The sequence below is a fragment of the Macaca mulatta genome, chromosome 12 (assembly GCF_049350105.2).
Source record: "Macaca mulatta isolate MMU2019108-1 chromosome 12, T2T-MMU8v2.0, whole genome shotgun sequence".
Lineage (NCBI taxonomy): Eukaryota > Metazoa > Chordata > Mammalia > Primates > Cercopithecidae > Macaca > Macaca mulatta.
The window spans coordinates 128,568,479-128,712,657 of NC_133417.1; the positions used below are offsets into that span (position 1 = coordinate 128,568,479).

General features: G+C 37.2%; 1 pseudogene across 1 annotated transcript; it reads left to right on the forward strand.

The window, feature by feature from the left end:
• Positions 1-58,293: 58,293 nt before the first annotated feature.
• On the forward strand, positions 58,294-58,685 carry LOC100429752 (large ribosomal subunit protein eL39 pseudogene; annotated as a pseudogene). The gene has a single exon (XR_001438792.3). The product of XR_001438792.3 is annotated as a large ribosomal subunit protein eL39 pseudogene (transcript).
• Positions 58,686-144,179: the final 85,494 nt, after the last annotated feature.

A 144,179-nucleotide genomic window follows, 5' to 3' on the forward strand; every position in this document is an offset into this window, starting at 1 on the left:
AGGCTCATTATTTACTTCATGAGTTTGTTTGTTTGTTTGTTTGTTTTTAGTCATCCTTAATTTATAATTCAGAATAAGAGGTTACATTACCTTCATCAATCTGAATCCCTTTTGTGTATAACCTGCCTGTTGATGAGTATTGTTTTTAGTTTTCTACAGTCTTTTGTGCCTTTGAGATTGCTAGTGCATAGGGAAGCACCTTTTCTGTCTTTGTCTTTCATTGAGACCCTGGACTGATGTTGGCGTAATGCATACACACCTAACCCCTGTTCCACACATAATCCCAGGGTACTGTTGAGATAACGAGACATAGTAAAGAGGCTCTCCATGACAGCAAAGAAGTATTTGTCTTGTTTTGCATTTCTCTTGACTGATTCTGCTTTGCTTAAAAGTCAAGCAAATTAAAAATATATATTAAAGAACTCAAAGAAGAATTACATAAAAAAAAGAATAAATTGCGTAAATGAAACTCAAGGAAGAATCTCATCAGGAAACTATTTAATATGTACTGGAGCTAAAGGGAGGAGACAGGCTACATAGAAGGGACAGGCAAATCCTGCTTTTAACAGGAAAGTTTTAATGTAAACCACCTTCCATTTGACAGGGAGAGAGATCGAGCCTCTCTATCCCCTGGTAATAGCCATCTATATATCCACTCATCTTTTTTGTGATATTCTGTTATTCTCTATAGGATTTAAATTGGGGTGATTCAGGGTTTTTTGCCTTTCCTTTTTATAAAAAAAAAAGGAGTAATGCTGCCCTTAACACAAATCCCATTTTAAAAGCACCACAAATTGAAGAGTGTGATAAATTGATCCTGAGTAACAGGAGAAAGTGTTGAGATGGCTAGCAAGCTTGTGCACCTCTGTGGGTATAATTTCTTTTAGTTGTGGTAAAATACACATACCATAAAATTTAGCATTTTAACAATTTGAAAGTGCACAATTTTGTGACATTTAGTATTTCACAATGTTGAGAAACTATGACCACTGTCTTGTTCCAAAACATTTTCATCCCTCCTAAAGGAAATCCCATGACCATTAAGCAGGCATTTCTCATCTCTTCACATAGCTGCTGGGAACCACCAGTGTGCTTTCTCTCTCTATGGATTTGCCTATTCTGGATATTTCATATACATGGAATCATCTGGTATGTGATCTTTGTGTCTGGCATTCTTCACTTAGCATCATGTTTTCATGGTCCATACATAATGTAGCAGGTATCAGTTCCTCATTCTTTTCTGTGGTCGAATAGCCTGCCATTGTAGGAATGAATATACCACGCTTTGTTTAACCATTTATCAGTTGATGGACATGGGAATTGTTTTCACCTTTGACTATTGTAAGCAGTGTGGCTATGGACATTTGTGTTCAAGTGTTTGTTTGAACACCTTTTTTCAATTCTTCTGGATATATATTCAAGAGTAGAATTGTTGGGTCATACAATTGTGTATTTAATGAGGAACTGCCAAGTTAATTTCCATAGTGGCTGCACCATTTTACATTGCCTTTTAGCAAATTTTTAAAATTAATAGCATAATTTATGAAAATTAAGGCTATACCAGCCGGGCACGGTGGCTCACGCCTGTAGTTCCAGCACTTTGGGAGGCCGAGGTGGGTGGATCACGAGGTCAGGAGTTAGAGACCAGCCTGGCCAGCATGGCGAAACATCTCTACTGAAAATACAAAAATTAGCCGGACGTGGTGGCGGGCGCCTGTAATCCCAGCTATTCAGGAGGCTGAGGCAGGAGAATTGCTTGAACCTGGGAGGCGGAAGTTGCAGTGAGCCGAGATCGTGTCATTGCACTAGTCTGGGTGATAAGAGCAAGACTCTGTCTAAAAAAAAAAGAGAGAGAGAGAGAACATTAAGGATACAACTACCCAAAAATGTTCATATATTTTTCAAGGACATATGCCTGTCTAAGACATACCTAAAATCATGAATCTTTCAGACAGAGCTGTGCTAGTTGTTAGAATGAGGTCCCAGGAGTAAAGCAAAGCTCATGCATCAGACTTCTTTCTATCCAAAGTTAAAGGTGTTCCAAGATCAGCCAAATCCCTTTGCTCTGATTTTTAATCATTTAGCAATCTCCTGAAGCCTGATAGAATTTCCTAGGCATCCACTTGTCAGGACATTCATGAGGAGGTCATTGCTGGTATATGGACACAAATATGCCATTCTTGGAAAAGTGTTCATATTGCCCATCTGACTTATTTCTCAAGTCCTTGTGAGATGGGTTATTATCAATCATGCACACAGTTTGGTCAAACCCACCTCACAAGTGAACTGCCAAATCATGCTCCCTTTCCTTTTAATTTTTCACATTTTAACATGTCTAAAATCAGTGACTTTTTAGATCCCATGAAATAAAGTAATTTTGAGAAAGCAAAATTTAGTTTTTTCAATCCAGGATATTAGTGACCTCATTAAGGTTCATCACATTTGTGAGGCCAGGAATAGAATGGCCCTATCTAGGCCTTATCTGGAATATTATAGAAATTATTTGCAAGGACTTATTATCTTCTCACCCGATCCCTGCTACACACACACACACACACACACACATGCGTGCACACCCACACCCCCCCCGACACACACACCATCAGGACTTAATAGAGGTCTTCCTCCCTGATATTGCCTAACTGGAATAAATTCATAGCCTATAGCTCTCATGGCACTCTGTTCATGTTTCTGTGTCTGATCCAAAATATCAGGAGGTTCATGCTATTACTACATTTGCCATAGAACTTCATTCTATTGCACTCCCAGAGGCTACCCTTCTCTCCATCAGCACCTGACAAATGTGTGCTCTGTGTGGGTCAAAAAGAGAAGAGGAAGAATGAGGATGACCCAGGGAAAAGCTATCTTCACCGCTGAAAACAATTGACAGCATCAGCCCAAGTAGCTATGGATCAATAGTGTAAGTCTGGGTGCAGAGTAGCCTACTTTGGTCAACATAGCACTTGATGGAGTCTTCTGCTCCACTTTTTTTTTTTTTTTTTGAAACAGAGTCTCACTCTGTTGCCCAGGCTGGGGTGCAGTTGTGCGATCTTGGCTCACCACAACCTCCTATTCCCAGGTTCAAGCGATTCTCCTGCCTCAGCCTCCCAAGTAGCTGGAACTACAGGCGCACACCACCATGCCCAGCTAATTTTTGTATTTTTTAGTAGAGCTGGGGTTTCACTATGTTGGCCAAGTTGGTCTCAAACTCCTGACCTTGTGATCTGCCCGCCTTGGCCTCCCAAAATGCTGGGATTACAGGTGTGAGCCACCGCACCTGGCCCCAATTTTTAAATTATACTTACATTCAATAAAATGTCCAAGATCTTATTTAGAGCATGACCCAAAAGAGGACAAGTCTTAAAGACCATTTTGTCCAGTAGCCTTCAAATTGAGGCCCACATACCCCTACAGGTATAAAAAACCTCACAAAGGATACCTGAGTGTACACATTTTTAAAGAAATTAATTTCCAGATTCTTAACTTGCATCCTACAATAGACCTGCGTGGCTTCTCCTTTCTCATTTTCCCATCTCAGTCTCCTTCCTGTTACTTTGCAAGAAAAAGGTGTACCTCCCACACAAGCAGCATTTTTCTATGATATATTGTTATTTTGTGTGTACAAACCTGTAGAGCAAAAACAAATGTCCAACTCAAAACATTGATGTCCAGCTTTGTGGTTTTCCTTGGATGTCTAACTCCATGCTTTGCCCTTAAAAGAACCATTATGCCTTTTTAAGGGCAAAGCATGGAGTTAGATGCGTGGTATTTTGATTCACGCTAAGGTGTTCAGAATTCGTGTACACTGAAGGAAAAGGCAGGATTACCAACAATTTCCTTTTAATAACTTCTCTTCTTTATCCCTGGCTATTGCTACAGAATGTGTTCCTTTAGGGGAAGAGGTTCCCTTGAGAGCAAAGCAAAGATGAGGTTGTTGGTGAAAAGAACTGAAGTCCACCGTGCCTTATTTCCTTGTGGTTGAGTACCATGTTTTATCCATTAGTGTTAAGATTAGTGTTAAGAAGTGAGATAGTTGTCATGGGAATGCATCTCAACACAGCAATTTAAATTGAAAAGACTTTTCCTAATAGAAAACTCATCTGACTTTACTGATAATGAAGACTGGCTTTTTCAATTAGGTTAGATGATGGATGCTGTCTGTAACTTGAATGAGCCAAATCAGCAGCTCCAAGGTTATGATGAAAATGTATTTAAGGCACATAATAAGACAAATAGATTTTATAAAAAATTTTATACTGGCATGGGTGAGTTGAAATACTTCTATTTTCCCCATTCTTTCTGAGTGCTTCTGTTTTCCCGATTCTTTCTTGTTCCTCATTCTTTCTCAGTTTGTCACTGAGGAAAAGCATACCAGGAAGTTACTTTTTTGTTAAAGTATTGACATACTTTCTCAGTGGTTGGTAAATGTTAATTGCCCTGAATCTTAGGAGCCCTAGCCCCTTCCCAGGAACCTGGGACCTGTCAGTCTTCATAATCTAGCAGCTGTAAGGTTGGTACCTTGCATTGCAGGGGTCTGCAGGACCTGCTCTAGCACAAAGGCTAGGGTCCTGCACTCTGGATTGGTTGGTTCCTTGTCTTACAAGTTAACATTGAATATTTTTCCAAGTTGTGAGTATAATTGTCATTTTATAAATCTTAGTAATGCTTTTGCAGTAACTGTGAAATGACTCTAAAGATGGTTAACAAGTCATTTAGTTTGTTCCTAATTTTTAAAATATTTTAACAAATAATGAAGGAGGACCTGAGTTGCCAATTAATTGAACTTTTTTTTTTTTTTTTTTTTGGAGACAGAGTCTCACTTTGCTGCCTAGGCTGGAGTGCAGTGGCATGATCTCGGCTCACTGCAACCTCCACCTCTGGGTTCAAGCGATTCTCCTGTCTCAGCCTCCCGATTAGCTGGGATTACAGGTGTGTGCCACCATACCTGGCTAATTTTTGTATTTTTTGTAGAGATGGGGTTTCACCATGTTGGTCAGGCTGGTCTTGAACTCCTGACTTTGTGATCCACCTGTCTTGGCCTCCCAAAGTGCTGGGATTACAGCATGAGCCCCTGCACCCAGCCAAACATAAACATAATTTATAATTTTGGATGGAAAAATCACTGTGTGATTTTAGCTTGGAGTCATGGTGGATTTTAAAGAGATGGACCAAATGGCTCTAATAATATGTGCATTTCCACCTACCCATTTTTGAGAACAACATTTCTCAGGTCTCCTATTTTTAAAAATAAAAAATACAAATAATATTGATGCTGAACCACAACTCATTCTACAATTCAACAATTGTCATCTGCGAATCCATAAAGTAATTATGGGAAAAAGTCTTCACCTATATCATCAGCAAATACATTTAGAGTATAATTTGTCTGGGTATGCTGGCTAACACCTGTAATCCCAACACTTTGGGAAGCTGAGGTGGGTGGATCACCTGAGGTCAGGAGTTCAAGACCAGCCTGGCCAACATGGTGAAACCCTACCTCTACTAAAAGAAATACAAAAAAAGTTCTGTTCCAAGATGTCCAAATAGGAACAGATCCCATCTGCAGCTCCCAGCATGATTGACACAGAAGATGGGTCATTTCTGCATTTCCAACTGAGGTACCTGGTTCATCTCATTGGGACTGGTTGGACAGTGGGTACAGCCCATGGAGGGTGAGCTGACACAGGGCAGGGAGTCACCTCACCCAAGAAGCACAAGGAGTTAGGGAATTTCCCTTTCCTAGCCAAGGGAAGCCATGACAGACTGTACCTGCAAAATCGGTACACTTACACCCAAACGCTGTGCTTTTCCCATGGTCTTAGAAACCAGCAGACCAAGAGATTCATTCTCGTGCCTGGCTTGGCGGGTCCCACGCCTATGGAGCCTTGCTGACTGCTAGCCCAGCGATCTGAGATTGCCTTGCGAAGTTGCAACCTGGTGGGGGGAGGGGCATCCGCCAATGCTGGGGCTTGAGTAGGTAAACAAAGCAACTAAGAAGCTCGAACTGGATGGAGCCCACAGCAGTTCGCAAGGCCTACCACTCTATAGACTCCACCTCTGTGGGGAGGGCATAGCTGAAGAAAAGGCAGCAGAAACTTCTGCAGACTTAAACATCCCTGTCTGACAGCTCTGAAGAGAGCAGTGGTTCTCTCAGCATGGCGTTTGAGCTCTGAGAATGGACAGACTGCCTCCTCAAGTGGGTCCCTGATCCCCATGAAGCCTAACTGGGAGACACCTCCCAGTAGGGGCCAACAGACACCTTGTACAGGCAGGTGCCCCTCTTGGACGAAGCTTCCAGAGGAAGGATCAGGCAGCAATATTTGCTGTTCTGCAGCCTCTGCTGGTGATACCCAGGCAAACAGGGTCTGGAGTGGACCTCCAGCAAACTCCAACAAACCTGCAGCTGAGGGACCTGTAGAAGGAAAACTAACAAACAGAAAGGAATAGCATCAACATCAATGAAAAGGACATCCACACTGAAACCTCATCTGTAGGTTACCAGCATCAAAGACCAAAGGTATATAAAACCACAAAGATGGGAGAAACCAGAGGAGAAAAGCTGAAAATTCTAAAACCAGAGTGCCTCTTCTCCTCCAAAGGATTGCAGTTCCTTGCCAGCAATGGAACAAAGCTGGACAGAGAATGATTTGATGAGTTGACAGAAGTAAGCTTCAGAAGGTCAGTAATAATAGACTTCTCTGAACTAAAGGAGCATGTTCCAACCCATCGCAAGGAAGCTAAAAACTTTGAAAAAAGGTTAGACGAATAACTAACTAGAATAAACAGTCTAGAGAAGACCTTAAACGACCCAATGGAGCTGAAAACCATGGCACGAGAACTTCGTGATGCATGCACAAGCTTCAGTAGCGATTCAATCAAGTGGAAGAAAGGATATCAGTGATTGAAGATCAAATTAATGAAATAAATAGAGAAGACAAGATTAGAGAAAAAAGGGTAAAAAGAAACAAACAAAGCTTCCAAGAAATATGGGACAATGTGAAAAGACCAAATCTGCATCTGATTGGTATACCTGAAAGTGACAGGGAGAATGGAACCAAGTTAGAAAACACTGTTCATGATACTATCCAGGAGAACTTTCCCAACCTAGCAAGGCAGGCCAACATCCAAATTCAGGAAATACAGAGAACACCACAAAGATGAGAGTAGGGGCCAATATTCAACATCCTTAAAGAAAATAATTTTTAACCCAGAATTTCATATCCAGCCAAACCAAGCTTCAAAGTGAAGGAGAAATAAAATACTTGACAGACAAGCAAATGCTGAGAGATTTTGTCACCACCAGGCCTGCCTTACAAGAGCTTCTGAAGGAAGCACTAAACATGGAAAGGAACAACTGGTACCAGTCACTGCAGAAACGTGCCAAATTTTAAAGACTATCAATGCTTTGAAGAAACTGCATCAATTAATGGGCAAAATAACCAGCTAACATCATAATGACAGGATCAAATTCACACATAACAATACCAGCCTTAAATGTAAATGGGCTAAATGCTCCAATTAAAAGACACAGACTGGCAAATTGGATAAAGAGTCAAGACCCATCAGTGTGCTGTATTCAGGAGAACCATCTCATGTGCAGAGACACACATAGGCTCAAAATAAAGGAATGGAGGAAGATCTACCAAGCAAATGGAAAGAAAAAAAAAAAGCAGTGGTTGCAATCCTACTCTGATAAAACAGACTTTAAAGCAACAAAGGTCAAAAGAGGCAAAGAAGGCCATTACGTAATGGTAAACGGATCAATTCAACAAGAAGAGCTAACTATCCTAAATATATACGCACCCAATACAGGAGCACCCAGATTCATAAAGGAAGTCTTTAGAGACCTACAAAGAGACTTAGACTCCCACACAATAATAATGGGAGATTTTAACACCCCACTGTCAATATTAGACAGATCAATGAGACTCAAGGTTAACAAGGCTATTCGGGACTTAAACTCAGCTCTGCAGGCCTAATAGACAACTACAGGACTCTCCACCCCAATTCAACAGAATATACATTCTTCCCAGCACCACATCACACTTATTCTAAAATTGACCCCATAATTGGAAGTAAAGCAAATGTAAAAGAACGGAAATCATAACAAACTGTCTCTCAGACCACAGCACAATCAAATTAGAACTCAGGATTAAGAAACTCACTCAAAACCGCACAGCTACATGGAAACTGAACAACCTGCTCCTGAATGACTACTGGGTAAATAACGAAATGAAGGCAGAAATAAAGATGTTCTTTGAAACCAATGAAAACAAAGACACAACGTACCAGAATCTTTGGGACACATTTGAAGCAGTGTGTAGAGGGAAATTTATAGCACTAAATGCCCACAAGAGAAAGCAGGAAAGATCTAAAGTAGACATCCTAACGTCACAATTAAAAGAACTAGAGAAGCAAGAGCAAACAAACTCAAAAACTGGCAGAAGGCAAGAAATAACTAAGATCAGAGCAAAACTGAAGGAGATGGAGACACAAAAAAACCCTTCAAAAAAATCAGTGAATCCAGGAGCTGGTTTTTTGAAAAGATCAACAAAATTAATAGACCACTAGCAAGACTAATAAAGACAAAAAGAGAGAAGAATCAAATAGACAGAATGAAAAATGATAAAGGGGACATCACCACTGATACCATAGAAATACAAACTACCATCAGAGAATATTATAAACACCTCTATGCAAATAAACTATAAATTCTAGAAGAAATTGATAAATTCCTGGACACAAACACCCTCCCAAGACTAAACCAGGAAGAAGTTGAATCCCTGAATAGACCAATAGCAGGCTCTGAAATTGAGGCAATAATTAATAGCCTACCAACCAAAAAAAGTCCAGGACCAGACAAATTCACAGCCGAATTCTACCAGAGGTACAAAGAGGATCTGGTACCACTCCTTCTGAAACCATTCCAATCAATAGAAAAAGAGGGAATCCTCACTAACTCATTTTATGAGGCCAGCATCATCCTGATACCAAAATCTGGCAGAGCCACAACAGAAAAAGAACATTTCAGGCCAATATCCCTGATGAACATAGATGCAAAAATCCTCAATAAAATGTTGGTAAACCGAATCCAGCAGCACATCAAAAAGCTTATCCACCACAATCAACTCGGCTTCATCCCTGGGATGCAAGGCTGATTCAACATAGCAAATCAATAGACATAATCCATCACATAAACAGAACCAACAACAAAAACCACATAATTATTTCAATAGATGCAGAAAAGACCCTCGATAAAATTCAACAGCCCTTCATGCTAAAAACTCTCAATAAACTAGGTATTGATGGAACATATCTCAAAATAATAAGAGCTATCTAAGATAAACCCACAGCCAATATCATACTGAATGGGCAAAAACTGGAAGCATTCTCTTTGAAAACCAGCATGAGACAAGGATGCCCTGTCTCGCCACTCCTATTCAACATAGTGTTGGAAGTTCTGACCAGGGGAATCAGGCAAGAGAAAGAAATAAAGGGTTTTCATTAAGAAAAGAGAAAGTCACATTGGCCCTGTTTGCAGATGACATGATTGTATATTTAGAAAACCCCATCATCTCAGCCACAGATCTCCTTAAGCTGATAAGCAACTTCAGCAAAGTCTCAGGATACAAAATCGAGGTGCAAACACCACAAGCATTCCTATACACCAATAACAAATAAACAGAGAGCCAAATCATGTTGAACTCCCATTCACAATATTGCTACAAAGAGAGTAAATACCTAAAAATTCAACTTGCAAGGGATGTGAAGGACCTTTTCAAGGATAACTACAAACCATTGCTCAATGAAATAAAGAGGACACAAACAAATGGAAGAATATTCCATGCTCATGGATAGGAAGAATATTCCATGCTCATGGATAGGAAGAATCAATATCGTGAAAATGGCCATACTGCCCAAGGTAATTTATAGAATCAATGTCATCCCCATCTAGCTACCAATGACTTTCTTCACAGAATTGGAAAAAACTACTTTAAAGTTCATACGGAACTGAAAAAGAGCCTGCATTTCCAAGACAATCCTGAGAAAAAGAACGAAGCTGGAAGCATCATGCTACCTGACTTCAAACTATACAACAAGGCTACAGTAACCAAAACAGCATGGTACTGGTACCAAAACAAATATATAGACCAATGGAACAGAACAGAGCCCTCAGAAATAACACCACACATCTACAACCATTTGATCTTTGACAAACCTGACAAAAACAAGAAATGGGGAAAGAATTCCTCATTTAATAAATGGTGTTGGGAAAACTGACTAGCCATATGTAGAAAGCTGAAACTGGATCCCTTCCTTACACCTTATACAAAAGTTAATTCAAGATGGATTAGAGACTTAAGTGTTAGACCTAAAACCATAAAAACCTTAGAAGAAAACCTAGGCAATACCATTCAGGACACAGGCATGGGCAAAGACTTCATGACTAAAACACCAAAAATAATGGCAACAAAAGCCAAAATAGATAAATGGGATCTAATTAAACTAAAGAGCTTCTGCGTGGCAAAAGAAACTACCATCAGAGTGAACAGGCAACCTACAGAATGGGAGAAAATTTTTGCAATCTATGCATCTGACAAAGGGCTAATATCCAGAATCTAAAAAGACCTTAAACAAATTTACAAGAAAAAAGCAAACAATCCAATCAAAAAGTGGGCAAAAGATATGAAAAGACACTTCTCAAAAGCAGACATTTATGCAGCCAAAAGACAAATGAAAAAATGCTCATCACCACTGGTCATCAGAAAAATGCAACTCAAAACCACAATGAGATACCATCTCACACCAGTTAGAATGGTGATCATTAAAAAGTCAGGAAACAACAGATGCTGGAGAGTATGTGGAGAAATAGGAATGCTTTTACATCGTTGGTGAGAGTGTAAATTGGTTCAACCATTGTGGAAGGCAGTGTGGTGATTCCTCAAGGATCTAGAAGTAGAAATACCATTTGACCCAGTGATCCCATTACTGGGTATATACCCAAAGGATTATAAATCATGCTACTATAAAGACACATGCACACATATGTTTATTGCAGCACTATTCACAATAGTGAAAACTTGGAACCAACCCAAATGTCCATCAATGATAGACTGGATTAAGAAAATGTGGCACATATACACCATGGAATACTATGCAGCCACGAAAAAGGATGAATTCATGTCCTTTCAGGGACATGGATGAAGCTGGGAACCATCATTCTCAGCAAACTATCACAAGGACAGAAAACCAAACACTGCATGTTATCACTCATAGGTGGGAATTGAAGAGTGAGAACACATGGACTAGGTGGGAATTGAACGATGAGAACACATGGACACAGGGCTGGGAACATCACATACTGGGGCCTGTCAGGGGGTGGGGGTCTGAGGGAGGGATAGCATTAGGAGAAATACCTAATATAAATGATGAGTTGATGGCATATGTATACCTAGGTATCAACCTGCACATTGTGCACATGTACCCTAGAACTTAAAGTATAATTTTTAAAAAATACAAAAAAATTAGCAGGGGCATGGTGGCGGGCACCTGTAATCCCAGCTACTTTGGGGGCTGAGGCAGGACAGTCGCTTGAACCCTGTAGGCAGAGGTTGCAGTGAGCCAAGATTGTGCCATTGCACTCCAGGCTGGGCAACAAGAAGGAAACTCTGCCTCAAAAAAAAAAAAAAAGAGTATAATTTACATGTTAACAATTATGGGAATTTTAAACATATAAAGTAAATATAAACATATAACAAAATATATGTTTTGGTTATTTGTGTATTTCTAATAATTGCAATGACAATTCAAGCTAGAGGGAAAATATCACACAGAGCATTATAACCATTGGAGAAAATAAGTTTCAACTTATATATGCATATTGTTATTGTAGAAGAAAGTTATACAATCATCAGTAAAAGACTTACAAGTATACAAATATATTTATTTGAGATGAAGTTCTGTTTGGAAAGTAGAATGGAAGTAAGAGTCCAAAGAGAAAAATAACCATATAATATTATAGTAATATAACAAATACACTTCCTTGTGTATTTAAAAACAGACAATGAGTATATCAAATTATTATGGAATTTATATTCTACTTTTAAATATGTTTTAAAGACTGGTGTAATACATATCTTTTTGTTTATTTATATACCATTGCTTTTGCAATCATGACATTATACTAAATAAAAGAGCATTGGATTTATTGAAAGTCGTTTCTTGGATTTAAGAGGCACTGCCGTGAGTCAGGGTCACCCAGCTTCAGGACATTCTTCTGGTGTACTTCAAATCCTCATTTTTCATACACAAAACTAAGATTGAGGGAAGCTAGTTACTTCTTATGTCACACAACCTGCATAATGTGTAGAATCCAGCTCTGTGACTCTCAACTTGGTTCTCTTTCTTTAAACTACCATAAACACATGAAATCCTAAATTAAACTAAGTATTAATTTTCAAAAGAACAATCTATGAGCCACCTTGATTAAGTATTTTTAAAGTCTAATTCAAATTAAAATCTTTTTTTTTAAATTTTCAGTTAACTAATTATTGAACTAGATAAGAATATTTTCCTAACTGAGACTGGTACTCGGTTTGTTGGAGTCTCTGGAAGGAGCAGCAAAGCCTTTGGGAAGCTCCAGGGTGTCATAGAAAGAAGAAGCCTTGGCCTCAATTTCTAGTCACACTAGTTACTAGCTAAGGGCTTTGGTGCTGTTTACCCAACTCCCCTGAGTTTGTTTCCTTATCTGGAAAATGGAGATTAAAGTCCCTGCCTGATGACGTTAAGGTTAAGATGAAATGAGATAATGCACGTAAAGTGTGTCGTACAATACTTGGCATATGTTGGAAACCTAAAAATACTCATTTTCTTCTTGATATTTATCTTTATTTTCTCTATTTTCTCTTTCTACTCCCTAATGCATTTGTCTGTTATAATTCCTAAAGCTCATGTCCTTAATGTCTCCTTGGATGATATGTGAAGCTAATAGTTTAATGGCTTAGAGAAGTGATTTTCAAGCTGTGAGCCATGGGAGCTCTGTGGAGGTTAGGGGGTGGAAGTGGGGGCTTGGAGGGAAGAAAAGCCATGGGGCTCCAGTCCTTTCATTAACAAGTTTGCTTGTCTCCACATTTGCCAATGACTTTGTTGAGAAAAATGTTTTCCTGGGCTTAATGGGCCATTTAAATTGTGAATTCCCAGGGACACAGTGCTTAGCCTAAGCCATCAGTGCTTCAAAATAGGCATTACTGTTACTGAGATTCTATATTTTTGAGACATATTTTGAGATAGGCTTAAGGGTGAAGACATTTGGCTGAAGTCAGCAGTAAGTTGCAACCTCAGGGTCAATCCTGATTAGTGTACAATGCATAATACAGACAATCGATGAAAAGAGGGGCAACGTGGGGTGCATGCGAGCAGGAGAAACTCAAGTATTCTGAGAATGTTCATTATGAGTTTCATAAATTTTTAAATTCGGAGTACGTATGCTTGCTCTCATTCCCAATCACCCTGCCATTTTATCCAAGGCCTGTTTGTTTCTTTTTTGGAGCTGTTCTCTTTTTTGGTAAATGGAACATCATTTCAGTCACCATTCCCATTTCCCGTATCCCAAATGAAAGAAGAGAAATTGAAAGTGATCAGTCCTATTCTTGTGTTAACTGGAAAATGATGTTTTAATAGGACAACCGAAAATCCTTGTTATTTTCCCTCAATGGCTTTAAAAATATTTCCATTATGTCTTTTTCATAATCAAGTTGTAGACATTCTGTGTACCCTTGGCCTTTTAAAAAAAGATGAACTTTTGTACTTGTTGAAAATGTAATGGAAACATTAGATGCATCAGACTCATCATTACATCAGCCTTGAGAATAAGTCTGACCAAGATACCAAAACCTCAAAATAATTCATTAGTGGGCTTTGGAGGAAAGATGTGCCCTTCTCCCCTCAACATAAAGCACTCTGGGGAGGATCCTGCTTAATTTCTGTACCTATCACAGAACAGTTTCCCTTCTCTCCTTTCTGAAGGCTCTTTGTGTTGAAGGAATAACGTCTATTCTATTTCTCTCTTTTGTTCTTTCTTTTTCCTCTGCCATTTCAAAGTTACATAACTCATGTTTTCCAAGTTGAAATGGTGACATTTTTATAGTCTTGATCTATGTTTTGCAGAAAAACTAGATTCCCAAAAATAAAAGCTGTCTGCCTAGTTATTTCTGGGAATTTCTTGTTTGTGGTATACAACCACAAACAAGTGGAATCCACAACTTTCTTCCTATCCTGTATCTTCCTCTGTATTCTCTGGACTTTGTATCTACACGCTAGGTTGGCAGGACCTCATACCCTCATTTCTGGAGCACTGGGAAGGATTGGTGAGGCAGCAGCTGTATCTATTCTTTGTCAACCAAGGTTTCAACTTAGTGAGGCAACTGTCTAGGCCTGTCACCTACTTGGAATTACTGTGTGTGTGTGTGTGTGTGTGTGTGTGCGTGCGCACGCTTGTAATAGTCATAATGAGTGTAGGGAAGCCATGGGAGGGGTATGGTTATCTGCCTTGTGAGGGACACTTTTAATCATTTACATTTGCGGGATATTTCATATTTTGTGTATATTCTTTATAGGTTTTCCTCTGTACACTTTTGAGTCATAAGAAAGAAAAGCATAAGTTTCTTCGTTACAAAATAAGCATAAAATAGTCTTTTTTAAAAATCCAAGCCAGAACACTATCTGGAAAACAGTATAAACTCAGATTGGAAGAGGTTATGATGAGATATTAAATAAGCAAAAACAGGTGGCGATATAAATGTGTTTGATAATGAGACCCATACCAGTCAGGGTTTGGGTAAGAACACAGATGGCATATTCAAATGGGGTAATTTAAGGTGAGTTTACTTAAAAAAAAAAAAAGACTATGCTACTTACAGAGGCATGGGCAAGCTTTCAAGGGAACGAGGTGCAGTGCAAGACCTCTGGGCCGAAGAGAGTGAGGAGCAGCACACATACTGGGTCTGAAGGCACATGGTGGAGGCAGAGACTGGAATCTGGAAAGAGGAGGGGGATGGAGAAGGCTCTTGGGCAGGACCTGGCCTTTGATGGAGAGACACAGGCAACCCACAGTGACCAGGCCTCAGGACACTAGAGAAAGGACAATGTCACCTCACTTTCTTCCCACGCTTTCATCTTCTGCCAGTACCTCTAGAAAATCAGAGACCAAGAGAAGACAAAGGAGCCCCCGGAGACTTCCATATGGTTCAACCTCCTGGGGCATGGAGCGAGCAGAAAAGATACAGCACAGCTCAAGGGAAGAGGTTTCCAATAAAAAATATTTAACGAAGACTTTTTATTTCTCATTTCTAGTCCAATTTATAAGCAAGGCAGACATCATAACAGACTTTAGTAGTAGACTGTCAGAGAAGTAAAGAGATCCCTATTTGGAAATGCCAACAATAGAAAGTCTTTGGCCGGGCAAGGTGGCTCACACCTGTAATCCCAGCACTTTGGGAGGTCGAGGCAGGCGGATCTCGAGGTCAGGAGATCGAGACCGTCCCGGCTAACACGGTGAAACCCCATCTCTACTAAAAATACAAAAAATAAGCCAGGCGTGGTGGCAGGTGCTTGTAGTCCCAGCTACTCGGGGAGGCTGAGGCAGGAGAATGGCGTGAACCTGGGAGGTGGAGCTTGCAGTGAGCCAAGATCGTGCCTCTGCACTCCTGCCTGGGCGACAGAGGGAAACTCAGTCTCAAAAAAAAAGTCTTCATTATAAACAATTATAAACATGCATATGAGGCACTCAGAAGTCCACAAAGCATTTAAAAGTATTTCCTACCGAACATTCCAAAAAAAAGACATAGTAAAGCCAAATTAAAAGATTATTTTCTCCATTTTATAAATAATGAAACTGAAGCAAGGAGAGTTTAAGCGATACGCCCAAATATATAGACAACAACTTTTCAAATGGACTAAGTTTCCATTCAGTGATTTTTACTTTTGACTTCTATTTGTATTTTGCTGTACCATTCCCAGGGGACAGAATTAAACATATACCCGAAGTTTTTAACCATCCAAACTTCAGCAAGTATTCTTATAAGAATGTATCTGTAGGCAGAGAATACCTGCTCCTGTGTCAAAGTGAGTTTCATTACAGCAATGCCTCCAGAAGAAGAACAACTAGAGTCCAAAAGCTTTAAGGGCTAATGTAGACCTTTACTGAAGATCTGGTTTAGGAGTGCACAAAGGGAGAAGAAAATTATAGCACACACCACAAAGTAAAACCTCACGAAAGTCTTGTTTCCAATCATCTATTTAAAACTCTATCCCAATCTCTCCATTATCCTTGTAGACAAATAAAGCAAGAAATAATTCTCCCCAAAAGTGGCAGAAAGTGGTGATACCTGTAAAGACATTTATAATAAAAATTAGGTTTGCCTGTGTCACATGTAAAATGGCCGTTGGTCATTAACGTCACTCATGTCTTTAGTGCACACCTCTACAGAAATGATTACACAATGACCTTCATTTCTTGGCAGTCCCGTTGAGTTATTTCTTGTTGCTATACCATTGATACCTCAGTATCGATGGGAAATTGGTTCCAGGACTCCCACAGATGTCAAGATCCAGAAATGCCCAAGTCCCATATATAAAATGGCATAACAGGCTGGATGCGGTGACCCACTCCTGTAATCCCAGCACTTTGGGAGGCTGAGGCTGGCAGATCATTTGAGGTCAGGCGTTCAAGACCAGCCTGGCCAATATGGTTGAACTTTATCTCTACTAAAAATACAAAAATTAGCCAGGCGTGGTGGTGGGCACCTGTAATCGCAGCTACTCGGGAGGCTGTGCCTGGAGAATCGCTTGAACCTGGGAGGCAAAGGTTGCAGTGAGTCGAGATTGCACCACTGCACTCCAGCCTAGGAGACAGAGCTAAACTCTGTCTCAATAAATAAATAAAATAAAACGGCATAGTATTTGCATATAACCTATGCACATCCTCCTATCTACTCCAAATTATCTCTAGATTACTTATAATACTTAATACAATGTAAATGCTATATAAATAATTGTTATGTTGTATTGTTTAGGGACTAGTGTCAAGGAAAAATATCTGTACATGCTCAGTACAGACATAACCATTAATTTTGTTTTCCTGGTTATTCTTGACCTGTGGTTGGCTAGATCTGCGGATGCAGAACTCTCAGACGTGGAGGGCTGACTTTGTGCTTATGCGTTGCAGGGTGGGGGTCGGGGTGGGAATTTCTCCTAATTCTCAGGATCAGAAGTTATTTTTCTTTGTTCTTTCTTATACAGGCATTCAAATGTAGCTTAAGCTTAATGCAGCATGGCAGACATATCCAGCATTTTTAGTCCAAATCAGATCTTTGTCTAAAACTTATTTTAAAATGTCAATTTATCATCTATTAGCAGCTGTCTAAAGAGATTACAAGACATACTCATACTTCTTTTTACTTTGCTTTTGCTTTTTCCAGTAAGAGTTGTTCAAATGTTTGGCATAAATGTTATTAGCAGCAGAGACATTTCATCTCTAGGAAGAGACTGCAAAACTCACTGAGGAGTATAGGGAGGTTTTGCTTTATTAATAACCATATATATTTAGCTCATGATTTAGAAGTAATGCTTCTTTTAAATCAATTTTCTACTGCCAAGATAGGTCTGCCAAAGAAGAATAAAGAAGCATTTCTTAGATCAAGAAAGAGAATGCATGTAAAAACAGTTTGAAATCTAGTTATGACTCTTAGGAAGGAATTCCACCCAGGCATTAAAAGCACAAAAACTATGCCTTATATGATCTAACTTTAAAGTATTATACATATTTATACAATAGTCTAGTGTTTTTTATTTCCCTTTGCAATACTATAAGAAAATAAAAATACTATAAATGGTAATTAATATCAGTTGATGTTTGCTTTCTGAATTTCTTACGAGTATGTGTTTTACAATCACAAAAACAGATATAATTTATCCTTTAAAGAAAACTATACAGCACTATCTTGAAGGCTAATTTCAAACCTAGTAAATGAACCTGGGGTGTATAAGCAGCCAAACAATTCCTCATGGAGAGACAGTGCCTAAAATAGGCCTGGCAGAATGAAAAAGAGAGGACAATCCCTGCTTCTGGAAAGAACATTAAAATTGAGACAGTTTGAAGACAAAAGGAGAGTGAACACAGTATAAGAACATCAAAATGCTACATTTTATTGCTGTTTGATATAGAACAGATGACATTATGCAGCTCAAAATATATTCTGATGTTTTACTAGCGAACATCAAACCTCTCTCCTTGTGGATCTAAATGCTATTTTTAGATGTTATATACTTAAGGTGCATGGTCTATCTAGGGTCAGATTCTCTTTAAAAACTGTGTTGAAAAAACTGTACTTGTGCAGATCACGGCTTTTATCTAGAGAAGCAAATCATTCCTTATTTTGTTAGAAAAGAAATCTGATTTTATAGTATTTTAAACAATAGTGTAAATTACAGTGCTTAAAATCTGATCAAGATAACAAATGGCTTAGGCTGTGAAAAATTTACTCTGGACTGCCCTAGAGGAAGTCAGGTATTTATGGTTAAGGTTATACAGATTTGATATAGAATCTTAAATTAGTAATGGGCTTTACATCAATATATTCAGGATGTTCATATTTCACTTGAACACCTTGAAATTTTTGAGGGATTTACCCATGATTTAATTAGTGACAAAAAAAATCACTATATATAGTATGTGGTCTTTTTAGTCCTTTCAAATATGGGTATTTCTTTCAAGCGTCATTGATTAGCACACCTTTTAAAAATATACCATAGGTGTGGGATATTCTGGCTTCAATGAAAACAACTGAGAAACATGAGAACTTAAAGGATCCAAGGGTTCTTCTAATTCAGATTCTTTGCTTTAAAGGTGTGGAAACTGGCTCAATAGGGTTTGGGGGACTCCAAGTGTCCCCCTTTGTCCTTCTTTGGTAATCAAAATATCCAGAGGGATGTCAAATGAATGTCCTAACTGCTCAAGCCCAGACCCAAAAGAGACTAAAGAGACTTCCAGAGTAACTAGTGGATGGAAGCTGGTGTGACCAAGCTAGTACTCCTTCCACCATCAGGGTTCTAGAGAAATTTTCTGTGAGTTCCTGCTTCTGTGACCCTGGAAGCTGTCCTAGAGTTCTCTTCATTCTGATCTCTGACGGCTAAACCTTTTTCATGATTTTGAAAGCAGGTAGAACACGGCTGTCTCATAATTGTCAAGGAGCTACATTAAACACTTTTTTTTTTTTTGTGAGACCGAGTCTCGCTCTGTCACCCAGTCTGGAGTGCAGTGGCGCGATCTCGGCTCACTGCAAGCTCCGCCTCCCGGGTTCACACCATTCTCCTGCCTTAGCCTCTTGAGTAGCTAGGACTACAGTCGCCCACGACCACGCCTGCCTTTTTTTTGTATTTTTAGTAGAGACAGGGTTTCATCATGGTCTGGATCTCCTGACCTCGTGATCCACCCACCTCGGCCTCCCAAAGTGCTGGGATTACAGGCATGAGCCACCGCGCCTGGCCCATTAAACACTTTTTAAGTTTTGTAGACATACTTTATAACTGATCTTTTAAGGTAGTTGCTTTATCTCAATATCTTAAACTTTCTGATTTATCCCTAGGATAACAGGTTAAGTTGACACTTTAGTATGAAGATTTTTATTCTTAACAGAAAATATGACCCAATTAATATCTGTGGACACCTTGTTCTCATCTATCTCAAGAGATTTTTCTCTTCACCACAAAAATTGCTTATCAATTTACTTTGATGCTTTATTCTCTTTTCTTTAAAAGCTGTTAATTCACTAGTACTTCTTAATTGTCTGGAGTCAATTCCTTTACAGACTTGACACAGCAAGTTACCTTTTATTAACAGCTAAATAAATTCTGGACAATTCAAAACAGATAAATGTTTACAACTACAGCATTGGGTGATTGAACCGACACACACGATTCTATTAGATCCTGTCCTGAGTCACACCCAACACACCTATCTCTGAGAATAATGGAGAAATGAATGCAAAGAGGTCATGTAACAGTGAACTTGCTCACACACCAAACACATTGCTCTACAACTGGCATCTGAGAACACCATCATATAAAGACTTTCTATAACCAAGGAACCCACACAGAGTCTTCATTCCTTAAAGTACCAACAATAAAAAAGTTGCAATAAACTATAAACATTAAAGTCTCATCCTTCAGGGGAAAGAATAAATTTGTCAAAAAAGTCACAAATAAAAAATAAATTCAAGAATAATTATAACAAATAGTCTACCCAAATGAGGAAGAACTAGAAAAAGAATTCTTGTAATATGACAAAACAAACAGGGTTCTATAACATGCCCAAAAGATCACACTAGCTTCTAGCAATGAATACAAACCAAGATACAATCTCAGAAACACAAGATTTAAAAAATCAAAAGGGGCTGGGTATGGTGGCTCATGCCTGTAATCCCAGCACTTTGGGAGGCCGAGGTGGGTGGATCACAAGGTCAGGAGATTGAGACCATCCTGGCTAAAACTGTGAAACCCCATCTCTACTAAAAACAAAAAAAACAAAAAAAAAAACAAAAACAAAATTAGCTGGGCATGGTGGCAGGTGCCTGTAGTCCCAGCTACTCAGGAGGCTGATATGGGAGAATGGCGTGAACCCAGGAGGCAGAGCTTGCAGTGAGCCAAGATCGTGCCACTACACTCCAGCCTGTGTGACAGAGCGACACTCCAGTCAAAAAAACAAAAAAAACAAAAAAAAAACTAAAGCTTGATTATTAAGCTACTCAAGAAGATTCCAGAGAAAGGTGAATACTAACATAAAGAAATTTTTTAAAAAACAAATTTTCCAGATAGTTTTAAAAAAATTATAGATAGATATTTATTTTTAAAAAATGGTCAGAACTTCTTCAAATGAAAGACATATTTAGGTAATTACAAAATGTAGTGGAAAGTTTTAACAAGAGACTAGACCAAGTAGAAGAAAGAATTTTAGAGCTCAAAGACAAGGCTTTTGAATTACCCCAAGTGGACAAAGATAAACAAGAATAAAAAGAAATGAACAAAAGTCTCCAAGAAATATGAGATTATGTAAAATGGCCAAAGCTGAGTAATTGGTGTCCCTGAGGGAGAAGAGAAAGCCAACAGTTTGGAAAATGTATTTCAGGGAACAATTGAGGAAAACTTCCCTCAGATATTTAGACATCCAGATACAAGAAGCTCAAATTATTCCTGGGAGATTCATTGCAAAAAGGACATCACTAAGGCATATAGTCATCAGGCTATCTAAAGTCAATATGAAGGAAAGGATTCTAAGAGCCGTGAGACAAAAGCATCAAGTAACCTATAAAGGAAAACCTATCAGACTAACAGCAGAAATCTCAGCAGAAATCTTACAAGCCAGAAGGGATTCGGGTTCTATCCTTACCTCCTTAAACAGAATAACTGTCAGCCAAGAATTTTGTATTCAGCAAAACTAAGTTGCATAATCAAAAAAGAAATAAAATCATTTTCCATCTAGAAGATACTAAGGGAATTTGTCACCACCAGACCAACCCTACAAGAAATTATAAAAGGAGTTCTAAATTTTGAAATAAGAGATAAACGCTCACCAGAATAGAACCTCTTGAAAGCGTAAAACTCATAGAACCTATAAAACAATAACACAGTGATGAAAATGAAGTATCTAGGTAACAACATGATAACTGGAAGAATACCTCACATCTCAGTTTTACCATAGACTAAATTATCTAAATGTTCCACTTAAAAGATACAGACTGGCAGAATGAGTTGAAAAAAAAAATCACAAACCAAATACTTGCTGCCTTCAAGAGACTCATCTAACATGTAAGGATTCATATAAACTCAAGGTAAAGGGGTCCAAAAAAATATTTCATGCAAAAAGAAACCAAAAGTGAGTAAGAGTAACAGTTCTTATATTAGGCAAAAGAGACTTTAAAGCAACAACAGTAAAACAAAACAAAACAAAATATTATATAAATGATAAAAGAATCAATCCAAAAAGAAGATATTACAATCCCATATTTATGTGTATCTAACTATGGAGTTCCCAGATTCATAAAACAATTACTATTAGACCTAAAAAATGAGATAGACAGCAACACAATAATAGTGGGGACTTCAGCACTCTACTGACAGCACTAGACAGATCATCAAGACAGAAAGTCAACAAAGAAACAACGTACATAAAGTATTCTCTAGAACACACTAGTTGTGGAGTGTAGTTTAAATATCCATAGAACTACAGAATATACATACTTCTCATCAGCACACAGAACATTCTTAAAGATTGACCAGATTATAGGCCACAAGACAAGTCTTAATAAATTTTTAAAAATTGAAATAATATCAAATATCTTCCCAGACCACCATGGAATAAAACCAGAAATTAGCTCCAAAAAGAACCCCCTAACCTGTACAGATACATGGAAATTAAACAATCTATTCCAGAATGATTCTTGGGTTAACAATGAAATCAATATGGACATTTAAAAATTTCTTGAAATGAATGACAATAGTGATACAAGTTATCAAAACCTCCAGGATACAGCACAAGCAGTGCTAAGAGGAAAGTGTATAGCACTAAATGCCTGCATCAAAAAGTCTGAAAGATCACAAATTGACAACCTAACTTTACACCTCAAGGAACTAGAGAAATAAGAACAAACCAAACCCAAAGCTAAGAGAAGAAAAGAAATAACAAAGATTAGAGAGGAAATAAATGAAATTGAAACAAAAAAAATAAAAGACCAATGAAAAAAAGTTCATTCTCTGCAAATTGACAGAGCATTAGCTAGATTAACCAAGAAAAGAAGACAGAACATTCAAACTTCTCTCAATTAGAAATGAAAATGGAGACAGTACAACTGAACTCACAGAAACAAAAGGATCATTTGAGACTACTATGGACACCTCTAGGCACATAAACTAGAAAATCTAGAGGAAAGTGATAAATTGTTGGAAACATACAACCTTCTTACACTAAAATCAGGAAGAAATAGAAACCCTGAACAGACCAACAGCAAGCAGTGAAACTGAATCAGTAACAAAACAACTGACAACTAAAAAAGCCCAGGGCCAGATAGATTCACAGATGAATTCTACCAGATATTCAAAGAAGAATTGGTATCAATCCTACTGAAACTATTCCAAAAGATTGAGAAAGTTGAAATCCTTCCTAACTCATTCTATGAAGCAAATATCACCCTGCTACCAAAGCCAGTAAAGGACATAACAATAAAAGAAAACTATAGGTCAGTATCCCTGATGAACAAAAATACAAAAATCTTTAACAAAATACTAGCTAACCAAATCCAACAGCACAGCAATAGGATAATATACCATTATCAAGTGAATTTCATACCAGGGATGCAGGGATGGTTTAACATATGCAAGTTAATAGATGTGATACATCACACAAACAATTAAAAACAAAAGTCATATGATTATCTCAATAGATGCCGAAAAGCATTCAATAATATCCAGCATCCATTTATGATGAAAAACCCTCAACAAACTAAGCATAGAAGGGACATACCTCAAAATAATAAAAGCCATATATGTCAAACCCACAGCCAACATCATAGTGAATAGGGAAAAGTTGAAAGGATTTTCCTTGAGAACTAGAATGAGAAAAGGATTCCCACTTTCACCACTTCTACTCAACATAGTACTGAAAGTCCTAACTGAAGCAATCAGAAAAGAGAAATAAATAAAGGGGATCACTGAAATTGAAAAAGATTAAATCAAACTATTTCTATTCACCGATGATATAATTGCATGCCTAGAAAACCCTAAAGACTGCTCCAAAAGACTGATATGATAAATAAATTCAGTAAAATCTTAGGTTACAAAATCTATGTACACAAATCAGTGGCACTGCTCTACATCAACAACTAAGCTGAGAATCAAATCAAGAACTCAATCCATTTTACAACAACTGGAAAACCAGAAATAAAATACCTTGAAATATACTGTAACAAGGAGATGAAAGATCTCTACAAGGAGAACTACAAAATGGTGCTGAAAGAAGTCACAGGTGATACAAACAAATGAAAACACATTCCAGGCTCATGAATTGGAAGAATTAATATCGTGAAAATGACAATGCTGCCAAAAGCAATCTACAGAATCCATGCAATTCCTATCAAAATACCAACATCATTTTCCATACAATTAGAAAAAGCAATCCTAAAATTCACATGGAACCAAAAAAGAGCCTGAATAGCTAAAGCAGTCCTAAGCAAAAAGAACAATCTGGAGACATCACATTACCTCACTTCAAATTATACTACAAGACTATAGTTACCAAAATAGCATAGTACTGGCATAAAAATAGACAGACCAATGGGACAGAATAGAAAACCCAGAAATAAAGCCAAAATACAAACAGCCAACTGACCTTCAACAAAGCATATAAATACATAAGTTGGGGAAAGGATATCCTACTTAATAAATGCAGCTGGGAAAACTGGATAGCCACATGTAGAAGAATGACACTGGATCCCTATGTCTCACCTTCTACCAAAATCAACTCAAGATGAATAAAAGACTTAAATCTAAGACATGCAACCACAAAAATTCTAAAAAATAACCTAGGAAGAATCTTCTGGACATTGGCCTAGGCAAAGAATTTATGGCTAAGATCCTAAAAACAGATGCAACAAAAATAAAATAAAAGAATAAATATGACCCAATTAAACTAAAAAGCATGTATACAGCAAAAGAAATAATCATCAGAGTAAACAGACAACACACAGAATGGGAGAATATATTTGCAAACCATGCATCTGGACTAATATCCAGAATCTACAAGGAGCTCAAACAAATCAGCAAGAAAAACAAATTCCACAAAAAGTGGACAAATGACATCAACAGACTTTTCTCAAAAGAAGATGTACAGATGTCCAAGAGGCAGATGAAAAAATCCTCAACATTACTAATCATCAGAAAAATGAAAATTAAAAGCACAATGAGATAGCATTTTACCCTTGCAAAAATGGCCATTATTAAAAAGTCAAAAACCAGCAGATGTTGATATAGATGTGGTGAAAAGGGAATGATTACACACTGCTGGTGGGAATGTAAATTAGTACAACCTCTATGGAAAATAGTATGGAGATTTCTTAAAGAATCAAAAGTAGGCCGGGTGCAGTGGCTCATGCCTGTAATCCCAACACTTTGGGAGGCTGAGGCCGGTAGATCACCTGAGGCCAGGAGTTCGAGACCAGCCTGACCAACATGGTGAAACCCCATCTGTACTAAAAATACAAAAAATTAGCTGGGCATAGTGGTGGGCACCTGTAATCCCAGCTACTCTGGAGGCTAACTCAGGAGAATCGCTTGAACCCAGGAGGTGGTGGTTTCAGTGAGCTGAGCTCATGCCACTGCACTCCAGCCTGGGCAACGGAGTGAGACACCATCTCAAACAAACAAACAAAAAACAAAAGTAGATCTGCTATTCACTATGGTGATTCCACTACTGCATATCTACCCAAAGAAAAAGAAGTCATTATATCAAAAAGACACCTGCACACGTATGTTTATAGCAGCAAAATTCACAATTCACAATTTTGGGATATGGAAGCAAACTAAGTTCCTATCAACCAAGGAATGGATACAGAAAATGTGGTATATATATATACCATGGAATACTATTCAGCCACAAAAAAGAAGAAAATAATGTCTTTTGAACCAGCTTAGGTGAAGCTGGAGACCATTACTCTAAGTGAAGTAACTCATGAATGAGAAACCAAATACTATATGTTCTCACTTATAAGTAGGAGCTAAACTATGGGTATGCAAAGGCATACAGAGTGGTATAATGAACTATAGAGACTCAGAAGGGGGAGGGAGGGAGGAGGTTGAGAGATAAAAAACTACATATGAGGTACAATGTGCACTACTCAGGTGATGGGTGGACTAAAATCTCATATTTCACTACTGTACAATTCATACCTATAATCAAAAAGCACTTGTACCCCCAAAGCTTTGAAATAAAAAATATTTTAAAAAATTTTTGAAAATCAAAGAGGTCATTTAAGAAAACATCACATATACATTTTATTCACATGAAGATCTTATTCAAACTAGAGAGTGATTTGTTTATTACCTTTGGCTCCTTGTCTCATTCTGTCTTTGCTATCTAATAGCAAAGATTTAATTGCTATTAGATTTAATAGCTATTAGATTTAATAGAGTATTATTTAATAAATGATCCTCACTATGATTGCCACCTCACTAGTGAGGATTATTTGTTAAATTCTAGAGAGTAAAAGAAATATTTTGAATTTGTGTAGTTTAAATTATTTGTGAGCTTGGTAGTATGCAAATATTTTTATATCTAAACTGTGACACTTATGGAGTTACTTGGTTTCATTGACTATAAGCAGTATGGAAAAGAAATAGGCATGTATTTTTATGTTTTCTGAAATTATGGTAACTTTTTCAGAATAAATGATGTATCCTTCTTCTCTTTTCCCCAAGTATCACATTGTTTTCAATTTGATAATTATTTATTAATTGTCTACTACACATGCATTATGGATGCAGTGGATGTTGAATCATTGACAGGTAACTTGGTGCTTTACACACACTAAATATTCACCAAAAAGTGATTAAGAGGCAGTCCCTTGACCAATAGGGCTTATTAGTATGGAGGATTACACAACTAAACAAATAACTATCATATAAGGAACAAGGCATGGTATAAGAAAACTATAAACAACTTTCCAGGTTTGAAGGGCAAATAAATTATATTTGGAAAAGGAGGATTTAGAACATTGTATTATTAAGGACAGGCCAAACTATGCTACAGTAAAAGATTAGTGGCAAATAAAGAAATTTACCAAAACAAAGGTATATTTCTTCTTATGTGTCCACTGTGGGTTGATGAGGAGTTCTATTCCACATAGTCATTCAGGTACCCAGGGTGAAAAAGACTTGACCATCTTGTATCTTGTTATTTAAGAAGTATATCTTTGTAAATGTTGATTCACATATATTAAGGTTATGTTTTTATTAAGGTTTAATTTTTAGGTGCATAAAAATTTAAGGTTTCTAGTTCTGTCTGAAGAATTAACCCTTTTATCATTGTAACATATTTTTCTTTATATATGATCATACTATCTGTTTTAAAGACTTATCTGATATGAATATACTGCCTCCACACTTCTTATGCCTACTGTTTGCATGGTATGTAACTTTCCAACCATTTATTTCATCTACCTGTGTCTTCACATTTGAAGGACATCTCTTGTAGCAGCATATTATTGAATCTTGCTTTTTAAATTATTCTGAGAGTCTCTACATTCTCATTGGAGTATTTAGTCTGTTAACATTCATGTAGTTATTGATATGGTTGGATTCAGGTGTTATTTTTAATTTTATTATTTTTAGACAGTTTAGTCTTTATTTTCAGCTATCTCTTCTGTTTTTGTTTCCCTCTTCCCCTTTTACTGACTTCTTTTTAGATTATTTGAATACTTTTAAAAATTTTGTTTTAATTTATGTGTTGGATTTTAGCCAAATTTTGTCAATGCATTTTAAATATATTTAATGAATTTAAAATAACATATTTAGGGATTAGAATTATATGATCATGCTGCTTGTAGTGGCTCATGCCTGTAATCCCAGCACTTTGGGAGGCTGAGGTGGGTGGATCACCTGAGGTCAGGAGTTTGAGACCAACCTGGCCAACATGATGAAACCCTGTCTCTACTAAAAATACAAAAATTGGCCGGGTATGGTGGTGCACACTTGTAGTCCCAGGTACTCGGGGGGCTGAGGCAAGAGAAGTGCTTGAACTCAGGAGGCAGAGAGCTGAGATCACACCACTGTACTCTAGCCTGAGCGACAGAGCGAGAATCCAACTCAAAAAAAAAAAAAAAAAAAAAAAAAAAAGGAATTATATGATCAAAGCAGTATTTTCATTATATTTAGCATTACGGTCTTATTAGAGTATTGAATTTATTTCAACCCGTATAGTTTCAGAAACATGGAAAATTCGTAGAATGCCAGAAGAGAAAAAACAGAAATGATAAAAGGGTTGGAACTAGAACCAAAGAAGAAAAATGAGCAGATATAATTTGGCCTGAAGAAGAGAAAGCTTGGAGATAACATTTGCCTTTAAACAGATGAAGTGTTTTCATGTGGTTACCAGATGTTTTCATTGTTACTCAAAAGAGAAGAAAATAGTATTAATTGTAACAAGGTGGAATTAATGATGACCAAAGGAGAAAAAGGGTCTGTACCAATTCTGCAAATGTGCCATGACGCTAAAGTTACTGAGAAATGTTAAATAACGTATTTGCCAAAATATCTATAAGAAAGTATTGTGTATGCCCTTGATGTCTATCGTTCTGCCTTCATTTCTACAGAAAGTCTATAATCAATTTGACTCTGATAACTTTTAATTACGTATGGGTTACCTAGCAGCACAGGGAAGAATTAAATGATTGATAAAATACTATAATTTTGAAACCAAATGCAAAATTTACTCTTCACTTGATACGCTTAAGAAAAATGTCTGAAATAAAATAACAATTTACACTGAGGTGGGCAGTTTGCTTGAGATCAGGCATTAGAGTCCAGTCTGGCCAACATGGTGAAACCCCATCTCTACTAAGAATACAAAAAATTAGCCAGGCATGGTGGCACACGCCTGTAATCCCAGCTACTCGGGAAGCTGAAGCAGGAGAATTGCTTGAATCCAGGAGACAGAGGTTGCAATGAGCTGAGATTGTGCCACTGCACTCGAACCTGGGTGACAGAGTGAGATTACATCTCAAAAAAAACCAAAAAAAATTACAATTTTATTTAGGGGTAATGTTAGAGATTTTGCAAATAAAATCAGAGGATGCTCAGTTAAATTAGAATTTCAGATAAATAGTGAATTATTTTTAGTATAAGCATATTCAATTCAATAATTGTGATATGCTTATATTAGAACATTCCTCATTCTTCCTTTGAAATTCAAATTTAAGTGGGTATCTTGATATCTTGTATTCTATCTGGCAATGCTATTCAAGGATAAAAAAATAAAAAATTATAAAAGCACCTGATGTTTAAAGTAGTTTTCTATATAAGGGCAAGGAATGAAACCTTTGTCATGTATTTGGCTGTCTCTCTAAACTTACCAGATATATTTGTAACTTCAGGCAAAGATGTTGGAAGTATCCTCCTGATGTAGTGAGCAGCTTTATGAATATTTTCACCTTTGTTTAACTCTCATGGGAACATCCACAATCATTTACCAGGAGGAACATGGTTAGAATATTTCCTATCAGGTTGTGTGCATGTAGATAAACTGAGTTTACAACATTTCCAGACATTTATGTTTGAGAAGTCACTGGGCATTGTACAACTTGACGTATGGATGTTGTGATTGTTTCCAAAGATGCCTGCTATCAGTTCCTTTCCTCTACTTCTCATATCAAGAGGTAGAGTATAATTTTTTCCCTCTTGAATCCAGGCTGGTCTTAGTGACATGTTGACCAGTAACATGCATCGGAAGTGACATTTTAAGACCTTTGATGCCAGATCATAAGAGGACTTGCAGTTTCCACCTAAGTCTCTTGGAATGCTGCTCTTGGGACACTTACAGACCCATCTGCCATGCTGAGAGAAGCTCAAGCCACATGGACTAGCCACGTTTGGTGATCTAACTGCCCCTGTTGGACTCCCAGCCAGCACTGACTGACAGTCATTCAAATGACCCATCCTGGATGTTGACAGACTCTCCTCTTAACCTAACTTTAGTCAGGCTCTTTTAAGCTCTCTTGTTGACTATGCCTCAATCTTAGACCCATCTTTGCCAGACCTGCACAGACAAGTTTTAGCAAGGATCCTGCTAAGTCCATTTAGAGATTTTATAGCTAATCAAATTTCTCCTTCACTATCTTTGATATCTGATCACCCTGGCTTGCCTTCAACAAAGGTCCTGTGTGATCGGCCTAACGAGAATCCCCCCTTCCCTGATGTATCCTCTTAGTAATTTTCCACCTACCAATGCCCTCATTCTGTTTCTTGGCTATAAATCCCCATATATTGTTGTATTCAGAATTGAGCTCGATTCTGCACTGAAGCCTATTTTCCCCAATTATGATAGTTTCTGATTTTATTTATTTATTTTACCATTTTAACTACTGTTCAGCTCTGGTTTTCTTTAATAACATCCAACTCATTTAAATTTTTAAGTGACTGTTACTCCAGTTAACTACAGCACCATGAGAAACCCAAAGTGGGAACTTACCAGTTGAGACAGTCAATCTCTAGAGATATGAAAAATGATAATTTTTATTATAAACCACTATGTTTTGGAGTGGTTGGTTTTGTAATAGATATGCTTTTTATTTGAGAATTTTCTTTAAGGTGGCAAATTTCTATTAATAATGTCCATTGGTGGCTGAACAAAAAGATACTATATACCTTTCTGATCAATATTAAATATATATATTTAAATATACAAATGCTTTTCTAATTAGACAACAAATAGTATATAATATTGAGTGGCATGTATAACTGAGTTAAAATTAATAGAGTTAATACTATTTTATTTCCATTATATAGCTCAAAAATAAAGAAAAGCTATTATCAATAACAGCTACTACTTAACATTTTCTTTTTCTTTGTTATCCTCATTTGCACTTTTCCTATGTTTCTAATTCAGTCTTCTTTATAACTGTATGATGCTGATGTAATTATCTCTGTTTTACTAAAGACAAAATTGAGGTCTATAGTGGTTAAGTAATTTATTCAATATTACACCACGAGGATTTAAATCAATGTCTTCTCATTTTCAATTCCAGGCTGTTTTCCAGGAAACTCCAGCCAGACCCAAATATATAATCAACCAAAATCCAAATCTGAAAGTACCATTCCCAGTTCTGAATTCTGAGGCCATTACTGTCCTAAAGATGAATAGTGTTTTACTTTTGGGGAATTCACATTTGGAGAGACCTGCTGTTTTTTTAAGAGATAATCACACAACGAAGAAGTCAGATTGAATTTCACTCTGGAGTTTACAGTACTTTTTTTCCAAGCTTCAGTTTTGAATTTTATTTTAATAAGAACAAAATGTGCCTTTTTGGAAAGAAATACGAGACACAGAGAGGGAAGTGCCTGGATCTAGGTCTCAGGATAGATGATGGCAGAGAAGCTACTAGAACCCTCATCTCTTGCCTTACTCCAGAGATGAACCCTATACTTGCCCTTCTGCAGAAGACTCAGACCACAGACTTTAAATACATATGCGAGTTCTCAAAAAAAGCTCAGTTAAAAATGGTTTGAATATGTGCTAAATCAAGATAGTGCTTCATAACCATGGGTGATGAAGGAAAATCCCCAAGTGAGAAGCCAGATGCAGCTAGGTACAGCTCAATGGCAAGGCCTCCTCCTTGAGTAGACTCAGGAACACTGCTTAACAATGCTTTGTCATTTCTCTCCTCACATCTATTTCTTAATAAGACAGATAGTACAGAGTGGCACTGTCCTGTTGGATGTGCAGCATTAATGGAAATGCTTTCTAATTAGCACTGTCCAATATGGTAGCCATTGGCTACATGTAGTTATCGAGTGCTTGAAATGTGGCTGGTGTGACTGAGGACCTCCATTTTTAATTTTGTTTAATTTGAATTGAATTTAAATCGTCACATGTGGCCTGTGGCTACCATATTGAACAGCACAGGCCTAGACCACAAGGGGATCTTGTCCATTTTCGAAAGTGGGCTGGGGAATAAAAGAGAAACAGCACTCTCTTCTTTCAGAGGTAGAGACTTATGCTGCTGATGGAAACACAGACCATTGGATTTGAGTCTCAAAACTGTATTCAAATTTTCTTAAATATTCTTTTAAAGGAAGGTTTTATCTATAGAATATAGATTAGAAAATATTAAAAGAAAAGCAAAGTGACATTGGTTCTTGGTTTCTTTTCAGCTGGTTTATTGTTCTTCCCTCTTTGCCCCACCTCCTTAAATCCAAAGAGCAAAGGATATGATCTGGGAGTAGGGTTGTCAAATAAAATACTAGATGACCCATTAAGTTTAAGGTAAACAACACATAATTTTGGGGAATAGTTACATTCTCTCATGCAACATTTAATACACATTATACTAAACCATTATTTGTTGTTTACCTAAAATTCAAATTTAATTGGGCATCTTATATTTCTATTTGCTAAATCTTGCATCCCTAGCTGGGAGGGGGGATGCGAGCAATTTCTTGGAGATGTTGATGTTCTTTAAGTATTGAAGAAAGGAGCAGTTCCTGTTGATAACAGGAGAAGCCTGAGAGGCATTAAGTTCATGGGACAGCAAGATGGAAACCTTGTGCAAACACTCCAAGTAGAAGTGGTTTGCAGGAAACTGCATCTACTCAGCTGGATGGACTCTTGTTGGAATCATTAAGATCTGGAAGCTTGGAGAATTATCACAAAATACTTAAGTCTCATGTAATAATCTCCCAGGTCAAGAAATAGAAAACCAGTTTTCCAGAAGTGCTTCTCATTCACTCTCCAAATCACCATCCTCCTCAAAGATAATCACTATGCTGAAATCTTATCCATGGATTTCAGTTTTGTCTGTGTGGGGACTTTATGTAAATGAAAACCCAGACAGTGTCTTCTGTGGTGTAAGTTTGTTTCTGTAAGGTGTAGAAAGGCATTGGCAATCTCTTGTCACATGATCTAAGCAGGGATGGAAATAATTTCAACAACTTTTCACCCTCTGTGGACTATTCTATTTAGTCTCTTTTTTTCCCAGGTTATAACTCCGTGTGGTTCTAACCACAAAACTGGGTATTTCTCCCTGGCCTCTGCTCCTCAGTGAAACTGAACTTCCATTTTGCTCTGCTAGCCCTGTAATTCTGTCTAAAGTTCTCATTGTCATCTCAGTCCCCCTGGGAACCAGGAGATACCTCTGGGTGAAATTTGTCCCTGCCTGGCACACCTCTGTGGGTTTCCTTCTTCTCTTAGCTCTTGGCTCCATAATTCTTCACTGCTCTAGGAAATCTTTAATGCCTGCAACTTGACTTTGGTTGTTGTTCACCTTTGCTTGTTCTCAGCAGGAGAGCCAGTCTGGATGACCTAGTCTGACATTTCTGGAATTGGAGCCCTTAATATGTGAGATCTCCTTGTGTACTAAGAATCATGGGCAGGACTGGAGACCCAGTCAGCCTCGGATATGGATGTATTGCTACCAGAGAAGGGCAATGTGGGGGACTGGAGGAAAGTTCTTGAAGGCCCAGAGATGATGTGTTTCATCGGAGTGTGTACCAAGGAAATGGCGCTGTTATTCATGTAAAGTTTATGCTGTGAGAAGTTATGCTATCCCCTCTGCTCAGTGATATGTTGAAATATGGTACAATGATTTTCCCAAATCTAGTTCACAACTTGTATAATGAGTTTTTTATCTTTAAAATCTATTACTACTGAATCACACATTATAATCATTCTGTCAAAAATTCTTTTGTTAATTTGATATTCATTTAAGTAGAGTGATTAAATCCTAATAAATCAAGAACCCTTTTCTCAAAATATATTCTTGGCTTTACCAAATGTTGTAATCAACTAGTTAGCACAATTAGGTTGGTGGCTGAATTTAAATGAGATATGCAATAGCTAAAATGACAGTCACATGGAATGTTTTCTACTCATCCACCTCCCATCACAATAGCAGAAGTACAAAATGTAATATTGAAGTGCATTTGATATGAGCTGAAATATTCTTTATTTGCTCCCATATCTTGTGTTATGATCACAGTTTTAATAACTTTTTGGCTGAATCACTAAAAAGAGCACTGACGTGTTTTTCATCCAAGTTTCTGAAACTTGGATATTTTATTTTCTCCCCTCTGGATTTTAATTTTCTTCTTGGCCTTTGCCAGTAAGGAAGACTGTCAATAATTTTATTACTTCTCACAGGCAAAAGGTGGAAAGAATATCTTACTGTTTGTACAGTGTGTGGAAGCTATGATGTGGCCCAATAAATAATTTGTCAAATTACTTTTTGGATATGATATATTTTCCCTGACACCCTCCATATCAAATTCCTCTGCTTGGAAGCAGTATACAGAATGTTACAGTGATCTAGCTAAAAATTTTACTGATTAAATTCATACTTCATTGCCTTTTCTTATAATAAAGAGAACTTCAAACCACGTGAATGTACACTCTATAAGAGCAGGGGGCTTTGTTCATTTTCTTCCGTGGTTTATTGTACACACCTGGAAGTGGTTGGCACAACAGTAGCTTGCAATAAATATTTGTTGAATAAACTAATAAATAAAACCATAGAATTGTAGAAGATTAGAGACTGGATGTATTTCAGAAGTCATGGAGGCAAAACCCCTATTCCGTAGATGTGGAAACTGACAAGGCATAGATTACAAAGTGACACATTCAAAGTCAGAGATGGCTGGATAGTATAAGGGTGTCCAGAACTCATATCTGATCTCATAATGCCAGCCCCGTGCTCTTGGCTTCTTGGTCTCATAAATTCAAACCCCAATATGGTGCTGAGTTTAAAACTGAGACAGGCCACCCAGGTCCCATCCCAGGGAAACATTTCTGTAATCATCAGGCAGCCTACAGTCATCAACTGTTTTAGAGTCTATACAGAATCACATCAACTGAAGTACACCCTTCCCAGGGCTACTTTTATTTGGTGGGAGATATAAAGCCCTTGCCACTGTCCTTGATGTGGAACAATAGGACAAGCCATACTTGCAGGGTTTGCCAACACTCTGAGCTCAGTTGAACTCAATTCAACCTCATCTTCTGTTTAATCCTGTTTCTTCTTCCTGCTATTGATCCTTAATAAATAGCTCGCTTCCTTCTACACTTTTTCTCAATGCCTGCTTCTGGAGAACCTAAACTTCTATTAACTCTGTCTCTGTTAAAAATATTAAAAGGTTAGCATTTATTTATGCTGTCTTTCAGAATTACTGCCTCTCCAAAACCCCAGGTGGCCAGCATCTTCATGCTGCCACCAGTTGCCCCGCCAGCCTATGCAGATCACACTGCAGTTTACACCCTACGTTCTAATCCTGGATCCTCCCACCCATGAATTCCAAAAGATAGGAATTTTCCATTATGCTACACTGCCCTAATAAAACTCATCTCTCCTAAATACCATTTGTTTAAACCTCACTGATACCATAGACAGTTAACAAATGTGATGGTTTGAATGTTTATGTCCCCCTTAAATTCATATTCGAAATGCTAACCCTCAAGGTGATGGTATCAGGAGGTGGGGCCTTTGGAAGGTGATTAGGTCATGAGGGTGGACCCTACATGAATGGGATTGTACCGTGATAAAAGAGGCTGCACAAAGTTTTCTCACCTCATCCACCACATGAGGACATGGCAAAAAGACGAGCGTCTAGGAATCAAAAAGTGGGCCCTCACCAGCCCTGAATCTGCTGACACCATGCTCTTAAACTTCCCAGATTCCAGAACTGTGAGAAATAAATTTCTGTTGTTTATAAGCCAGTCGGTTTATGGTGCTCTTTTATAGCAGCCCAAATAAGCTTAAATAAGTGAACTCAGTAAATTAACCTCCACTACATTGGCTTTCCTAATAAGTCATTGTTCTGGATTTCACACTCTGTCACTGTTGGCTCCGTGTCTTTCCTGCTCTTTTCTTTTCTTTTTTTTTTTTTTAATGGATCATAGTTATTCTCTTTTCCACCTGTAGTGACAAGTACCTGATTCAAGCAATATTTACGAAGTACCTGCTGTGTTCGTAGTCTTTAATGTAAGTTATGTTCTTTAACACTGCCAACAACTCTACACGGTACACACTACTATCAAGTGAAATAAGCCAGGTGCCGAAAGACAAACATCTCATGCGTTCACTTATTTGTAGGATCTAGAAATCAAAACAATTGAACTCATGAACAGATAGAGTAGAAAGATAGTTACCAGAGGCTAGAAAGGTTAGGCCGGGGGCAGCAGGAAGGTGGTGGGTGGGGATGGTTAGTGGGTATAAAAAATAGTTAGAAAGAATGAATAAGACCTACTATTTGATACCATAACATGGTGACTATAGTCAATAATAACTTAATTGTCATTTTAAAATAACTAAAAGTATAATTGGTTTATTTGTAACACAAAGGATAAATGCTTGAGGGGATGCAGACTCCATTCTCTATGATGGGATTGTTACACATTGTTTCCTGTACCAAAATATCTCACCTACCCTATAAATATATACAAGGTACCCACAAAAATAAAAAATTAAAAAAGCATAAAAACATTATTTCCTAGATATTACAATATGGATTTTATAGATGATGACACCGAGGTTCATAGAAGTGAAAAGACAAATCCAGGGTCACACAGCTGGTAAGTAGCAAATCAAGTAAAGATTCATATTTGTATTTTCTAACTCCAAATCCAGGACTTTATGACGATAAAAGAGAAATGGCAAATAATCTGGTGGCTGAGAGGCTCTCACAGGACCTTTGGATAAGACAGAGCAGTGTTTTCAGAAGGACAAGGTACAGTTTGAATCTGGAATTGAGCTAATTACATAATTTTTCTGACCTTAATTTCTTTAACTGTAAAATGGTAACTACAATGTCTCTGCCATACATTTGCCATGAGGGTTAGAGAAGATGGATTAATATTTCTTGCACAATGCCTGGAACATCGAAAAAAATGATGGCTATAGTTATTGGTGGCACTAGTATCCATACTTACCCGAGTAAATTACTTAAATTAGATGTAGATTGTAAGAGATTTGTTTATCTATGGGAACAAGAGGCCCAGGAATTATATTGCATCATGTCTTCCTCTACCGTGCTTTTAATCCCAATTGAAACACGACAAGTGTAATTTAACAATGGGTCCACAGAGCAAGTACCATTTTAGTTATAACAGCACTGCTTTAAAACCCCTAGTTAAGTGTTGAAAGGGCATAAGCCCATGGACAGCAGTTTTTGGTTAATCTATTTGGCACTTTATAACCAAATAATTTTCCAGCTTTCACAGAAAGGTCAAGAAACATCCTTGTTTTAGAGAGTGCAGTTGAAGGGAATGGTGCTAGCTTAACCACAAAGAAACGCTGTATGCAGAATAATATTTCTGTTTAATGAAATAATAAACATTACTCATAATAGGCTAATAAAATGCCTTTTTCTCTTTAAATGTGTAATTTAAAATGTTTACATGCTTAATTATAACTTTAGTAGCTGTTTTCTTTCTCAGAGAATATAGCAGTAAATGTAAAAAAAAGAGTAATAAAAAAATTCAAAGACTTTATGTTTCTTTTCAGACTGTGTTAAGTGACAGCTACCCTTTTACTGAAACCACTATTCTGTTCATTCATAAATTCATGCAAATTTTGTAAGTTTAGCTAGAGTTGCTTTTAAGTCTTTATGATAGGATTATAATTACAATAGTAGATTAGTAGTATCTCATTGATATTGCATATCTATATTTCAATAAGGCATTTGACAAAGAGAGATTTCGTGGAGAAGAACAGGTACAATCAGAGAGGAGATGAGATCACAATTTTAGAGGAGATGATCAGGTTTAGACAGCTAATTGTTTACCCCAATACCTAATTCCCACTTCTTTTTTTAACTATGTAGTAATTAATTATTGAGGGGTGGTGGTCGTAGTGGCCAGTGGTCGAAATATGCCCAGCTAAATAAAACAACATCTCCCGGGCCGGACGCGGTGGCTCCTGCCTGTGATCTCAGCACTTTGGGAGGCCGAGGCGGACGGATCACGAGGTCAGGAGGTCAAGACCATCCTGGCTAACAGAGTGAAACCCCTTCTCTACTAAAAATACAAAAAATTAAGCGGGCATGGGGGCGGGCGCCTGTAGTCCCAGCCACTCCGGAGGCTGAGGCAGGAGAATGGTGTGAACCCGGGAGGCGGAGCTTGCAGTGAGCCGAGATCGCACCACTGCACTCCAGCCTGGGGGACAGAGCCAGACTCCGTCTCAAACAAAACAAAACAAAACAAAAACAAAAACAAACAAACAAACAAACAAAAAACCTAACCAAAAAAACTACAATTCCCAGCCTCCCTTGCAGATAAAAGCTATTAAGCAACTAAATTCTGCTCAATGAGACACAAGTGGAAGCTGTTCGGTGGGAGCTTGGGGAAACAATTATTTCAAGGGTACTAAGGTAGCTGGCATGAAACTTATGTCCCCTGCTCTGCTCCTTTCTTTCTTCCTACCTAGAACAAGGGCATGGACCTGCCCCTTTATAACCACAAAGAGACAGGCACAGGCAAAGGTGGCTGAGTTGAAAGAAACCATGAGCCTGGGTTCCTGATTAGATCATCAAACTCTCTGAAGAGCCCTGAGCAGCTTCTCCCAGACTTCTAGCTACACGAGAATAAGAAAATGTTTCACCATCTATCACCAAAGTCATTTTTCACCAAAGTTACTATTTTTCTGGTTCCAGTTATCAGGAGCTAAATATAATTTCTGAGCGGTGTATAGTGCAATATAATTTATATTTTCAAAGGAAGGAGGTATACTTTGAAACCCTAATTCCATTTACAGTTTTAATTCCCCTGTGTAACATTGCATATTGATATATTCTGGGAATTAACAAGTGGCCATTTTTGTGTGTGTGGAAGCCATTGTTTTGCCATTCACACTCTGCTCGTTCTTTAAAGTTACAGATACAGATCTACTACCAGTTTGATTAAAATGATAACTGTTGTGAGTCAGCTACTTCAGGAGATGGGAATTTCCCTATCACTGTAGGTGTTGGATCATAGACTCAATTAGCAAGAATGTTCAAGAAAGCTGCTACCAATAAAGTAGTCACTTGCCACATGTGACTATTTAAATTTTAATTTTGATTAGTTTCTCATTTACACAGGCCGCATTTCAAGAGCTCAATAGCCACATGTGTCCAGTAGCTACTGAATTGGACAGTGCAGATAGAGAACATTTGTATCATTGCAGAAGGTCTGTTGGACAGCACTTCTGTAAACTTTCTACTAAAAGTGTGGTTTAGGACTCAGCATATCAGCATCATCTGGGATCTGAATGCACATTAAAATAACATCCGAGCATCAGATAAAATGCCATGGGATTCTAGGGAGTCTTTTCTCGATTCTTTCTTTTGAAAGTTGTTTTTCCTCTTGATTGCAGTCTCAAAAGTAAAATTGGTTTTGTTAATTTTTGAAGATTTTTTCATTTGCTTTATTGCGAATGGAAAGTATAATATGTAGAGAGTTAAATTATTTTGTTGTTGTTGTTGTTTTTTTTTGTTTTGTTTTTTGTTTTTTTACTTTAAAAAAGCACCCTAAGAAAGGAACAAATGAAAAAAACATGTAGGGAAATATTTTAGGTCAGTGGTCATCCTTCTTACCTATATAAGGATACAGAAACTCAGGACTACTAAAGTGCTCACTCAAAGAAACACATCTGTTTCAACTATTGCTTTGTAGCAAATTACCACCAACGTATAGTAGTTTAAACAACTTGTTTATGATTTTGTGTGCCAGCAACTCAGAAAGGATTTAGCTTAGTGGTTCTCACTCAGAATCTCTCTTGCTGTTGCAGTTAGATGTCGGCTGGCATTGCAGTCGTCCGAAAGTGCCACTAAGCTGGAAATCCAAGATGGCACAGGTGGCTGGCAGCTAGTGCTGGCTGTGGTCTGGGAGCTCAGCTGGGTCTATGGGCTGCAGCGCCCGCATATGATATTCCCAGTATTTAATCTTGGTTTAGAGAATTTTCTTACATAGCTGCTGGTTTCCCTCAAAGTATGTATCCCAAGAGAATCTGTGTATTTTCTGACGTAGGCAGGGACATTGCACACAGTCACTATCACAGCAGTCTATTTTTTTTTTCAGAGGAGTCAGTGGTGGCAGCAGGTATTCATGAGGATTAATTAATCCTTTAATCCATTAATTAATCCTACTTAATGTTGTGCTTCTCCCTACATTCAGACTTCCGCCCATTTTCTTCTTTCCCTTTATGTATCATCTCCAGTCTTGTACTTCTCTTTGCCCCAAATTGTCTGTCATTCATTTCACAGAGCCTATTCCCTTTCTTGAATGTTTCATTGAACACCCACCCTTCAGTTATGCAAACTGCATTGCCATACCTCTTAAGTATACCTGCATTTTAATGAAGGCAAAAAGAAAGACTCTAAAGATGAATTGTGAGACATTGATGGTAGTAATACTGAAGATATTTTGGAGTTAATTGTGTGATCTTGGGAAACTTTCTTAACTTTTAATCTTTCTTATATGTAAAATGAGGAAATCGAACTAGGATGTCTTTCTTGACCCAAATATGGTTCCATGCCAGAAACTTTTGTATAAATGGAGATACCATAGCCTCTAAGGAATCCAAAGACGTTCTGAAGTCACATAGATCCTATCACAGCAGCACTCCAACTTATTCTAGAGACAAAAGAGCTCAGATGCAAGCAGCCGCGTGAGTACTTTTCTCACGACCCTTTTGTGAGAATCAAGTTCTGAATGACAGGTCAGCTCAGAGACCTCTTCTCTGCCTAATGAACAGCTACTTTGTGATCCTAATAGCTACTGCTAGTTAGAACAAGATAAGAGAAAAAATTCCCATGCAATTGGATATCCATTTGTTGAATGTCCTTTCTATTTCAATTGAGAGGCATCTTACCTGTCATTATTTTAGCTTCATATAGGAGGCAGTTGAGGTCTGATTAAACGAAAGAAACACATCAGAAACTTTCCTTTCACTATTATAAAATAAGTTTCAGTCACATGACCATTTGTAAAAGAAATTCATGGCATAGAACTTAACTTTCCCCAGGGCGTACGTTATGTATACAGGATTTATATACACTAATGTTAGAATAAAGACAACCATAGTTATTATTTATGTAGCCCCTGTAAAAACCAGGTACTAAGCTATATAATTTTCATTCAAACCTTTAAAAGACAAATAATAAGTAATGAGGCCAAGATTTTCACCCAGATCTGTCTGACTCTGTAGTCCAAGATTGCATAAGGAACATGCTTTTTATTAAGTTGACACTGAACTTTACTTAAAAATTAGGATTGTGCCATGGGTTGCTTTGTGAGATATATTTCAAAAGCACTGGTGGCATAGCCAGATGTCAATGCACTGGATTACTCTTTAATCAAGTATAATGGACTGCTTTTTGTTTGGTTTGTCTTTTAATTGGTAATTTTAAATATGTGCCCAAGGTGTGTTGGTACTGCTAATGAAATAATCCAGATCCCCTGTGGGTAGAAGAAATGGGAAGAACTGGAAACCTGAATTTGACAATTGTGAATGAATTCATGCTAGCCTTAGTTTCCTCTGTAAGTCAGCTGGTATTTTTCAGGCATTCTGCAGAGAGGGAATAGTATTTTCATGAGCAAACTAGAAGAGAACGAAAGCTTGAAAGTGGAAGAAAATGGGAGACAGCAAAGGAAACAGACATTATCCCCAGAGCCTTTTGGGTAAAAAGATGAGCATTCGAGGGTTGCATGGCAACCAGAGGTACCAAGCTGACGCATTCACTTAGAGCAATTGCTGAAAACAGAAGTAAAATCACCATCACAGTAAAACCTACAAGACATAACTGAAGCAGCAATCTGATAAAAGCCAACTTTCAACACTATCAAAAGAGAAAATGTATGACTCAAGACTTCAATTCAAGATATGACAGGCATCTACAAGTTAATATGTAACTTCACAGAGTCTGAGCCCTAACCAACAGTAAATAGTAAGTGAAATAGAGGTATAATCCCCTAGAGAATTAAATAATCCTTAAGTAAGTCTGTTATTCAATGCTTTTGTATGACATTAAAAAGATATCAGGTCATTTTTGCTTCATGACAGCTTTTGAATAATAATTTTCTTAACAGTAGAAAATAAAACAATAAAAATGACATGGAAGTTATGAAATAATGCTCTTAAAATAAACAACAAAATAAAAAGATTTGTAATTATTTCAAGGTATTTATTGTTTGAAACCAGCATGAAAGGTAAAGCTCTTGCCATTTTTATCAAGAAGAAAAAAAATTAGAGATTAGGCAAGCAAGAACAATGGCATAAAAGAAATGAAAACGTATGAATGAGCAATAATTGAAGAAGAAAATGTAAAAGTTACATAAGAGGTAAGCCTGGAAAGAGGGAAACCCGCCATCACATCCTATTGAATTCCTTAGTAAATTATTTTAAACATTTAGTTTTTGCCTTATTTTTGTGGGTCCTCAGAGGTTGTACTTTTAAGCAAGGAAGGCAAGCAAGAACTGAAGAGAGGAAAGCTGGAGGGAGGAGCAGGAAGGAAGAAGCCCTGATCCTGGTCCTCATCCTCGACACTTCCCCAGCCTCCCCCCAGACTTGATTATCTCCAAGTTTGAGTTTTTGTGAACTGCCAAAGTTATTCTCAATGGCATCTAAAATAATAGATGAGTGCCTCTTGAAAAAGAAGGGCAAACCAGAGAGAAGAATTTTCCTATTTAAAAATTTCTCCATAATCCCTGTATTTATCTTTAATTTTTTATTTCCATAGGTTTTTGGGAAACAGGTAGGTTTGTAGTTACATGAGTAAGTTCTTTAGTGGTCATTTGTGAGATTTTGGTTCACCCATCACCCAGAGCAATATACACTGAACCCAATTTGTAGTCTTTTATCTATCACCCCCTGCCACCCTTTCCCCTGAGTCCCCAAAGAGAGTCATTGGCACCAACCTGTCAGTGGCACCTGCTTTAGATGAGGGTTACTCAAATATGACTGACTGGAATAACAGGTCTCTACCTATCAGGGGACCTTGAGGCCCCCAAAGATCAACAAAGATCAACAAAGCAAACACCAATATTTTCTTCTCTCTCTCTGGCAATAGCCTCTACTGCTTATTATGAGACATGGGTGATGTTATAATGGACAGGGGAAGCTGTTGAATGGGAAGGATAACATAAAGAAAGGATGAAGAGAAGCTCTTGGTCTCTATAAAAATTCTAAGGTTTATGAGTCTGTAGAACTTTGTACTCTTTCTCACCTTAATCTTGTGGCACTAGAAGATTACCATTACTATGAGACAGTACAGAAGTGAGAATGAGGCCTGGCCTATGGTTAACAACATTTTTTCAGCATTTTTCTAATAAATATTTATTCTTTTTGTATTTCTTATGGATAATATACCTTCTGATTATGATCAAAAGCTTTAAAGATAGAAATTCTGTCTCTGTTATTTTAATAGGTGTCTTATTCTTAGCAGAGCACAGGAAACATAGTAGGCACCCAAGATGAGACTTGATGATCCAGAATGAGATGATACATTCTTAACAGCAACAACAACAAGTTAAAGCTGATCTCTAAATTCTCGTTTTATGTTTTTCATGTACAATAGTCATACTTTTGTAAATGTTTAAATTTTAATGTGGACTTGTGGGTAGGGTGTTAACAGAGTTGTAAAAATTTCCCCATTTTCTCCCAGAAGTGCTCTGGCTTTATTGGAGGGAATAGAAGAATCCCTATGTGAAGTTGGACCATTAAAATCAAATTGTGACCTGGAAAGCTAAAGATCAATGAAATATCTCATAAAAATCCATGTAATTATGAAGATTAAGTGCATAGGATAACTTCTTCACCAACTCTCTGAGGAATAAAAAGTATTGAGATCAGTGGAATAATGTACTCCCATTGATGCAGTATTGATCCCATTGATAATATACTCCCATTAAATTTAAAAAATGAGACTTCAGAAAAAATAGAGAGAAATATTACTTTTCAGAGTGAATAATAAATGGAGAGAAGGGTTTGACATTTGTTAAATGCTTCAACCTATAATAAGATGCTACAACATGGTCGAATGAACCTTGAAATTGGTATGCTGGGTGAAAGAAGTCAGCCACAAAAGACTATGTCTTGTATGTTTCCATATATATACATGCTCAAAATATGCAAATCTATAGAGACAGAAAGTTGGTTAGCAATTTTGTATGTCAAGGGAAACAGGATTGAATGGAAGATGTGGAGTGACTACAACTGCTGACTGGTATGGGTTTCTTTTAGGCACAATAAAAAATTCTAAAATTAGATTGTGGGTACAGTTGTACAATTTAGTGACTATACTAAAAAAAGTTATGATATTTAAAGTATATCTTAAGATGTTAAGAAAATACTCAAGTGGGCAACTAAGAAACCATTCTGTATTTTCCAAAAGTTTCTGTTTTGAGCCCCCATTCTGCCCAAAGACAGTGTACTCTAATTAACTCGTTTTTTTTCAGGACTAAATTCAGGCAATTTAGGATTCCTCCCCTCTCTCTTTTCTCCCTTAAATGATATCTACATCCTCAAGGCTTTACACAGATTGTTGGCAAGAAAAGACTCTTGGTCCTCGATTGGTGTGCTCATGCCCTCACCCATGGAGGCCTATTTCACACCATCAAGTCCTTGGGTAAAACCATTACTCCAGCTGACCTCAACTGGCCCCAGGTCATTGCATCCTTGCTTCATTCTTCCCTGCCTTTCCTCACCCTAGAGCCAAACCCAGCAGATACACTAGCTTTCCCTACCATCAGTATTTCGTTCCCTTTTCAGGGCAGAGGGAAGACACCTGCCTCAGGCTTTTCTGCCCCCAACACTCTTGTGGCCAGGGTGGCTCTGAGAACCCCAGCAGAGCTTCCACTTCTAGTCTGAGGGATGAACACAGACTCCTCAATTCTCATATCCCCCAAATTTCTTTATTCTATTGCTCTTCTCACCTGAGCCTAATAACAGCCTGTGAGGTGAAGGGGAGGAGCAGAGCCCCTTCTCAACTCTCACCAGTGTCTAACTTCTCTGGTCCTTTTCTTGAGCTGGGGTGGGGAGGGTTGTTAGGGGAAGAGTGAAAGTAAAAACTGGTTCAAAAGTATCCATTCAATATCTTTCTTCCATGCACTCTATGTACGTGGGCCAAGGCTTTTGAAATTAGTAGTCTTAAGTATGATGCTTCCTTTCTCATACCTGGTGATATGATTTGGCTGTGTCCCCACTCAAATATCATCTTGAATTGCAGTTCCCGTAATCCCCACATGTTGTGGGAGTGACTTGGTAGGAGGTAATTGAATCATAGGGGTGGTTATCCCCATGCTGCTGTTCTTCTGACAGTGAGTGGGTTCTCATGAGACCTGATGGTTTTTAAGGGTTTTTTTCCCAGTTGCTTGGCGCTTCTTGCTGGCGCCATGTGAAGAAGGATGTGTTTGCTTTCCCTTCTGCTATGATTGTAAGTTTCCTGAGGCCTCCCCAGCCATGCTGAACTGTGAGTCAATTAAACCTCTTGCCTTTATAAATTACCCGGTCTCTGGCATGTCTTTATTAGCAGTGTGAGAATGGACCAATACACCTGGCAAGCCCTAGAGGGGAAAGGTCACAGAGTTAAAACAACACCCTGTCATACCAACTAAATGTCTTATGCTAGGTGGTTTGATTACATGAACTATGTGCATTTTCCAAAAAATGGAATATTAAATAGCCACTAAAATTTATGTTGTAGAATAATATTGAATAATATGTAAAGTAAATTTCAATCTTGTAGAACAAAATGTACATTATGTTCAATAATAAGACTAGATAAACATCCATCAACAAACTCAGTGATTACCTCCGTGTGGTGAGATTATGCATGGTTTTAATGTTATTCTTTCTTTTTAGTATTTTCAAAATGTTCTAGTGATTATGCATTGTTTATATAATAAAAAATGTCAAACAAAAAATACTGCTAAATGAACTAAGCATCTTCTGACCCTAAGAGGCATGTGACCAGGAGACATTCTACCCTGGGGATTCTGCAAGAGGTGAGCTCCATCCTGGGACTGCTTCAGGAGCTTAAAACTGAGTAAATCTAGGTTCCCAACAGAGTTTTTCATGAACAGAACAAGGATAGCAGAGGAGTGGGGGTGTGTGGGGAGTGTAGGGAGAGCTCCGAATAGGAACAGATCCCCTAAAGCAATATTGTAGTGCAAAATAAATAACAGAACAACTATTGTCTGTGTTGCATTAGGTTTTATAATACCATCTATAAGGATGTTTCAAATAAAACAAAAATGAAGACTTTGGGAGACAGAAACTGGACATTTTTCAAACGTAAGCACCAAAGATAAATGGAAAGTGTGGGGAATAAGATGATTCCAAATCTCATGGCCCCAGGAGGCTCTAGAAAATATAACAGAAATAATAGGAAACAATCTGCAATCTTCCAACTTAGTATAGCTATTAAGAAGTGCTCTGCCACATCCACGTTGCCTGAAAGAGCAAACACAAATCAATGTCCAGAAGACAGGGTACCTCCAATTTTACACCCTTCCTTCCCAATCCTTCCTCACTCTGCTACCTCCCTGCCCTTTCTTCTGATTATTAGACTTATACATGGAATTTTCTAAAGTGACACTGAAGTTAATTCTGACTTCATCTAGAAAAAGTTCTAAAGATATTTTTTAGTGATCCTTTCTAAGAACATTAGAAATGTCATCCTGTGATGAACCAATGGTGTCATGCTACTCAGCCTTTTTTAGTAGCAACAAACCGTGCTTTATGGAAAATTATGGCTTCTGTTTGTGACATCAACTGCAAAATGTTAAGGATATATATTCATGCTATATATATTCCTAAATTTTTCAAGAACATATTTTGGAATTTTGTTTTGGAAAATTATCTAAATCCATTTTGCACATAATTTTATCAGTAGGGTGAACCATCTTTTGAGACAACAATTTTTTGGTAGGCATACCTGTCACAAAGAAAATTAGACTTGGAATCACTAAATCAAAAATTAAAACTGTTCTCCACTACCAGTTTGAACAAATATTTTGGCCTCTATGAATCTCTACTGTCTTGTTTCCAAATGAAATATTTCTAAATTGTCCTGTAATTAAATAAAAAATGATGAAGCATTTAAGAAATATCAAACCCTTCTCTCCATTTATTATTCACTCTAAAAAGTAATATTTCTCTGTATTTTTTTCTGAAGTCTCATTTTTTAAGCTTAATGGGATTATATTTATTAATGGGATCAATACTGTATCACTGGGAGTGCATTATCCCACTGATCTCAATAATCTATTCTTCAGAGATTTGGTGAAGAAGTTACCCTATAGAGTTAATCTTCATAATTACATGGATTTTGTGAGGTCTTCCATTGATCTTTATCTTTCTAGGTCACCATTCGATTTTCATGGTTCAACTTCACACAGGGATTCTTCTATTCTCTACAATAAAGTCAGAGCACTTGTGGGAGAAAATTGGGAAAATTTTACAACTCTGTTTATACCCTATCCACAGGTTCATATTAAAATGTAAAAATTTCCAAAATTATGATTGTTGTATATGAAAAACTTAAAATGAGAACTTGGCAATCAGATTTAACTTTTTGTTTTTGTTAAGAATCTATCATCCCATTCTGCATCATCAAGTCATAACTTGGGTGCCTACTATGTTTCCTGTGCTCTGCTAAGAATAAGACACCTATTAAAGTAAAAGAGACAGAATTTCTATCTTCAAAGCTTTTGATCAGGATCAGAAGATATATTATCCATAAGAAATACAAAAGGAATAAATATTTATTTGAAAAACGTTGTTAGCCATAGGTCAGGCCTCATTCTCACTTCTGTACTGTCTCACAGTAATGGTAATCTTCTAGTGCCACAAGATTAAGGTGAGAAAGAGTACAAAGTTCTACAGACTCATAAACCTTAGAATTTTTATAGAGGCCAAGAGTTTCTCTTCATCCTAACTTTCTTTATATTATCCTTCCAATTCAATAGCTTCCCCTGTCCATTATAACATGACCCATATCTCATAATAAGCAGTAGAGGCCATTGCCAGAAAGAGAGAAGAAAACATTGGTGTTTGCTGTGTTGATCTAATTTGGGGACTTCAAGGTACCCTGATAAGTGGAGACCTGGAGTCGTATATGAGTAGCCCTCATCTAAAGCAGGTGCCACTGACAGCTTGGTGCCAATGATTCTGTTCTCAGACAAATCTCCCTCCCCAAGGCTAGCATCAACACACAAGACAGTCATGTTAGGCACACAGTTCTGACCAGAATAATGAGAAAGTCAGACATTCTGTTTCTGGTTATATGCTTGTCATGCATAAGACTATGAAATTTTCTACTTTTAAGCAAGATGCAGAATTTCACCAAGAATATAAGATGTTAGAGAATATTTCAATCATCCTAAGAGATACTCTTCTAGGAAACAAAAGGGAAACAAATGAAGGACAAACTGAGAGTGGGAGTGGTGAGAACGGAGGAGATTTGAAATAGTTTCTGAATTCTTTTACTCCCATGAGTCCAGTGTTCTCCTTTAATTTTTTTGCAGGCCTCCCCACCCCAAGATACAGTGTAATTAATGCTGCTTCAGATAGAAAGAACTGTGCATACTACAAGTCTTTAGAGAGAAGACACCTCAGGTGAGTTAGTAGATTGAGAAGTTTCATAGAAGAGGAAGGATTTCAACCACTTACAGATAGTAAAAGGTTTTAAAAGGCATGGAGATGTGGGCAAAATGTTCTTCCACAAAGAAGACTTAAAGTTGATTCACATGAAGCAAACAATATTTACAATTCCTCCTTCATTCTAATCTTTCCACAAGTTTGTGTTTCTACCCTCCTTGATATGGAAGGAGTATCAGGACACAGAGATAATGAACTTATTAGGCTGAGTTTTTAATCCCTAACTGCAGTTTCTTTTTTAGCCAAGAAAATAAATATTAACTGGCTAATTTACATGTCTCTTCCATAAGCCACATAGGTTGTAAAGTCTTTACTTTTTGAAAAAAAATATAGTATAATAAATACTCTACCTGATTACTTTTTAAATTAATCACTGTATTCATAGAAAGGAATCAACACCAGAATCTTATACTAACAGTATAACTTAGAATAATGGTCTTTCTCTCTCCACTGTAATCAGCTGCTGCTGGTTTATCTATTTTGCAGAATTTATGGCTTATATTCCAGTGTTGCTATGGTTATCCCAGCTTCTTCCCTTTGATCTGCTAACAATGAATATTTTAGAGATCTTGTACTTGATACTCTTACTGATGTTTTTTCTACTTCATGATGTACAGCTAGAATCAGTATGTTTTTCCTTCCACTTTAGTTATTTATGAGACTATAGGCTCACTGAGTCAAAGCCTGAAAGAAATCTTGTGTTGGGTAAGTTAGAATTTTAGTACAGATGGAAATACGACCCTCAGAAACAAGTTCTGCCCATGTGAGGGGAGATGCTGACTTTTGGTACCTGGTCCCCTGCCTCTCGTCCCCAACTACCCCTTGATGATGATTTGCACTTTGGTTCTGCCCACTGCGGGTCCGTCACTCTTCTCTTCTTTTCTCTGTCCCAGGCAAGGAACCTATGACCTCATTTTCTCCAGGGTTTCACCTTAAATGGAAGAACATTTTAAAACTCACACTCAAGTGTCCATCAATGGGAACTTTGAGGGGACAATGCTCAATACATGGGAAAGAATCACAAATCACACATGATCAGGCATTATAGAAAGCAAGGATGAAAGTATATGGAGGACATTTGAAGTCTCATGGTAGAGAGACAACGCCCTGAACTACTGTCACAACAGTCAATGTTTAAACCGAAATGTGCTATGCAAATAATAAACATTGGGATCTGAGGTGAAGATTTGTATTTGTACAAATACAAAGTAGTAGGAAGATGATAGTCAAAGGATACAAAATCTGTTAGAAGAAGAGATCTATAAAACTTTTGTAATTTTTTTCAGTTGTGGTTTGCAAGGGTATATTTTAAACTATTTCTTCTATGACTCTTTTACTGTAAATTAAAAATTTATAATGGTATAAATGTATAGGGTACAAAGTGATGTTATAATTTACAAATACAATGTGGAATAATTGAATCAAGCTAGTTAAAATATCTATCACCTCAAATACTCAGTATTTTTATGTTGGGAACATTCGAGATTTAGTCTCTTAGCAGTTTTGAAATGTAAAACACTTTATTATTAACTATATTCATTATGCTTTTCAATAGAACTCAAAAAAATACTATTCAGCCTTAAAAAAAAAAGAAGGAAGTTGTCATCTGTGACAAGAGGGATGGAATTGGAGAACATTAGGCTAAGTGAAATAAGTCGGGCACAGAAAAATAAATACTACTTGTTTCTCACTTACATGTGGAATCTAAAACAATTGAACTCATGGAAACAGAGAGTAAAATGGTCGTTACAGTGGTAGGGGAGTAATAGGAAGATAATAGTCAAAGGATACAAAATCTGTTAGACAGAAGAAGAGATCTATAACTTTTGTGATTTTTCGGTTGTGGTTTGCAAGGGTATATTTTAAACTATTTCTTCCTTCCACCAGAGCACCTTCCACCAGAAGGTGCTCTGGTGCCAGAGATTTACATGACCTGGGTGATTTGAAGAGAACATTCTCTCAAGGGTGTATATAACTGAGTCAAGGAGGATACAACTCTTTTTCATTTGCACTGAAGTTTTGCTTATAAAAACAGTCAAGTGGGAAGTTTGCTTGAAACCAGGAGCTTGAGACTGGCCTGAGCAACATAGCAATACCTCGAAATCTACTTATAAAAAAAAAGAAGAAGAGGAAGAAAGAAAAATAGCCAGGTGTGGTGGCACTGCCTGTAGTCACAGCTAGTAAGGAGGCTGAGACTAGAGGATCACTTGAGCCCAGGAGGTAGAAGCTGCAGTGAGCCATGATTGTGCCACCGCGCTCCAGCTGAGTGACAGAGTAAGGCCCTGTCAATAACAAAAACAAACAAAAATGGAACTATGAATGGATATTCTTTTGCCAAGTATTCATTTGAAAATGTGTTACAAATCTAGGTTTCTAAAGGAAATTTTTAATGGCTTTTATGAGTAATAAAATGTTTTGAGGCTTTCTTGAATTAACTTGAACATTTCTCAAGGACTTGCCACTCCTTGCATTAATTGTCCCTGCTAACAGCCAAACTGAGACATGGTTTGACTGGCATATATCTTTATTCCCACAGCTGACTCGTGTCATCAGCACTTTGTAGAATGCCTGGCAACACAAAAGTGTTCAATAAACGCTTATTGAATTGAAAATAATCATTTTCTCATCTTGCCTGGATCAAGAGACAAGACAGAGATGTAATCTGATTACAGACTCTTACTGAAGGCTCTGTGGTACAGGGATGAAGGGTCAGTGTGAGGCTTTCTTGTGTCCTAACTCTCAGGATGAGGATTCTTACTGATCAATTTATAAATGGGAAACATTATTTTTTTCTAGTAAATATTCATGGGGAGCATGAACAACAAATTAGAGCATTTATGTTTATTATCTACAACCTATATCATTTCCAAAAAGAACATGGAGTGGCTTACCGCAATATTAATACTTATACCACATCTGTCTATTTCAAAGAAAGAATCATAAGTAGAAAAGGGGGAAGCATGTGGAAGGAGGGACTCCTTGCAGAGGAACAGGGTGAGCAGAAAGCAAGAGCCTGGCATAGCCTGGCCTCTGACAATAGTTATTAGTGCTTCAATGCAGTTGGCAGCAGTGTTCAAAAGGGGTCACAGCACAGGTAGGGGTGATGAAAGGAGGTCAGTGCACAGCATTCTTAGAAATGAAGCCCAGGAGATAGCATGGCCAATACTAAAGAATTTAGACTTAACCAGTAGATAGATAGTGAGAAGCCACCAAGGGGCTTTAAGCAAGAGAGTGAGACAATCAGATTTGTGTTTTTAGAAAAATTATTGCAGCAATAAAAAAGGCCCACTGAAGGGAGATAAAAGTAGCTGCAGGAAGACCCAATAATGGGAAAGTTTTACATTAGTCTATATATGGGGATGAAATAAGGGAATACCACCAAGGATGAAGTGATAGGGATAGATATAAGCTTTTAAAGGAAGGTGAATCAACAAGACTTAGCCACCAGTGTAGACGGAAAGTGTGGCTGGGGAAGGGAAAGAGGAAACATGGTTTCCTTCCTGAAGGTGGATGTTGTTGTCTTTCACCGAGATTAGGAGTATAGGAGACAAAGCAAGATAGTTTTAAATATGTTGAGTTTCCTGAGGTGGAGGAGAAGGGAATGAGAGTGTTGTAACTGAAAGTATTTCATCAATAGGATAGAATAAGGGATAGAAATCATCACTTATAATTATACTGTTCAATGTTGTAATGCACCTTGGATCTTAGTTGGGTTTAAGGAGAAATTTCTATATAACATTGTCAGCCAAGTATCTATAATTAGCACATGCAGATTTGATGATACTCACTTGCTCTCTGTAGTGCTGAGAACAACAAATGCTGTAAACACTCCTATGGTGGTTCCCAGATCTTTCCCTTTACCTCAGTCTCTGGACATATCTATAGTCCCTGTAGACTGCATATATTTGCAATTCCCTCGTGCACTTCTGAATAAACTCAATATTTTTGGAGAATCTCTCTGTTATTTAGGTTGATGTATCTGGTGTCATAAGTGGGACCTGATGTACAACACCTTTGGAAGGAATTGATGATTCTTGGAGCCAGTGTACAGTAGTCACTAGAGCCCTTTAAGCTCTCCATTTCTATGGCCTGCCTTTTCTCTGCTAGTGGTCTTTTCTCAGGCCAATCCTTCCTCTTTTTGGTAAGCTCCCTGCTGACTTCGTATAGGACCTGATGTGGATAAGGTCATCTTAATAATAAAGGACGTTTGGAGAGTATATTCCTTACCTTTTTCTACAACAAGAAATAGGATCTTCATGGTTCTCGAGAGATTGATAAGAAATGGAAAGGGATTCTCAAATATTAAGACATACCAGTTTTTCTGGGACTCCAGCTAGCTACATATTATGGCCCATTCTCATGCTCATGTTTAAATTGATGGGCAAATTTCATCAAGAAAAATTCAGAACTTAAATGATCATTATTCAAACTATCTAAGAAACAACAACTATACGGTTTTAAAGTCTGAATGAAATGCTGGCATGTAGAAGCTTCAGACTTCCCTATTTTTTTCTTTTTTCCCTGCATACTACAAATTGGCTGACATTTTTTTCCTTTGTATTAAGATAAGATCTCACTGCTGTAACTGACCTTGTAATTAGTAGAAATCGTGACAAAAATAAGTCAAAGTCTGCTTGAACAATGTTTTTCCTACGTCATTTCAATGAAATGTATATACCAAGGAATTAACCCCTAATCTTATTTGAGCCTAAAAGAAGGGGAAGGAAAGGGTAAAAGAGGGTTATTTTACACTGCTAAGGAAACTACTTTGCCCAAAATTTGGTCCCCAGTCTTCGTAAGATTATTTATCAAGGACAAAGGGAAAATCTTAAAGGTCTTCTCCAAAATCATTGGTGAGAAGCTTAAATATCTGAAAAGGTGATCTTCACTTGTCTAATTTTACCAGAAATATAATTTAGATCCAACTGTCTTTGTATAAACTGATGAATTTATATTACTGTGTTTTACCGTCACATGACTAAACTTTTAAAATGAACGCTAGAAGATTTTTGTGTGTGTATGTGTTCATGTACATTTACCCATGTTGTATGTTGTGTCTACATGGTAAAATCTGGCTTAGCCAGAATCCATTAAGAAATTCCATTCTGACTGGCCTAAGATAAATGAGCACTTATATAAATTAATACTTGAAACTGAAAATGTATAGTAATTAACCCAAATTCCTTTTAGTTTATGTGACTTAACAAATATGTTGCAAATACGCTGGCTTTAATTTTGTTGTAAAATAAAAATGAAGATGTTTTCAGAATTATTAGCATATATTTTCTTTGACCTGGACTTGCTGGTCAAGCAGAGTGATATTTGTCTCTGCTAAATGTTTAAAAACAGAATGATCAGTGTTAATATAACTCTTTGATAAGGAAAGCTGGTTTAATATTGTTGGTTTAGTGAAAACAGCTGTGTCTTCTCAGTTATTGGCAAAATATCCAGATATTTAGCTTCAGGGTTCATACTTAGGTGAATACCTGATATTCACAGGCTATAAAAATAGTTAACAGAAAAATAATTGAAAGAATGACTTTGTCTAATACCTCAGTTTTCATAAGAAATCTAAGCATGACTACAAGAAATAAATAAATTAGATAAATGTAAATTGTGTAAATGTTTGCAAATAAATTTTTCATGAAATTTGAAATCTTAAAGGTATGATTTATTAAATTAACAGATATTCATTAAACGCCTGGGTCATTTCCAATTAAGACAAAATACTGAAACATAAATTGCTGAACATTAGGCTTAAATTCATCTACTTTTGGCTTCTTATTACAAAGAAACAAAATATATTTGAGTCTATTAATAAATGTCTTGTTTCACATTGAAAAATTGTTCTATTTATGAAAAGAAGCTCACATTTCCAAAAATTATTAATATAAGAGGTACATTCATAAGCTGTTCATATATGGCAAACAGTTCAAAACTGCTTACTTCTTAGGTTTCCACTAGAAATTAAGGTTATCAAAATTCAAAAATTTTAATTAATATGTGCAATTCTATATGAAAAGTTAAAAAAAGAAAATTAAGGGGTGTGTGTGTGTGTGTGTGTGTGTGTGTGTGTTTTTCTTGAGATGGTGTCTCACTCTGTCTCCCAGGCTGGAGTGCAGTGGTGCAATAGCTCACTACAGCCTCCACCTCCCAAGTTCAAGCGATTCTCCTGCTTCAGTCTCCTGAGTAGCTGGGATTGCAGGTGTGCACTACCACGCCCAGCTAATTTTTTTGTATTTTTAGTAGAGACAGGGTTTCACCGTGTTGGCCTAGCTGGTCTCAAACTCCTGACCACAAATGATCCACCTGCCTCAGCCTCCCAAAGTGCTTGGATTACAGCACTATGAGCCAACATACAGGCCAAGAGGTGTTTTTGATGAGAAAAATTATAAAGAAAACAGAATATGTCTTTTGTTAAAAAGTATAATTTAATCTACTTTGGAGGTTGTTTAAACATTGTTTCAAAAAGGAAATGGGATGAAAATAAAAAAGCGGAAAGAAACCATTAGTACGAGTGAGAGATGTGAGGAAAGTTTTAGGTATGAAGATGTACTTTTGGTAAGGAGTAGAAGAGAAAGGAAGAAACGAGAAAAAATTTTGTATGAGAAAGAATCTTGTGTGGCAAATTTTTGTCCTAACATAAAATGATGGGTTATTTAAGCAAGATGAAGTATAGGACAAAACTAGAATTCTAAGTTTGCCATAGATGGTCTGAAAAAGTCTTAAAAGGTTTGTAAAAGATATATTTATGAAAGAAATTTGTGCGTGATCGAACTGGCTACAATTAGAATTATTTATAAGTCTTTCTAAAGATTGGGTTTAGATTTTGAAATGTATACACTGATACAAAAAATAAGATTTTGATTCCTTATGTTAGAACAGTAAAGTTTTCTTGAAATATTGATCTGCTCTTAGCAAAATTTGCATAAGGTTTTAATTTAACTCTGAAATCTGTTTCTTTACAATTTCAACCATCTTCTGAACTGCATTTTTACAGCTTAGAGCAATGTTTTCTTCTAGTATAATTTGATTCTGTGCTCTTGGTATTTCCTGATGTGTCTGAGTTGCTTCATATACCAGGAAATTTTTCATGCTTTTACTAAGAGCCATGTATTCCCCTTCTTAAGGTACTAGTTTTCTTGTTTATGTTCCTCCATAATATGATACTCATAACCTTATACAGATATATATACACTCTTCCAGTTTCTGATTAAATTCAAGTACCTTTTTATCAGGTTAAACTTCCAGGTTATCTAACTAGGTATACCGTAAGTAGGAGCTATCACACTGCAAAAGGTTTTTATTTTTATCTTGTTTTGTTTTATCTTTTTGATGACTGGTCTAAGAAACAAAGACTCTAAGTGTTATAAAAATATTTTTCTGGTTTCAGGTTGTCTTTATTTGGTTTTATGATTACTTCAGAAAACTGAACTTTGAAAGGGTTAAGATTTTTTACTTCCATGTAATAATTCTGTATTGCTTTTGAAGTCTTTTGATTATCAACCTGGTTAAATAAATAGCTATTATTTTACAGTAACCTGTAATCTTGCTTTACAAGGTGTTTTAAACTTTTTGACATCTTTGGTAGATTTTCCCAGAATCAACTTCTAAGATAGAACTTTTTGACTTAGAATTAAGATGGGCCTCTGGAGAACATCAAAGAATCTCTCTCTCATCTTGTAGAGTTGTCAAATAATTAGGATTTTTGATACATTAGATTATATGGAAAGCAAGATCAAATGATAAGTGATGCTTGATCCTCTCTGTTACATTTATGGGTTTGTTATTAATAGGTGTCAAAAGTTTTATAAACTTATAGAAATCTAAAATGGTTATGTTGTAATCCACAAAAATAACAAACTTCCTTATCAACGGCTAATTATAGTGACGTTTCATCCAATTTTAAACATGGTTATTCTAAGGTTTTGTCATCCACAGTTATTGTACTGAGTTTTTTCTGAAAGCATCTGCAATCAGTTCATGGAAAATAGCCTGGTAACTACTCTTGAATACATATTTCTGAGTTAAGATTCAAGGATTAAATACAAATTGTCAGAATGCTAATAAAGATACTGAAGCGTTCATGAAACTGGTGATCAAAATCAAACAAAACAAAAATTACATGAGATTAAATAATTGTTGAAGATAATATTTTTATGACTTTTATTTAAAACATTGTCAGTTCTTTACTTAAATATTTTGCTTTTCAGATTTAAGGAAAATTTTTAAACTATTTATAGTTCACAGTAATTTGGTTAAGTATTCTTTTTTTGAAAAAAAGTAGAAACATTTACTTTTTCTATCTAATGCTTTCAAAATTTGGAAACTCTTCATGAGTATTCTTAATGTGTATGGTAATATAACTATTTGCATAAGTTCAATAAATATCTGTTCTCTTTTTAACAGAATATAATTGAAAACACAGGTTATATTACCAAGGTTTTGACTGGATGTCATATTTAAATTGTTTATAGATACTGCAGGCAGACTGCCTAGGTTTGCCTTCGTAGCCTCAAGAAGTTTATAAATTCGAGAGTCCTAAGTGGTCAATCACTATTCTTGCTGCATTTATGGATTAATAAGTGATCAAGCTATGAAACTTATTTTACAAACAAATTTGTTTTACTCTGATTACCTCTGGTAAAAATCAGGATGACGGTGGAAAAAGAAAGTTATGTTTCCAAAGAAAAACTATAATACCCCTGCTATTGGATCATAATCCTGTATGTTGTTTTCAAGCTTTTGTTATCTACCTGGAGACTGGACTAGATTCTGAATTCTCCCAGCTTCCTCCAGTATCTGGCTACAAGTGTCCAGCTATAAACAAAAACTGCTCTGTTTCTGAAGCCCTACAAGTTAGATAATCTGAGGTAAATTTCAAGGGCCAACCTTGTGCCTAATATATAGGACAGCAAGAGTTCATTGAACTGCCCAGTGTCATAACCAGAGACATTCAAACTGCATATCAGGATGAGAAGTTGATGGATTCACGATGTACGCATCTTTTCCTAAGACATCACAACAATACTCACCATTGTAATGAGACCCTTGTTCCTCTTAACCTTTCATTACTTATGCCTACATTTTTCACTTGATAGGATAATGGTGTCATTAAGTTGTCACATTCAGTAGCTTCTACAAATAACTTGACAAAATGTTGGACCTGTCATGCCAAACCTACACTTTAACATGGCCTAAAAAATCCTTTAGTCCACCTAATGGGCAACTCTAGCAGCATCCCTAATACTGCTGCACTCTCTCTCTGGTTTAATTTAATCCAACCATGGAGTACTAAATAATAAAATTGCTAATCCAATTACATAAAAGAACACAATGACACCAACAGGACTCACCCAATTCCCCATGGCATTTTAATTTGTCTAGTTGGTTATCCTTGGGCTAAGGCTCTTGATCCAGAATCATTGACCAATCCAAACTAGATTTATGTTGTTGTTGGTTTCGTTTAGTATTATTTTCTTTAAATTTTATACTTGTTGCCTATCCAGCCTCTGCAGAAACAATACTCTCAACAAAATAATACTGGTCCAGTGCTTCAAAATGATAACCAACACCTTTGGAATTGACAAAATTGAACTTAGCAATAAACTCCAGGCAAACTTAGCTTGCGAATCAGCTCTTCAAAAGGTGGCTAAATGGGTTTTGACACTGGCTTAGAATTGCTGGCCATCTCCCTGATGTGGGACCAGACCAATAACCAGGACAAGCCCTCGTGGCACTGAGGAAAAATTAAACCCCAACTACAAGATGGTTGATCAGCAATGCTTTTGAAAAAGGACTTTAATGACAAGAAAGAAATGTGAAAGTTGTCAGAATCAAGATGGATTCACTGTCCTTTCTCCGCCATCGTGGTGTGTTCTTGCCTCCACTTCTCGCCATGTCTTCTCACAAGACTTTCAGGATTAAGCGATTCCTGGCCAAGAAACAAGAGCAAAATCGTCCCATTCCCCAGTGGATTCGGATGAAAACTGGAAATAAAATAAGGTACAACTCCAAAAGGAGACACTGGAGAAGAACCAAGCTGGGTCTATAAGGAATTGCACATGAGATGGCACATATATTTGTGCTGTCTGAAGGTCACGATCACATTACCATATCAAACTGAAAATGTCACCACTCTCTGGAGAGTTCGATGTATTTTCCTCTCTGAATCTATTATGAATGCGTTGGTTGGCTGGGTTCAGTAATAAATATATGAGGCCTTTCATTTCAAAAAAAAAAAAAAAGATAGATTCACTTTTGTCAAACTCTAATAAAAACAAACAAATAAATAAAGCCAGAAGGCTGAGGAGGGAGGGCACTCGTGCACACGTGCCTATGATAAGAACTTTTCACAAAGACTTTCTAAAGGGCTCTTACACACATATGCATGTAATAAGAACTCTTGCCTAGGACTTTTTAAACCGTAGCTTGCTACATTAGTCACAAGGACAGCTAGTCAGATGTACAAGAACATTTGCCTGACATACTATCTTCACCTATGAACTGGCACAAACTCCTGGGATAAGCCCCTGTAACGAATGTTCTCGTTGTTTCAAAACAAATTACATAAGCTTTTTTCTTTTGCCTTTAAAAGCTTCCTCTTTCTTCCACCTCTTTGGACATGCCTGTAGTCCCAGTATCACACATATACCAGGTTTGCATATCCCCTGTGCACTCCCAAATAAACTCAGTATCTATTTAGAGAATCTCTCTGTCTGTTATTTAGGTTGACACAACGTTAGACACATTCAATTTCCCTAGACCTCAGTGTTCTTATTTGAAAACGGAAATAACAATAATACAGACTAAATTTCATCAATGGTTGGAAGAATCCATCAAGATCATTCATTTGAAATGTCCCTACCAATGACTCTGCCTCAAATGGGAAATGCCATCCCACTCTTTGAGTTCAACCAACCACTTTGTTGGGGAGAGGTCTTAGTCCTTAGGAAGGATGTTCCAGAGATACTACTAGACCAAAAATATTACAATCATGGTCTTCTTATGATGAACAAGGTTCTGGTTAATATAGCACACATTCCTCTGGAGTATAGCTTCAGCTAAATCCACTCTTGCCAGTTGAGTGGATAAATGAATTTAGCAAAGGTAGAGCACATCCACTAGCTTCTCAAAGTGAAAGAAGATCTAGACACCTGCACAGGGCAAGGGTCTTTCTGTTAGTCAGCCAAGTAAAGAGGTTCTCACGGACTTCCCTCAGGAAATAAAATGACGTGAGGACTTCAGTCATGAAGAGACTGGGAATGGGTGGCTTTATGAGACAGGGTGAGAGATCTCATTCCTCATATTGTATAGTAGAAAAGAAAGTGTCACTAGGTGCGGGGAGAAAAATCTCACATATGCTTACCAACAGAACAAACTGTAACCAAATTACAAAGACATAAAAACAGCTAGGACAGGGTAAAAGTGACTCACTTTTGAACATTCACAGCCTCCCTCTTTTGTACTCCCTTTGGTTTGCCAAAAAAGAATCATAATTGTCAGCCCAATACCACTACCTTCTTAAAAAAGGAGGCCATGCCTTTCCACATAATAAAGAAATGGGGACAAGGAGTTGGGGAAGAGGGAGAATATAAACGAATCAAGAGCAAGTAACAAGGAGGTTTTGGGAGACCATGAGAGAGAGAGTTGGTCCAAGCAACTAAAGAGTGTGGTGGGTATGGGAAGGAGGAGAAAGTTAGAGTGTAGATGTGTTGCTCTTAATCATGTCTTTCGATTTTCTTTGTGGTTTATATAAAATGTTAGTAGGAGATTTCAAGTACATTAAAATTAGTTTTTGTTGCTGGGCTGTGTGCCCTCAACTGTAACGTAACTCTTCAACTAAGAGACATATATCATTAATAAGAAGGGTTCCACAACACACAATATAATGACCCAAATCCTGAAGACTGACTGAGTCTACCTTTAAAGACTTTAATGTCTCCCAAATGCCATCCTTTTCCTCCTTGGGAGAAAGGGCAACAGATAGGAGAAGCCCGACTCAGCCACCTCCTTATATCTTAAAATGTTTTCCAAAGGTGACAATGACCCAGGGCCAAAGACTTGGATGGTCATTCCCTTCTCCCTGAACTCCAGCCATCTAATGAGGCCTGGAATTTCCACTGAAGAGAATATGAAGGAGTGAGAGCCACCCTTCAGAAGTACAGCTGAGTTCATCTAAAACCACATTCTCCTGGCAATAACCAGCATTCTGGGCACATGAATATTAGGAAATGGATATGCAAAGGATCACACACCAGAAAGCTTCTCCTGTAATTCCACAGAAAAAGGATAATAACAAAATGAGATCTGCGGTAAAGGAAGTGAATTCATCAGAGCAAGGGCCAGGAACCAAATACCTTTCTTCCATTAGAAAAATTTACAGGTCGGGAATCTTAATGAAAACCAGCAGGAAGACTTGGCCTAGGAATTCTTACTGACATGTATTCAAGCTGCTGCCTCTCTCCCCCTCCTCTTAGATAACATGTTTCCTCCAAAGTTGAGTAGTTTTAGATGTTAAGATTACAATTTCCAAAGTGCAGCGCCTCATGAAAAGATTGGTTAATATCAGACATCAAAAGCATCATTCGGGTATTTTGCAGAAACATTAAACAGGTAGAATTATGACTGTTTTGGGTAACTGAATTGTCCTGAGAATCCTAAGCTACTAGAGGAAAGATATTTTGTAAAACCAGCATTTAACCAGGTTGAAATCCATAAATGGGAATATGAAGGGACAGTCACAATGAAGATGTTTCTTATCTTATTCTGGGTGTGGGCTGCGATTTTTGTATAACTACTTATTACCTACCATTATAAAGATAAATCATATACTAAAAATTAAAATATATAAAATTTAATTTAAAATAAAATAATAATAAAATGGTAAGGTATTAAAGTTTTAAAAGAAAGTAAAAATATTTGTAATAAAAGAGTCAGGAAACCAGGACCTTAATTCATTAACATTTTAAAAGGTGATTAAAAATTAAGAATTGACATCTTAAATGATTAAGAATAAAAAGGGGGAAAGAAAGCTAATAACAGAGATACTAAAAGTTAAGAGGCCCAAACAAATAATGAATTTATAAAGTTTTAAATTACGAAAAACTAGATTATGATAAACCAGAAAATTGTGAGAGAATTTAAAATAAGACATAAGAGACATGAAGAGAATCATGAAATGACTAAATAATAAAAATGAGGAATTTCAAATCAAGAAACTTAAGAGTCTCAGAAGAAGATGGAAGATAAAATATAGGGGAAACAATGAAAGGAAACTCAAAGCAAAACAAAACAAAACAAACAAAAAACTTTGAACACCGAAATACACTAAAGAAATGCAAAGATACCTCAATTTTGTTAGTTTCCTTTCTCTTTTAAATTGATAAATAAACTTGATACAACTAAAACATCAGCATGGAAACAACCAAATGCAGGCAAGTACTTGCCTTAAGACTTCTTTAAGACTTTTCTTAAGACTTTGTTAAAAATAACTTACTGTGGCCCTATAGCACAACTCTTAGAGTGTAAGTGGGAGCCAAACATGGAGTACACATGAACACAAAGAAGGGATCAATGGACACGGGGGCCTACTTTAGGGTGGAGAGTGGGAGGAGGCTGAGGATCAAAAAACTACCTATCACATATTATGCTTATTACCTGGGTAACGACATAATCTGTACAACAAACCCCCATGACGCACAATTTACCCATGTAACAAACCTGCACATATACTCTCTGAACCTAAAATAAAACTTGGAAAAATATAAAATAAATACATTTAACAACAACAACAAAAAGAGACAAAGGAGAGGACAACATCCTTGAACCAGCAATTTTCAAACTTGGATGCATCTGGACGATTTTGAAAAGTACTTAGGTAATGCCTCATCCCACACCAAATAATATGGAATTTCCTGCAGTGGGTCCCCAGATGATTTTTAACCTGAAACCAAAGTTGAAAACTACTGCCTTAAACTCTAGGCCTTCACCATGTGCCCAGGTACTCAAATTCCCATCATTGAACATGTTTTTAAGCTTTATACACAACTAAAATAGGTCAACAATATCTTCATCAGGTTGAAAAGCAAGTATTTCAAGCTCAATGACACAGTCCTTGGTCATGCAGATTCCATGAGACCGTCATCTCTCCATATTCAGAAGAATTTTTCAAATGATAGTTGCAAACTGAAAATTGAGGTCTTTGAGACAGGTGAGCTTATTCTAAGCTGCCTTTAAAAACATTTGATCAGACGCAACTTGAAATCATGGAATGAGTTCAAAATACCGTAAAACAGTGCACCACCTGGTGATTATATTGGAAGTTGCAAAATCCATGGCTCTAATTTCTCAGTAGCATAATTAATGGTACTCAGTACTGACTGCACGTCAGTACCACCTGGGTAACTTTAAAACTATCAATACCTAGGCACTCCCAGAGATTCTGACTGAATTGATCAGGGGTAGGACATGGGCATAGATGTTTTTAAAAGCTTCCTAGATAATTTTAATGTTAGCTATAATTGAGAATCCCTAAAAATACCAACGAAGTCTTCCTCGGCCCTACTCCAAACCTGCCTTTGAGATGACCATTCGCTTTCCATCCATTTTCCAGGCAGCTGAATACAGAAGCAGGAAATCTGTGACTCATTATGGAAATAATTTTCTACTGAGAGACAGGCTTGTCAAGAAGCTAAGCTTTCTCATTTAAAAGCATTTCTGTTTGGAACTCCTGATATTGTTCCTAAGTCAGTTAAATTCGAGTTGGGTTTTCTCAAAGTTCTTTGCTCATAAATTTAACGCCAATCATCTGGGTCTCTTCTATATGTGCCTACTTCCATTTATTAATTCATTTAACAAGCATTAACAGGGCAATTACAATTTGCCAGGCAATATGCATAGGGGCTGACAGTGGAGAAATAAAATAGAAACAGACAGAAAAGGTAGTTACAATCCTCTGGTTTGTTATATAATCAAAGAAGCCCAAGGTACTGTGAAGGTGCCCCGATAGGAGAGCCAATGAAAGTCTTTTACTATGTACAAAATGAGTGAAGGTTTTCTAAACAAAGACAGGAGGCATGAGGACCCCAGGCAGAGGGAGAAATTTATGCAAAGGCCTGGAGGTACTAAGAGAGTAATACATTGGGAGTGGTTCTATATGCTGAATAGTATAGAGAGTGCAGAGGCATTAAGTTGGAGAAATAGGCAAGAGTCAGATCATGGACTTCCATAGTTTTGGATTTACATTATAATGAGGACTGTGTAGGAATAACGTGATACATTTTAAGTTAGAAAAAATATCTACTGAGCAAGAGTAAGACTAGATTAGAGAATATCAGTTGGAAGGTTACTGTAATCATCCAGGCAAGAACACAGAAGGTCCTGAATGAAGTGAGTGGTATTGGGAGCAGAAACAAGCACCAAATGGGATCTATTAAGAAGATAGAAACAGCAGAATTTCACTCCTAGAGGAATACGTTGATATAGAGAAAGGGCTGTGTCTAGCGTCATTAAAGTGACCTTGACTTGAAAATAAAAATTCAAAGGCAACCAATGCATGCTGCAGGAGTGAATATGGGCATTCGGGGCTCCTGTGGAGATGGAGTCCTTAGGAACACTAATATTCAAGGGTGAAGCAAGACCCCTTTGTCAGTTAAGCATGTTTCTATACATTTTCCCCACATTTTGGTTTCTCTTTTTACTCAATATTGTCACTTAATGAACACAATGATTCCAATTTTAAGATAGATGGATAATAGATTAATAATAGATAAATAGCTATTTTTCCCTTTATGATTAGTAATTCTGTGTACTCTTTTGGAATTATTCTCTACTACAAAATCATGAAATTATCCTATTATGTCATCATCTTCTGGACACTTTAGTGTCTTACCTTTTCAATTTAGACATAGAATCCTCCAGGAATTGATTTCTGTGCTTAGTGTGAGGAGAGTCAGGATTCTTCTTTTTTCTTTCTATATGTATATCCAGTCGCTCTAACATCATTTATTGGAAGTACTTTTTTTCTCCCACACCCTGAAGTGTCCACACATGTGCGGTTCTGTTTGTGGACTCTTTGTTCTGCACCGTGGTCTATTGGTGTCTTCTTATCTGAGTGGCACACTGTCTTCATTAATGTAGCTTTATAAGGAGCTTGAAATCCAGTGATAGAAGTTCTTTAAATCCTTCTTCTTCAGAATGCCTTGGTTGTTCTTGACTGTTTGCATCTCATATAAATTTTGAAATCAGATTTCCAATTAACATAAAAATCCCTGGAGAAATTTAAATTAGGATAACATTGAATCTACAAATCTAATGTGAGGAAAATGCATTTTTAAAATGTTAAGGTTTCTAGCTCATGAAAGTGGTATAATTCCTGTATATATTTAGGTTTTCTTTATGTTTCTATAATATGTTATAGTTTTATGGTACCTGCATTAGATTACTCATTAGATTTCTCCTAAGGTGCTTGATGTTTTAGTGCTGTGATTAATGGTATCTTCTTAAAACACACTTTATTGAGGAAAAAGTCTCACACAACTAAATGCACAGAATTTAAGTGAATAATTTATGAATTTGACAAATGTCATCACCAAAACAGTCAAGAGATAGAACATTTTATTAACCCCCAAAATTGTTTTGTCCCTTTGTAGTTGTTCAAATCCCACTCCCCGACTAGCTAACCACTTATCATATTAGATCAATTTGTCTATTTCTAAAATTTCACATACATAGAATTATGTATCATGTATCCCTTGGTCTGGCCTCTTTCACTTAGCATACTTTTGAGATTCATTTGTGCTGCTGGATGTAATCCATTTCATCTTGTTGCTGAAGAGTGTTTCATCGTATGGATGCATCACAATTTGCCATTCAGCAGAATGGTTGGAATACTTTACATCTCGAGCAGTAAGGTATAGCTGAGAGTACAGTTGTCCCATGTCCTTGCCAATATTTCGTGTTCTATTTCTTTTCTTTCTTTCTTTTTTTTTTTTTGTTTTTTTTAATACTGGTAAGAACTCCATAGAAATGGTAAATAGAATTGTCAATAGTTATAATTGTTCCCAGTCTCAGAGAGAAAAGCTTTCAACTTTTAAATGTTACGCATGAGTGATTTTTGTTGTAGATTTTTAAATCAGATTAAGAAGGTTTCCTTCTCAGTTTATATGTTTTAAGAAATTATATATCAGCATTGACTTTTCCCAAGTGCATTTCTGGCTTTATTGATGTGATTGTATGATTTTTCTCTATTTTATTTTAATGTGGTAAAACATATGGATACTGGCCAGGCACGGTGGCTCACACCTGTAATCCCAGCACTTTGGGAGGCCAAGGTGGGCAGATCACGAGGTCAGAAGTTTGAGACTGGCTTGGCCAACATGGTGAAACCCTGTCTGTACCAAAAAAGTACAGAAATTAGCCAAGTGTGGTGGTGGGCACCTGTAATCCTAGCTAATCGGGAGGCCAAGGCATGAGAATCACTTGAACCTGGGAGGTGGAGGTTGCAGTGAGCTGAGATCACACCACTGCATTCCAGCCTGGGCAACACAGTGAGACTGTCTCTCTGTCTGTCTGTCTCTCTATATATATATATTATAAAATATATATTATATAATACTATAATTTTATTATATATGTACAATATATTATACATATAATATATATTATATGTATACTTATATATGTACATATATCATATATAATACTAACTACATATATTATATACTATATATTTTATATATACATATATCATATTATATATGATATATGTGTATATATAGATACTGTAAACTAAAAATAAAATTCTAAGTTCCCCATCAACTGAATGCACCCATTTTGGCCAAGGGGATTCCCAAAAACTTTTAGAAACTTAGTTCCTAGCCACGAAGGGCTTGGGACATCAGATATGTCAGTAATTACTTTTCTTCCCTTGCCCTTTTATCATTTGGACACAACAATCGACCAACATTAATGTTCAAATAGAGATCATAGGACTGATAGGACAGACTTTTTGTGGCAATAAGATACCAAATTATAAACAAGACCTAGGGCCATGCCAGGCAAGGGTTAAGTCATGCACGCCCTACGCTTAAAGAATAACTATGTCTATGTACTGAATGGTATTGCCTAGGTTTTCTTCTAGGGTTTTTATGGTTTTAGGTCTAACATTTAAGTCTCTAATCCATCTTGAATTAATTTTTGAATGAGGTGTAAGGAAGGGATCCAGTTTCAGCTTTCTACTTATGGCTAGGCAGTTTTCCCAGCACCATTTATTAAACAGGGAATCCTTTCCCCATTTCTTGTTTTTGTCAGGTTTGTCAAAGATCAGATGATTGTAGATGTGTGGTATTATTTCTGAGGGCTCTGTTCTGTGCATGGGCAAGGACTTCATGTCTAAAACATCAAAAGCAATGGCAACAAAAGCCAAAATTGACAAATGGGATCTAATTAAACTAAAGAGCTTCTGCACAGCAAAAGAAACTACCATCAGAGTGAACAAGCAACTTACAGAATGGGAGAAAATTTTTGCAATCTACTCATCTGACAAAGAGCTAATATCCAGAACCTACAAAAACTCAAACAAATTTACAAGAAAAAAACAAACAACCCCATCAAAAAGTGGGCAAAGGATATGAACAGGCACTTCTCAAAAGAACACTTTTGTGCAGCCAACAGACACATGAAAAAATGCTCATCATCACTAGCCATCAGAGAAATGCAAATCAAAACCACAATGAGATACCATCTCATACCAGTTAGAATGGTGATCATTAAGAAGGCAGGAAACAACAGGTGCTGGAGAGGATGTGAAGAAATAGGAACACTTTTACACTGTTGGTGGGACTGTAAACTAGTTCAACCATTGTGGAAGACAGTGTGGTGAGTCCTCAAGGATCTAGAACTAGAAATACCATTTGACCCAGCCATCCCATTACTGGGTATATACCCAGAGGATTATAAATCATGCTGCTATAAAGACACATGCACATGTATGTTTATTGTGGCACTACTCACAATAGCAAAGACTTGGAACCAACCCAAAAGTCCATCAATGACAGACTGGATTAAGAAAATGTGGCACATATACACCATGGACTACTATGCAGCCATAACAAAGGATGAGTTCATGTCCTTTGTAGGGACGTGGATGCAGCTGGAAACCATCATTCTCAGCAAACTATCACAAGAATAGAAAACCAAACACCACATGCTCTCACTCATAGGTGGGAATTGAACAATGAGAACACTTGGACACAGGAACGGGAACATCACATACCAGGGCCTGTTGTGGGGGGGGGGGAGGGGGGAGGGATAGCATCAGGAGATATACCTAATGTAAATGATGAGTCAATGGGTGCAGCACACCAACATGGCACATGTATACATATGTAACAAACCTGCACGTTGTGCACATGTACCCTAGAACATAAAGTATAATAATGAAAAAAAAAAAGCAACACTAAAAAAAAAAAAAGAATAACTATGTCCTAACTGCTGCAAGGATTTTCTTTTTCTCTAGCAGCTAAGTGAGCATTGGCCTTAAAAGAAGCAATATTAAACATCATCCAGCTCACAGGTGCAGACTAACTGACCTCCTGTTCCACCAGCCACAACTACAGCTTTTATTGGACAAGAGACTGACTTCAGTAACTTTCCCGATAAAAGACCACTGACTGTGGACTCTTTCTGGCCGGTTTACAGAAGCTACATACTTGCATGCCTTAGTCCTGAAAAGACCTTTTGATGTAAAGGACCTAATTGTAATATATTTAAATGTTAAGTCTCCACCCCAAAGTGAACATATAAACATGAGTCATATGTTTCATGTATGTTTTTTCAACACACATGTGTCAGCACCACCTTCATGAATATTCATAGCTCCTCCTGTAACCTGTTGAATATGAATGTTTCGACAACCCATTCAGCATAAATCTCCTGCCCCAACCCTTCCCCTTCCAAGTGCCTGTCTCTGGTCTTGGCTGGAGACTATGCTTCCCAGCCTGTGGGATGGCTACCTTGCAGTCTGTAACCCCTTATAAGAAATAATATCTCCTCCCCTTTTCTAAATGTATACATATTGTGTTTTTCTTATAAGTTAATACTTTTTAAAATATTAAATCAACTGTGACTTTCTAATATTAATGCAATTTGGTCATGATTTTATGTATCACTAGATTGTGTTTCGTAGCATTTTGTTTAGAATTTTTGCATCTATATTTATTTAAAATGTTTATCTTTAATTTTTTCCTGGTAAAGTGTTTTCCAGTTTAGGAATCAAGATTATGCTGACCTCATAAAATTAGTTGTGAGATGTTTCTCTTTTTTGTTTGGATGTATTTGAGTCAATTTTTCTCCGGAACATTTGACGGAAATCATCAGGAAAATCAACTGGGCCTGGTGTTTTGTTATGGAAAAGTTTTGATTACAGACACAATTCATATAGTAGATATGGGACAATTCAGATTTTCTGTTTTCTCCTGTTTTAGTTTCAGTAGCTTGTGTTTTTCTATATATTTTCTCACTTCACCTAAATTTTTAATGTTTTTGACTGAATTAGGTCATTCTTGCACTGCTATAAAGAAATACCTGAGACTGGGTAATTTATAAGAGATTTAATTAGCTCACAGTTCTACAGGCTGTACAGGAAGCATAGCAGCATCTGATTCTGGGGAGACCTCAGCAAGCTTTCAATCATGGCAGAAGGCAGAGAAGCAGTCACATGACATGGTGAGAACAGGAGCAAGAAAGTGGGTGAGGTGCCACACACTTAAGTGACCAGATCTCATGAGAACTCACTCACTATCACAAAGACAGTACATAGCCAGGAGGGATCTGCCCCCATGACCCAAACACCTCCCACAGGACCCACCTCCAACATTGGGGTTTACAATTCAACACGAGATTTGGGTGGGGACAAATATCCACACTATACTACTGGCATACAGTTGTTCAGAGTAGTCTCTTGTTATATTTCTAATGTGATATTCATCTTTTCATTCCTGATATTAATTTTTTGCCCCTTCTTTCTTTGTTGTTGATTGGACTTGTTAAGTGTTTACATGAACTTTTGGCTCTATTGAGCCTCTAATTTATACTAGTTTTTTATTTCATAAGTTATGCCCTTATTGTTTATTATTATTTTCTCCCTTTTACTAATAATTATTTTTCTATTCTTATTGTCATTTTAAAAATGGATATCTATATCATTCATGTATTTTCCGCCTTTCTTTTTCTTTTAATACTGTTTGCATATAAAGCCCAAATTTTCTTTAATGCAAAGTTTATGTTCATCCTACAGTGTTAGATGTATAAATATTTTAGTTTTCAGTTGAAAATATGTTCTAATTTCCATTGGGATTTTTTGTTTTACCTATGAGTTATTTAGAATTATCTTGCTTAATTTTCAAACGTATTTTTTAGTTATTTTTTATTAGCCCTTTTTAAAGTAAAGTTTGTGTTTTAGATATAGAGAAAAATTACAAAGATAGTACAGAGTTCCCATATACCCAACACCCATTTTCTCCTGTCATTAGCATCTAGTATTAGTATGGTACATTTACACAATTAATGAAACAATGTTGATACATTATTACTAACCAAGATCCACACTTTATTCAGATTTTCTGTCTTTATCTGATGTTCTTTTTCTGTTTCAAGATTCCATCCAGAATATCACATCATATTTTGGTCATTGTATCTCCTTAGGCTCCTCTTGGCTGTGACAGTTTCTCAGATTTTCCTGTGTCTGGTGACCTTGACAGTTTTGAAGAGTGCTGGTCAGGTGTTGGTAGAATATACCCCAATCAGCATTTGTCTGACATTTTTCTTAGGATAAAACATGGATTATTTGTTTTGGGGAGAAAGACCATAGAGGTCAAGTGTCATTCTCATCATATGTCAAAGGTTCATACAGTCAATAGACTTTTAATTTAATTTAATTTAATTTATTATTTATTTTTGAGACAGAGTCTCACTCTGTCACACAGGCTGGAGTGCAGTGGCGCGATCCCAGTGCACTGCAACCTCTGCCTCCCAGGTTCAAGTGATTCTCCTGCCTTAGCCTCCTGGGTAGCTGGGATTACAGGCATGTGCCACCACGCCCAGCTAATTTTGTATATTTAGTAGAGATGAGGTTTCACCATGTTAGCCAGGTTGGTCTTGAACTCCCAATCTATGATGATCTGCCCACCTAGGCTTCCCAGGATGCTGGGATTATAGGCATGAACCACTGTGCCTGGACGACTTTTTATTGTTAATGTTGACCGTGATTACCTGGCTGAGGCAGCATTTGTCAGGTTTCTCAACTGCAGTTAGTCTTTTTCCCCTTTTCCATACTATCATCTTCGGAAGGAAGTCAATACGTGCAGCCCACACTTAAGGAGTAGAGAGTTAGGCACTATCTCTTTGAGGGTGGCCTATCTACATAAATTATTTTGAATTCTTCTGCAGAGGAGATTTCTTTTTTCTTCCTCATTTAATTTGTATCAGTATTAACTCATGGATATTTATTTTATACTTTGAGTTACAGTGCAATACTACTTTATTTAGTAGCTCAAATTATTTCAGCTTTGGCCTTTGGGAGCTCTTTCAGTTGGCCCTTTTGTCCTTTTGATATATCTCCATTTTTGTGCTTATGTATTTAATTTTTTATAAGATGCTCTAGGCTCATCTTGAGTATTTTCTTTCTTTTTTTTTTTTTTTGAGAGGGAGTTTTGCTCTTGTTGCCCAGGCTGGAGTGCAATGGCGCAATCTTGGCTCACTTCAACCTCTGCCTCCCAAGTTCAAGTGATTCTCCTGCCTCAGCCTCCAAAGTAGCTGGGATTACAGGCATGCGCCACCATGCCTGGCTAATTTTGTATTTTCAGTAGAGATGGAGTTTCTCCATGTTGGTCAGGCTGGTCTTGAACTCCTGGCCTCAGGTGATCCACCTGCCTCAGCCTCCCAAACTGTTGGGATTACAGGCATAAGCCACCTGGCCATCTTGTATATTTTCTGCCCAGTCCTAGAATCAACCATTTCTCCTAGGATCCCTGGTTCCTTTTTTTGGCAAATGGTAATAGACACCAAGATCTGGGTGCTAAGTGTGCTCATGGCTACTGGGGTGCTGTTTCTATGCTTTCTAAGCATACAGAATAAGGAAATATATATGTGTGTACTAACCTGGGCATATGTACCTATTAATAATATTTTTTATGTTACCATATGTATTTATATTAAGCTAAACATAAGCTCATACTGATATCTCCAAAAAGTGGTTTTTTGGCTTCTATTTCTGGAAGATATTGTGAATAATTGATATTATTTCTTGCTTAAATGTTCAGTAAAACTTGCCATGAGACCATGTGGGTCTAGAGCTTTCTTTCTTGGAATATTATTATTAGTCTCATTTCTTTAAAATATACAGAGCTTATTCAGGTTGTCTCTTTCTCTTTGTGTATATTTCAGTAGTTTGTGTCTTTCAAATAATTGGTCATTTCATTTAATTTGTAGGCATAAAGTTATTCTTAGTTTTTATTTATTATACTATTTATATTCATGGCATCAGTAGTGATGACCCCTCTTTCATTTCTGATATTGATAATTTTTATGTTCTTTGTTTATTGGTTAATCTGACTAGAAGTTTATTAATTTTATCTTTTCAAGGAACAAGCTATTGATTTTCTCTGCTGTTACCCTGTTTTTAAATTTAATTAATTTCTGCTCTAATTTTTATTATTTTTTTCTTCTGTATAAATTATGCTTCAAATGTGCTTCTTTTTTAGCTTCCTAAGGTGAAAGATTATTACTGATCTCAGATATTTCTTCTTTTCTAATATATGCATGAAGTGCTGTCAACTTCACTCTAAGCAATGCTTTCACTTTACCCACATTTTGATATTTTTTATTTTTATTTAGTTCAATTTTTAAAAATTTTTCTTGAGACCTTTTATTTATTCCATGGGTTATCTAGAAGTGTTTTTGTTCAATTTTTAAATAGTTGAAAATATTCTGGGTATCCTTTTGTTCTTGATTTCTAGTATTATTCCATTGTGATCTGAGAAAATACTTTGTATGATTTCTAATTTTTCAGATTTTTAAAGGCATGTTTCACAGCATATAATGTGGTCTATCTTGGTGAATGTTCCATGCAAGTTTCAGAAAATTGTGTATTTTGTTGTAGTAGGATAAGTAGTCTATAAATGTCAATTAAATCAAGTTGATTAATAATTATGTACAAGTCATCTATATCTTTACTTATTTTCTGCCTATTGTACTTATCAATTACCAACAAAGAGGTGTTGAGATTTCCAGCTACCATAATCTCCAGTATAATAGTGGATTTGCTTATTTTTTTTCACTTCAGTTTTGTCTCATATAGTTTGATGATCTGTTGTCAGGAGCATGCAAATTTAGAATTGTTATGTAATCTTAGAGAACTTACTCCTTTATTATTGTATGATGACTCTCTTACTCTGAATAATTTTTCTTGTCCTGAAGTGTTGGGAGCAAGGCCCCCCAAAACTGGCCATAAATAAAATCTCTGCAGCAATGTAACATGTCCATAATGGCCATAATGCCCAAACTGGAACACTGTGGGTTTACAGGGATGAGGGCAAGGCACACCTGGTCCACCCAGGCCTGAAAACCGCTTAAAGGTATTCTTAAGCCACAAACAAAAGCCTGAGTGATCTGTGTCTTAAGGGCATACTCTGAATTCGGCCCATCCCTTCGTTTCCCTTAAGGGATACTTTTAGTTAATTTAATATCAATAGAAACAGTGCTAATGACTGGTTTGCTGTTAATAAATATGTGGGTAAATCTCTGTTCGAGGCTCTCAGCTCTGAAGGCTGTGAGACCCCTGATTTCCCACTTCACACCTCTATATTTCTGTGTGTGTGTCTTTAATTTCTCTAGCGCTGCTGGGTTAGGGTCTCCCTAACCCAGCTGGTCACTCGGCACTGAAGTCTGCTTTGGGGAATGAAGTTTATCTAGATATCTTTTAATTAGTGTTACCATGGTATATATCTTTCTTCGTTGCTTTATTTTTAAACTATCTAAATCTTTATATTTAAAATGGTTTTTTGTAGACAACTTATACTTGGGTCTTGTTTTGTTTTCCACTCTGATAATCTCTGTTTTTTCATTGTTATATTTAAATCATTCTTTTGGATCTTCAGAATTTTTAAGAACAGCCTAATTCATCAAGCTTTTTTAAAAAGTGCTTTTCTTTTTACCTTTGCATGAGCACTTAAAATACATATTTCCATTTCAAGATGACATTAAAAATTGTTCTACTATAACAGAAGCAAAAATATAATTCTGCAATTATAAAAGAGCTAAACTGTAACGCATAATTAAATTATTGTTATGTTTACAATTGTGATTCTGAAATCAATACTACTACTCTGCAGCTCCGTTTTAAGCTTTCTACATTTAGTTTAAACACACGCACATACTCTCAGTTGTGGAAGACTTTACAAGTTATATTCCATGGACTTTTTGAAAGAGTTCTAAATGAGCCAACCAGTCCACAAGACAGACATTAAAAAGTTAAAATAATGAGTAAAAATGACTCTTATGTAATATCCAAAGCAGGCAAGATTCTGCAGCAAACCGGGAGTACTTCAGGTTTGCCCTGCTATCTTCTTTAGAACTAACTTCATCTTAACAGTTTAAGAAAGTGGACATTTTAACACCATCAAGCGCATTTAGGTGACGTGTTTCTTTGTGTTAATTTGACTCCCATAAATGACCTCGTTACTGAACTAGTCACTGGTAATTTGGTCACGAGGCAAATCAAGCATGCAAGAAAGGAAGTCGATATTCAAAATACCATATTATCATCTGAATCCACTCAAACAATGTATTTTCAACATAAACATACAACTTCAATAATGAGATGTCTACTAAAGCAAGCTCCTCCAAGACCAAGACAGCATCTCTTCTTCTGAGGCTTAGGTTTTGCCTAGAAGTTCCAGTACATGGAATAGCCCATACCACCAGTCACTGCTCCTGCAACAAAGCCTCTGGCAGCCCTGCACATGTGGATCAGGTGAATTTTAGAATTTCTCCTGCTCTTCAGTTTTTCTAATTCACATGCAACAGTTGCTATAAAACCTGCCAGTCCAATGGGAGAAGAATAGTGCATCCATAGCTTTTTGAATAAGTTTGGATCTGCAATCTTCAACATATGATGAAAGGAAAATATCTGTGTCTGTTGACATAGTGATTGCTTGAAGGATCTCCCTAGAGCAAGAAAACTCCGACTGGCTTCTTCACCAAACTTTTGATCCCACAAACTTTTGATCCCACAAACTTTTGAAGGGAAAAAAATTATACAAGTATTTGTTTCTTTATCCATCATCTCTCTATTTAAATGATTTGGAAGTCATATTTATATAATGATATCAAAATCATATACCATATACAAAAATAAATTTAGTAAAGACTAAAGATTAAGTAAATAATTTTCATATATTAAATTATATATTTTATATTATAAAATATTTTTCCCACTAAAATAATATTTTAAGTATTGAAACCAATACTTAAGAGCTTAAGTATTGAATTCAATAGGATTAAATGTATCTTTTGAAAATCATGAATTAATACTTTGTCTTATAGCAATTTGAAGATTTGAAAGTTTATCTAATAATTGTTTTAACGGGTGCTATAGTTTAGAAAAAAATCTCATAGAGAATCTTAGATACAAATGGAAATGTTTCAAAATTGAAACAATAAGCCACTGAAACTCTTAGGAAAATTGTTTAATAGAAAATTCTGTTCCACGTTTGTAAATATTCAGATGTGTAAATTTTAATTAATGACACTTTACTTTCAGCAATACTGATAAAAATACTTTTACTATTCTTTTTCAAAATACCCTTTCCATTGCCTGTGTTTTTCCCTTCTTGTTAAAATGTTATTTTTACCTTGAAAGGACAGATTAAGTGTGTTTATAAATTTTAGAAATATCTGCAAGGTAACATACCGCTAGAAGTTATTTTTTATTTTAGGAAAGGCCAGAAAATTTGGAATACTAATCATTTTGAGCAAAAGAAATTCATGACTCATATTTAAGCTCAATAATTTTTAAGTGCTTTGTCACAAAATGAGTAGTTAACATTTCATATGCTAACCATGAGCCAAGCAGTGCACTGTGTTCTTTAAAAACTTTATCTCCTATTATTTCTCATGACAGCCCTATCATTCCGCTATTTTACAAGTGAAGAAACTGGATTCAACATAGTAGTTAAACTGTTTACCCAAGATCACCTAGAGAGTGTATTAGGTCAGATTTCTCAGAAGACCCCCAAGAGGAGAATTTGTTTGTGCAAGTGATTGCTTAAGAAAGTGCTTTCAGGATTAATGAGTAAGAAAGTAGAGAAAGCAGAAAACATAGGAGAAGAAGTCAAACAATGGTGCAATTTCAGTTAAGTGTCAGCCTAAGTCCAATCAGGAGGGAATCTTCTGAACATAAATTGCACAGTTTGTCCCACTTCAAGGCAGTAGATCTGGGCTTTTACAATCTGTCTCAGTGAGTAATGGCCATGCCACCCTAGGCAGATAAACTATCCAGCACCTCCAGTTTCTGACCAGTTCTCACAAGAGGCTCTAGTACCCCTCAAGGGTAGTCCTCTGAAGAATGTCACAGGTACATGCCTTTTAAAGAAAACGACACTGAAGCTGGAGGATATTTCTCAGAAAAATCTAAGAGAAGGTGAGTGGAGCATTATCAGTGTTTGTTACAGCTAGTAAATGGCATAACCAGCATTAAATCTAAAGAGTATGGCTTCCGACCCTGTATTCTTAATCATTATATTAGGCTACCCGAGACAACCAGAAAATCTTTGGATAGAAAATAGACTTCCATGGTCATTATCCAATTACGTACAAAACTGTAAATACTTTACTAGGGTTTCTTAAAAATAAAATTTGCCAAATTGATGACATCCTGTAACGCTTCGGCTCTTCTGACTCCTTTTTATTCGCTATAATAATTTGCTCATGAATTACACGTTGAATGAATTTTCCATGTGATACTTTCCTTGTAAATTATCACCAGAATTATTTTTAAATTTCAGTCAAAGGAGAGGCCAGAATAACTGAGGGAATAGCTCTGTTTTTCAGTGTGTTTAGATGTAGCTATTAGAAGTTGACTCTTTATGTCGAATGTGCATGTATGCTAATCTAACCAGTCTACCGTTTTACATAAAAGATATTCCTGCAAGCCACAGTGATGCTAATGTTGGAAAGAAAGGATGATCCTAAGGGCTCCTTGGCTATTGTTGACCTTGAAACCTGAAATGCTTTTTGCCATATTGTTTTGGGTCCAGTCAGTGAATGTCTAGCTGAATTACTGGGGTGCTACTTCATATTAAATTACTCAGAACTGAGTAACTTTGCATGGAGAGGAAGGAAACTTTGCATGGAGAGGAAGGAAAAGGATGGATCTAGCACGTAAGTTCTCTCTTAATGGGAAGAAAGGGTCGTCCCAAGGGAGATGGGTGAAGACTGAAGGACCTAAGTAAAGGATATATTCTCTTAGAGTTGTCAGGGTAAGTACAAGGTAGTGGGAGCTTTAAATTTCCCCCTTCAATACCAAGAATCACTTCTACAATGATTCCAACCATTCAGTACAATAATCAGTATGTATTTGCAGACTGTGAAGTGTAGATTTGAGAAAAGTGAGTGATAAACCACAAGTATACTTGCTTCATTCCAACTTCTCACCAGCTAAGTGGAAGAGAAATTATCTCATCAACAGGACCAAATTAGAAACTTCTGGTTGTCTTATCACTGAAAAATAATAACAGGTAATGTCTGTATGGTACTTACTGTGTACCAGTTACTTATTTGCTTATTGGCTTCATATATACATATGTATGTAATTTATTTATATTACCTTCCCATTTTATTACTGAGGAAACTGAGACACAAAGAGGTTAAATAATTTTTACAAGCCTACACAGCTTGGAAGAAATAAATCAGGAATGCACCCATTCTGTGGTGTTAACTAGATCTAATACCTTAGGTGAAACAAGAATACAGGAAGTTATTAGGTTGATGCAAAAGTAATTGTGGTTTTGCCAAAGTAATGGCAAAAATCAAAATTACTCTTGCATCAACCTAACAGATTGGTAAGAAGTAAATAGTGGATAGCCTCATCTATCTTTATATAAATTTTTATTGTTTGAGGTGTGTGACAGATGAGCAGATAATATTCTTCATGTTCTTGTGTAATTAAAGTAATTCAAAATTTATTTAAAAAATTTCCCTTCATATGAAATATAAATTTTAAATAACATTGAACTTTGGAGGAAAAAGCTTGGAAATATAATAGTCTTCTCACTAGGATGATCACTTAAATACATTTTTAAATATCAATTTTTTCAAACTTATTTTGAGGGAGAACACTAACTTGGAACAACAAGAGGAAAGAGGGTTCAAAATCGAAAGAGACTTCAGTGCCTTAAGCCTTTCATGGACAGGAAGTAGGTTGAGAAACCTATTCAGCTAAAAACACAGACCTTTCTTATTTAAAAAAAGAAAAAAAAAGGGAAGGGAAGGGAAGGGAAGGGAAGGGAAGGGAAGGGAAGGGAAGGGAAAACACAGAAAAGCAGAACCAAGAGACCAGAGGGCAAAGAATCGTTGCCAGGGAGAAGAACTGAGCACTAACCAAAGATGTGGTAACATGCACCTGGCTAGATTTTAGAAATACTTTGAGCCACTAACTGCAACGTGCCTCTTGTCTTCCTCCTCTTTTTTGAATAGGAATGTCATTGCAGTTTTAGTATGTTTCCAAACTGTATGCAGGAGGCATGGAGAGAAGATAATCATCTCTTAACTTCTTAACTTCTCAGGTCTGAAAATCAAGATAAACTCTGCTGGAGGAGCTATACTTGAATGATCACCTTGAGGAGTCTCTAATACACCTGGGATGATTTAGATAATGAGACCTGGACTTCCAGCATGAGCCCGTTATGGTAATAGGATGAGATTTTATTAACCTTGGAAGGGTAATGAGAGTATTTTGCATGTGGGAAAAAGAGTTGACAATGATCGCCAGTTGAGAATCTTGAACATATTCCTTGCTGAACTCTTGCTGTTTCTGCACTCTGACCAGAGAAAAATTATACCATGATAAGAAATGTCAGACAATATGGCAAAAATGGAATTAGGGGTCTATCAGGTGCTTCAACAACTGTATGCATTCACTTGTGTGGGTTTACACACCATCAGTTTTTAACTGAAAATTTCTCTCAATTAAGATTGAATTAAACAACTGTGTAATGCTCTTCAATATGGTGATTATACATCTATTTTCCAATAATGCAGAAGTTTTTTCTTGAGAATAGATAACCTTCCACAAAATTTATTCTTTCCTGTGATGAAAGATGTTTCTAGCCACTTTAGCCATCAGGCAGGCCATTGTGATTCAGCTCCGGTCAAATGGGTTTTGGATAAAAGTTATGCTCCCCTTCTCAAGTCTTGCACACAAATCTCCCCATCAATCTTCCAGCTGTCTTTCCTTCATTCGGCAAGCTGTCCTTGGCCAAGGACATCTAGAAAATTATGTGTTGACGACAGCAGAATTTCCATTAGCCTGAGTAATTCTGCTGGAATATCATATATTGCATTAATAAAATGCCAAGTTACAGCACATGACTAAAAATAAAATTTTTGGATAGGATATTTGTATATGTTTGGTATGAATTAACATTTTCTTTAAATATGTATCAGCAGTTTTCCCTGGTTCAAGATGGTGATTTTGTATCTGATATTATTTTTTTCAACATTCCCTACTTATATGAAAATATAACCAACAAACAGTAGCTTTAAGAAATCATAAGGGTGTCTGTCAGATCTATCTCTTTCTCTCCATATTCATGACCATCAACACAATCCAAGTCATAATCATTCGTTGACTGAACAACTACAAAGTTGCATCTCATATCAGTTCTTGCCACCCTCCAATGTGTCCTCAAGTTTTAGTGAGAGTGATCTTTTCAATTTGATCATGGTTCCCATAACACCCATCATGGGCATCCTATTGTTCTTGAGATAAAGTTTGTAATATGATGAAGTCCTGTGCGGCCCTGCCTTGTCTGACCCATGTCTGCCTTGGCAGATTCATCACTCTTGCTCTCACTACTTTTGCTGGAACCATACCATGTTTATCTCAGTTCTGGAGTGCACTGTGCTCTTACCTTCACCAGAGACTTGTATCTCAGCTTGGAAATTATTTCCTTAGGGAAGACTTGGCTAATTCCAAGATTGAATAAGGTTCCTTCATTTTATGTTATAGCAATGTGTTACTTTCTTTGATTCCATTTTTCTCACTTTGAACACTTTAAAGTATTTATTTTATTTAACCTTTAACAAGGTGTTATATTCTTGTGGTTTAACAAGTATTTTTAAAATCCAAGGAAACAAATAGACAACATTAAGAGTAAACCCTAATGTAAATTATGGACTTTGGGTAATGCTGATGTGCCAGTGTAGATTCATCAGTTGTAACATATATGCCATTTTGATGCAAGATATTGATAGTGAAGGAACTTGTGCATGTGTAAAATCATTGGGCATATGGGAACTCCGTACATTCCATTCAATTTTTCTGTGAACCTAAAACTGCCCTAAAAAATAAAGTCTATTAAAAACTACAGTGAAATATCTTCTACATATTCCTCTCTTCTCTCTGCTGTCTTTTAAGTTGACTACTCCACACACAGCCTCCATTCCTGAAAAGTCGCATGAAAAGCTGTGACCTTAAGTAGAGGAGTAAAATCACTGTTACACCATAGCCCAAAATGGAGGGATCAGCTTATCTCTCTTTCTCTCTTTTATCGCAAACTCTTTGGTTTGCTGCTGGTGCCACTCAGTGGCTTGAACTCCACAGGAAACTAGAAGCAAGATAGCTCAGGATGCAGTGCATAGACGTGGACATTCAGGAGTAGAAAACAGGGTAGAGAAAAATTGAAAGTAAATCAGATAGGGACCAAGAAATATTTTTGTAAAGGATCAGATGGTAAATATTTGAGTCTTTGGGAGCCATATTGTTTCTATTACAAGCATTCAATTCTGCTTTGTTCCAATAAACCTTTGTTTATGAAATCAAGAAATTGATCAGATTTGACTTTCAAGTTGTAGTTTTTCAACTCCTGGATTACAAGGACAAAGAGAGGATATCTAGTTCATCAATACGAAGTGTTTCCTCCATCTTTAATGGCTCTATTAATTATTTACTCAATTTCCTATTGATGCACCTTTACATTGTTTCTAATTTTTACCATCACAAACAATGTAAAGTGAATAACCTTATACATTCATCTATTACATGTGTGAAAATAACCATAAAGTTAATTTCAAGAAGTTGATTTCTTAGGACAAAGCATACGTGCATTTGTAATTATGATAGAGTACAAGGATGCCCTCCATAGGAGTGATAATAATTAAAATTCTGAACACAGTGTATGAAAGTAGCTTTTCCCCTGGAGTCTTACCACATGTAGTATAATCACATATTTGGATTTTTGCCATTTTGATGAGAGAGGAAATGTATACCAGTGTAGTTGTAACTTCCATTGCTTGCGTAATGAAGTGGGGTATCCTTTATTTTTAAGAATGATTTTTATGTTTTTTTCTGTGAACTGTGAATCATATACTTTGTCCATTTCTCTCTTGGGTTTTTGGCCATTTTCTTCTCAGTTTCTCAATGTTACAGATATTAGCCCTTTGTTACATAAGTTGTAATTATTTTTACCATGTTAATTGCCTTTGATTTTCTATGGTATTTTTGACATGCAGAAATTTTTACTTAAAAATTAAAATACTTTATTTAAACATTAGTAGAATTTATTAATCTTTTCTCTTATAATATCTGGATGTTTTAGTTTTAGTAGTGTCTTTTTAAAAAAGCATTTAAACATTTAATTCAATTGGATTATATCCTGGTGTACAAAGTAAGTCATTGATCTGGAAGACTGTCCACTTGCCCTGACACCATTTGTTGAATGCTGATGTGGTTTGGCTCTGTGTCCTCACCCAAATCTTATCTTGAATTGTAATTCCCATGTGACAAGGGAGGGACCTATAATCCCCACATATGGAGGCTAGGAAGTAATTGGATTATGGGGGCAGTTTTTCGTATGCTGTTCTCACGATAGGGAGTGAGTTCTCATGAGATCTGATGGTTTTATAAGTGTTTGACAGTTCCTCCTTCACACACACTTTCTCTCTCCTGCCGACTTGTTAAGAAGGTGCTTGCTTCCCCTTTACCGTCTACCATAATTGTAAGTTTCCTGACGCCTTCCCAACCATGTGGAACCGAGTCAATTAAACCTCTTTCCTTTTTAAATTACCCAGTCTTGGTCATCAGAGAAATGCAAATCAAGATCATAATGAGATACCATCTCACACCAGTTAGAATGGCGAGCATTAAAAAGTCAGGAAACAACAAATGCTGGAAAGGATGTAGAGAAACAAGAACACTTTTACACTGTTGGTGGGAGTGTAAATTAGTTCAACCATTGTGGAAGACAGTGTGGCAATTCCTCAGGGATCTAGAACTAGAAATACCATCAGACCCAGCGATCCCATTACTGGGTATATACCCAAAGGATTATAAATCATGCTTCTATAAAGACACATACACATGTATGTTTATTATGGCACTATTCACAATAGCAAAGTCTTGGAACCAATCTAAATGTCAATCAATGATAGACTGGATTAATACATTGTGGCACATATACACCATGGAATATTATGCAGCCATAAAAAAGGATGAGTTCATGTCCTTTACAGGGACACAGATGAAGCTGGAAACCATCATTCTCAGCAAACTATCACAAGGACAGAAAATCAAACACCGCATGTTCTCACTCATAGGTGGGAATTGAACAATGAGAACACTTGGACACAGGGTGGGGAACATCACACACCGGGGCCTGTCGGGGGGTGGAGGGCTGGGGGAGGAATAGCATTAGGAGAAATATCTAATGTAAATGATGAGTTAATGGTTGCAGCAAACCAACATGGCACATGTATACATATGTAACAAACCTGCATGTTGTGCACATGTACCCTAGAACTTAAAGTATAATAATAATTTTAAAAACACACACTGAAAAAATATAAAAATAAACAAATTACCCAGTCTTGGGTATTTCTTTATAGAAGTGTGAAAATGGACTAATACAGATGCTCTGTTTTTTCTCCAGTAATTTGAGAATCCACTCTTATGTTGCAGTGAATTCTGGTATGAATTTGGGTTTATTTCTAAACTTTCTGCTCTGGTACATAGGCCAGCTGTCTTTTTGTGTACGAATGTGATCAATAATATTGTTAGTCAATAATTTTTTTCTGTTTGATTTTGTACTGTTAAATATACTTGTACACTTATTACTTGATTTGTTGGCTTTAAATTATATTACTTTGCACACAACTATTACAGATGAGACATAGGCAGATTTATTGTGTTCAATGTCTTTTCCTCTTTCCGTCTGCTTTTTTTTAGTTGTTATAATTTCTTAATTTTCAGGCTATATAATGCTTCTGTTCTTTTCTGTCTCTCTAAATTTCACGTTTAAAAAACATTTCTATCATTAAATAATTTATATCACCATCCTTTTTACTGGTATTTTCAGTTATCTTTTATTTGATTGATGAAGTCAAAAGATTAGAGAAAGACAGAAAAGCATACATAATAAATCTGGAAATATAAATTGAATGCATCCAACATCATAATTAATATAAGAATCTTGCATTTTGGCCGGGCGCGGTGGCTCAAGCCTGTAATCCCAGCGCTTTGGGAGGCCGAGATGGGCGGATCACGAGGTCAGGAGATCGAGACCATCCTGGCTAACACAGTGAAACCCCATCTCTACTAAAAAAAAAAAAATACAAAAAACTAGCCGGGCGACGTGGCGGGCGCCTGTAGTCCCAGCTACTTGGGAGGCTGAGGCAGGAGAATGGCGTAAACCCGGGAGGAGGAGCTTGCAGTGAGCTGAGATCCGGCCACTGCACTCCAGCCTGGGCGACAGAGCCAGACTCCGTCTCAAAAAAAAAAAAAAAAAAAAAAAAGATTCTTGCATTTTAAACCACAGAGGAAAACAGAAAGGGGCTAAAGTATACGAGGGGAGAGCAAATATCAACGTATTGGAGATTCTGAGAAGCAGCAAGATATTTGGAGTAGTTGAATGAGACCACTGAATGGTGGCTGATGTCAGAGAGGAAAATAACGGATTTTTACCATTCATAATTTCATAGGTGAAGAACTTCTGAGCAATCACGGATCCAGGTCACAATCTGTGACCCTGAGAGTAATTGGCTGAAATGAAATTAAGAAGAAGGTCATTGAATACAAAGAGGTCAAGGAACTGAAAGGCCAGAGTGTGGAGAGAGTCACTGACACAGATTGAAGTAATTGAATGATTTAGGAAATGATGGAAATTGGGGTGATGAGAAAGACTGCTGGGAAGGTGCTCAAGACTTTGATTAAGAAATGACTGGTGGCATGAGTGTCAAAAAAAAAAAAATAGGTTGTGTGCCACATGAAGATGGAGGAATAATTGTCTAGAAACCATCTTGAAGAAGAAAAAAATTGACCTCTGTCTTAGTTAGTTCAGGCTGCTATAACAAATTCTCATAGACCAATAGCATAAGAAAATTTATTTCCCGTAACTCTTGAGGCTGGGCAATCCAGCATCAAGATGCCAGCAGATCCAGTGTCTGGTGAGGCCCCTCTTCTTATTTGCAGATGGATATCATCTTGTTCTATCCTTACACAACAGATGACAGAGAAAGGAAGCAAGCTCTCTCATGTCTCTACTTATAAGTGCACTAATCCCATTCCACTTATAAATTCAATAATCCCATGAGAGTGGAGCCCTTATAATCAAATTAACTCCCCAAGGCCTCACCTCTTAACACCATCACACTGGGGACTAGAATATCAACATATGAATTCAGGGAGGACACAAACATTCAGTCCATGAATAGTCTCTTCTTCATACCATGGGCGGTAAAAGAGCTGCTTTTTAGGAAAGAAGACAGGTTGGGTGACAGGGGTCTTTTGAAGCATGCTATGCTGATTTAAATACAGAAGGTGAGAAGAATGCATCATTAAGAATTTAAGGCTCTATAGTTTTGTTTTGTTTTGTTTACTGTGAAATAGGAGTTCTAGAGGGCATAAGTAAGAAGGAAAATAAAAAAAAGAAAGTGGGATTAAGGTACAGAAACAAAGAATCCTAATGGCAGTTAATGTTTAGGAGATCCTAGACCCCCCCAGAGGAAATTTCATCTCAGATGCTAAGGACAGCTAATGATATGTCACTTGGGAGGATTCATCATTCCTGCTCACATTGCACATTATGTACATTTTAAGGGACATCGATTTCAGTCTCTAGATACAACCTTATTTTCCTGAATATTCCTCTGTCTTAAGTCTGTTGAAATCCATGTCCCAAAAAATCACTCACTAAATGTAATAAATCCACAAGTGGAGGACACTTTGTGGATTTTCTTTTCTTTAAAATGTCATTAAATTTTTGATATATTTATCTTTAATAATATATTTAATATCTTTAATAGTATAATATCAAAATTTACAAATAATGAATTTATTCATTTGTTTACATTTAGCACTCAAGAAGATGGCAAACACAAGGTTTTTTGTTTGTTTGTTTTTGTTTTTTTTCAATAAGAGAAGAAGTTTAAATGACTCACAGTTCCTCTGGCTATACAAGAAGTATGGTGGCATCAGCTTCTGGGGAGGCCTCAGGGAACTTACAGTCATGGCAGAAGATGATGGAGGAGCCAGGACTTTACATGGCAAGGAGGAAGAGAGAGAAGGGATAAGTGCTCACAGTTTTATTTTTTATTTTTAAGTTCCAGGGTACATGTGCAAGATGTGCACGTTTGTTACACAGGTAAACGTGTGCTATGATGACTTGCTGTACCTATCAACCCATCACCTAGATATTAAGCCCAGCATGCCTTTTTTTTCCCTGATGCTCTCCCTCCCCCAGCATCCCCTTGACAGGCCCCAGTGTGTGTTGTTCCTCTCTCTGTGTCTATGTGTTCACACGGTTCAGGTTCCACTTATAAGTGAGGACATGCGGTGTTTGGTTTCCTCCCACTTATAGGTGAGAAAATGCTGTGTTTGGTTTCTGTTCTTGCATTAGTTTTCTGAGAATAATGGCTTCCAGCTCCATCCATGTTCCTGCAAAGGACATGATCTCGTTCCTTTTTATAGCTGCATAGTATTCCATGGTGTATGTGTACCACATTTTCTTTATCCAGTTTATCATTTGTGGGCATTTGGGTTGATTCCATGTCTTTGCTATTGTGAATAGAAAGCAAGGTGTTTTTGACACCATAGTTTGCTCTTGGCTCCGCCATGCTGTGGACAGTCAATATTCACTACACTAAATGTCAGCATTGCATGGGAGAATTGGATCAGTGACATAATAGGGCAACTATGGGGAAGAGCATGAAGAATCATCATATAGGAAGTGCCCAGCAGAGCATTCTGATAAAACAGTAGGCAGGTGGGTTAAGAAAGAAGGTGAAAATGTAGTTTGAGTTTCTACAATGCACATGGTAATAAGTAAGCACAAAATAAATATAAGGCACTGTCCTTGTCTCCAATAACAGAGTTTCTACCTCTCTTAGGCTTACCTGGGCGAGAAAACTCAATGCATCCTTGAAGTTGCAATGCCAGTTAGTAAATAATTAAAAGAAATAATAAACTGTGGCTTTAACAAGTGCCATAGTACCTCTGGGAAGAAAACAGGGAAGTATAATCTAGAAAAATGATATAAATGTAAAAAACATTTTTATCACTTCCTTGCATAAATGTTGTGTTGAGGCAAGCTAAGAACATATTACAAATGAGGTAATATTTGTGAAAATATAAACTGCAAAACTTCATATAAAGGTTTAGCGCTGTTCCTTTATAATTATTATTAACAACTGGGGTCATAATAATTAACCAAATCTTTAAAAGCACTATCAGAGCCAATATAGAAAAATTGCAGAGACTCAATAATGTGAAGAAACAAATTAAAAAGCTGAAAGGTTGTCAAATTCTTAGGTGGCCAAACCTGTGGTCTCTAGAATGTTTTTCCTTAATGATAAATTATTTTTTCATAAAATGGATAATCCATGGCTTGGAAACCATTTTTTCCTGGTTAGAGATTTTTATTTACTGTAGTTATGTTTCTTATAATGGATCTTGGCTTACATTACTTAATAACAGGCTAAACTGTTCAACTTTAACATAATCACTTCCGTATTCATTACTAAAAAATGGAAAAGATTGATAAGAGTTTTTGCAGAAAACATATGTTGCTCTGGGGTAATATCTGGAAAGAATCATTACAAAAATATGTGTGCTATAACTAAAAGACATTTGTGCTTTCCTTTGCAGTTATGGCACTTAAGACATTTGACTGAAATATCATATGTTGATTATGAGAATGAATTTGTGTTTCTAATCATCACTAAAAAGACACATCCAAGGCTTGAATATTACTTTGTTTCACATCACACAGTACACAAATACCGAGTGTCAGTTGTAGTATCCCATATGCTTTATTTTTTAAGGATCTCTACCCTGAAAAAAATTAGTATTGATTTATAATACAGATATCCTACTCCCAAATATGGATACAATTCCAATATAGCAAATGCTATAAGACCTATTAAATCACTCTTTTTAAAATAACAGAATTACATAAAACATACCTGTTATTAAAAATTACAGGGATTATTTGAATGTGACGCTTTGATCAGGTGGTTAAGAGAATTAAGGTAAACCATAGTTAGGTCAATGGAAGCGGACATTAAGACAGAGTTTGGGCTGAAAAACATTTATTAGGCATCAAAACCTGAGAAAGGAAGAGAAAGAAAGCAGAACTGGACAGAGAATGAAGGCAAGCATTGACACAAGTCTGAGAATGTCTTAAAAAGCTGACAGGGAGCTCTGGAGCAAGTATTGACCATGAGAGTGTCCTGCATTGGGCCAAATGCAGGTGGCTCTGGGAAGAACATTGCCTTGAACAGAGGCTCTCTGAAGTTGATGCAAGGCCTGAAGGAACTGACAGCTGGAGACTCTCTGCTAAGCACCCTCCCAGCAGTTGGGCAGTGAGTCGTTCCTTGAAGGAGGATCTGAGACTGTTTGGTGTAGATCCCTGCTAACCACAAGCCTGAATTCATCAAAGGGTTGTGAAGAATATGTGGATTGCCTCCACCTTCCTATGTCTAGTGCTGTGCTATTTGTACATGTGTCATATTAATTTGTTTCCAGTGGATAGAGGTATACTGTTGACAAATTGATTGATGATGGGAACTGTTACAGAACTTCTCATTTCCAAAATTTAGACAACAAAGGGACCAAGAATGAATCAGGCATCTGGGCTAACATATGGAAAGACTATGGGAAAATGGTTCACACACAGGTAGATATTTTGGAGGCTCAACAAAAGGCAAGTCCAGTATGGAACTAGGAGATATATATGTGAATTGGATTCCAAAAATTTATCCAAAATGATGTTAGATTTAAAGAGTAGCTGTACAAGCCAAGAGTCCAGATGTAATCCTACATATCTAAGTCTTTTTTACATTAAAAAGAAAGTTTTCAAAGAACTGTCAGGAGAAAAGAAGACTAAAAATATGAAAATAAAGTGAATTCTTGGTGAAGGTTGCAGTGAGCCGAGATTGTGCCACTTCACTCCAGTCTGGGCGACAAAGCAAGACTCCGTCTCAAAAAAATAAATAAGGTTGGGTGCAGTGGCTCATGCCTGTAATCCCAGCAATTTGGGAGGCCGAGGCAGGCGGATCAAGAGGTTAGGAGATCAAGACCATCCTGGCTAACATGGTGAAACTCCGTCTCTACTAAAAATACAAAAAACTAGCTGGGCATAGTGGCGGGCGCCTGTAGTCCCAGCTACTCAGGAGGCTGAGGCAGAGAATGATGTGAACCCAGGAGGTGGAGCTTACAGTGCACTCCAGCTTGGGTGACAGAGCGAGCCTCGGTCTCAAAAAAAATAAAATAAATAAAATAAAATAAATTAAACAAATGTTTTCTTACTATGCTGACTTAGTGGGTGACTCTGGGTGGATGCAATGCTGCACCAAAATAAGAATTAGTGGTGAGAATTTTGTTCCTAAGAATGTCTCTACAAGAGAAAGACACTCACAGATGATGATAGCAAAGATATAGTTTATAGCCAGCTCTGGCTGTGATGTCATAAAAGCAAATATCTTGCTGAGAGTAAATTATAATACTTCTGTAGGTTTGTACAAGAACAAACTAAAGTTTATTGTTTATTGAGCCCTTACTATATATCAGATGCTGAGCTTAGCATTTTGAATATTATCACAGTTCATTTTAGACTTCTTTAGCTTTAGCTTTTTCCTGCCGTAGAACATGGCCAAAGTGACATCAAAGTGTTAAGTCCATTATGGAAAGAGCTTGCATCAGAGAAGGTTATTGTCAAAGAACTTGCTGTACGGGTCGGGTGCGGTGGCTCACGCCTATAATCCCAGCACTTTGGGAGGCCAAGGTGGGCAGATCATGAGGTCAAGAGATTGAGACCATCCCAGCCAACATGGTGAAACCTCATATCTACTAAAAATACAAAAATTAGCTGGGCATGGTGGTGGGTGCCTGTAGTCCCAGCTCTCGGGAGGCTGAGGCAGGAGAATTGCTTGAATCCGGGAGGCGGGGTTTGCAGTGAGCCGAGATTGGGCCACTGCACTCCAGCCTGGTGACAGTGAGACTCCGTCTCAAAACAAAACAAAACAAAACTTTCTGTAGCCTGACTATTTAGACTTCATTGGGGCTTTATTTTTTACAGGACCTGGGCCATACCTCAAAGGAGAGACAGGACTTCAGGGATAAGAGTACTGGTCATGCTGTGCCACTCCAGTTCAGATCATCCTTTTTCTATTAGGGCTTGGGTTCACTGAAACTGCAGTATGCTTTTGGGCACTACGGACTTTGAAGTTAAGTCATTTGTTTATTCAAATATTTATTGAGTAACTCACAGGGAAATCTTTTTAAAACTGAAGATATTCAATAGGTGATGATTTCCTTTTCTCTGAAACTAAGCTAAATTCCAAAGGATCAGAGCTATATAGAAAACCCCCTAACGTGATCATCAGTTGTTTCTTCCATCCCCCTCCCTTTCGTCTGATAAACACCCTCATCTTTTTTTGTGCGTGTAGTACCCATTCTATGTGTATTGAATGGGGATAAGCAGTACCATAAGAAACTTATTTCTTGGTAGAAATAATTTACCACTGATGGACGAAGATCAAAGGAATGGCTATTAACCAGCAGCTTCTCCAAAGCTTGGGAATGCAGACATGAAGGGATCCCAATTACAATCTTGCCTTTTCTGTTGTAGTAATCATAGAAGACTCCTCATGTGTGGTTAGCCTACTGAGAGATGGAGAGCACACACACCATGAATCCCTGGGTGCTAAAGGAAAATACTCCCCTTGGTTTTTCAGTTACATGAACCAATGAAGTCCTTTGTTTTGCTTAATCTAGTTTAAGCTGTTTTTCTGTCAGTTGTAATGAAATGAGCCCTGAGTATTGCATAGGCATTTCCCTGAAAAGGATATAAGGTGAGGTATGTAGGAGTAATTCTGTTTTAAGTATCTATCACATGTGCTAGGCATAAAATGAGGCACTATCATTTTATTAATGAAATGTATTCCTTATTAATGAGGAGAAAGAAGACAGAAACAAAAAAATTGGTTATGTGATTTGCCTAATATCTTGCTATAAGTTACAGATTCAGGACCAAACTCAAATTTGACTCCATATCCATTGCACCCTGTTGCCTCACCCCACATACCTATATCTATATTTGCATCTCTTGAGTATTAGCTATGCAAGTAATACAAGAAGAATTTAAGCAATATTGAAAGCTGTTGCTATGAAATAGAATAAAACAGATTGAGATGGAGAGAAAGCGGAGTCGGAATGAAACTTCGAAAGTGATCCAGAGCTGTCCAGAGTCCTGACCTCTGCCCTGATATCTCCGTCTGTTGGCAAGTTCCCATGCTTCCTACACCATAGCCTTATTCACTCATACTCATCTAACACTTCTCTCTCTACTCTAACTCGTCCAGTGAAAACTGTGAACTCTGTTAGGCTGGTTTATACAAAATTCTTTGGTATTATCTACTCCTTATTTCAATTTTCAGCACTTGTGCTGATGAGTAATATAACTTTGAACAAGTCATATAACCTCTTTAAGGTGCAATTTTTTTAATCTGCAAAATGGGGATAAACCAGAGTTGCAGTAATTGGAACACAAGAGGAACTCAAAAGTATGTCAGCTTATTTCTCACTTTCCTCATTTACGGCACTCTAAGCCAAAAGAACTTGAGGAAAAAGGTTTATTCACAGAATTATTTTTGAAAAATCTTCCGTGACAAAATTTTGCCTATTGGCATCTTCAGCCACGTATTAGAAGTTTCCATTTTCACTTACAAAAGCTTTTTCTTCGTGGGGTGAAGTCTTGGTCAGTCTTCTATTTGACTGAGCTCTAGCCTTCTACAGATCTGCTGTATAGAAGGACATATTCCATCCCAACTGAATCAAACTGATTTTGGACAGCAAATGGCAAATCTCCCTTCCTACCCTGTCTACTACTTGGTAATGCTTTCATTTACAAAACTACAATCAAAGAAAATTGAACTATGTCTTATGATACATTTTCTTTTCTTCTGCTAAAAGTGGTAGCACTTGGCAGTTGAAATAAATAAGAAGGATATTCTCCCTGATTTAAATCACAAATAAAATCAGGTAGGGAATGTAGATGGTAACTTTAGCTTTCAAAATATATATTCAAATCACACATTAACTTGACCATGTGATTTTCACTTTTCAGGTTTTACATAAGGTAGCGAAATGCAAGTCCTAGTTTCTATATAGCTGAGAAGAAAAGCATGTCCTGATACAACACATAACATGTGGAGTAAATATGTACCTTTCCTCTTGCTTACTGGTTTACTTTTTCCATTAAATCCCCCATTTTCTCCATATTTATTGTGCTTTTAGAATTGGGAAGATAATTTATATTCTTTGAGGAGTTGTTTGGCAATCCTACAAACAGCTGCTATTTTTTAAACTCTTCTTACTGTCTTGGTTTGTTAACAGTGTCATTTTGGTATAGGATTTTACTGTGGAGTAAAACTGCTGAAACAGAAACCTTTAAAGTTATCTCGTTAAATTCATTGAGGGCTGCATTTTCAGGATGGTATTATATGTGGGTACTTAGACCATGACAAAGGTCACATTTTCTCATACTTATACCTTTAAATAGTCTCCATATACTATGATAATGATATAAAATGATTTCTGCTTCTGCTTTTTTTTTTTTTTTTTTCATTTACTTGGACTAGAATTTTTTAAGGTACGAGAAAATACAGTGTAAAGTGATTGGAAGTGTTTGGGCCTTTTGGTTGAGGAGTGTTAAGTTTGAATCCAGGTTCTATAACTTAGTTTGCTGTTAAGTTCAAGCTTCACTTAAAATCTTTAAGTGTCAGCTTCCAAATACATGGTGGAATAATATTAAAGATTAAGTTAATTAAAAATAGCTGTGGTAGAAACCATTGGTTGGCACATACGATGCCCTTCCCAATCCTCTTCTCTCCACTTCTCATTTGTTAGTGAGTTATACATGGAAGTCTCCTGGGAAGGGCTTCTCTTCTCAATTAAAACAACAAACAAAGGATTTTGGTTCTACCTTTTTCTTCCGGCTTGGGAAAAGTATATGCTGCCTAGGGATGCAGCTATTTTGTAACCATGAGTATAAAACAACAAACTAAAGATGGCATGGAAGGAAATTAGAAGGAGACTGTTTTCTAGATGGCCTTCTTGAGCAGCTAAAGCCAACCTAGACTAGCTATTTCAAGACTTCTTAGTTGAAATGAATTGTTCCTTATCTAATAACGTCACTGTTTGTCAAGTTCTCTGTTATTCAGAGTTGTAGCATTCGTGTGCGATAGAAAAGTAAAACAAGGTCCCTAAGCTGTAAGTAAGGAAGTTCAAATAAAGGTAATTACCTTCTCCCCTCCACTGTAAGTAAAGGCCATTTAAAGAATGAGGTATAGTCTCAGCATACACTTTGAAGAAAGAATAATAGTATAAAAATCATTGGCATCACTTTTACTTTCTTGTGAATGGTATTACCATTCAACCTGGTATATATTTCAGGATCTTAGAAAAAGTCCTGATATCTCCTTTTCCCTTGTGCATCTTATCCAATCCAAGTCCTATAGATTTTATATAGAGATTTTATCTCTATATCTGACTCATCACTGACTTATCTCCTTCTCCCCTTCCATCACCTTGTTCATTATGGTTCACCTGGACTATTGCATTCTCACATTCTTACAAGTGAATTTCTGCCCATACTGTGCCCTCTGTCTAGAATGTTCTGTCTCTCTGACTAACTCCTATTTATCTTTTAGGTCTCAGCTAAGTCACTAACATTTCCTCACCCCTCCCTGCCCTGATTATCTCTCTTTCATATCTCATTATATCTCTCTTTTTGGCATGTATTATTAAACATTTTACATTAATATGTGAATCTTAAGTTAATGTTTGTCTCCCCACCACTCTGTAAGTACCAGGAGAGCTGAGCCTGCTGTTTTGTTTTATCTTCCATCATTCTATGCCTAGGTCAAACCAGCACTGAGCACATAAGTGTTCAATATTCTAAGTAACACTTAATGAGCACTTACAGCGTATGAATCATTTTTATTAGTGCTTCATAGGCATTAATGCAGTTTAGTTGCCACAGCAATCCTATTACTTGTCCCATTTTACAGACGAGAAAACTGAGGCACAGAGAAGTTAAGGACTTTGCCTGAAGTCCCACAGGTTGTATACCAGGATTTGACTCAGGCCGTTTGTTGTCAGAGACTATGCCCTTAACCAATTGCAAAAGCTGAATGAAAGAATGAATCTTGCCACCGACTGGGGAGTAATAATCACTTTGGTTCCATAGCTTCAAATAGAAGCTGCTTTGTACAAGCTGTTCTTCGGCAGTCAGTGGATAGGATGGAGAACAGAGACTAAAGACCCCCAATCTATATTTTCAAGTTCTGTATGGCCTAATTTTCTTAGTCTAGGGTTATATATAAATTTTTCCCGTATAAACAAATTATTATATAGTGATTGGTTTCTCTCCTCAATATGGCTGATCCTCTTATTCTCTCATGTGAGAAGGCATGTGAATCTTAGTAGATTTCTTCTTAATTGTGCCATGCTGGGTAATGCTATATTGGTTTTCATCTCCAAAACCTAAATTATTTTGAAAGAGTGAAAAAAACACCATCTGTAAAAACTGAAATCATGTTAATATGTTTTCTATTTTCAAAGCACATCAACCATATTTAAAGAAGGGAAAAATCATTAGTCCTAGCCTGAGCTTGACTGTGCCGGATAAGTATGCTAATTTTGTTGGCTTGGTTGGGAAAGCGTGAAACCAGAGATTTATGCAGGAATTTGCAAATGACAAATGATTTGTGTACAACCATACATTTAATGACTAGTGCATTTGAGAGGATTGGGTTCTACAGAAAAAATAAGAATGAAGGAAGTGTTGGTGGAGGGATGGAGAGAGGCTTGGGGCAAATTTGAGTCTACCTTTGATTTTAAATTAGCTGAATTTTTAGATGAGTCTGCAATGAGAAATAATGCTGTAGTAATAATTGAAGTGTATCTAGCACATTATAATTTTCAAAGCACTGTCATGTTATTAATCTTATATTATCTTCACAACAATTCTGAAAATTTGATGATATGATTATTTCCATTTTATAAATGAGAAAACTGAAGCTCAGATAAGTCAAGCAAAAGAGATGGCAGTGGATTGCCAGGAAGACTTTGTAGTGAGGGTTTTTGGTGTGCAGTGCAACATCATCCCAGGGAGGTGGATGTGTATTCCCTTCACATTAAGCCAACTGAGAGAGATCTTCAAGGACAATAGCTCAGAGAGTCTGACATTGAGTTCGAGAGACACAGGTAGTGACTTTTCCAACCTGGATGGGAGAAATCTAAAGGCAAGAGGCCAGTTGGAGATGACAGAGCAAAGACAGAAAGAAGGCTGCAATGGGAGTGAGCTGTACTTCTACTGGATCACATGATTCCTTCCCACCAGATAGAGACCTTTAGAATAGAGCCTGCCTAAAGTCATCCTAAATGCAATCTCTCCAACAAAGATGACCCAGAAATGTGTGGCTCCCGCAAACCTTTGGATTTGCTGCAAATCCTGGGAGACTAGGGAGAAGTTGAAAGTAGCCAGCCAGAAAAGTAACGGCCTGCATTAAAGGAAGGACAATCAGAAGTCCCCTGGTGAAAGTGTCCACGTTGTTAGTACATGTGGGGGGCAAAGCCACAGCAAGCAATGAGAAAAAGAGCCAGTAAAGCCTTTGCCTACTAAATCCCTCTGGTCATTCTTAGGCAACTTTTCTTCAGTTTTATCCTTGGCCAGTGCAATGTAACCTACAGCTTTGTCCTGGTTGATGCCAATAATTTAGTATGACTGTTGTAATCCTGGCCCATCTTGAAACAATCAATGAAAATATCAATTTTTCTCACTAGCAATAATGAAAATTTTTTGATGAGATAGGCAGAGTAGTCTAATGAAAAGTGAGTTCAAATTCCAATCCTACTACCAACTGTTCATATAACTGAAAGAAATTAACTTGGCCATATGCTATTTGCAAAATGAAAGTTTCAGAAAAAGATATTCCCTAAGATCTCTTCTCATTTTAATTATAAGATTTGGTGAGAGATCTGAGGAATTAAGACTCCACGTTGCCCAAACTGCTGCCTGATATTCTTCTGCCGTTTCACTCTGAAATGAACATAAGGATCTACTAAGTAAAGTTATATAAATAAGGATTTAAAGAAAATAAACTAAGTTTAAATAGTTTAGAACACCAGCGTATGTACAAAATAGCTATTCCAGTTAGATATTCTATTGGGCAAATTCTAGTTACAGTGAAACATAAAAGGAATAAGCCAATTTCCTCTCTCTAAGATTACACAATATAACCTTTGAATCAATTCTGATTTGACTCTCTCTTGAAGACCAAGTATCGTTTTAAGGTTTTTTCTTTCCAATTGCTATGCAGTAGGATCTTTCCTTATGTTACTGAAATGTATTTGACTTTCTTCAAATTGAATTGAAAATAAGATATCAAGGTAAAGCAATTTTCAAACCTTTCCAAAGTGAGAGAAAAGTATTTCTTATTTGATGGGGACTATCAGGAAAGAGAAAGTCATAGGTACTAAAACAATGTGCACTTGTAAGAAGATTGATGGAAGCTTGCAATATCCTTGAGAAAATAAGTACTGATATTTTTCCATCTCTTTATATGAAAACTAATGCTCAGAGAGTTTAACTTTCTCAAGATCAAACAATGACTTTATTTCAAGCATGGGCTAGAACTCAGATCTTGACTTCCTCATAATATTTCAGTCTTTTTTGCCACTTGCTCCTTTGATGGATGCTGGCATGTCTTGTTTTCAGTTGAATTTCTTACTTCTAGAAAGCGCAGCAGGAAGCACTCTGTCAATAGCTCCAGGTCTCCTTGAAATCGATTGAGGCTCTGGGCTCCCAGCTAAAATACAGCTCTTATGTCAAACCACATGAAATAAGCACTTTTTAAAAATAAATGTGAACTCCACCTTTTGTAGCAGGAAGGACTATTCAAGATAACAAATGAAAACAGCAAATTCTCTTGGGAAGAAGAAGGGAAGTTGGCATTCTCTTCAAAAGCAAAATTGGGCCATCTCACTAAATAGGACATCAGATGTGAGCTGTCAATCTTGTCTGCATTGAACAACATCATTGCATGGGTTGCAGTCTTCTAACAGCCTTTGTCTTTTTAGGTTTCGGGTCTGTGTTTACAGTTGAGGTGAAAATGAGGGTGGGAGAAATTAAATGGCTACTTCTCTTACTTGGCACCTACCTTGCCATGATCCTGGACCTGCCTTTCCTCCCTCTTCTCTTTCTCACTTTGATGCCTTCCTTTCTTTGTTTTTTTCTTTCCTCCTCTCGCGCTTCTTCCCTCCTTCTCTTCCCTCCCACCCAATGGTAATCAGGTTCCCTGAGTGGTGGCAGACTTTTCTAGAGTGTCCTAACTACTATTTCTTCCACTGTTTTTCCTCTTTCCTCTCTTCTCATTCTACTCCCTTAATGCCGCTTCTCCCCTTTCTCTAAAGACCTTGCTTCATTAGCTTCCCTCACTTCTTCCTTGCTACAGGAGCTAGAGCCTTTTATCAAGCTACAAACAAAGAACTGTGGTGGTGATGCTCTGTGTGCCGAATACTTTGAGCAGATGAGTTGACAAGGGCAACATATGTGGCTCCTAAACAAGAAGCACTCCTGGCTTTAAGGCCTGAGGCACTCTGTCATGAAGATGGCTGTGAAATCTTTAAAGACAAGAACCATAGAATAAGAGGAATCTTGGATACTGACTCTCAAACTCTCACATTTAAGAGATGAGAACACTGAGACACAGAGAAGTTAAATGCCACGTAAAGGCAACTCATGAATGAATCAGGTTCTCCTGACTCCCAAAACAGTGCTCTTTGAACATCAAACTGCCAAGTTTAGTTGTATTGTAAAGGTTCAAGGACAGGGGAAATATGGCATAGATAGGAATGTACTTTTTTTTTTTTTTTGAGACAGAGTTTTGCTCTTGTTGTCCAGGCTGGAGTGCAGTGGCACGATCTCAGCTCACCAAAATCTCTGCCACCAGGGTTGAAGCAATTCTCCTGCCTCAGCCTCCCAAGCAGCTGGGATTACAGGCACTTGCCACCATGCCCAGCTAGTTTTTGTATTTTTAGTAGAGACAGGGTTTCACCCTATTGGCCAGGTATGGTCTCGAACTCTTTACCTGAAGTGATCTGCCTGCCTCGGCCTTCCAAAGAGCTGGCTTGTAAGCGTGAGACACTGCACCCTGCCGGAATGTACTTTAAAGGCACAGGGGGAAATATGGCATCCTCCAGTGTAGGGCGTGGTGTATTTGTCTGTGGACCTGCCATTGTTGCAATTTATTATCCACAGTAGCTTTCAGATATTCTTTGTTATTAAGTTAACCCAAATGCAATTCCATCCATGGGGTAATTTTATCTTTAAGAAATATCTTGTGGGGTTTTTTTGATGTTCAGATTCACACCATTGTCTACCAGGAAACAACATTGATTTTCTTTCCCTAAGAAACTGTCTTTTCTGGTGTCTCCTCTGCGATTATCTTAAGATCCCTTCCTATGTTTCATATCTATTTCTATGGCTCCTTTTTTGCCTCTTAATCCCCTTGTCAGCTTTTTTTCCTTCTTTTTCTTTTCTTTTTCTTTCCTTTTTTTTTTTTTTTTTTTTTAGTAAAAATAAGTATTTCAGTCTTCTGATGAAATTTTAGCTTTTAAAACTGGACATAGATGATTCTAGCTTTCTCTGCTCCTTTGAGGGGTTCTGGGAGGAGGAGATGCAGTGCTCCAAAGAACGCTGCATTGTGTAACTGCACCATGAAATCTGGCACGGGAGCCCATAGCCTGCCTCCAGAACAACCCCTTAGGAATGTGGACAGGCAGAACCAAGACAGATGGAGCAGAGGCTGGAACTAGGAGTTAAGATTAAAGGCATTTTTGTAGCATAGAACAATCGAAAAATGTTGAAATACAAAACATATACACAGATCATTTTTTCCAAACCCAAGACCAGAACATGTGGTCTAATCCACTCACATCTGATAACAGGAAGAAGTATTCGAAATGAGCACTTTCCCAGACAATTCTGTTTGGGAGGTCATTGTACATGTAAGTTACAGAGAAAGGGGAAGCAACATGTCAGGTAGTGAAACCTGTGTGCATGTCATGTGGTACTTTTAAAACATTAACGTATTCACAGATCTCTGGGAATGGTGTTAAAATGCAGGGTTTCACTTCAGAAGCCTGGAGTAGTGCCTGAGGCTGTGCATTTCTAACAGGCCCCCTGGTGATGATGCTGGTGATGCTGGTGATGTTGGTGATGCTGGTCTAAGAACCACTCTTGGAAACCAAGGGCTTTGGGCTTATGCTGTACTCATCTTTGTACCCCTAACATCGAGCAGGGAATACAACTAACAACAATTTGGTAAACTAAGTTCCAGGCACTTTACATGCTTGCAAAGTTATTTGATTTTTCAGTAATATTATACATAGGTGTTATTATTCTGGTTTTCAAATGGGTAGATGTAAGTTCAAGCCTTTAGTCATCAAAATCTGTGTGAGTGATTCTAAAGATAGCTGGACTTCCCTGGAATCCTAGATTCAAAACTTGTCAATGCAAGGATTTTCATTCTTTCCAACCTAATTCCTAAAGTGGCATATTATTTTGCTTAAGAATATGGAACCTGAAGCCAGTGAGCCTGGGTCTGGATGCATATTCCAACCCTCACTAGCTGTGCAACCTGACTAAGTTCATGATCCACAATGAGGCTCACTTTACTATGTGATATGGGAATAATAGCAGTTTTCACTTCATAGGATGGTTATGAAAATTAAATGACTTACCATTAGTAAAGCACCCAAAGGAGTGCCCATAACAGAGCATGGAGTACATGGTAGGCATAGAAAAAAGCTATTGCAGAGAGACTGACATTTACAATGCTTTAAAGATCATACTTGGCCGGGCGCAGTGGCTCATGCCTGTAATCCTAGCACTTTGGGAGGCCGAGGCAGGTGGATCACGAGGTCAGGAGATAAGACCTTCCTGGCTAAAATGGTGAAACCCCATCTCTACTAAAATACAAAAGAAAATTAGCCGGGCATGGTGGCAGGTGCCTGTAGTCCCAGTTACTTGGGAGGCTGAGGCAGGAGAATGGCATGAACCCGGGAGGCAGAGATTGCAGTGAGGTGAGATCACGCCATAGCACTCCAGCCTGGGCAACACAGTGAGACTCCATTTAAAAAAAAAATCATACTTTTTCTTTTAAATGTGTCTTGGAAGTTTTTGTGGCTTGCATTTATTGAGGGAATGTGCTCTATACGAAAACTGCATCTCTCTATTCTGGAAATACATGTATTTTACTGATTGAAAAATAAAATGAGCTAGCTTTTTTTCAATAGATATTTATAAATGTGCTCTGAACACGGTTACAGAGGTGTTGTCAAAGGTGAGATTAAAATTCTTATAGAACCCCTTTTTAAGAACATGGTCCATACTCCTTAAGGATCCCTATAATACTTTTTTACCTTTCTTTTTTTTTAGAACAAGTGGAACATACTGTTATCTCTTCTAAGTCTTTTGTCTCTGGCAAGAGTCACATTGTATATTTCCACCCACTGGCTTTTAATGATGTGCAGAGAACAATGATTCACCCCAATCAACATTTTCATATTATTGAAATACCTCCCTTAGTCCCCAACACAATTTTCGAAACATGTGAGTGTATGAGAACAAAGGCATCAAACTGTCTTTGCTGAATCATTTTCTGTCTCTCTCTCTGCCCAAATTCCCTCTGATTTGTAATTTACCAGCTAGGCCAGCGAGAAGACAAATGATATTCCTAGTTAATTAATCCAATTCAATCCATCGTCATTTAGTAATATTCACCATTGGTTACAAAGTAGCCACATTTGGGTCTGTTTAGTTGGCCTTTGAATTGTAATTTAGCTATGTGCAAAGAATGACATTAAATCTCTTTTACACCAAGACTTTCACTTAATCTAATGAAGCTTGGCCCCATTTGGATACTATTATGTCATTCTCAAGGCACTGTGAGTATGTACGATAAGGAGCTGGACGATCCAAAATCGCGCCGGCCGGACCAGTGGACCCTGATTCTCTGATGTCTGGGCTTTGAAAATGGAAACAAATCAGAAGAGAAGTTTCCGAAGGAACACAGCACACTCAGCTTCCTTAATTTAGCCATCCAGGACCGGGGGAAATTGTCTTTCTGCCTCCTGCAGCTGATCAGCTTGTGCCCTGGGCTTAAGGGCTTTTAAATATTTTAACACTCGACTTTTTGGCTGCCAGCCCTGCAGATTTTTAATAGAAAGTTAAAGTTAACAATTAATTAGCACAGACGTACAGTCCTGAAAGGGATTTGGACTAGCCTGAAAGAAAAGCAGCTGGAAGCAAGCAAAATATGTGAAAGCTAGACTCTGGTGTGACCACCACATTTCCATTTCGTGGGCCTTTGATTCGTTCTCTCTTTGTGATACAGTTTTGGCAAGCCTAGGAAGGATGAGCTTGTGTTCTCACTTTCCCCTTCCTTCCCTCCTGTTTTCTTTCCTTCCTCCCTCCTTTTTTTCTCTCTCTCTCCTTCCTTTTTCTTTCTAAATGATAATAAAACTGTATTTTTTCCCTGTTTTCTTTCCTTCCTCCCTCCCTTTTTTCTCTCTCTCTGCTTCCTTTTTCTTTCTAAATGATAATAAAACTGTATATATTTTTTAATTTTCTTAGTGAGATGTTTAGGCTACTAAACATACAAAACTAAGAGGTGAACACAACTGGATTTTCTATCAACATTCTGCAAAATCCTAGGCAAATCACTTTAGGGGCCAAGATATTTTAAATCTGAAAATGGGGCAGTTGGATTAGTCCCTGAGGCCTATTCTAACTCTGAAAGATTATTTATTCAGAGCAAGCTGGGCACAAGGACAAAATGTGATATATTAATACTCTATAGGAACCATATTAAATAGGCCCTGAAAATCCACCAAAAGAAAAGTAAGTTCTGTTGTCCATGCTTACAAGTTGCCATAGACAAGATCAGTGAGGAGTAGAGCCAAATTGATTAAAGGCTTGGACACATGCCCTAACGGAGTTTGGGAACTCAGCCTAACAGCTATGGCTTTGCCTCGTTAGATCCAAAGTTAATATTAGCTCTATGGATTGTCATTCTTTCATTCATCATTCACCAAAATTGATCAGCCTCGCTATGTGTGGGACTCTCTGATCTGTGCCAGAGACACAGAGGTAAATAAAACAGTATTATTAATGCATTTGGTAGTATTTCTCAAAGAAATTTGGGTCAGAGTTGTTCTGAAAATGATACTAACTCTTCTCTTTTAGTCTGTATAACTACACTGTGAGAATAATGCAATGTAGGACATGTGACGACATTTTGTGCCCAAAATGTTTAGAACCAGAAAGACTTGCTAGAACAGGGAAGACTGATCTTTTTCCCTTTTTTGTACCTTGCCAACACTTAGCAAAGGCAGTAATGCAACTACTAAAAACTTATTAACACTGTGTGCCAGTTACTGTGTATTCTTCAATTAATTTCTATTTTTTAATTTTTTTTTTTTTTTTTTGAGACGGAGTCTTGCTCTGTGGCCCAGGCTGGAGTGCAGTGGAGCAATCTCGGCTCACTGCAAGCTCCACCTCCTGGGTTCACGCCATTCTCCTGCCTCAGCCTCCCCAGTAGCTGGGACTACAGGCATCCGCCACCACGCCTGGCTAATTTTTTGTGTTTTTAGTAGAGACGGGGTGTCACCATGTTAGCCAGGATGGTCTCGATCTCCTGACCTCGTGATCTGCCGCCCCTGTATTTTAATAATCATTATGGACATATCCACTTAAGATTGTTATATTTTTCCTTCTATCATTATGTATCTTGTAGTAATGCCGCTTTTCTTGAAGCCTACTTTGTCTGATATTAATATAGCCATATCTGCCTACTTTCAAATGCTTATTATATGCATGGTCTATCTCTTTCCATTCTTATACTTTTAACTCCTCTGTGTCGTTATATTTAAGGAGCATCTTGCGTAGCTACATCTATATGGGTCTTATTTTTTATTCAATATGGCAATCTCTTCCTTTACATTAAAATGTGTGGCCTATATATATTTTATATAATTATTGATAGGGTTGAATTTAAATTTATCCTATTTCGATTTGTTTTTAACTTGTTACGTCTGCTTTTTATTTTATTATTGTTCTGTTATATATCGTTTACATATATAGTTTTTGTTTTATTTTCTGTTTCACTGTTACCCTTATCCTTTATTTAGGTCAATCAATTTTTAAATGATTCTATTTGTTTCTTTTATTAGATTTTAAACTCATGTATTTTGGGGGATGGGGGATGGTCACCTTAGGGACTATAATATGCATTCTTCACTTAACAAAATATGCTTGCAATTAATAATTTTCTACTCAAAATTCACTCTTTACACTTCACAGTACTCTTTTCACTCCTCAATAACAATCTTATCATAGTATAATGCCATTTACTCCTTTCTTCCTGCAAATGTGGTATTATATTTTATTTCCCTTCCTATAATGACATAATTTTTTTGTTTTGGACGGACATTTTTCTTTTAAGTAAAATTAATAGGAGACTTTAAGGCTAGTCTTTCTTGCTAACCTATGTATTTACTGCTTCTTGTGTTCTTCATTATTTCCTCTGTATGTGGTTTTACATACGACATCTGATACAGTTTGGAACTGTGTCCTCACCTAAATCTCATGCTCAGTTGTAATCCCCAACGTTGGAGGTGGAGCCTAGTGGGAGGTGATTGGATAATGAGGGCAGATTTCTCATGAATGGTTTAGCACCATCCCCTTTGTGCTGTCCTCATGATAGTGGGTGGGTTCTCATGAGATCTGGTCTCTCAAAAGTGTGTAGCACCCCCCCACCTCGCTCTCTTGCTACTGTTCCTGCTGTGTAAGACATGCCTCTCTCACTTTGCCTTCCACCATGATTGGAAACTTCCCGAGGCCTCCCCAGAAGCAGAAGCCACTATGCTTCCTATACAGCCCACAGAGCCATGAGCCAATTTAACTTCTCTTCTTTATAAATTACCCATTCTCAGGTATTTCTTTATAGCAGTGTGAGAACCAACTAAAGCAGCATCATATTTTACAGTCTGAAAATATTCTTAACTATTTTGTGTCTACAAGTGTGTTTGTGACAAATTCTCTCAGCTTTTGTTTATCTAAAAAACAAATATTTTACCTTTTACATGAATATTTCTCTTTGATATAGCATTCTGGATTGACATTTCTTTATTTCAGTATTTTAAAGTTTTCATTTTATTTTCTTCTTTCATACTATTTCTGATGAAGAGTTGGCCTTAAGAACTACTTCGTCAAGACTTTTTTTCTGTACCATTCTCTTTATCCTGTCTTCTGAAACTCCAGTTACATATATATGAAACTAGTTGATATTTTCCCACAAGTCACTGAAACCTGAACTTTTTTTTTTTTTTCTTTTTGAGACAGCATATCCCTCTGTTACCCAGGCTGTAGTGCAGCCTGGGTAACACAATCCCCAAAGTCCATAGTATCCTTCTTATGCCTTTGCGTCCTCAGTTTATGCCTTAGCTTAGCTCCCACTTATGAGTGAGAACATATGATGTTTGATTTTCTACTCCTGAGTTATTTCACTTAGAATAATGGTCTCTAATTCCATCCAGATTGCTGCAAATGCCATTATTTCATTCCTTTATATGGCTCAGTAGTATTCCATTATATATAAAACATTTTATTTATCCATGCGTGTGCCAGTGTTTTTTTTTTTTTTTTTTTTTTTTTTTTTTGCTTAACGACTTCTTTTCCTCTGGGTAAAATACCCAGGAGTGGGATTGCTGGATCAAATGGTAGATCTACTTTTAGTTCTTTAAGAAACCTCCACACTGGTTTCCATAGTGGTTGCACTAGTTTACATTCCCACCAACAATGTAAAAATGCTCCCTTTTCACCACAACCATGCCAACATCTATTTTCTTTTGATTTTTTGAATATGGCCATTCTTGAGGGAGTAAGGTGGTATTGAATTGAGGTTTTGATTTGCATTTCCCTGATAATTAGTAATGTTGAGCATTTTTTATATGCTTGTTGGCCATTTGTATATATTCTTTGGAGAATTGTCTGTTCATATCCTTAACCCACTTTTTGATGAGATTGTTTGCTTTTTTCTTGCTGATTTGTTTGAATTTCTTGTAGATACTCAATGCTAGTCCTTTGTCAGAAATATAGATTGCAAAGATTTTCTCCCACTCTGTGGGTTGTCTGTTAACTCTGCTGATTATTTCTTTTGCTGTGAAGAAGCTTTTTCATTTAATTAGATATCATCTATTTATCTTTGTTTTTGTTGCATTTGCTTTTGGGTTCTTGGTCATGAAGTCTTTGCCTAAGCCAATGTCTAGAAGGGTTTTTCCAAAGTTATCTTCTAGAATTTTTATGTTTACAGGTCTTAGATTTAAGTCTTTGATTCCTCTTGAGTTGATTTTTGTATAACGTGAGAGATGAGGACCCAGTTTTATTCTTCTACATGTGGCTTGTCAATTATCCCAGCACCACTTGTTGAATAGGGTATCCTTTTCCCACTTTATGTTTTTGTTTGCTTTGTCAAAGATCAGTTGACTGTAAGTATTTGGCTTTATTTCTGGATGATCTATTTGCTCTCATTGGTCTATATTCCTATTTTTAAACCAGTACCATGCTGTTTTGGTGACTATGGCCTTGTAGTATATTTTGAAATCAGGTAATGTGATGCCTCCAGATTTGTTCTTTTTGCTGAGTCCTGCTTTGGCTATGAGGGCCCTTTTTTGGTTCCATGTGAATTTTAGGGTTGTTTTTCCTAGTTCTGTGAAGAATGATGGTGTTATTTTGATGGAAATTGCATTGAATTTGTAGATTGTTTTTGGCAGTAAGGTCATTTTCACAATATTGAGTCTACCCAGCCATGAGCATAGGATGTGTTTCCATTTGTTTGTGTCATCTATGATTTATATCAGCAGTGTTTTGTAGTTTTTCTTGTAGAGGTCTTTCACCTCCTTGATTAAGTATACTCCTAAGTATTTTATGTATTTTGTAGCTATTGTAAAAGAGGTTGAGTTCTTGATTTGATTCTCAGCTTAGTCACTGTTGGTGTATAACAGAGCTACTGATTTGTGTACATTAATTTTGTACCCTGAAACTTTACTGAATTCATTTACCAGTTCTAGGAGCTTTTCAGATGAGTCTTTAGGGTTTTCTATGTATACAGTTATATCATCGGCAAACAGCGACAGTTTGACTCCCTCTTTGCCAATTTGGATGCCCTTAATTTCTTTCTCTTGTCTGATTGCACTGACTAGGACTTCCAGTACTATGTTGAATAGAAGTGGTGAAAGTGGACATCCTTGTGTTGTTCCAGTTCTTAGGGGGAAATGCTTTCAACTTTTCCCCGTTAAGTATAATGTTGGCTGTGGGTTTGTCATAGATGGCTTTTATTACCTTAAGGTATGTCCCTTCTCTGCCGATTTTGCTGAGGGTTTTAATCAAAAAGAGATGCTGAATATTGTCAAATGTTTTTTCTCCATCTATTGAGATGATCATGTGATTTTTGTTTTTAATTCTATTTACATGGTGTATCACATTTATTGATTTGCGGATAATAAACTATCCCTGCATCCCTGATATGAAATCCACTTGATCATGGTGGATTATCTTTTTGATATGCTGTTGGATTTGGTTAGGTAGTATTTTGTGGAGGACTTTTGCATCTATGTTCATCAGGGATATTGGTCTGCAGTTTTATTTTTTTATTATGTCCTTCCCTGGTTTTGGTTATTAGGGTGATACTGGCTTCATAGAATGATTTAAGGAGGATTCTCTCTTTCTCTATCACTTGAAAGACTGCCAATAGGATTGGTAACAATTCTTCTTTGAATATCTGATAGAATTCAGTGATGAATCTGTCTGGTCTTGAACTTTTTTTGTTGGTAACTTTTAAATTACCATTTCAATCTTGCCACTTTTTATTGGTCTGTTCAGAGTTTCTATTTCTTCTTGGCTTAACCTAGGAGGGTTGCATGTTTTTAGGAATTTTTCCATTTCCTCTGGGTTTTCTAGTTTATACACATAAAAGTGTTCATAGTAACCTTGAATGATCTTTTGTATCTCTGTGATATCAATCTAATATATCCTGTTTCATTTCTAACTGAGCTTACTTGGATCTTTTCTCTTCTTTCCTTGGTTTATCCTGCTAATGGTCAATCAACAGTATTTATCTTTTCAAAAAAAAAAAAAGTAAAAACGGCTTTTGGTTTCATTTATCTTTTGTATTTTTGTTTGTTTGTTTGTTTCAATTTCATTTAGTCCTGCTCTGATCTTCATTATGTCTTTTCTTCTGCTGGGTTTGGGTTTGCTTTGTTGTTGCTTCTCTAGTTCCATGAGGTGTGACCTTAGATTGTCTACTTGTGGTCTTAAAGACTTTTTGATGTAGATATTTAATGCTATGAACTCTCTTCTTAGCACCACTTTTGCTGTATCCCAGAGCTTTTGTGTCCCTAATATCATTCAGTTTAAAGAATGTTTAAATTCCCATCTTGATTTCATTCTTGTCCCAATGATTATTCAAGAGCAGATTATTTAATTTCCATGTATTTGCGTGGTTTTGAGGGTTCCTTTTGGAGTTGATTTTTCATTTTATTCCACTGTGGTCTGAGAGAGTACTTGATATAATTTTGAATTTTTTTAATGTACTGAGATGTATTTTGTGGCCTATGATATGGACTATCTTAGATAATGTTCTGTGTGCTGATGAATAGAATGTATATTCTGTAGTTGTTGGGTAGAATGTTCTGTAAATATCTGTTAGTCCATTTGTTCTAGGGTACAGTTTAAGTCCATTGTTTCTTTGTTGACTTTTTGTCTTGATGACCTGTTCAGTGCTGTCAGTGGAGTATTAAGTCCCCCATTATTATTGTGTGGCTGTCTATCTCATTTCTTTGGTCTAGTAGTAATTGTTTTATATATTAAAAAATTTTATTTTAAGTCATCGAGCATACTTAGAATGCATGCTACAATGTTCTTGTCTCCTTATTTGAGCAACTTTGTCATGCTGTGGCCTGCTTTTTAATTGGCAACTTTATTTCTTGATTATAGGACACAATTTCTAATTCTATCTCTAATAATTTCTCATTGTAGTCTGGATATTACAGATGATATATTATAAAACATCTGTATTAAAGTTGTTTTCCTTTAACAGGTTGTGTTTTATTTTGCCAAGAAGTTAATTTACTACAGGCACTATGATCCTGACAAGGCTTAGTTTTACATTTTGTTTATCGGTGAATGTTTATTAAATTAACTTGATTTTCACTTCACCTGATTTTCACTGTACCCACTCATTTCAAACTGAGGAAACTGAGACATTATCAATTTGAATGACTTATCTAAGACGACATCTAAAAATCTCAGTGTTTTTTCTACCATGTCTCTATTACATTCTCAATGAGGCTTTTCCATACAACCCCATCTAGAACTTCAACACACACCATCTAATGTGATTTGGCTGTGTCCCCATCCAAATCTTACATTGAATTGTAATAATCCCCACATGCCAAGGGCAGGGCCAGGTGGAGATAATTGAATCATGGGGGCGGTCTCCTCCATACTGTTCTTGCGGTAGTGAATAAGTCTCACGAGATCTGATGGTTTTATAAATGGGAGTTCCCCTGAACAAGCTCTCTTGCCTGCCACCAGGTGAGATATGAGTTTGCTCTTCATTTGCCTTCCGCCATGATTGTGAGGACTCCCCAGCCATGTGGAACTGTGAGTCAATTAAACCTCTTTCCTTTATAAGTTACCCCGTCTTGGGTATGTTTTTATTAGCAGCCCAGGAACAGACTAATATACCATCTATCTTACATTTCTTATTCCCTTTTTCTCTTAATTTGTAACATTTATCATTATCTGATATGGTACATGTTTTATGATATATGCTGAAAACATATACTATTGAAACCAAAATGAAAAAAATCTTAAAGTCAGTCAGGAAATACATGACACATTACATTTTAGAGCAGAGTGTTTGATTTGAGGTCTTCTCATCAGAAATAACATAGGAGGAGAAATGATAGAATGACAACTTTAAAACACTGGAAGAAAAAATATCAACCTAAAATTCTGCATCAAGGAGAAATATCATTTGTACATGAGAGAGAAATACTTAGGTCTCAGATAAACAAAAACTGAGAGAATTTGTCTCAAGTACACCTGCACTACACAAAATAATTAGGAAAATTTTTCAAGCTGTAAAAATGACACTATATGAAAAAACAAATATGCAGAAAATAATGACGAACACAAGAAGCAATAAGTAAACAGCCTAACAGAAAAGTCTAGTCATTCTTTTCCTATTTATTTCCTTAAAAGAAGAATGTACCACCAAAATATAAGCTCCATGAAGACAGAGATTTTATTTATTTTCTCCAATATCTTCAGCATCTAAAACAATGTTGGGAAAGTCTTAGGCATTTAATAAATATTTATTCATGAGTGAGTGAGTGAACTTACAAAATCAGTTTTGATCTTTGGTTCTCCCTAAGTTTAAAATAACTGGTAACTGGATTTCCTAAACTTTTTGAACACTATTTTCTCTTTTGTTTTTAACTAACATATTAGGACCACCTTTAATTCAAGGTATTATAACAAGCTTTACACCAATAATAATAATAATAAAATGGAAATACAATGCTAAGATTTTTGAATTTTATAGATAATTTCAAGTGCTTGGAATTACTAAAAGCATAGAGAGTACAGCCAAATAGTTTTTAAAATTTCAAATGGTGAGATTATTAATATTGGAAGGATTTTGTTGAACACTATTTTCAAGAGATACAAATAGTCATTCAAGGAGAAAAAGATTCAGTCAAGAAAAAATTCAGGAAAAACTATGTCCTAATCACCATTTCTTGGAGATTAATTAATATAAATAAGCATATAACAGTTTTGAAAACCTTACAGTAAAGAAACCTTTTACTGCAGAGGAGTATGTAAAATTCTTTATCCCTCAGGAATTTATTCTCTAGAAGGAGATAGAAAAAATTAGAAATGACTATACAAAATACAGTAGGATAAAGGGAAAGGAGTTGCACTAAGAGGGTTATATGGAGGATTCAAGAAGGTTCAAATCATTTCTAGTTGGAGTAATAAGGGGAATTCATAGACAAAATGGTCTTTCAGCTGAGCCTGGAAGCTGGGTAGGATATTAATAAGTGTCATTACAGGAAATTGGCAGAGAGCATATTAGGCAGAGGAATAATATGAGCGATGCTATGAAGTCAGGAACAAGTGTTAAGTTCAACAGAGTAGGGCACATGGTGAGAAATGAAGCTGGACAGATGGCTTGGGGACATATTGTCGAGGCTTTGAACATTAGTATTGATCCCTTGGGATTACATCCCTTAGAGGCAATAGCAGCCACTGAAGATTTCTGTAAATGGAATTTTTAAGACTGGAACTGTGTGCTATTGATCTTTCTTCAAACAGTTCTGTCTCTCTTGTAGATTAATTTACTTCATTTACCAGTATCTCTTTTTCATGTTTCCAGGAAAGTCTTGCATTACATTACCCTGGGAGATGATGAGGCACATAAATGCATTCTTAAGCTTTAATTTCCCCACATGTACAGTATACATTCGTTCTGTTCATCATGTGTGTATTCATTAAACATATGTGCTCCATATTTTTTTACTTTCCTTTCTATTCCCCCTCCGTCAACTAGTCTCATTCAAATACACACATTAGTTTGTTATTATTTTTTAAACTAAAAAAATGTGTCACTGTTTTGCTTGTAGATTGTCCAAATTTTTAATTGTATTTTTGTTTACAGAAATTAAATCTAGATCTAACTCAAAATTCAAGTCATTGATTAAATGGCACACTTTACTTCTTCCTCTCAGTTAATCAAATACTTACATACTAAGGTCTTTCTATAAGAATATCTATTTTTCTTTATAGGTTTAATATATTCATTAAAATTTAGTGCTGTGTTGCTTTGGGGGATACATCATTTCAGACAGTTTCGATCAGATATTTAAAAAGCATGATTTTAAATAATCAATCATGTCAGTTGAACATCACTTTCTGTGCACACCTGTCTCTCTTTCTCTCTCTTACCAATTGTAGATAAACAAATGCATGCAGTGTAACTTTCAGGATGTTGACTGGATTATCTGGGAAAATCTTTTATTAAAATATAACCTTAAGGCCAGGCATAGTGGTTTATGCCTGTAATCCCGGCACTTTGGGAGGCCAAGGCAGGAAGATCACTTAAAGTCAGGAGTTCGAGACCAACCTGGCTTACTTGGTAAAACCTCGTCTCTACTAAAAATACGAAAACTTTAGCTGGGCGTGGAGGTGAATGCCTGTAGTCCTAGTTACTCTGGAGGCTGAGGCAGGAGAATTGCTTGAACACAGGAGGCAGAGGTTGCAGTGAGCTGAGATTGTGCTACTGCACTCCAGCCTGGGTGACAGAGTGAGACCTTGTTTCAAATATATATATATATATATGCTTAAAATTGACATTCAGAATGTCTCAAAATATCATTAAAATGTCTTGTAAGATTTTGGCTGTGTTGTTGTTGAATTAATATCCATTGAAATGCCTAAGTTATGTAGAAGAAAAGTTTTAACAACATTTTTTTTTTTGCAGAAAATTTGACATTTAGATTCCCAAGATGTAGCAGCAAGTATGTTAGTATTTACTTGTATCACTTATTATATCTAAGTAAACTGGACTAGAAAATTAGATTTATAATACTTTTACAATTCAGTAAAAAATCAGATATTTTTGAAATTATATCATTTGTCTCATTCTCTCAAATCAACTGTTTTTATTTAGTGAACTTAATGTTTACAAATAAATACGTGACAATATAGTTATTCAAGTTTTGCATTGTGTATTTAATTTTTGTTATAGGAGCACTAAAAATCTCATTTTGATTCCCATCTATTTTTATAGGGAATGATTGGTTCTTGGAAGTGGCCATAGATATCTTTATTTGGTTTTGGGGTTTTCTGTACTTCAAAGGTACTGTAGAGAAGCCTTTTGCTAATTTGAATAATCGTTGTCATCATCATTTTGCAAGTATCCCTGAAAGCAGTATTATTCAATTATCATCACTTTGATAAAATCCTCTAACAAAGATCCTTACAAAAACATAAAACATGGTGAACTCACTGAGTGACTCTCAGTTCTAATTCAAAGCATCAAGGGAGAACTTTCTATCCAAAGCTTCTGTTGGTGGGGGTAGGGTTTGCTGAGATTCATGACATCAATAGGCAATCACATGCAATCAACTTTTATGGCAATAGAAACCATTTCACCATTCATGCAAGCAGTGGGGAGACTAAGGACCTAGAGAGATGTAAATCGAAGTGTCAGGTCTCAATATTGACTACATAATTTTCTCACTAACAATGGGAAGTAAAAAAGTGAGAAGGACAGAATGCACACTTGTATTATTGGCCATATAGTTTGCAAACAAAATGTGATAAATATCCTTATATTACAAAGTGTTATGCATCTCTCTATTATTACTTTAGAATAAATTATTAGAACGAAGGCTATGAACATTTTTAGGAATCTTGGTATATATTTCCCAATTGTCCATAAAAGTTATGTGAATGCTATTTTACAACATACACATACAAATTCAGGTATTATGATTTTTAAAAATTAATTTAATGGATGAAAATATTATTTAATTATTTTAAATTTGCATGTATTTTTAGTGATGTTAAACATTATCAAATAAATTAAGGTATAACTGTAAGGTGAGATATGATGTTTCTACTCTAAATTATGGTTTTGAAGGTGTTCTAATGCTCCGTGTGGAAGGAGCAGACCAGTGTCTAAATGAGACAGATTGAATGTTGACAGCAGAACTTAATATGTGATATTCATATTTTTAAAATAATGTAGGCACAAGTTAGCTTTATGCTTTATGATTATGTGAGCATATATATTAGCACATGTATGCGGATGTGTATATGTGTTAATATCCATAACGGTAATGAGATAAATATACAGATATGTTTCTTATTCCATGATGTGGGTTTGACCTTCTAAAGTTAACATTTCTGATGCTCCTCTACTTGAAATTCCCACTACTCAGGTTTAGTTTTATGTAAATACCAATGTAAAAGTTCTAGTGTCTTCAATGGGAAAAACAAAGTAAACAGCCATCCTAACGCAATGCTGTTATTATCTTCACATTTAAGCGTAGTAGGGACTGTTCTAAACACTAACGTACCCATTCACTCCACTCTTTGAGTAACCCTGTAAATTAGGTTTTATTATCCTTCATTTTGAAAATGAGAAAACTGAAGCACAGGGAAGTTAAATATGAGTTTATGCAGTAGGCAGGCTAAGATTCAAACCCAGGTAATGTTGCTCTTAAGTCTGCGCTGTTCATGTTCATATCCTCCTCTAAGACTTCATGGAGTCTGCATGTGCTACACAGTCCCTGTGGACTCAACCGTGCTTGCACAACTCAAAGAAAGAACCAATATAAACATTTTCAGCCCTCAAAACTGCATTGAGAGAGAGTTACATTTACAAAAGATTTTACAACTAAGTTGAAATGATAGATTCTTAGAGTTCCTAGAACTGAAGAGCTCCTTAACTAAGTTCCTTAGTGATTTCTCAGGGAAAAACAGGTGTTTCAGTTGTACTACAATGCATACCAAAACCCCTTAGCTTGCCTACTGCATAAACCCATATGCAATTGTACTGCTACAAACCCATTGTAGTTGTACTACAATGCATGCTTTATGCCCTGCAACTGTTTCAATATCAGTTCTAGGACACAAGGAAACTCTGAAGCATCTGTAGATTATATTGATACTGAACATTCATTTGTATTATGTACAGTTCCCAAATGTGCTGCATCTAGTATGACGGTAATGTGAAAAACAAACAAAACAAAAGAACTTCTATATAGCAACCTTATTTTCTTATGAGAGTCAACTCTTCTGGTCATGGAGTTCATATTCCTCATCTGAATTCTTAAGCTATGTCCTTATCGGACACCAAGCGTTCCCTTTATATCCAACTTGGCCTGTGAGTCAAGAAACATGGTCATACAACTTTATCAAGTGAAGAGGTAAATCATTATTTGTAGTGAAGATTAACTCAACCACATCTCACATCTAGAGACAATTCTTTTCTGGGATTATAAATGTAGGCTTAGTTATAAACATTAAAAACAAGACCCCCCAATTGCATTGGTGATGATATAATTAAGAGAGAATACTCTTTTAAAAAGAAGATCTCTCTGCTGGGCGCAGTGGTTCACGCCTGTAATCCCAGCACTTTGGGAGGCCAAGGCAAGCAGATCACCTGAGGTCAGGAGTTCGAGACCAACCTGCCCAACATGGCAAAACCCTGTCTTTACTAAAAATACAAAAAAATTAGCCGGGCATGGTGGCAGGCGCCTGTAATCCCAGCTACTCGGGAGTCTGAGGCAAGAGAATCGCTTGAACCTGGCAGGCAAAGGTTGCAGTGAGCTGAGATCTTACCACTGCACTCCAGCCTGGGTTACAAGAGCAAAACTCCATCTCAAAAAAAAAAAAAAAAACCTCAAAGTGATGGACACAGGTTAGAAAGATGTGGAAAGAGAGGTAATAGTGAATTATTATGGCTCCTACAATGATATCAGGGTCTTCTTTGACAATGAGTGAAGGACATGTGTGCATAATTGAGATGGATAGTACTTCAGTTTCACCTGGTAAATGTGAGTAATATGCTAAGGTGAAGAACCATTGAGAATCTGAAAGAGTAGCTCATGTCTATCATAACATGATGACACATATTGGAAATCAATGACTCCTTTGCATTCTAAGAAAGAAGTCAATAACTTAGGATGTTTTGAGAAAATATCTCCCTGGGTGATTCCAGGGTTATGAAGCAGCATTTCTAGCAGATAAGGATGTACCTGAGTAGACAGCATTTTGGGGTGGAAAAGAACAAAAACATGGGGTATATTGATTATCACTAGGAAAGTCTTACAATATTTTCATTTTTGGAAAAATTTTGCTCCAGCATCACTGTAAGAGCTGAAAAAGTTGGCACCAGAAGTTTTGGTTTCACATTTATCTTATTTTCTTGAAGAATCTTAATGTAAAAAATGATGTGAACTAGTTTTGAAGGCCTTTCTCAATTCTAATAGCTGTTCCTACTCTTGGGTCCTTGAATCCAGGGTCTATTTAAAGTACGGAAAATTTGAGAGCTAAGTGTGCTTTCCTTTTATTGTCACTTGATGGGTAGCTTTTGCATGGGTGTGTAAAGAAGTAACCTCAAATCCCAGTTGCTGTCAAGCTTGTGGAAGGTTAAGTGTTTTAAGACCTTCTTCCAAACACAGTATTGATTGACTGTGGATATTTGATATGAGTGTGGTTTTTAGTAGTCCCCTCAAAATTTCTCTCTAAAATTAAGCTTCAGCACCAGCATGATTTGTATAGCAACTTGGGTCTGTGTAGGGAACTCAAGGGCACTTTACATGATAAATGATAAATGTACTTCCATTTTTCTTAAATATTTTCTCTTCTAGGTGAAGTTATGGTTCTAACTTGTAATAAATTGATTCATTGGCTAGATCCAGGTGGAATTTTATTTGCTTTTCTTAGTTCGATTTGAGATGCTTTGAGATTACTTGGGAAATGAGTGGATGGGCTTCTGATGGTGTGAATATGTCTCAAGACAGCTGGATCTTTGCCAAGAGGTGTTTTCTATTACCCCCCTGTGTGAACTAGTGGAAACTTTCTGTAGACAAGCCAAAAATAGCACTCACAAAACAGCTTCTGACACCAGGAGCCCTGTAATCAGAACAAGCTAGAAGGATGCATGGAGATCTTAATACCTTTGGCAAAGATTCTCTCTTAAGGAAATATTGTAAAAGGTATCATTAGACATACGCCTTTCATTTGTAATTCAGCCATTTCTCAGGAGCTATTGTAAGTCCTAAAGAATTCTGAAGTCTCACAACCTTAGCTAAATGATATAAATTTGAATTTGAATTCCACACCCACACAGATAGCCCAAATCTCCTAATGCTCCTAATGCTAGTTTATGTGAATGGCTACAGTAATTTCTGGACTTCATTTGAATGGATTTGAAAGTATATTTTCTGGCCGACATGGTGGCTCACACCTGTAATCCCAGCTCTTTGGGAGGCCAAGGCTGGTGGATCACTTGATGTCAGGAGTTCCAGACTAGCCTGGCCAACATGGCGAAACCCCTTCTCTCCTAAAAATATAGCATTTAGCCAGGTGTGGTGGTGCGTGCCTATAATCCCAGCTACTCAGGAGGCTGAGGCAGGAGAATCACTTGAACCTGGGAGGCAGACATTGCAGTGAGCCGAGATCGCACCATTGCACTCCAGCCTGGACAACAAGAATGAAAACTCTGTCTAAAAAGAAAAGAAAAAAGAAGTGTATTTTCTGAGGGCTCACTTGAGTTTTATAATCCCAACACTGCATCATTAACTATAACCTAAGCAGTGGCTGATAGTCTGAATTGATCTGCAAATATTCTGGAAAATGCAATTACAGGATGGGACATTTGGTATGTCAACAAGAGTTTTATGGTCGTGTGTTATGGATGAACTGTTATTAAGAGACAATCTTTTATTTCTGTGATACATATTCATGTGTAACTTGAGCCTTTTCTTGGAGCAATACAAGACAACTATGCTGCTATCAACATTTACCATCCAGTGAAGTAGGTCTTCCATAAACCTTTTTGTTGTCGTGGCTGGAGCTTTATTTTTACCTTTATTTCGTTTTATTTTTTTCAATAGACTTTATCTTTTAGAGTGGTTCACAGAAAACTTGACAAGAACATACAGAGTTCGCATTCATGCCCTGACCTTCATGAACTTTTAAAAAGGTGACTTTTTAAAAAAATTTTTAGGTTGGACGCAGTGGCTCCTGCCAGTAATCCTAGCACTTTTGGAGGCCAAGGTGGGCAGATCACCTGGTGTCAGGAGTTCTAGACCTGCCTGGCCAACATGGTGAAACCCCATCTCTACTAAAAATACAAAACTCAGCTTGGTGTGGTGGCACATGCCTGTAGTCCCAGCTACACGGGAGACTGAGGCAGGAGGTTCACTTGAACCCAGGAGATGGAGGTTGCAGTGAGTCAAGATCACACACTGCACTCCAGCCTGGGTAACAGAACAAGACTCTGTCTCAAAATAAATAAATAAATTAATTAATTTAAAAATTTTTAACTTTTATTTTTAGATACAGGGGACACATAGCATATATGTTACCTGGGAATGTTGCATAATGGTGAGGTTTGGAGTACAGATCCCATCACTCTGATAGTGAGCATAGCACCTGGAGGTAGTTTTTTTTGTTTAACTTGCTCCTCCTCCTTCCAAACTCTAGTAGTCCACGGTGCTTATTGTTCCTATATTTATATCCATATATGTTCAATGCTTAGCTTCCACTTATAAGTGAGAACATGCGGTATTTGGTTTTCTGTTCCTATGTTAATTTGCTTAGGATTATGGTCTACAACTCCATGCATGTTGCTGCAAAGGACATGATTTCATTCTTTTTGCAGCTATGTGGTATTCTGTGGTATATACGTGCCACATTGTCTTTATCCAGTCTACCATTGATAGGCACCTGGGTTGATTCCATGTCTTTGCGAATTGTAAATAGCACAGCGATAAACATACGACTGCATGTGTCTTTTGGTAGAATGATTTCTTTTCTTTCTGGATAGCTATTCAGTATTGGGATTGCTGGGCCGAATGGTAGCTCTGTTTTAAGTTCTTTGAATAATCTCCAGACTGCTTCCCACAGTGGCTACATTAATTTACATCCTCATCAACAGTTTATTTTTAAATATTTCAAGATTTGCAAGAGTATACAGAGTACACAGTGAATTTACAGGTACCTTTAATCTAGCTGCTTCTAATGATAATATCTTACATAACCATAACCATAGTATATTATAAACACCAGGAAATTGGTGCTGGTAATATACTATTAGGTTGGTGCAAAATTTATTGTGGTTTTTGCCATTAAAAGTAATAGCAAAAAACCACAATTGCTTTTGCTCTAACCAAATATTAACACAGATCTAGACCTTATTTCACCAGTTTTTGCATCCACTCTTTTTTGGTATGCAGATCTATAAAACTTTATTCTATGCATACATTTGAGTAACATTCAATACAATCAGGATACAAAACTGTTCCATCATCACACACATGTGCACACACACACACAAACACTCCCTCACACTACTTCTTTCTACCCACACTATCCGCCCAGTTCTAACACGTGGAAACCCCTGATTGATTCTCTATCACTATAATTTTGTCACTCTGAATATTTTATACATGGAATTATGGAACATGTATCACTTTGAGGCTGGCTTTTTTCACTCAATATAATGTCCTTGAGATCTATCCAAGTGTGGTGTGCATTAATAGTTCATCCTTTTTATCACTGAGTAATATTTCATTACATGAATATACCATAACTTATGTATTTATTCATCTGTTTCAGAACATTTGGCTGGTTTCCAGGTTGCGGCCATTACAAATAATACTGCTATGAACATTCATGTATTTTTCAGATGGTTGTACCATTTGCATTTGCATCAGCAATGCATGAGAGATGCAATTGCTTGCCAGCATTTGGTACATTATAATTTTATTTTTTATTCACCATTTCTTATTTTAACCATTCTAGCAGGCATGTACTGGTATCTCACTGGGGTTTTAATTTGTATTTCCCTAATGGCTAATGATGCTGACTACATTTTTATGTGCCTATTTTCCATCTGCATATCTTCCTTTGTGAAGTGTTTGGTCAAGTCGTTTGCTCATTATTTAATTAAATTTTTGTTTTGGTATTTTTGTGTTTAGAGAGTTTCATATATATATTACAGATATGAGCACTTACATATATAACCTGCAAATATTTTCTCCCACTCTGTGGTTTTTCTTTTCATTCACTTAACAATGTCTTTTGAAAATCAATAGTTAATTTTGATGAAGTCTTATTTATCAAATTTTCTTAGGTAAATTTTGACTTTGGTTTAATGCTAAGAAGTCTCCCTGATGCTTAGTAATAAATATTTGTTCTTCAAAGTTTTAAAGTTGTATGTGTACATTTACATCTATAATCCACTTTGAGTTAATTTTTGCATAATATGTGAGGTTTCAGTCAGGGTTCATTATTTTGCCTTTCAATGTCCAATTGTTCCAATACCAAGTGTGGAAAAGATTATCTTTTCTCCATTGAGTTGCTTTGGCATCTTTGTCAAGTACCAGTTGGCCATACTTGAGTGGGTCTATCCAGGATTCTTCTATTCTATTCTATTCTATTCTATTCTATTCTATTCTGTTCTATTCTATTCCATTCCATTCCATTCCATTCTATTCAATTCTATTCTATTGATTTATGTGTGTTCCTCTGTCAATACCACACTGTCTTGACTACTATAACTGTAGAAGCCTTAAATTTGGGAAGTGTGATTTCTCCAAGCATATTCTTCTTTTTCAAATTTGTTTTGTCTATTCATGTTCCTTTGCATTACACATATAAATTTTGCTATCGTTTTACCTATACCCACAAAGAGTCCTGCTGGTATATTGATAGGAACTGCATTAAACCTGTAGATCAATTTGAGGAGAATTGACATCTTTACTCTGTTGAGTCTTCCAGTTCATAAGCACAGTATGCCTTTCCATTTATTTAGGTCTTTTTTTATTTCTTTGATTATTATTCTGTAGTTTTCAGCATACAGATCCTGTACATATGTTAATAGATTTGTACCTATGTGTTTTATTTTAGAGCAATTATATATTGCATTATGTTTTAAATTTCAGATTCCCATTATTAATTGCTCACATATAGAAATATTATTTGATTTTCTTTGCTGTTGACCTTGTACCCTGCAATCTCACTACACTCACTGACTAGTTCTAGAGGTTTTCCTGTAGATTTCTTAAGATCTTCTTTGAATAAAATTAAGTCAGCTGCAAAGAGGCATAATTTAATTTTTTCCCAACCTCTCTGACTTTTATTTCCTTGCCTTGCCTCCATAGACTTTTAATTAAACAAACAACAATATGTTTATTGAGCCTTGAAATGAGCAAGACACTAACCTAAGTAATGGGCTGAGAAAGATTAAAAACATTTGGTTGCTGCTCTGAAGTAATAATATTGGTAAGGGTCATAAACGTGCAGAACTTAATATAGTGTTCCCCATAAAAGTGTTAAAACAGAATGCTCTAACTAACATAAATAGAAGTGGATGGGGACAATTATTTTGAGGAAATCAAGTAGGCTTTGCTGAGGAGTTAATATTTGAAGGGTGCACAAACAGTATGGATGTGGAAAACCAAAATGTGCATTAAAGGGACTGGGAGAAATATAGAGTTGGGAGGAGAGGGAATGGGGAAAGGAAATGGTGAGAAATAGCACTAAATAAATAATTTCAGTGAATATTTGGGGAGCTTTTTGTGGAGGATAAATACATTGTAGTATATAACTCCAGAGTACAAACATGTCACATTCTTTTATTTCTATAAAAAAATAAAATCAGCTGGGGGCAATGGCTCACTCCTGTAATCCCAGCACTTTGGGAGGCAGTGGCAGGTGGATCACCTGAGGTCAGGAGTTCAGGACCAGCCTGGCCAACATGGTGGAACCCAGTCTCTACTAAAAACGCAAGGCGTGGTGGCAGGCACCTGTAATCCCAGCTATTCGGGAGGCTGAGGCAGGAGAATCGCTTGAACCTGGGAGGAAGGTTGCAGTGATCACGCCATTGCACTTCAGCCTGGGCAACAAGAGCGAAACTCCATTTCAAAAAAAAAAGAAAAAATCAATTATATGTCTCTCAGGCCCCACCTGGTCAAAGGAAGTTGAATCTCAGTCATGTCTGTGAGTTTCTGTCTATCCTAGGGTATGGCACGCGCCAAGGGAACCAGTGCAAGTTAGAACATTTGGACATGGGCTCTCTGAGCTCCAGGGCACACAGCTTACCCCTGAGGTACCTTGAGCCTGTGTCCATGTGCACTTGAAGGTGGTGGCTCTTTTGTGCCAGCCTGGGGCTTAATCATCTTTCCCTCTGGGCTTTTTATTAGTGTGTAGGGCCTCAGCCCTCAACTCCAGGCCATTCTTTGGAGGTCCGACCACCTCTCTAAAGGTTTGTTATATAATGACCAGGGAACTCAGAGGTCCTAGTACTAAAGCAGAAATTACAGGACCCCTGCTGTCTTCTCCATCTTGGAGAAACCAGCCCTCTCTTAGATCCAGCCACTCCCCAGTCCAGGCACTGTGTTCTATTTTGTCTGCTATTGACATGAAGCTGCAGGACATCCCTTCACTAAATCCTTAGAAACCTTTACTGGACTCTCATTTCTGTAAGTTTCTATGAAAAAAATCAGCTGCAAAACCAGTTAAATTTTTTTCTTCTAACTGAACTTTTTAGAAAAGGACATTTTTTTTTACTATGGCCTCTATATTATCAGCGGAGACAGTGAGGATTTTCCCCCACAACCAGATGGCAGGACCCTACTCTATAAATAGAGGTGCCTTCATCAGGATGGAGACTCTGAATAATGCCTAGGAGGTCTTTTAAGATGTGCATCTTTTGTATCTCCACAAATTCATCCATGCCTGGCTTGGAGTGAAGAAGGGCAGTGATGTCATTACCAAGCCTGCAGACTGGAAGCAGAACAGCAGGTTTCTATGCCACCGTCTTTAGATTTTTGCTTCAAGATTAAAAACCATAAATCACAATATGAATTCCAGGAAGCAGACTGACCGACTCTAAATTCTTTACTGTTGTGCAGCGGCCCGTTTAAGCAAACTCAAACTTCAGGGTGAAAGTGCATTTAATCACTTAGCAGTAAGGTTTCAGCACGAATATAACTCCTGCTGTCGTTCAGCTTACTTTTAATACATTCTCATTTTCTTGATTAGAAGGTACTGATGGGGTGGAGGAAGTGGTGATTAATAGCCAAAGACTTCAATCTGAATTATTTATCAATTGGAAAGAGTGGTTATGAATAAAAAGAACCTAAAAGCAACCAAGCAAAGTTTAAATCCTCATTCTAGTTACTAAACAGCAACTGGTAAGTCATCAGCCTGCCAATGACTCTCAAATTTCCATGTCTAGCCCAGACTTCTATGTCCAATTCTAGACTCACATGCACAATTTCCAGCCTTCATTCCCCCTTGTATGTCAGCGCAATTCAACATGCCCAAAGCTGAATTCATCCTTCCTCACAAACTCATCTCAGGGAAAGGCAACACTGTCCTTCCAGTTGACTGGCCAAAGCATTTTTGCCATCAATAACTCCTCCCACTTCTTCACAGCATTACAATTGTACTTGTGAGGTTATTAGACTGAGCTGGCTCCAGAGCCTGTGTTGCTAATAAGCAAACCCAAACCCAACTCAATGGAAACAATAAAACAAAACTTAAGCTTAACCAATCAGAAACCACCAACTAACATCTCACTAGGAACTCGCTACTTTAACCAATCAAATATTTTCTTTGTCTTGCTTCCTCTAACACCTCCTGAGAGTGTTCCCTCTGGGCTCCCTCAGTGGAGCCCTGAACTGCTTGCAGTGAGATGCTGCTTGATTCAGGAATCACCGTTTATGCAAATAAACTCATTAAAATTTTAATGTGCTTAAGATTACCTTTTAACATACTCCATGTACAATCTGCCAGAAATCCTATTGAATTTGCCTTCAAAATAGATCCATGCCCTGACTCTTAACACCTTCCTGATCCAAACTACTATCATCTCTCAACTGAATTGCCACAGTGGCTTCCTAACTAGTCTTCTTGCTTCTACCCTTGCTTTATTGCAGTCTGTCCTCAGCTGGCAACCTAGAATGACCTAAAACTGTCAATGAAATCACGCTCTCCTCTACTGAAAACCCTCAAAGTCTCATGTTACTCAGAGTAACAGCCAGAGATCTTACAGTGGCCTAGAAAGCATCATCTGACTTGGCCCGTTTCTCACCTCGTGCGTAGCTACCATTCCTCCACCTTGCTCACAGTCTATGCCAGTCAAAGCTCCCTTGTTTTTCAGAATATTCAAGATATCCCAGTCTTGTGGCCTTTGCCACCAGTTTCCCTCAGCCTGTAAGTCTCTTCCTCTGTAACTCCATGGCCAACTCCTCCCTGAATTTCAATTCTGCCAAATCTCACTTTTACCCCCGAGGCCCACCCTGAATATTCCTCTTAAAATCACACCCCACCTCAATACACCTGACCCCTCCCCTTTTATCTTATTCCACATTTCTTGTTTGTATATAACTTACTGTCTTCTAACACACCAAATATTTTATTTATAAATTATATTCTTATGTATCCTCTGCTTCTCCTAAAATGTGAACTCTGTGAGAGTGTTGATTTTTGTCCACTTTGCCCACCGGTAAAACTCTGGCACCCAGAACATGTCTAGAGTGGAGTGGGTGCTTCATACACACTTAATTGAATGCCTTGGGCAAGTTACCAGTTCTCTAAAGTTCAGTTTCCAAACTTGGAATGAATTAAAAAAGGAAAAGCATCATCACCCTCATCATTTTGTTGTTATTATTATTAACCCTTCTCTAAATTAAGTTATTGCATTTAATCACTAAAATTCCCAAGTTGCACAATTCAAAGCTCATTAGAATTTTACCCAAAGTGGGGATAAATAAAAAGGCTCCGAGGGTCTTCCCTTATAGTAAAATGAATATGCTCTTTTACTATACAGGAGGATTTTGTGATTTCTGTTTAATTTTAATTTTAATTTCTTGTCCTAAGGAATTCTAAAATGTATTTTCTAGGTCATACTTGTTTAGATAATTGACTTTATTAGAGAAGTGGCATATGGTGAGATGTTGCTGTACCCACTTTTAGGTCCTTCCTGACCACGGCTGAGCCCAGCAGATTAAATAAACCTTGATTGATGAAGCCATCCTGCCTCTGACAGATGGAAAATGGTTTTAATAAGATGCTCAATTTGAATAAAAAGATACTCCCAATTCTAATAAAACTTCCATTTATATTTTATAAATTAATATTTCCTAAATAAAATGTCTTACATGAAAAGAGTGAAAAGTTTGTTTACTAAAATTCACTATGGTGTTTCTGTAGAGGTGCAACATATTCCTTTAGGCGTAGATAGAAATGCTTCCAGTTCATATAAATCCTGATAGTTGAAAAAAAGCCAGTATTTCTCATCTTGACTCTCTTAAAAAATAGAGATTTGAGTCATCCATACTTTAGTTCCTAAGATGTGATGTGTTTATTTAACTTAGAGATCTACTTTGACATTGACTTCAGATCTCAAGGGAGTGTTTATAAATGTTATTCAGACTAGTTGGACCATCCAAGTCAATTCTCATTTTCTATTTATGAGTATGTTCTACAATAGGTATAAAAGTTAGTCAATAACATGATATGTAACAGAATAAACGCTATTCTCTTTATGCCAAAAAGGAAAATATTGACTCCTTTTTTATAAGCTACAATTAATACTTATTAAGTATTTGTAAAACATGAAACTCAAATTTATTTCAGATTTAATTCACTGAATCTTGTCATGCTTACTAATAAAACAAATATTTTTCTATTATGATATAGTTAAATATTAACTAAACCAATTAATCTGAGCCTTCAATTTATAAATTCATTTTAATTCTTTTTAAAACAAGAAAACCACAAGATATTTATTATTTTTTAATTTTTAAATTTAAATTAAATTAAATATTTTTTGAGACAAGGTCTTACTCTGTCACCCAATCTGGAGTGCAGTGGCATCATCATGGCTTACTGCAGCCTCTATCTCCTGGATTCAATTGATCCTTGCATCTCAGCCACCTGAGTACCTGGGACTACAGGCACACGCCACCACATTTGGCTAACTTTTCTATTTTTTTGTAGATATGGGGGTCTCCCTATGCTGCCCAGGTTGGTCTTGAATTCCTGGGCTCAAGTGATGCTCCTGCCTTGACCTCTCAAAGTGCTGGGATTACATGCATGAGCCACTGCACCTGAACTTATTTTATATATACATATGTGTGTGTGTGTGTGTGTGTGTGTATACACACATATATATATGTATATATATGTGTATTTTTTTTTTGAGACAGAATCTCACACCTGTCACCCAGGCTGGAATGCAATGATGTAATATTGGCTCACTGCAACCTTATTATATTTTTAAAAATTCATTTGTTTTTAGGTTATTTTCTGACGTAAGTGCATGACATGATTTGGCTTTCTCTACCCAAATTTCATCTGGAAATGTGGCTCCCATAATCCCCTCTTGTCGTAGGTGGGATCTGGTGGGAGGTAATTGAATCATGGGGGCAGGTTTTTCCCAAGCTGTTCTTGTGATCGTGCGTAAGTCTCGTGAGATCTGATGGTTTTATAAAGGGCAATTCCCCTGCACTCTCTCTTGCCTGCCACCATGTAAGATATGCCTTTGCTCCTCCTTCACCTTCAGCCATGATTGTGAGGCCTCCCCAGCCATGTGGAACTGTGAGTCCATTACATCTCTTTTTCTTTATAAATTACCCAGTCTCAGGTATTTTTTCATAGGATTATGAAAATGGACTAGCACAATGCACATTTATTCCCCACCTCTCCCATGTTCCATGTTAACAGGTACTGTTATAAGGTTTTTAATGATGGTCTACAGCCTGAGACATATTCAATAATAACAATTCAATTCCATTTTAAAACTTAATTAAGTTTGCATTACTGTTTTACTAAGATGTTAGCACAGATTTTTTTGGAAAGATCTTCTAAATGGTAAATGTTAATCCTTAGGCAACTAACTAAAATATAGGTCTAGAACATCAAATTTCTTAACTTTTTATTGATATTTAAAAATTCCATTCTGAAAAATGGAAACTGTAAATAAGAAGGTCAAATCCTCAGGAAAGAGAATATTTGCCAAATATCTAAGAAGTACCAGTCATTTTCCTAGTCACATTAAATACTCCTGAAACTTCATGTTTCTATCAATATTTATATAAGCTTTTTGAAGGAAAGATGTATCTGGTGAAAGAAACTTGTAGCAGAGGAAATTAACTATGAAAAAAGGTTATTTTTCTGAAAGCCTCATTTCAAACTTCATAATTTCGTTCATTTGACTCCTCTACTTTTCAAAAAATTTCTTCTAGCCAGAGGCATTTATACAATTTATTTCATCTTTGCCACAATGTGGTGAAAATTTGATGTTTTGAATCATTTTCCATCTTTCCTGAGGAACAATTGGAGAAGACTTTGCACCTCTAATAGAAATTATACATCTTTTAAAAAATACTTTTGATTAACGACCCTTCAGGCATCAACTACATGTATTCAAAGTAAAGCCTAATCATGTCAGGGTTTTGCCAGCATAATTGTGTTTGTGGACCTAGTTACAGATATGATTTTGGTATTACTATAGCAACATGAAAGCTGTGCTCTTAACCATGTATGTATGCAACTGTTTATACATTTTTACAGCTAACAACCATCTATGAAGTTCCGTCTTTCAGGGTACAAGAGTTGAAGGTAGGAAATTGTAATGTTAAGTATCTCACTTTAAAGATGAAGAAAGTGACAACCATAAAAGAAACGTGATTTGAATAAAGTTATTTTTCAAGCCTAAGACACGATGGATATCAGGAATTACAGGGGAAAAGTGTGCATTGTAAAAGAATGTATGGAGTCACATTTCTAAAAAGTGCATTTTATGAGCAAAATTATGTAAATCTATATAATTTATACATTGGTATGTTTTTTGTTTTGTTTTGTTTTGAGACGGAGTATCACTCTGTCTCCCAGGCTGGAGTGCAGTGGTGTGATCTCCGCTCACTGCAAGCTCCGCCTCCCGGGTTCACGCCATTCTCCTGCCTCAGCCTCCCGAGTAGCTGGGACTACAGGCACCCACCACCACGCCCAGCTAATTATTTTTGTATTTTTAGTAGAGACGGGTTTTCACCATGTTAGCCAAGATGGTCTTGATCTCCCAACCTCGTGATCTACCCGTCTCGGCCTCCCAAAGTGCTCGGATTACAGGCGTGAGCCACTGCACCCGGCCTATTTGTAAATAAGCATTTTTAGTCAAGTAATGTCAGAATAGGTGATCATCTGGATATTCACTGGGAAGGCAGGATGTTCCCTGCAGGTTGCCAGTGCGTTGTTCCATGCCTTGGGAGTGGTAGTTTATCTGAAATTAGGTAAATATTCTTTCCAAAATACATCCTATTGACTTATGAGCTGTTCACACGAGCCAATCCTAATTTATACCTGTTTTCCTGGGTGGAACTTGGAAGACAGAAAAAATCTGGAAGTGCCACACTTTCTAGATGTTATTGATCAGGGAAGCCAAACTCTACAGGCAGCATTTCCCAATCAACAGCTTATCCCTTGGTCAGTCATCCTGCCCATGGCACAAGGCTTGTGGTCTCATAACTTGTGCTGTTAAGATCTTCTCCTATTCCCTTCCCTTTGGACTCAGAGTATTTTACTTTAAACGTTCCCAAAAGCATTGTCATTCATTCCTGGTTCAATGCTTAATTCTCTAATGCTTTCCCTTTGGCCCTGGTGTCAAACACTAAAACAACTCCGGGTCTTTCTAGAGGTTCAGAAATTCCTACTAGTTGAAAGTGTCCCATACTAGTTTTTTTTCTCTCCCTTCTTGAAAAACTTGTGCTTTATCCTAGTTTCTCTGACATCTTTCTCCAAGGAGCTAGTAAACTATGATGGTGACATCTCTTTTACAGCTCAGTGTGCTGTCCCAGATGTTTCAAGTACTAAAGTGTCCATTTCCTGGGCACCTATTTTTTACTAGATGCTTTTGTTATGTTACGTATTCCTCCTGACAACCCTACAACATAGCTGTTACTATTAGCACCCTATACAAATGGAAAAATTGAAGGTCCAAGGAGTTAAGTATCTTGCCAATGTTAAACAATTAGTAAGGAACACAGTCAGGATTAGAACTCAGGATCTGTCTCCAAATGGTAAACTCCTCTTCTTTTCACTGTCTCCTGTCCTTTAAATTCAAAGAACCCTTCGGATGCCAATAATTAAAGGAATTATCAGTTCACAGATTCCAGGCATAGGAAGAAGTCCAGTGAGGGAGCTATTTTGCCCCAAGGAGCTCCTTACAGACTTTGAATATACACTACCCATATTAATCATGTGTAAAACTAGCCCACCCTCCCAATGGGGACGGTGATTTCCAAGTTCATAGCCAATCATCACTGCCCAGGTTAACCTCAATCCTGCCTCTTGTTTACCCTGCAAAATGACCTCTAACATGCCCATAGTCCGACGTGCAGTAGGAGAGGGAAATGTGAGTATAAGTACCTTTCAGGACTACTCAGGAGAAACACAGGAATTCTCACCAGTGGCTGCTGAAGCACAATTAGAGTCATGGTTGCTATTCTTTTCAAAGCCTTGTGCAACCCCAGTGGGAGTTTGGACAAGTTTAAATGTGTGACAAGTAACCTTTCTGACACCTACCTTGAGACTATCAGCCAACTTTGGCATAAAATGCTCATCCTCATCAAAGAATAAAGTTCATTCCCTCCATAGTCTCTACTCAGCATTTTATCAGCAGGCATATGACACTTGGATGCTTTTCTGTTTTCATACAGCTGCTTTAGTGTCAAAGATGTTATGATGAGGCTGTTTTGACCCTGCCATGAGAATATTTTTTAAGCAGTAATGTACACTTATCCCTCACTCATTTTGCTATTATCTTAATTACTCCAAAGTTGGAATTTTTGACACCAACTCCCTGTAATGAATTACCCAGGTGTGGACATGTGGGCCAGAAAATCCACCTGCCCTATAGTCCTCAATGGCTAAAACAATGCTGAGGTCTCCCAGTTTTAAATAGTGGTATGAAGACATCTGTTCTCACATCTCCTCTCTGAATCCACCCAAAAGCAATTAGGAGAAGAGAAAACAAAGAAATTTCTTCTTCACGTGACAATATGAAATACCCATATCTTCAAACCACATGAATAAAGATGGGTGGCTAAGTACACTAAAAACTGAATCGAAGTGTGGGAGTATGCAGCCTGCCACTGCAGATCTGGGGCAGAGGCTCTGATCAGGGACCACGGGCAGACTATGAGGACTTCCCTGAATTCCACTTAAAATCTAAGAAGGACAGGAGAACTGGGGCTGTAAGAAGAGAGAGGAAGCCATGGCATCTCTGCAAGAAGCAGACTGATGATGCAGCCAAAGGGTGAAGAAATGGCAGGTGCTGTGCAGCTGGTCGAGACTGGTCACACATGTGGGACTTGAACCTGAGCAAGGAAGACTATCTGCCTGGAGGATAATTAAATCCCTGGTGGAAAACATTGACAGAAAAATGTTCAGAGGCAACAGACCAAAGTCTAAGCTGACTGCTACTCTGCAGCATCCTCTGGCAACTCCCCTGCTCTGCTTTCCTGAAAATCACTGATCCACGAGAAACACCCTCATTCAAACACGAGAAACAATAATTAAAAACTAACAAACAAACACGAGGAGGTTAGGAGCCGGGCATGGTGGCTCAGGCCTGTAATCTCAATGCTTTCGAGGCTGAGGTAGGTGGATCACTTGAGGTAGGTCAGGAGTTCGAGACCAGCCCCACCAACATGGTAAAACTGCATCTCTACTAAAAATACAAAACTCAACTGGACATGGTACCACATGCGTGTAATTGCAGCTACTTGGGGGGCTGAGTCAGGAGAATCGCTTCAGCCTGGGAGGTGGAGGTTGCAGTGAGCCAAGATGGCGCCACTGAACTTTAGACTGGGTGACAGAGCAAGACTCTGTTTCAACAACAATAAAAAAAAGAAAAATAAAAAAGAGGTTAGGACATAAGAAAAAAATATTTCAAAAATGGAAGAGAAAAAACATAATAAGCAAAGGCTAAGATACACATGATCTGAATTGAATTTATTTAATTTAATCTCAACAAATAAAAATGCTCAATAAATAGCACTCCATGAAACCAGATAATAAAGTATTGTTCTCTAAAACAAGAGATCATAGAAAGGCTCAAAGAAGAAATGATAATGAAAGGAGATAAAGTATAACCTGTGTAGATCTCAGAAACAATTTGTATGAAACAGATATTATCAGTTCTTGAAGATCTGGTAAAACATAGCCATAAAAATTTCTAACAATTTGATGCCTTTGCTGAATGAAGCAGGAATTTGTCCACGACCTGCAAAGTCCAGATTGTTCAGGTTTTTAAGGCTAATTATAAGAATTATACTGGTTATATCTCCTGTTTTAATATGTGCTGTTTTGTTGTGATTCATTTAATGTTGTATATTTCATAATTTTTATAGTGATATCTGGGGATTTTTAGTGCAGAAATATGTGGGTTTTTAAAAATTTCTTATTATTTCTGATTTTTAAATGTATTTTCCTGTGGTTAAAGAATGGGGCCCATGTCATATTGAATTCTCTGTTGCTTATTAGAATATTGTTATGCACTAGTATGTGGGTAAGTTTTTGTTTTTGTTTTTGTTTTTTAAGACAGAGTCTCGCTCTGTCACCCAGGTTGGAGTGCAGTGGCAGATCTCGGCTCACTGCAACCTCCGCCTCCCTGGTTCAAGCAATTCTCCTGCCTCAGCCTCCTGAGTAGCTGTGATTACAGGCGCGTGCCACCATGCCCCGCTAATTTTTGTATTTTTAATAGAGACAGGGTTTAACCATGTTGGTCAGGCTGGTCTCGAACTCCTGACCTCATGATCCGCTCACCTCGGCCTCCCAAAGTGTTGGGATTACAGGCATGAGCCACTGCGCCTGGCCAGTATGCAGGTAATTTTTCAAATGCTTCTTGTGTGCTGTTTTTGGAGGGTTGCGGATTTGGATGCTTCTCTCTCTCTCTCTCTCTCCTCTCCCCTGGCCCTCCTCTATCTCTCTTCCAAGCCTTCAGAGGGTCTCGTGAATAGTTAATAGTCTTGATAATACACCAGCTTTGAAATGTGATGTGAAGCATTAGAAGGGCCAGCCCGGTGCTTTGGAAGCTGCAGAGGAGGAATAAGGGCAATTCCCAACAGTGACAGTGGTCCCCTGCAGGCAGAGCTGGCTCAGGGTCACAGGCACAGGGGCAGCTTGGTGTGGGCAGCAAGATAACAAGGTAGGAGCAGAGAAAGATGAGATAATGGTCCCCGGGTACCAGGGCAGGCCTTTGACCACCTCCCGGAGGAAGCTGGGGACACATCTGGAAGGGACTTTTTTCAAAACCACGTAAGGATAAAAAGAAGGCATGACCTGATTCTGTAGTCTTTTACTTCAGGCAACAAACAAATCCTCAGTTCATGGCTCGGCAAGTTGTGACCCACAGGACTTGCTAACCCTACGCTGTGCCATGAGCCAGGCTGCATCATTTCAGCCCAGGGGAAAGATTTATATGTCTTCTTTTGCTTTCTGGACTCTTCAGAAGCAGAAACAAACGTAGCGAGGTGTGTTTCCGTTTTTAGAGACGTTTCTGCTGAACTTTGCCTTAAAATTTGCCCTGGAATCAAGTGATTTTTAAGACGGGCAATGTATGAACATTGGCCTAGCCTTCCTTTCTTATTTTTTAAAAACACTTCCCTTGTGTTAAACACATACAAAAGAAGTCTTGACACATGAAGGGTTACCAGCACGTTAAACCAGAGACGTGCAGTTTTCCTATGAACATTGATTCTCAGATTTGTCCACCTCAAAACCCACCCTGACAAGGAGGAGAGAACTTGGATGCATAAGGTGAGGGTCTGCAGAGACCCCACAGTATCAGTGACAAACGAGTAGTATAGGAATCTTGCATTTAGGCTACCACAGCACACAACTCCAAAAAATGCCGTCTCATGTGTATACTGTCACAGGGTAGTCTAGGTATTTTATTGTAAAAATTCATAAGAATGATATGACAGTTTTCCTACCGTTTAGTCATTACATAAATTCAGCCCATCAATTTTTGTCCAATTTCTAATGAGTATCATTTTCTGAAATTATGTTTTATTATATTTTCTTTAGAGGCAGAAGAGTGATTTAATGATTTTGCTAGTGCCAATTTGTAATTGACAATTTTCTATGAAAGGTAGCAGAGTTGTCTTTGGTTTTGATTAATGGCTGGTTGAAAACTAATCTTTGGTTCAGAGCTGTATAGCATTTGAGCTGAACTGCAGCTCACCTGACTGCCACTTCCTTGAAATACCTGTTTTGAAGGGTTGCACGTTAGCAGGAACAAAAAACCCCAACACATCTAGCAACGCTTGTGCTCCAAAGTATACTGTGAGGAAAAACAGGTGGAAAACATTCTAAGAATCTTTGATATTTTTAATATTTTTATTGCAATGGCATAAGTACTTACTATGAGTTAAATTAGGAAGAATAAAAATAAGCACAACACTGACATGTCCACGCAAGGGACAAGCCAAGAAGGGAGGGGATGGGTGTCAAGGGGTAATGCTTTGCAAAGGTGAGGAGCAGTCAGGGGTCTGCTTTGCCCCCTTTATTTGGTAATAAAACAGGGCACTTACATTTTGAAGCAGCTGCTTTACATGTCCAAGATAAAATGATCACATTAAAATGTCACTGCTGTCAAAATGTCATGTCAAAATGACCTCATCTAAATGTCCTACCGTATGTCAGGCTGTTCCAAGTTTCAAGATTTCACTCTTGCACCCCTAAAATATCACCATGTTCCTGATAAAAGCAAAAATTGTCTTATATATACCACCTTGGTCTCTTTCATACCATTCCTGCTCATCATTTTCTGCTTGATTCGCTCTGATCTACAGAAATTCTCCAGGTATTAAATGCAGGTTAGTTAATTTTTAACAGCAACAACAAAATTAGCAAAGACTTATAGCCTATACCACATGCCAGATACTGTTTTAAGCATTTTACCTGTATGGACTCAATCCAGCACAATCCACATGAGGGAGGCATGATTTTTATTCCCATTTTCAAGGCTAGGAAACAGGGGGGAAAAAAAGGTTCCTTTAGTATTTTGCCTAAGATAATAGTTAATAAATTGTGTAATTCACAGTCATAACTAATAGCTCCAGAACCTGGGCTTTCAGCCACTGTTGAAAGTATATTATACTGTATTGTACTATACTATGCTATGCTATACTATACTATACTATACTATACTATACTATACTATACTCTTCTATACACTATAGAACAAGTGTGAATAATTTCTAATTTATCCTATCCATTCACAAGATCGTTCTTGTTTATTAACATTACCTAAACCTCTGGTGTAGGCAAATACCTTTCTTCATATTATTTGTAATATTGTAGATTATTTTTGAGGTAGATTGGTGTTATGGGCTTTGAGGTAAATTGATATTGTGCTTCCCCTCAAATTCACATATTGAAGTCCTAGCCCCCAGTACTTTAAAATGTGACTATACTTAGATATAGGGCCTTTAGAGAGATGATTAAATGAGTACATTTGAGTGGGCCCTAATCTAATCTGATGAGTGTCCTTATGAGAAGAGGAGATGAAGACACAGAGAGAGAGATTCTAGGGAGGCCCACTCACCATGAAAAGGCCATGTGAAGACATAGCAAGAAGGTGGCCATCTGTAAGCCAAGGAAGGAGACCTCAGAAGAGACCAACCCTGCCAACACCTTGATCTTGGACTTCCAGCCTCTAGTACTGAGAGAAAAATAAATGTCTATTGTTTAAGCCACCCTAATTTTGGTATTTTGTTATGGAAGCCCTAATAGATTAGTACAGCTGATAAACTATTTGTGGGTATATAGAGCTGTGTATAAATGTCATATACAATCTATTTTTTTATTTTTATTTCTTTTTGATATTTGAATTTCAGACATGCAGCCCATAAAAGAAAGTTTTTCAGGTAGCTAGTAAATAAGGCTGGTTCATATTGTCTGGACTAGAAAGTTTTGATTGACTGTTATATATGAGCATGAGTGCATGGATATTATCTGGATAAAGTCCTAGCAATAGACATTATTCTGCTCAGGCACCAAATCCTAATGTATGTAGAGGAGAATATTATTTGGTGGATTACTGCTGATATTTGTGAATAAAAATTACATATAGCTGCTTGATATAAACCTTTGTTCATTTCACTTGTAAATCTTCATACTTGCTTTAGTTAATGTAGTGACTAGGCAGTTTGTATTAGTGTTTGACTTTAACAAAAGTAAAATAAATGCGCACAACGGTAAATATAGATAAGCATAGGCACACAATAGTAATATGAGCTTTCTTTTTTCAGAGAAGTATTAAATATATATGCACTTAAATTGACATGCATTATAAAAGTTCATTTGTTGAAAGTTTAAGTGAATTATGTTTTTCTACCAAATAAGATTTTCCAAAGTATATGTAACATTAAGTAGGCAAAAATTCCCAGTGAATAGATTTTGAGTTTAAATAGGAACATTTTAATATCTCATGTAAAAATGCAAAAGAGAAAATTTTACCATACTTGGAATGGTGTTTTTTATCACTAAACATATCTTCAATTAAATTAATGTCAAGAACCTTCGTTTATTGAAAAGTTTAAAACATCCTTTTACATTTGAAAAGTCTGTACCTTTGAATACAAGACAATCATATACCTTATTGTACCAAAGATCCACCCAGAATTATATAGGCTACTTTACTTACATTCTAAACAAAAGCTCTAAATCGAGACTTCATTTGTTAAAACTTCAGGAAAACCTATTACAAACAAAAATTTCTGAACTTGGGATTCCAAATTGACTAAATATTTCTTCATTTCTCCACTACCATTAATTTCATGTTTAAGATAGCAAAATAGGCAATAAAAAGCTAACACCTCCAAAAATAATTGGTATAGCTTCTTTAGAGGATAATTTAGTAATATTTTCATAATTATGAATCTTGGCCAGATGCGGTTGGCTCACTCTTGGCCTCCCTGCACTTTGGGAGGTCAAGATGAGAGGATTGCTTGAGGCCAGGAGTCAATACCAGCCTGGGGCAACATAGTGAGGCCCCCTCTCTACAAAAAAACTAAAATTTTGCTGGGCAGTCTTAGCTACTCCAGAAAGTTGATGGGGAAGGACTGTTTGAGCCCAGGATATCAAGGCTGCAGTGAACTATGATCATGTGCTGCACTCCGGCCTGGATGACAAAATGAGACCCTGTTTCTAAAAACAAAACAAAACAAAAAACAAACCAAAAACCCCCACTATGGATATTGCACTCTTTAACTCAGAAATTTCCATTTATCTTTAGGTATACCCAAAAACTTTGTTCACAAAACATATGTACAGGCATGTTCAGTACAGGGTTATTTCTAGTAGTAGAATGTTTATCAACATAAGACTATGAAACTAGAGTGTAACCAAATGGAGGAATATTATGGAACTGTGAAAAAATAGGTATATTTATAGGTAGTGATATGGAAATACAACTAAGACCAAGCATAAAGATTAAGGTACAAAATGTCTTATATAATTTGATACCTTTTATATAATTTATTAAAAGGCAATATATAGATCTATACATGCTTGAAAATGCATATGATTGTCTACTTTTCCTGAAATTAATCATCAGACATTTTAATGGGAATTACTTTAGAGGAGTAAGACTGAAGGTGGAGAGAAAGGAGGCTTTCTATCTTTGTTTTGTGTCTTCCCATACTGTTTGAATTTCTGACCATGTTCATACACTGTATGCAATTATTTTAATAGCAAAGATGGTTAGAGTGAGCTAATGAGCCATTTGTGTTTATTTCCTTTCATATACTTTTTTGTGTTTGAAAAAAAAATTAGGAATAGCATTTTAACACAGTTTTCAATTAAAATATTTATCTTGTCTTTTTCAAAAGAATATTTAAAATGTTTCATTTGCTGCTGTCAAATTGATGGCATGGTATTCACTACCAATATCAATGGACTGTATTCTTTTTGGGCACTAGAGGGAGTTTAGAAATGAGATAAAATACACTGAAGAACCAATATGGCTCCTAGAGTTCTCTGGCTGGATTTCCTTTCTCCCACTGAGAACCTCTAGAGAAAAAAAGCATTACTGAAACCATGGTTGACTTTGTAGATATATTCCTAAGAGTTTTTACGTAATTGAATCATATTGTAAGTTTTTCTGGGGAGATTGCTGTTGAGAGGAATCTTAGTGTGGATTGTCTAGAAAATAATGAAGCTTTTGTGAGACAGGTAATCACTGCCAGTTTATCATTAGATGACAATATTATAGTATTTTATAACCCTCTTTTCCAGTGGATGCTGTAAATCTGAGGGGTAATTATGATTATATTGGTACAATCAGTTTTGTGTGCCTTGAAGAATACAGGTACTCAATGAATGTTTAATCAACTAACTAAAGAAATAAACAGGCTAAAGAAACAAACAGTTATTGTATCTGGGATGTTTTCCCCCTTATTATCCTAATTTAAATGACTGACTGAATTCTATTCAGTAACCCTCCTTCTGCACGTATTTATCCATTTCTTTATATGCTCACCATAACCGAGGCAGAGTAACAGTCATTGGTGATAAAATAAAGATTCTTATCTCAAAAACTTTTCAATTTAGTGAGAAGACAGATAAGAATAAACAAATCGAATGAACAAATGGATGGAGAAGATATGAGAAATAGGTGAGTGAGATAGGCAAAAGGATAAACATTGCTAATATAAACATCTGGATTTCCTGTATTTCTGAGCATATGTAGGTTGTACTTCTCCACCCTCTTGAAGTCATTCATTGTTATTTGACTAGCTCTAGCCAATAACATGTGAGTGGAATGGCAATGTGACTGCCAAGCTAAAGTATTGGATGGCTGGTGTTCAGCTCTCCAGCTCTTTCTTCCTTTGATGTTGCAATTAGAAGAGAACATGTCGACTTGAAGGTGTCATGAGATAGAGAAAACTGAAGTGCTGAGCCACCACATGAAAGGTGCCTTGGCTAAAGTGTTGTCATGCTTGGAAAATTAATGTGCATAAAAAAATAACTTTCATTACTTAAAGCCAATAAAAATTTGGAGCTGTTTGTTACCACAGCATAGCCAAGCCTATCCTGACTGATACACAAGATTAGGCAATGGAGAGTAATGGGGCAGTGCTCCTCCTGTACGATGGCCAAGAAATGGTCCTCTTACAAAGTGGCAATATCTATACAGTTATTGTTATTTGGATGTGAATTTCAGAGTCAAGAAGGGGTAGCCATGGAGAAGAATGGTTCTGGAATATTGCCAGCGGGCCCCTGCTTGAGTCATGGGAGGACACTTGCCAAAAGCATTGATACCTTGGCCTCACCCTAGACCTGCTGCATTAGACCCTCTGGAGGCAACTTTAGGATTCTGTGATTTTAATGAGCTCCCCAGGTTATTCTGATGCACAGCCAGCTCTTGCAACCACTGCATTCAGTTTCAAGCCCTGATGGTTTACATTTCTGATATATATGGTATGATATATAGAAATTTCAAATTATATGCCTCTCAGTCTTTTCCTTACTCTGACAGGAAAAAAAAGAAAGGGAAAATCACATTTCAATTCTCATCAAAATGACTTTCTTTTTTCCCATAATTCTGACAGAATATGATTCCTTATGTGTCTGTCTTAGTTTGATGGAATCGACTTTAAGTCTTCAAGTCAAAATAATATCAAAGACAGGTGTTTTTTATTTGTTTGTCTTATTTTGACAGGATCAAAGTGTAACTTGAAGAATATTATTTTGAGAAAGAAAAATATCGTGGTAGCCAGAATGTTTTTGCTGTCAGAATTTAAAAAAAGAGAAAGAGAATTTACTGAATGCTTAATGTATGCACAATCATGCTGCAAAATAATATATACTCCTCATTGAAATTTAATTTTCACAAAAATATTGGTGCCTTAAAATTTTTACTCTTTCCTTTCAATGATAGCCTAAAAATTTTTATTTTAATAACCATATTTATAGAATAAATTAAATAATTTAACACAAGAAGCTGTAAAGAAGAATAGATTCTTGAGTAATTGTGAATTCATAGTCTTCATTCTAGTTATTTTATGTATGTGAAAACTGAGTGATAAAACCTGCATTCAAGGCTTTAAATTTAGAACTAAAAAGGAAAGCTGCTGCCCAGAGGGAGAACTTACTATAGATAATTACTTTATAAGGTAGCCTCTATTAGATGTTCCAATTTCATATTTTTCAAAGCCAAATATAAAGTATATATCACATATGAACCTCTTTGCAATACTGTATAAAAATACTTTTTTAATTAAAATGGGAGAGATGGTGTACAAAGCAGACTGATCACATTTGTTTTTCTCTATTCCATTCCAGAACCTCCTTCGATAACAGCAAAAGCATATAATGTATACAATTTTATGCCTTTATACAAAGTCAAGAGAACAGGGTAAAATCCTGCTGGCTGTACATAATGGAAGATAAGTTAATACCAATGAATCCTTCCTCCAACTACCACAAAGACACAGAAGGATATGCCAATTCACCATTAACTACAATGATGGTGGAGAATAGGTCAGTTTCTCAGCATTACAGCTTCAGTCCACAAGATTCCCATATTTCCCTATATGGGACACTCAATGAGAGAGTGAGTGAATGAGAGAGAGGCACTAGATGACAAAACATTTACCCCTGGATTTTTGAGTCACCTTTTTACTTCAAATCCCAGAAGACTCTAGTCAAATAAAAGGATAAATATTCTGTGTTGACCTATTTCCCTCATCCAGAGCCTGGGAAATAATCTAAAATGGTAATTTGGAGGATGCCTTTTGCTGACAATTGAATGATCTTTTAAGTTCAATCTGGTCTTTGAGTTATGAAACAATAACATTTGTTTATTATTATTGTTAAGTTCACCACCAGAGGGAGCTCATCTTTTCCCGTCATCTAGAGACCAATAGACTGCAAAGTAACGACTTTTCTCCTAATTTCAGTATTAAAATATATTATATAATTTTTGCCTGGGATAAATGTTAGAATGTGTGTTTGCATTGAGCTGTTCTAGTTGTCTCAGAAAGCAGCAGAGAAACTTCAATCAACCACAAAACTGTCCTCCAATTTATTACCTCCTCATAACTTTCCACAATTGAAAAGAGAAAAATAAATCTACCTAGAGAATTACATTTTCCTTATGTTCCTCTCTGGAATTTACTACATTTTTCTAATGAAGCATCACTTCAGAATTTTCTAGGCTCTCTGAATCAAAGCACAGCAGAAGGATCTTTGGAGAAAAACGATTGGCTGGTTGATGTTTGCTAAGTCATTTGAAAGTCTAAGATATCTCAAATGGAAATCTCCATCTGTGGTGACATAGAATACATCTATATTTAATGTTAATAGTCACTAATATTAAGTGTAAATAAGCAGAGAGCAAGATTGTAGGATCCTTATTCACCAAATTGGACGTAATCCATAACTAATTTTAAAAAATGAAGTCAGTCTTTTGGTAGGGAAGTGAATGATCTCTGAAAGTAAACTAAAATCAAATCCTAGAAGATGATATTTTAGTTTTCTTTTAGCATCTGCTTGTCAAAAGCAAGAATTTGATTTATTTAAGTCCTTTTTACTGCCAGTAGCAAATGTATGCTTTTTAGGAAGCAAGACCATTTTTATATTTTTGAAACTCAGTGAGTCTGCTATACCTGTAAATATTTGAATACTATAAATGCCTAGTGCTGAGGAGAAGGATATAGTGTTTCATTAAGTATTTGCTCCATTTTTAAAGAGCCCGTGACCATGGCAACCAGGTGCTGCCAACTGACCCCAATGGCAGCCACACTTGCTGCTTTATCTCGGTTGCTACTGGGAGCACACAAGCTTTATAGATTCATTGAATCACATTAGATTATAGGCAATTTTGAAACAGTTCAAAATGAGAGGAATAGCTTGTTTTTAATCCAAAGAAGTAGAATTCTTATGCATGCACTATTTCCTGCAGGTAATATTCATACACAACTTAAGGATTTTAAGAAATAAAGGAAAGAGATTTGTGGAAGAATATGGCAGACAGATCATGTGTGCTTATTCTTTGCTCCATCCCAGAACCTCTTTCAATAACAGTTAAAGGATATAGGGTAATAATTTTATGCTTGTCTACAAAGACAAGAGTGCAGGAGAAGAGAAGAGGGAAGGCCAGATTGTCAACAGAATTTTGGAAGTTGGAAAATAGATAGATGAGTCATAACTGATTTAGCAGAACAGAAATGTTGAAGCCAAACTGTCTTTTAGGGGTGGAGGAAATGGCAATGACAGGCAAGCTGATTCATGCCATAGACCCTCAAAGGCACAGTGATAAGAGGGATCAGAATCTTCTGAATAAGCCTGGGATGTGGAGCTGGGAACACAGGACCTAGCTGATTGAGCACTCACACCCCTAAATTTGCACTCCCAGACACTGACTAAGGTAACTTTCCTGGAGAGGCAAGCTGAGGGAGCAGTGCATCATGGGGTTGAAAACAAGAGTCATGAGTGGAAATGTGGATACCAAAGAGCCAGTCAGTCAGCTTCCTGCCCCACCCAGCTCTCAAGCACTGGACTGGATGTTGGATGATTCTTCTTGAGATATAGGCAAGGCACTGCTTTCTTAAGTTATTAATCTCATACTAGTATTAGACTTTTAAACTATATATACATATTTATCACTAAAAATGATAATAAATTATTAATTGCAGGAAAAAAACTGATTTGAATCCGTGCCCCAAGCCATGTAGATTACATATGTGATATATAGTCAAAAATTTTAACGTGCATGCCACTACTCAGTTATGCCAAGTGACAGCTTGTTGTTGGACTTACCCTGTTGCCCTGGAATTGGACACAGAGAGCCACAGTGAGGCTTGAAATACTGAAAGTAACTGCATCCTAAAAAGAGCTGCAAAAAACGAAGACCAGACAACTTCTCCAGAGCTAACAACAATGTAGTTAAACAGATACGGCTACCCCCAGCCACTATCTCCTATCCTCTTCCTCTCCAATTCCTCTCCCATCCCCTGATATGGTTTGGATCTATGTCCTTACCAAATCTCATGTTGACTTGTAATCCCCAGTCTTGGAGGTAGGCCTAGTGGGAGGTGATTAGATCATGGAAGTGGACTTCTCATGAATGCTTTAGTACTATGCCTCCTTGGTAATGTATAGTGAGTGAGTTCTCACCAGATCTGGTTGTTTAAAAGTGTGTGGCACCCCCCTCCACCCTATCTCTCTTCCTCTTTTCCAGCCATGTGAAGCACTGGCTCCCTTTTTGCCTTCTGCCATGATTGTAAGTTTCCTGAAGACTCCTCAGTAGCCAAGCAGATGCCAGCATCATGCTTCCTGTACATTTGGTGGAAATGTGAGCCAATTAAAGCTCTTTTCTTTATAAATTATCCAGTCTCGGGTATTTATAGCAATGCAAGAACAAACTAATATAGAACATCGGTACTGAGGAGTGGGGCGTTATTATAATGATACCTGAAAATGTGGAAGCAGCTTTGAAACTGGGTAATGGGCAGACAGAGATTAGAACAGTTTGGAGGGCTCAGAAGAAGACAAGGAGTTGAGGATAAGTTTGGAATTTCCAAGAGACTTGTTGAATTGTTGTAACCAAAATGCTGATAGTGATATGGAGAGTGAAGTTGAGGCTGAGGAGCTCTCAGATTGAAATGAGGAACTTACTGGGAACTGGAGTAAAGGTCACTTTTGCTGTGCTTTAGCAAAGAGTCTAGCTGTTGTCAGGCCTCTGAGCCCAAGCTAAGCCATCATAACCCCTGTGACCTGCACATATACATCCAGATGGCCTAGAGCAACTGAAGAACCACTAAAGAAGTGAAACAGCCAATTCCTGCCTTAACGATGACATTCCACCATTGTGATTTGTTCCTGCCCCACCCTAACTGATCAATTGACCTTGTGACATTCCTTCTTCTGGACTATGAGTCTCGGGAGCTCCCCACCAAGCACCTTGTGACCCCTGCCCCTGCCCGCAAGACAAAACCACATTTAACTGTAATTTTCCACTACCAACCCAAATCCTTTAAAACTGCCCCACCCCATCTCCCTCTGCTGACTCCTTTTTTTGGACTCGATCCACCTGCACCCAGGTGATTAAAAAGCTTTATTGCTCACACAAAGCCTGTTTGGTGGTCTCTTCACATGGACGTACATAACAGCTGTATTATGTCCCTGCTCTAGGAATCTGTGGAATTTTAACCTTAAGAGTAACAATTTAGGGTTTTTGGCAGAAGAAATTTTAAGCAACAAAGCGTTCAGCATAGCCTGGCTGCTTCTAACAACCCATGTCTTATATGTGTGAACAAAGAAATGGCCTGAAACTGGAACTTATATTTAAAAGAAAAGAAGAGCATAAAAGATTGGAAAATTTACAGCCTGGCCATGTGTTAGCAAAGAAAATGCCATTTTCAAGGGAGCAATTCAACCAAGCTGCAGAAATTTGCATAAGTAAAGAGGAGACAAGTGCTAATAGACAATGGGGAGAAGGCCTTGAAGACATTTCAGACACCTTCTAGGCAGCCCCTCCCACCACAGGCTAAGAGGCCTAGGAGGAAAGTTTGGTTTAGTGGGCCAGGCCGAGGGCCCTACTGCCCTGCACAGCACTGGGACACTGCTCCCTGCCTCCCAGCTACTTCAGCTCCAGCTGGAGTTAAAAGGGGCCCAGGTACAGCTCATGCCTCTGCTTCAGAGGGTGAAAGCCACAGGCCTTGGCAGCTTCCATGTGGTGGTAAGCCTTTGGGCATATAGAGTGTCATAACTGAGGCTTAGAAGCCTAGATTTCAGAAGATGTATGAAAAAGCTTGGATGTCCAGGCAGAAGCCCTTATGGAGGACCTCTACAGGGCAGCACAGAGGGGAAATGTGGAGTTGGAGCCCCCATACAGAGTCTCCACTGGGGCACTGCCATTTGGAGCTGTGGAAAGAGGGCCACAATGGGGTCTGTCACAATCTACTGACAGCTTGCCCCCTGCACCTGGACAAGCCTCAGGCACTCAACATCAGCCCTTGTGATTAGCCACAGGAGCTGAACCCTGCAAAGCCTCATGGACAGAGCTGCCCAAGACGTTGGGACCCCAGCCCTCATACCAGCATGTCATGGATGTGAGACATGGAATCAAGGGAGACCGTTGTGGAACTTTGAGATACAATAACTGCCCTGCTGGGTTTCAGGCTTGCATGGGGCCTGTAACCACTTTCTTTTGGTGAATTTCTACCTTTTGGAATGGGGGTATTTCTTAATGCCTGTACTCCCATTGTATCTTGGGAGTAACTAACTTGTTTTTTATTTTATAGGCTCATCGGTGGAAAAGACTAGCCTTGTCTCAGATGAGACTTTTGAGTTTGGACTTTTAAGTTAATGCTGGAATGAGTTAAGACTTTGGGGGACTGTTGGGAAGGCATAATTGTATTTCACAGTGTGAGAGGCACATGAGATTTTGGAGTTGGGGGACAGAGATAGAATGATATGGTTCAGATCTGCTTCCTCACCAGATTTCATGTGGAATTATAATCTCCAGTGTTGAAGGTAGTCCTGGTGGGGGTGACTGGATCATGGGGTTAAAGTTCTCATGAATGGTTTGGCACCATCTCCCCTTGGTACTGTATAGTGAGTCAGTTCTCACAAGAGCTGGTTGTCTAAAAGTGTACGGCACCTCCCCCACCCTCTCACTCTTCCTTCTGCTCCAGCCCATGTGAAGTGCTGGCTTCTCTTTCACCTTCTGTTGTGATGGTAAGTTTCATGAGGCCTCCTCAGAAGCTGAGCAGATGCCAGCACCACGCTTCCTGTACAGCCCGTATCACCATGAGCCAGTTAAACCTCTTTTCTTTATAAATTACCCAATCTCAGGTATTTATTGATAGCAATGTGGGACCAGACTAATACACCTCTCTAGGAGATAAACATGAGAGAAGTTGGGGCCAGAGGGTAAAGAAGAGAAAAGCATATTGGAATCCTGGGCCTTTACCCCACCTATAGGAAATTGCATAGCTTTTGGGAGGGGATTATATCCATTCTCCCTGCAAACTAAAAGAAAGTGCATTAGTTTACCCTTCCTGCTGTAACAAACAACCACAAACTTAGTGGCTAACAACAATACAAATTATTACCTTACAGTTCTGGAGGTCAGAAGTCTATGATGGATCCATTGGGTTGAAATCAAGGTGTTGGCAGAGCTGCATTGCATTCTGGAGGCTTCAGGGGAATATCTGTTTCCTTGCCTTTTCCAGCTTCTACAGTCTGCCCACATTCCCTGGTCCGTGGGCCCTTTCTTCACCTTCAAAACCTGCAATAGCCAGTCAAGTCTTTCTCACATTCCATTGCTCTGACACTAATTACCCTGCCTCCCTCTTCCACATTTAAGGACCTTTGTGATTACACTGGGTCTGCTAAATATTCCAGGATACTCTCCTTATTTTAAGGTCAGCTGATTAGCAACCTTAATTCCTCCTTGCCATGTGATGTAACATATTCAAATATTCTGTAGATTAGGAGATGGATGTCTTTGTAAGGAGGAAGGAAATAATTAATCTCCCTACCACAAAAGAGCTTGAAGAAAGAGTTCTCCATTCATAAGTATCCATTCACAAGTATCTGAAGTGCCATTCTTTATCCATTCATCAATATCTGCAGTGCCTTTAGAAGGGGTAGCATGGGTTTCAAATTGGACATAAGCTTAGGCTACTCAGATCCATTGTCTGTCCTACCAGAGGATAAGAAAATTAGAGATAAATGGCAAGCTGGAGAAAGGGAGCAGCCTGCACCTTTTCTGTGGATTAACTAGAACTGCTGATATGGTTTGGCTATATCCCCACCCAAACCTCACCTTGAACTGTAATAATCCCCACATGTCAAGGGCAGGGCCAGGTGGAGATAATTGAATTATGGGAGCAGTCTCACCCATACTGTTCTTGTAGTAGTGAATAAGTGTCATGAGATCTGATCGTTTTATAAATGGGGGTTCCCCTGCACAAGCCCTCTTGCCCGCCATCATGTAAGATGTGCC